This window comes from Schistocerca cancellata, chromosome 4 (assembly GCF_023864275.1).
Source record: "Schistocerca cancellata isolate TAMUIC-IGC-003103 chromosome 4, iqSchCanc2.1, whole genome shotgun sequence".
Lineage (NCBI taxonomy): Eukaryota > Metazoa > Arthropoda > Insecta > Orthoptera > Acrididae > Schistocerca > Schistocerca cancellata.
The window spans coordinates 860,483,801-860,627,979 of NC_064629.1; positions in this window are offsets into that span (position 1 = coordinate 860,483,801).

Here is a 144,179-nt window from a genome sequence, read left to right on the forward strand (position 1 = left end):
TATCCAGTTACCAACCCTCAAATAAGTAAAGGATCTCGGCATAATTTTAAATTTATTGTGTGTTTGAGTATGCTTGAGTATGGACAGGGAATGTGATTACTGTGTTTGGATGCAGGCTGAGTCGGCGACGCTTCGCTCACAGCTCCAGGTGGCGCTAGCTTTGGTCACACTGCCAGTGGGCACCACTGTGGGGAATAGGATGTGGAGATTTGAGGGAGGCCCAGCACGTCCCACGTGTCCACTGATGTGGCTGTCCTAGCTGCTGTAACTGCTGCCTGCACTGAGGCTCAACCCTAACCCGTGGTCGAGTGGGAGGTCGTATGAAGCGAAAAACTTCCTGGGGGGCTGATACACAAACGAGGCAGCTAGATGGGTAGCGGCAGCTGTGTAGAGTAGACTGGACGGTTTTTTAGGTTAAAGCGTCTCGGGAAAGTACAAAAAAATGTTTCAATCTCAAAGGGTGCAAGTCAGACACACGACATGAACTGACCTGGCAACTATAGGTACTATAGCAGTAAACTGTCGTAGCTGTGTTGTGAAAGAACCAGAGCTCCAGTTGATAGTAGAAAGCGCTAGAGCACAATTCGTTATATGTACTGAAAGCTGGTTAAGGCCAAAGATAAGCTCAGATGAATATTTTACAAAGGCCCTAACGGTGTTCAGAAAAGGATAGATTGCATACAACTGGCGGTGGCGTGTCTGTTGCTATTACAAGTCGTCTTGAGCAAAATTCAAGTTCCTGTGAATTATCATGGGTAGAGGTTATGACTGACAACCGGACAAGTTAATAACTAATTCATTTTACTGACCTCCCCACTGAGATAATACAGTTGCTGAAACGTTCAAAGATCGAGTCTTATTTCATACAGTTATACTTGGTAGTGACTTCAATCTATCCTCGATGTGTTGGTCGAAAATACATTTTTAAAATCGGTGGTAGCATAAAACGTCGTCTGAAATCGTACTTAATGTTTTCTCCGAGAATTATTGTGAACATTTAGTTCAGGAGCTCAGTGAGATTGTAAATGTATACGGATGTATACTCGAAGCATTATGAGAGATGCAGGGATCAGTGATCGAAAGCTCGTCGTAGCGAGACTGAATAGTGTAACATCCATACCCACCAGAAAATAAACGCAATATATATCTATTTCAGAAAGCAGATAAAAATTTGCTTGACGCCTTCCTAAGAGATAGTCCCATTCATTCCGAACCAATTATGAAAGTGAAGATCAGACGTGGCTTAAACTCGAACAAAACTGTCGACAGCTTTAGAGATAAGAGAGGGAAGTGACCCCTCACGGTACACAAAACAGGTCAGAACTCTGTTGCAGAAGCAGCGAAAAGAGCATGTCAGATTTAAAAGAGGGCAAAATCTCCAACACTGGCAAAGTTTAACAGAATTTCGTAATTTAGCGCGAACTTGGATGGAGATTCTTTTAATAATTTCCGCAAGTATCGAAATCTGGTAGAATATCAAATGAGATTCTGGTCGTATGTGAAGTACACCAGAGGAAAAACACAATAAATACCTTCACTGGGCGATGGCGGAGTTATTAAATGCGGTTTTCCGAGATCCCTTCACTAAAAAAGACAAAGTAATCCGAATCAAGAAGTGCTGCTAAGATGAGTGATTCGTGTACAATGCGCAATGTCATTTTAAGTTAAAGCTATCTGGTTAAATGCCAGAGAGGGCCTAAAGCACAGGTGATACATATCCATACAAAAATAAATAAAAGTTCACCGATAGCTTTAATACTGCCGTGGCAGGTTACTGCTGTGCTCAGTGCCTCGCGGATGATTTGTTACACAGGCATCTGCAATACAACTTGGAACGGGCACAGAACTGCACTCGAAGATGCAATAATTGGTTATGACAGGGGTCGCCTTGGGGCAACGCATTTTCCCGCGCGGGCTTCATCCAGAGCGGAGAAGACGCCTTTAGCACGCGACTGCACACGTCCGCTCTATCGACATTCGGCTCCAGGGAACTGAGATCGCAGCACATTCAGCGGCGGTCCCACAGGACTGCGCCGCCTCTCACAGGGCTGCTGCCACAGCACTGGGCGCCGGGTAGCAACAAGATTACAGTGCGCCTTTCGTCTTGCTAACTCCGTGTCCACACATTTTTTCTTTATTTATTTTTCTTCGTTCTGGGGGATACTGTGTATCAGCTGACAGCTTTCACAGCAAGTGTCGTTGTACGCACTAAGGGGTTAAAACTGTCCGTATACAAAATCCTGTTCCTTCCAGGGATGCTCGAAATGCAACGAATATCTTGTGACACATTTTTTAAATTTTAGTGTAGAGTTTAGTCTTAGGAAAGCTTTCCACCGAACACTAATGCGGTGAAAGATTTTCTCCAACGTGATAATTTTTCTGAGGAGCTGAAGTAGTTCGGGAAGACACTGACGAAGTCTGGCCTTTTTCTATTAATTCAAACGACCGCTTTCAATGCAGTGCATCTCATTATCAAATGTTATCTGTACAACAGTTAAAAAAGCAAATCCAGTCAGTAAATACAGAGTGGAACCTGTGAGAATCACAAAACACTGAAACCCACATGGAGAGTTATGTTGTAAGGCCAAATTAACCCTGCTGTTGTAAGGTAATATATAGTAGTTGAGAATTCTTGCCATCATGGGAGCCAATTCACCTGCCATGTTCTGTGATACAATTACTTCTCTTTGTTATGCATGGGATATGCTTATATATATTTTGGCTCACAGAGGACTTATATTCGCATAGACCTACATATCACAATGTCACTTTCGTAGACTACAGATAAGCAGGCCTCCCGCTTTGAAGCAATATGCTGGTATTTGACTTTAAAATATGCCTTGTGCTTCCGTATTTAGACATTCACTAGCCAAATATACGCATTTGCAGTTATTCAAGGGTATCTCAACTGACTCTGGCATCTACAAGAAATATCTGAATTTTAGTTTCACAAGACAATGATCTAGATAAAAGCTGTTTGGTCCAAAAGGCTCTGTTTACATACGCCACCGAAAATCACTCGACTTACTGGTTCCAAAAAAATACAACACTCACTAATGGTGGTAGGGTTTTCTCCAAAATTTCAAATTTTACAGAAGTTATTTATACAGTCTTCAATACCATTTATTACATATCAACTTTTATACGAAAAATATTTTTCATATATCATCGTTTCAAAGGTACTGCCCCATAACCTAAAATGCCAAATTACTTTTTGCGGCATAAGTGAAATTGGGCACAAAAAATATCTTTTGCACTATATTGCCCATCTACACACTTGCCCAATTTCATCGAGATCGTTTAATGACACTTCGCGATGTTCCCTTGTAAGTAAAACTTTAGGACAGCAAATATGCACTAATATCACAAAACTCTAACGGGGTACGCCGGGAATGTGTAGGTGAGTAGTTCCCAGACGGGGGTGTTTGAGGGTGCCAATCTGTTGTCTGAACCATTTATTGCTAATCACACACGAACGTAGAGCAAAGTATCGACAGCAGGCAGCAGGTGGTGTCCCTTGGACCCGATAAAGCTAGCACGGACACGGAGGAAGCGTGAAACAGAATGATGGAGCAGCAACAGGACAGCAATTAGCCAGGGATAGGCAGACGCTCTGAGCAGGACTACCTGGGTGATGAGCACGGGGCTGCAGGCTGGTGTGTGGCAGGGAGTCCCCCAGGGCGTGGATCTGGCTGCAACTCGTTGTGTGACCCGGGCTGTGAGGGTGTGCCAGAATGTTGGCTCCTTAGGTTCAGGCGTTCAGGGGGTGGTCGTCGGTCCGTGGCCCAGAGGCGACGGTAAAGGCTGTGTCATAAGTATGGCGACGACCGGCATGGGTTTTGGGTCATAGTGTGGCCAGCTGTACCCATGACCACGGGCTGGATATGGGGGTTTAAACGCCGGTGCGCGTGGCTCACTTCGTGGTTGAGTCCTTGTTTCTGTGTCACTTGGAAACATCAGGAACAGAGGCCGATGACTGGGGCCTAGCTGTTGTCGGGCGGCAGTGTCCTAGCCAATGCCTTGCAGGAGTGGACGGCACGGAAACAGCGGATTCTCTGCATAGAGTGTGTGTAGTCATGTTGAGTTATTCTGTAGTTTCCCAACAGGAGAAAGACTAGTATACCTACAGAAACCAAGGTGAACGATGGGAGCAGCATCCCCCACAATGTCGGATGATGGTCTGCTTCCCTGACCCACTGGTCAGGCCATCAGAAGGCTGTATGGTGACGCCAATCAGTCTTGACTTGGATCGTGGCTCTGCAGCTATGTTCCTCAGGTGGTGTTCCACAAGAGATTGTAGATGGCTAGACAAAGAGGAGGCACACTGTCATAAGTGTAACCTCCAGGCTGGATGGCTGCCAACTGAGTAGGTCCTCCACCAGAGCAGGAGTGACATTTATACAGGCTGGCTCTAGTTGCCGTCACGCTTTCGTATTAAGCAGCCGCACAACGATTGGAATTCACGATATCCAGTTTCATGGCGCTTTACGATAAGTTCCTTGATTTGAAAAAAACGTATGGGGCCTGAAGGTGGCAAAATGAATTGCCTAACCGGTTGCTTTCAGAATAAATTTCTTAAAGTGTACGGCTGTTGGTAAAATTTAATGAATTGAAAAGCTCAAGTTCGGATGGTCACGCGGAATCTAAGAAGATAAACGAATAAACAAAAAAAATTGAAACTGACTGTGTGAAAATTGACCGTATTTTATTTATTTAATTAACGTCAACAGATATAGACCTTCAGGCTCGCTCTTACTCCTTCACCTACGTCACTGTTTCTGAATAGTGTTATTGCTGTAATAAAATCGTTATGAACAGATTATACTTTCCTCTTTACTTTATATTATAGAAATTCCGATTGAATAAAACTTTAATACTAAGTGCATTCAGTCACATAAGTCTTCTGAAAAACACGATGTAATTAATATATTGTTACATATATGTCAGCATAATGAATCACAGCGTAAGACTCCAGTGTGAGTTGAGAAATATCAGAAAAGCATAGAGATAGTATAATACAAACAATTTTTTAAATCTAGATTTACCAATGACTTTTTTTGTCAAGTATTTTGAGCACACAAATTTAAAATATAACACCAAACTATGTACTTTTCACAGATAAACCAAAGATGGCAATCACATCGAAATACGCCTGTTGCAATAAACGATATCATGAGCCACAGCAGCAGCTTTGGTTGGGTTTTAGTTTATTTTAGCATTACACTTGTAAGAGCATACGTCATATGAACGACTTAAGTGTTCCAATTAACACCATCAATGTGATAACGTGTAACGATTTTAAAAACATACGGAGAAATAGAACACATAAGTGCAGTCGAGATACAGGCTGTGATCAAACAGCAGTTTGTATGAATAGAGTTCTACGGAAGGTAGGTATTTTCACAGGCAAGCGGCAACTTTAGCTTACATATTCTGCCATTCCGCTTATAATTAATGAACAGCTATGACACTGGCACTTTCTTGGTCAGTATTTGTAAAATTATTTATCCTTATAATGTGCGCTGATGTTGCACATGCTGTTCTTGATTTTGAGTTCTGATAATTTGCATGTGGAATGACGACTGTGATTTATGCTGTAATAAACATTCTGCGAATGTGCAGTGATTTGAGCCATACCTCCAAGGTCTGATACATTCTTCATAAATGTCCTAACATTCCTTTTACCCATTTCTACGTACACTGCGTTGCAGCGGTGACATCTGAGTTGAAGACATATGTTGATGGTGTTGAGACAGCAACCAGCCACAAATTTATTTTAAGTTCCTTTATTCAAAAGTTACCGTTACCGGTTTCGAATCATTACAGGTCATCGTCAGATGGCTTTTATGCTTTCATTAGGACATGTGGTGCATTTTTTGTTGATTAGTTGTCCTAAAATATAAATAATATATAATTATAAGCACGCCACACAGATGGTTGCGTTACAGATTTGCATTGGAATGTGACTTACGTGAAATGTTGGTTTGGAGTATTTGTTTTTATAACATGATGTTCGTAGTTTCTGCCACATTCTTATCGTTGCACACATAAATTTGTATAATTGAGCACGAAGTGCTCACGTAAGTCACATCCCAACACAAATCTGTAACGCAACCATCTGTGTGGCGTGCTTATAATTAGGTATTATTTATATTTTACGACAACTAATCAATAAAAAACGCACCACACGTTCTAATGAAGGCATGAAAGCCATCTGACGCTTAATTGTAATGATTCGAAACCGGTAACGGTACCTTTTGAATAAAGGAACTTAAAATAAATTTGTGGCTGGTTGCTGTCTCAACACCATCAACATTTGTCTTTAAATAACAGCAACGGTCCCCAACCATGTCATCATATGACAAAATTGCCTTTGAGTTGATATATGCCTGTTGCTTGGTACTTTCACCCTTGAGTGCTGAGTTAGTTAAATACATTTAAAGGCTGTGAGTTGCTTTACTCGTAAAAGATTGGTATTGTAGTTGTAAATTGTCGTAGCTGTGTTGTGAAAGAACCAGAGCTCCAAGCGCTAATAGAAAAACCTTCAACCCAAATCGTTATAGGTACGGGAAGCTGGCTAAAGCTGGATGTATGTCCAATCGAAATTTTTTCGAAGGACGTAACCGTGATCATAAAGGATATATTAAATACAGTTGGTGGTGAAGTGTTTACTGCTGTTAGAGTAATTTACCTTGTAGTGAAATTGAAGAAAATGCTTCATGTGAGTTAGTATGGGTAGAGGTTATACTTGACAACCGGAATAAATTAATAATTGGTTCGTTTTGCCAACCCCCTTTTTCAAATGATACAGTTTCTGAAATTTCAAAGAAAACTTTATCCTTATTTCGAATAGTTACCCTTCTCACACAATTATAGTTGGTGGTGTCTTCAATATACTCTCGATATGTTGGCAAAAATACACGTTTACCGTCGGCAGCAGGAATGAAACGTCAACCGAAATTGTTCTGAATGCTTTCTCAGAAAATTATTTCGGACAGTTAGTTCAGGAGCGACTCGAAGTGTGAATGGTTGCGAAAACATACATGACCTCTCAGCAACAAATAATTTTGAGCAAATAGGGACATCGCGAGTACAGGGGCTGGTCACCACAAAGGCAGTTGTAGCGAAACTGAATACCGTAACATCCAAACCCACCAAAAATAAACGCAAAACACATCTATTTTAAAAAAAGCGGATAAAAATTCGCTTGGCGCTCTCCGGAGAGATGTTTTCAGTCCTTACGATTTTACTATGTAATCGTAGACCGGCTGTGGTTTGACTTCAAAGGAATAGTATTGACGGCATTTGAGAGGTATATACTACATACATTAATAAGAGGTGATACTGATCCCCAATGGTACACAAAACGGGTCAGAACAATGTTACAGAATCAACGAAAAAAACATGTCAAATTTAAAAGAAAGTAAAATCAAGAGATTGGAGAAGTTTAACAGATGCTCGAAATTTATCTCGAACTACATTGCGAGATGCTTTAAATGTTATCCTGAGCGCAACTCTGTCACGAAATCTCAGCAGCCCTCCCAGACTGTTTGCAGGTGATACAGTCATTTACCGTACTCTGAAGACCTCAGATGATCGGAACAAATTGTAAAATGATTCAGACAAGATACGTGTCTGGTGCGAAAAGTGGCAATTGATTCTAAATAATGAGAAGTGGGAAGTCATCCACATGAGTACTAAATGAAATCTTACAAAATTTCGGTTACACGATGAATCACACAAATCTAAATGCTGTAAATTCAACTAAATATTTAGGGATTACAGTTACGAATAACTTAAACTGGAACGATCACACAGGTAATGTTGTGGGTAAAGCAAACCGAAGACTGCGATTTATTGGCAGAGTACTTAGAAAGCGCAACAGATCTGCTGAAGAGAATGCTTCCACCATGCTTGTCCGCCATCTTTTGGAGTATTGCCGTGCGGTGTGGGATCCGCATCAGTGGCATTGACGTATGATACCGATAAAGTTCAAAGGAGATCAGCTCGTGTTGTATTATGGTGAAACAAGGGAGGGAGTGACACGGACATGATATGTGAATTGGGGAGGCAATCACTAAAACAAAGGCGTTTTTCGTTGCGGCAGGATTTCCTCATGAAGTTTCGACCACTAAATGTGTCCTACAAATGCGCAAATATTCTGTTGGCGCTCACCTATATAAGGAGGCATAATCATCACGATAAAATAAGAGAAATCAGAGCTCGCACCGAAGGATTTAGGTGGTCGGTTCGATTAACCCTCTGGCAGACAAATAATTGTGAACTGCAGAGTAATCGTGTGGATGCAGATACAGACAAAACCCTTGTTTCTTTAAAATGTTCGCAACTGTATCTGATTATATATGTGTGTATGTTCTCTTCTGTGATGTCGGCATGTGTATATGTTGTCTTTGTGTTTGTTTTTGTGTTTCCCTGCATTGTGCCCGTGTTGTTTTTGTTCTGTATTTTACCTTTAAATCTGTAATTCAAACTCTACTGTCTCTCTCTTACCCTTTGCTCACGGCTATTACTTTTATTTTTCTGTCTTTTTCCCACAGTTCTTATGGCTGAATCATAACAACAACATTAAAGATGCTTCTTAGTCTAGATCTGAAAATCTTATAAATGTCACTTGCCTTTTACAGTTCCACCAAATCCTGGTAAACGATTTACATCTTTTTCAGCGGTTATTGAGGTAACTAAATTAAGCAGATATATTTCTGCTCATGGAGCATGTAGATCAGGGTGACTGTGTTAAAGTACAGATCATCTGAACAAAGGATTACACAAAGTTTTAGATAAAATGTCAGAGCTAGAGGTCACACAATTCTGGTGATGAAGTAATAGATAATCTCTCAATGTCATATAAAAGCTCTCCAATTTCAGATATTCATTAGATATTTACATCCATCTGTAAAGAAAAGGAAGAGGATTTGCAGTTAACGTTCCATCGACATCATTAAGGACGAAGTACAAACTCGCATTAAATATGGATGGAAAAGAATATGACTGATAGTCTTGCTATAGGAAACATCCTAGTTTTCCTACCTCTTAATCTGTAGAAAACTCGAGACATCTGGATCTTAAACCCGTCTGTTCCAAACAGTACGCCTATTCTAATGCCTTAACCACAGTACCACGTAATTTCGACTCTGTAATTTACTGATGTACTGCCTCCTTGAATAAATCTTAATTGGAGAAGGCAAAGTGCTGTTCTTAATTAAATAGTTAGTAAATATAGATTGAAAAAAGTTATGGTTCCGATAAGGCTATATATTATTTGAATAAAATGGATTACCCACCACTAATGACGAACCGGATATTTGCGAGTGAACTGATGACATATGAAGACATGAGCCAGGACCAATACCTAAGTACAAAGTGACAACAAATACATTTATACTGTCGCGAATATACTAATTTTCGTTATATACAGTGTCGACGACGTATTTAGAACATGGTTATCACATGTACATGTAAATACTGGGTTTTATTGCTTTATTTTTTTTCTCTTTTAGTATACTCATGACAGAGTAGCCATATCGGTTATTAACCTATTTGTAGATATTTCTCGTCATTCATTTCCTCATATACGTGTGTTTTTATATTTATGAAATATATGCGTTCACGAACCGCTTTCAGTTAGTAGCTTAAACATCAGCACCACTACTGTATTATGTTGGTAACTGATGTCAATGTCAATGATATTACAGAGAGACTACGTAATGCTTTTTTTACATTATAAAGGATCATAAATTTTTGTCAGGTACACAAATACTTGTGCTGCACACTTGTATAACAAGAAACATTGGCCTTTAACTTATAACCGAGTGGGGTGGTGAGAAGACTCGTCTTCTGGAGATTGAGCGCGGTGGCTGAGGCACTGCTAAAACACTCAACTTGCATTCCGGACGCCATTGAAACCTCCGCCCGACAAACCAAATTTAGGATCTCCGTGGTACTGCCTTGCCTGCTGCCGCTCAACCACCTTCCTACTTGTGGCACCGTTCGGCTATTTACTTCATTTTAAATATGGACTACCGCTTTTAGCGTGCTATTCGTTTACGGCTTGACGTGAATGACGGAGAGTGGCTCTAAGGCAGTTACCTTCCCGCTATGACTTGTTAAAAAGAATCCTTATCACCTAAGGATGCGTCTTCAATTGGCGCGAAACGGTGGTGATTTAATAAAAAGTATTTTACAGCGAGTGCGGATCATTTCATTCAAAACAAGTGTGTGTACTTTGTTTTGCGTATGAGAGCTGCTGCGGTCTGAGAATTCTGCATCAGTGTAACAGCGCCGCATGTCCAGCAAATTAGTTTCTATCGTCACCTACCATATTACCCAAAGAGAGAAAATAATTTCATAGCAATAATATGAAAATTTGATTCGGCCTCCGCCAGCTGCCAAAGCTTGGAAGAATTTATTTCCAACTGGTTGCATAAAATTATTGTTAAGCTTAAGATCAACGAGCATTCATATCTGTGCGTTGGAAAAAATATTTTTGCAATTAGTTTCGATTATTTCTATACGTATGTAAACCTTTTCTAACGTTTTAGAGCAGATGTCGTCTTGCAGAAACCAGGGACACTACTAGCAGTTACACAGAAATAATAGAATTCTGTGGTAGCGTTCATTGAGATTGTCTTTAACACAGCTGGATTACTTTCATCTTCTGAGTGTATAAGATCCATCACTGCAACTAAGTAGAAGGCTAATTGATCGCCACACGCGACCTTTTATATGTGAAACATCGTTAGTAACCTGTAATACGTACTTTTATTCTTATTATACAACGAGTTCGGAAACTCCCGTTACAGACTTCTAGACCTTGTAGACGGAAGTGAGTACATAATATTTTAAATAGGAACTCATGCCTGTGAACGTAACATTTCCGTTCTACAATGGTTTCAATTGAGATATTTGACTCGCGCACTTCTGCTTCAGGAACTGAATTAGGCATGACGCAGTACACTTATTAGGTAATAGTACGAAAGGAAACATAACGAAACATTTATTTATCACATTGGTTTGTATTAACACTTGAACATTGGGTGTTTACATTATTCCAAAACAAAACAGAACCCAGCATACTGTATGTACAGAACAGTACTGATTCTTTACAACAGCGGCTCGATGTGGAGACCACCAACGTTGTTACAGACATTGTACCTGCGAAGCATGATCCGGAACACACTCTTCATCCCACCCGGAGTCTCTTCAATTCCTAGTGCAGCGACCAGAAGTTGTGCCGTTACATCTTCTTCTATTTCTACAGGAGTCTTGTAAATTAAATACAAACAAACGTGCGTAAGTAATTAATGAATGTTTCGTTATATTTCCTTTTGAATTAATACCTAATAATTATACTACATCTTGCCTAATTCAATTCCTCAAGCAGAGGTTGTAACGTCGCTAGTGAAACTGCAATAGCATTTTATTGCAGTAAGCTACCTTGCAGTACGGGCTCGTAGCATTGGACTCGGTGGCGGTGACAGCCGCTTGTATCTCGGCGTGATTCACTCGTATCAGTTACAGCGACAGTCTGTTTAAACCCTTAAGAATCTAAATAAACTATACTAAATCTTATTCCACTTCGAAAAAAACTTTATATTTAGCGTTCTGTTACAAAAAGAAAGCTGGTTGCAAAATGTCAGCTTTCTGGCTGGGATACTTTCAAAGTTAGATAAAATTACCAAAAATACCAAAAACCGACACTAGTAAGATTAAAGTTAGTTCGGATGCATAACAGTTTGTGCTTTGCTATCAGATGGAATCATTACTGAAGTTTACAAAATGTTAGGTCAGTATGTTTGAATTTTTATACTTAAATAACGTTCACTAGTTTTCGTTTTCTTAATAGAGAATTCAGTAATAATTCATATTCATTTAATAACTATTTGTTTTGTCGTGTAAATAAAGAAGAGTAAATGAGTGTGTGTATGCGGGACATACGTAAAGATTCAATATTATCTCCTGTTAAACATTATGTAACTTGGTCATGGGAAAGTGTGCAACAAGCTGTTGCAACGAAAGCTGTAATTCCCCTTACTTGCTGATGACGTATGTCCAAGGGTGCTTGTTTTTGTAAGAAGGCAGCCAGAATAGTTATTTGTAGAGTAATGTTTTTCTAAAGTTATTTCAAGATTAGTTTTCGTTTGGTTTGGTGGAACATTTTATTAATAACTGCAGCATAAAATGACGTAAATGCACCTGTGAATGTTGATTGGAGCAAACCAGTTTAGGCGCGAATATGATCTTGAAAGATTGATCTGACTGGCTGTTCATTTGATCAACCAATCAGTGTGAAGTCTTTCCCGCGCTCTATCAAGTTGTATATGCGCTGTGAGCAACTGCACTGAGGGACTCGTAGTCTTGCTGTCGGACGCGCAGGGAATGTTGAATGTGTCCGAAAAAATTATATGTAAAATGAAGAAGGTACTGTTATTTCGCGTATGGTTTATATCGCCGTGGAAGTGAATGGATTTACGCGCTGATTGTGAAAATTTGAGGTTGTGAAGGAATTAGTTGGAGAAATAAATGCGTGTGAACTCTCGGCCTTTGTGAAGAATTCCGCGTGGCATACGAGTATTTCGTAAACGTTTACGGAATGGTTGGCGAGCAACTTCTTTCAAAGAAATCCACTGAAAATGACCGAAAGTAAAACTCATGTTGTAGCTGAGTATAAACTGTGAAAATCGCGTAACAATTCGGGTTGAACTTTGGTACATTTCTGGCTGTCTTGCGTGTGTACTGGATGGTATGAGGTGTGAGAGGAGGACAGTGATATTAGCTGTTAGTTTTAAATGCGGGCTGATGGCACCTATTTGATTTGGCATCTAAAGCAAAATAAAGAACTATTTGCCGAATTTTGACATTTTTCTAAGAGATGAAACAATCGCCCCCCCACCCGAAAATTGATATAAAATATTTACATGGCATTTAGCTACAGAGTTAATGCGGACTATGCTAACGTAAGTATTGACGATGTTTTTCTTCAACGCTGCTTTTAACATCGTCAAGAACAGTATTTACGTTGCAGAGAAGCGGGTTGGTGACCAGACGCCGTACTGAGGTAGATGGAACTTTGGTGGTTGACAGTACGACGAAAGAAGCAGTAAGCAGTTACGCGAATTTTAACCCAGCAACGCCGCAAGGTGGATGAGTTAAACATCTGAACTGAAACAGTCATGGAACGGCAACGGTATGTTTTCAGACATGTGTTCCAATTCAAAATATTGTGTACTCATTCCCTTCTACAAGTTCTAGAATTTTGTAACGGGAATTTTCGAGAACCATTATGTGTATAACAGATATGCAATAACACTTTCCTGTAAGTGTTTTATATGAGATTTTTGGCGTTAGTGTTCTAAGATTAAAAACGACATTTAGAGCGCAGCTTACTCGGCTTTCACAATTTCGAATTTGTGAGGCCGTTTCTTCCAACCGTATTTAGTTATGTTGCACAGTTTATTACGTCCTATTCTGAACTATGGCGTGGGTAAGATAACCAAATAGCTACGTTGTGGCACATACGTGATGAGAAGACCAGACGAAATCGTGAGTGGAACCAAAAATTGTTAAACCGTACAATCACGTGTGCGCACAAAACTTACAGCATGTTTAACAGAACAACAAGGTTCAAATGGCTCTGAGCACTATGGGACTCAACTGCTGTGGTCATCAGTTCCCTAGAACTTAGAACTACTTAAACCTAACTAACCTAAGGACGTCACACACCCATGCCCGAGGCAGGATTCGAACCTGCGACCGTAGCAGCAGCGCGGCTCCGGACTGGAGTGCCTAGAACCGCACGGCCACTGCGGCCGGCGAACAACAAGGGAATAATCTCTAAAACTATAATATAAAACCTCATTTCATGTTTTTTTATGACGTATCTATACATGTATAATTATAGAGTAAGAAGAAACATATTAAGACAACTAAAGAAGCAAAATGCGTATGGAAGAAAAGCTTTTTGTTAAGACACAGAAACTAATCTTGCACAATAATAAGATAATAATAATCAGCCAGCGACTAATAAAAGGCAGATGATACGTAAAGTGATAACAGTGGGATTAACATGCAGCAGTATAAAAATAGAAATGGCACGGAAAACCCGATAGCCATAGTTCAAATAGGTGTCTTGTGACCTGGGAGGTCTATTTCCCGAAGGCATACTCGCTCCGCCAAATTAGTTTGAGAACGTGCAGAAAACGCGATCGGAAGCGGACGAGCGAGAGAGCAGGCGTAGAGGAGCCTGCGTTTAATTAGGCTTCTTCGTGAGCGGTCGCGGCACAAGTACGTGGAACAGACGGCCCGGTGTTTAGGCAAGGCTAGGATTGCAAATGACAGCTGCGTCTTGCTGGAGCGGCGAGTGTTTGGACATGTACTTTGTTTGGGCAGCGAGCCGTCTTGTGTAACGTCCACGCAAACACCCAGACCTAGTGTCAAACGTAAATAAATACAGGTCGAGCGTAGCAGTCCCTGGATAACTAGTCCGCAGGGTAAATACGCTGGACGCTCGGCTGGGTTCAATGTGCTGTGCTTTTATCATTATGTTGAGGGGGAAGGAAGTTCAACAGTGACCAGTGAGAACAGGACACATGTGCCCTCGCTACAAAGGTGCGGCGCGGCGCGGCGGCTTTGTCTTATTATGGCGGCTGTGCCAACAGCACCCTCTCTGCACGGCCGCCTCGCTTTTTGTACGCGCCACGCGCCACAGCCCGCTTCTGCCTGCGGCCTTCCTGTTTCGCGGATACCCTTTGCATTAACAGCCGGCGAAATTCGACTGTAATATTCACTAAGATCTCGGCTCGCGAAGGAGCGCCGCTGACAAATTGTAGCGGACACCTCTCTTCTCTTGAGATTACCTTTCAGTTCCGCGCGTCATTGCAGGCGACTTCCATTTCGATTACAAATCGCCTGTTATATTATTAAACTTACTGTGTTTCACTGACTAAAGCACAACTTTTCAGAGAAACTGTAAAACAAAGATTATGTATTCCTGCAGCTATTTTACTGTTGACTATTATTTGAAATGTCGTCAGTTTTCTTTAGTTATCTCCGATGAAACTGATCGACGGGCGAGTAGAATAATCGTACTCATTTCGACTGATAGTACCGCCATTACAATACATATGGTGTGTACGTCATATCTACCAGTCATATTCTTTAAAAACCGGACAAATACGAGTAGGACATGCGCTCTGAAGGTTCCGTAGAAACTTAATTACTTCTCTAGATACATCATCTATAGGTTTTGATGAGCCAGTTTGCGAGTACCAACATATGTGACATAAATAGCCATATGTTTGACTGTACTGACTTAGAAGCTCACATTTTTTACACCGTCAAGGGACCATAGAGCTTAAAATTTGACATAAAATTCAGCTTGATAACTCTACCTGTTCCTCAGAAAAAGAGATCTTAACAGACGGGCTGACAGACAGATGGACAACAAACGGCGGAAAAAATTATATAATTACAAATTAAGAATTTTCGAATTTTTCCTTTACTTGTAGTGTGAAACCTTGCCTATTGCAAATTTCATGATTCTACGTAAACGTGAAATATCCTATAGATTTTCATGAGTGAGTTTTCGAGTGTCAAAATATGATATAAATGACTGCGTTGAATTAGAGGCTTAAATTTTCCACGTCGTCAAGGCACCGTAGACATTGGTATCTGACAAAAATTTCAACTTCGTATCTCTATCCGTCCCTGAAAAAGGGGTCTCAACAGACGGACAACAAAGTGATTCCATAATAGTTCCTTGCCGGCCGCTGTGGCCGAGCGGTTTTAGGCGCTTCAGTCCGGAACCACGCTGCTGGTCTAAGTCTAGGGGACTGATGACCTCAGACGTTAAGTCCCATAATGCTTAGAGCCATTTGAACCTAATAGTTCCGTTTTTACCGACTGAGGAACAGAACTTTAAAAGATGACTAACGATCAGTAAGCGTGTGCTTCTGAGGTCGTTGTCACGGTCAATAAAATTCTTCCGGGTATGTGATTGCATTTTGAATGTGTAACAACACCCTGAGGAAGGCCATTTGCAACAGTGGCTGAAACGTGGGAGAATTTTACACATGGACAATGCGGTCGCATACCCAGATGAATTTTTTTAACTGTGACTATCGGTTTGCTAATCTGTGTGATATATTAGGAAAAGAAGAAAATGTTCCATACCTAATAATAAAGCAGCTCAAATCCCCCGTTAGTCCCTGTCAGATGCTGTAAGCAATTTGCAAGAACATTAGCTTCGCTGTTAACCATCATTTACCACAGATCACTCGAGCTACGCGTTATTACGAAAGAGCACAGGATACACACATCTGTAAAAAAGGAATCAGAATTACCGACACATCTATTTGCAGCGGAATATTACGAGCGGAACATAATCTCACTTCAAATACTGGAACCTACCTCAAACAAAATAACCTTCTCCACGATAATCAGCATAGGTTCCAAAAACATCGATAATGCAAAATCAAAGTGGCGTACTTCCATGATAACTTCAGTGCTATAGACAGGGTAATCCAAGTTGCTTCTGTCTTTCAAATCTTGAGAAAAGTTGTCGTTCGGTAGCATATTGATGTCTCTCAAAGAAAATACATTTTTGTTCGTTATCTAATCATGTTTCCGATTACATCGAAAATTTCTTGAGGAGGGAACTCAGCACATTATCCTAGATGCAAAGTCATCTATAGACAGCGAAGTACGTTTCAGGTGTGTCTCACGGGAATGTAATAGTACTGTTGGTATTCATGCTAGACACCAACAACTTAGCGGATGGTATTATTTCCAGCCTTGGGCTTTCTGCGTGTGATGCCGTCATGTATGAAGTAATTCTGTCCCGTAAAAATTACAGTAATAACCACGTATATTTCCCTAAAATATCAGACTGGCTTCTAGGTCTTGAGGTAGAGACACACCCGAAACGTAAAAGAGTGTCTTCTTTATCTACAGAGTTGATGGGTCACAAATGTCTTCCGAAAATATTGGGGTGTAAAATGTGTACAGGTATGAACTAGATCGAGCATATAACAGAATTAATCGAGAATGTAAAGAAAACGGCCGAGCGGATATTTTCAAGCTTGTTTGACTGACGAGATAGTTTAACAGAAAGCTTGAAAAATTTTTACTGTCAGACACTCTAAGGAAGACGCGAGAACATGCGACAAATAACAGCCTGCGAAGAGAAGTAAACACAGTCATTTTACCAGGCTCCATCCGTGAAACAAACGGTAAGAATTCTTAGTATGAGGTACAATAAAGCGTTATACGCCCAGTATAGATGTATATTTCTAGATTATATTTGTTTGAACGACTTTTTGAAGACGTCGTATATCAAAGGAAAATCATCCAACGTTGGCGAAAGTTTACAAGGAGTCCGCCCTTCCATACCTGATAGTACATCTCATGGCACCCATTCACGTAAACTAAGTTCCAGGACTTGAACCGCAGAAGAAATCCTGGAGAAACTGCACAAAGTGATAAACAACGAGTGGCAATCATAGGTGCACGAAATAGGTGACCTCATATGGATATCAGAAGAAAGGGTGCCCTCCACTTTCTCGCGTTATTAATTGCGATGATGTATTATCAAAATGTGTGCCACATTTGCGGAATGCTGAAAAGCCATCAGTGCGAAAACTAATTTATCAGGAAAGTTAGAACCGTAAGTTACCATGATTGAGATGATAATACACCCATTCACGCCAAGAACAAAACTTCAGTCAAACTAGTGGGTAAAAGTCGATCTCATTTCCGGAAATAATGTAGCTAATGATTTCTGAAATGCAAATTTGCATTATTAGAGTGCAAGTTTCGTGAGAAGAGGCCTAGATTTTTAAAAAGTATGAATTTTTAACCATTATGTATTCCCTTTATTAACATGGTTTAGAGCCTTATAAAATTCACCTATTCACCCAAGAAAATTGAGGTTGGAAACATCTAAATCTAGTAACGAGGCAAGTGGATTATCCTTGACTACTGATAAGACTGGGTTCACGCAGTTCAATACTAATCGTAGGACTCCACAACCTGTAAAAATAGTCTACTCAAACACTGACGTAGAACATATACATTGCAACGTTCTTTAAATAAATGAAGTAATAAACTTTACGATTACGTTGAATGAAGTCTGAACTGTGGAATGAGTACTGAACTCGAGTTGTCGTGTTGCGTGTTGTAAGTGCAAGTGGTGTGCTTACTCTGTATTATTGTTAGCAAAACTTTACACGAAATGATAGGGCAATGCAGCTCCCAATACCAATAAAGAAATACAGTCAGTGGAAAATAAATTCAGCCCCTTAGGCACTGAATCATCTGGCCCTGTTCAATACTGATAATTTTGCTCCCTGTGGACATAACAAGTAAATTAAATTGTCTTACCTTTAAAGCAGCAACGGTGGAACACGATATATTATGGTCTCTCATAAAAAATATAAATGCTAGCTACAGGCTCAGCAGTGTGCAATGCTGCCCATAATACTTGAAATGCACTTGAAATTCATTTTTCTGATAAACGAGAACATTTAACAAAATCCAACTTCTTTGAAAAATATATGACCTGAACTGGGAGGCGGTATGATGAATTACTAACACTGTGTTCCGGTAGCAAATTATATTACAAGTTAAGTCTGTCTTTTCAGAAACATCTGACAATTGAATTTACATTACTCACAATTTATTCACAAACAATGAGATTTAACCAGAAAGTATTATCTAACTTCATTAATCCGACATAAATGCAAATCATCAAATTATATGTTGCTCTGTTAACAAATCTTAGAAACATTATAAAATGAAATATCTAACAAGCCTTTTTATCAAAACGGTTTACGTACATTCTGTGATTACTCAACAATTACAAATTATAAGCCAACTCATCTATACTAACGTGCTGGCATAAACAGAAATCATAATTATTTAACATCTTTACCCTGCTTACAAGAAGAGTTCTGCTTCCAAGTTCAACAATCTTGACACACCTAAATTAATCTAACACTTGGCACTTGGTGGCTTCACACAGCACACCGCAAAAACTGTCTACTCCACCGTCTTTCCCTCACGGAAAACTACCTACAACTGAGCGCCAAGCGCTCTCTTACTCCAACACTATAATCATCTCAGAAACAATATCTTTGGCTCTGCGATCCGCATTATCAAGCCTATCAGAGACATTCATCGTTTATAGCATACTAGTTCCATTTTAATTTATTAATATTCTTATCTTATTCTGGTGCCACATACAAGTGCGCCCCAGCAGACTCCTTTCAAAATGCTGTTACGATTTTTGGCACAAAGTTAGATCACAACATTATTTAGAAAGTATACAGCCTAGCATTAATGAAACGCCTGCGCTACTCACGATTGTTTTTACAGATTATTTAAAAATGAAGAAATTGGTTTATTCTGCAAATTTACATTTACTAATGGGTTACAGAATCTTTTTTTGGGGTAACTCAACTTACTCGGATGGTATTTTCGTGCAATAGAACGTGTTATCAGAAATATATATAGTGTAAGTTCTAAAATATCCAGCAGAGCCCTCTTCAAAAAACTTCATATTTTCGTAACTGCTTCACAATACATCTATTTATCAATATCCTTGTCGTCACCAATATTTATCTTTTCTCAAAAACTGTTGCAAAGTATGAATATAGAGTCGCAGCAAGAACAACCTCTAGCAAGACTTCGACGCGCTAACTTTAGTACAGAAACAGGTAGATACATGGTACACATATATCCTGCCAGAAAATGTTACATGCCTTATGTGTTATGGAGTTCCGGACTAAATTAAAGTTTAGTTAGTTTTATCTATAATGGATGCAGCTGAACTCCGCGGCTGTTCCTTCGTAGGGTGTAGAATAATAACAGCTACCAGCCATAACAAAAGGTGATTTTATTTAACGCACGACCGGTTTCGTGCTCTGTGTTGAAGCTAAATAGAACCAACTGAAACGACTGAATGTTTTTAAGCGACATGTACTGTAACAACTCAGATATAAGGAGCTCAAACCTGTTGCACATACAAAAACGTAACAAATATTACAAATTATGAAAATGAAATTGTTAAGTGATTATGGAACCACACTGTCATTTTAATATACAGAATGGTTGCCGGCTAATTAAATAACGTTGTACTCATTGCCAATTTTTTATTTACTAGTTCTTAGGGGTCAATGATCAAGAGTTTTAGTTCTTAAGAAGTTAGTTAAAGATATGCAGAAATGACTTGTTTGCTAGGTCTACTTGTTCACCCAGAATGAAGTGTGGTGAGTAGGAGGTATGAATGTAAATTTGGAGCTCTTCAAGGAGATTAATTTTATTTCCTTTGCTGACAGTGTGTAGTACATGCGTGTTGTTTTTAATGGTTGTGACTGAGTGGCCATGTTATTTCATATGTGTTGCAAAAGTGGATTTACTAAGGTTACTTAGCCGTAGAGTGTCCACGTGTTCCCGATACCTTATAGTGAAATTCATTCCTGTCTGACCTATGTAGAACTGCGGACCATTGTCACATGGTTGTGATTTGCTGTGACAGTGGCTACTTGTTTTGTTGCAGTGAATGATGTGCTATTGTAACTTATCGCTAGTGCAGAAAGATATTCGAATACTATTGTTACGAAAAAGTTAGCAACGTCGTATGAAATTTTTCCTATAAAAGGAATGCCAGCAAATGTGTGAATTTGATGTAGTGAGTGTCATTTATTAGGCGTGCTTTGTTTCTTTTTGATTTTGTTGGTAAGTTTGTCAATTATATCCGTTACTGTGAGCAATTCCTTTGATAATGTTAGTTTCTTTCGGTTCACCAAGAGGACTGAGTGGGACTCGGTGTATACTATTAAGTGGAAATGGGAAGAAAACCATTTTGTGTTGTACTGAGAGAGAAGAAGAGAGATTTATGGCAACATCACTGATTTTGGGTTTTCGGTAAATTAGAAACGCATGTTTGTTACCTACATTTGATATTGTAAGATCAAGAAAACTGATTCCTTTATCTACTTGATGTTCTACAGTGAAGTTACTGAGAGTATTTGCAGGCATTTCTATCTCCTCAGTTGTACCATCGTACAAGATAATGGTATCTTCAACATAACGTTTGTAATAAATTATTTTATCTTCAAACAAACATTCTGACGTGAAGAATTGATTTTCTAAGTGATTAATGTAAATATCGTCAATAATTCCTAGCGAACTGCTGCCTATTGCAAGACCATCTTCTTGCTCGTAAATTTTGTTGTTAAAACAACATACACTCCTGGAAATTGAAATAAGAACACCGTGAATTCATTGTCCCAGGAAGGGGAAACTTTATTGACACATTCCTGGGGTCAGATACATCACATGATCACACTGACAGAACCACAGGCACATAGACACAGGCAACAGAGCATGCACAATGTCGGCACTAGTACAGTGTATATCCACCTTTCGCAGCAATGCAGGCTGCTATTCTCCCATGGAGACGATCGTAGAGATGCTGGATGTAGTCCTGTGGAACGGCTTGCCATGCCATTTCCACCTGGCGCCTCAGTTGGACCAGCGTTCGTGCTGGACGTGCAGACCGCGTGAGACGACGCTTCATCCAGTCCCAAACATGCTCAATGGGGGACAGATCCGGAGATCTTGCTGGCCAGGGTAGTTGACTTACACCTTCTAGAGCACGTTGGGTGGCACGGGATACATGCGGACGTGCATTGTCCTGTTGGAACAGCAAGTTCCCTTGCACGGCGCCAAACACGCATACGACCATTATTGGCACCAAGGCAGAAGCGACTCTCATCGCTGAAGACGACACGTCTCCATTCGTCCCTCCATTCACGCCTGTCGCGACACCACTGGAGGCGGGCTGCACGATGTTGGGGCGTGAGCGGAAGACGGCCTAACGGTGTGCGGGACCGTAGCCCAGCTTCATGGAGACGGTTGCGAATGGTCCTCGCCGATACCCCAGGAGCAACAGTGTCCCTAATTTGCTGGGAAGTGGCGGTGCGGTCCCCTACGGCACTGCGTAGGATCCTACGGTCTTGGCGTGCATCCGTGCGTCGCTGCGGTCCGGTCCCAGGTCGACGGGCACGTGCACCTTCCGCCGACCACTGGCGACAACATCGATGTACTGTGGAGACCTCACGCCCCACGTGTTGAGCAATTCGGCGGTACGTCCACCCGACCTCCCGCATGCCCACTATACGCCCTCGCTCAAAGTCCGTCAACTGCACATACGGTTCACGTCCACGCTGTCGCGGCATGCTACCAGTGTTAAAGACTGCGATGGAGCTCCGTATGCCACGGCAAACTGGCTGACACTGACGGCGGCGGTGCACAAATGCTGCGCAGCTAGCGCCATTCGACGGCCAACACCGCGGTTCCTGGTGTGTCCGCTGTGCCGTGCGTGTGATCATTGCTTGTACAGCCCTCTCGCAGTGTCCGGAGCAAGTATGGTGGGTCTGACACACCGGTGTCAATGTGTTCTTTTTTCCATTTCCAGGAGTGTATGTGCTCGCATCTCCTTTATAGGAAAAAAGTCATACCAAGTAGCTACCCTCTTGCGTAACAGTGATTTTCAAATACCCTTCAGTACTAACGAAAAGCTGTAACAGCCCATCATTCACTGCAGCAACACTAACAGCCAGTGTCACAGCTAATCAGGTGTTTACAAACTTTCATGTGACAATGGCCCACAGTTCTACTTAGGTAAGACAGGAATGAATTTCATTATAAGGTAGCGCGAACACATGGACGTTTTACGGCTAAGTAACCTTGATAAATCCACTTTTGGAACACATCTGAAAGAACATGGCCACTTAGCCACAATCATTAAAGACAAACCGTATGTACTACACACTGGCAGCAAATGAAATAAAATGAATCTTCTTGAAGAGCTTGAAGAACTTGAAATTTACATACATACCTCCAACTCACCACACTGTATTCTCAGTAGACCTGGTAAACAAGTGATTTCTACGCATCTTTAACGAATTTTTTAAACCCTTAAACTGTTAATAATTGCGCCCTCAGAACTAGTAAATGCAAAAAAGAAAAAAAAACGGCAATGATTAAAACGTTATTTAATTTGCCAGCAACCATTCTGTATATTATAAATGATCAGGAACCATTCTGTATATTACAAATGATAGTGTGTTTCCGCGATCATGTAAAAATTTCATTTTCATAATCTGTAATATTTATTACGTTTCTGTATGTGCAACAGCTTTGAACGTCTTCTACTTTATAAAAGGCATAACACGGAAGTACCAATATTTACCAACATGTATAATATACAGTTAATCTGTAAAAATCGAAACTATTTTGTAAAAAAATATGATGAATGTAAAGGGGAACCGATATGGATACTCCAGATGTATGCAGGGACTATAATACTTTACGACACATGTCGCTTAGCAACTTCCAGTGGCTTCAGTTGGGTCTGTTTAGTCATCATCACCTTATTTGTTTCTTATTTAAACAGTGATCTCCATCATTGAAACATCTAATTGAACGTAAACCAACTGAAGATGGGAACAAGCCTGAAACTGGTCGTGCATTAAATGAAATAACCTTCTCTTGTGACTGGTAGCGAATACTATTCTACACCTTATAAAGAAATTTCAGTTGGACTACTCCCTCTTCTTCACTGTAGAGTATATTCACAGAAACTATTGTAATTAGTGTTATTTTAAAATTAGTATTTGCACTGTAAGAAAATAATGTTCCACAATCTTTATTCATTTCATTGTACTGCACTTAAGAAAATGTACATCTCTGGCACTAACCGTCGCCACAGGAAACAATGTTAACGATACACCTCCTGGCTATTATAATTACAGATTGCGAACGTCTTTATGTTTCACTTACGCGGTTTCGTTGATTATCTTCCACTTCTATCACAGCAGTTAATGACATATCAGAAAAGTTGAAGAGTCAACCTCACACGGGCACCACGGCTATTCCTCATCACCAATTTCGTCCATGTTAATGGGATATGCAGGGCTTGGGCAGTAATGGAAATGACATAAGTGGGAGCTCAAGATGACAAAGCATTTAGAAAGAAATAGAATTTTGACATGAGCTGGGCGAGAAGTAAGCCATTTTTTGTGGGCAGCAGTTGGCACAGCGGAAAGAGTTCATAACAGTAATTCGAGGTTCGTGGGGTTGAATCCCCAGGCAGGCAATGTTTTTGTTTTCAATTTTGACGTTACGTACACTGCAGATAAACAGAGACGCTATTTTTATTGTACATCTCACTATTTTCAAAAAGACATGAAAAGCGAAAAAATGGTAAATTTGGGACAGCAGATAAATTTCCAAGAACAAAAAAATGGTTCAAATGGTTCTGAGCACTATGGGACTTAACATCTGTGGTCATCAGTCCCCTAGAACTTAGAACTACTTAAACCTAACTAACCTAAGGACACCACACACATCCATGCCCGAGGCAGGATTCGAACCTGCGACCGTAGCAGTCGCGCGGTTCCGGACTGCGCGCCTAGATTCCAAGAACAGATCTTACTTACAGCGTCCACGAGAATTTTGCAAACAATGTTTCAAGAATGCATTGTAATTAAAGCGTATATGGCGCTATATTTCATTAGTTTCATTTTGCCCTTCGAGCAGAGTTACGCGTGGTTTGTTGCAAACTGTGCGATGAGAGAGAACCTTTGATGAATGTGAAGCAAGTGTTTTGTTCTACAGAAACTTTAAAAAATATGTAACTATAAAAATGCAGCGTTTCTACCGTGTTCTAGATGCCTAAAAATTACAGCTTCCCCTGTTTTATTACGAGTACAGCCCCAGAACGTGTTAATCATCAGCTGTAGAGTAGTAAAAGGATCTAATTTTATATACGAACTTGTCGTGTACCGCTAACAATCTCTTTCAGTAATTTTATTTGCAGATTCCTTGTGGATGCTGTGACTACAATCCTTTTTGGAAAAACTATTTATCATCCCAAATTTTCCTTTGCCTTTCCTTTTTATGCCTTTTATGGAAATATTAATAAACACAATATACTGATTCATTTACGGTTTACTTACACTATAAGTATCGTAAAAAATGCAAATAACGAAAGGTTACCACACTCGGAGTACCGTTCCGCACCCTTGCCATTGCACCTTCCATTCCTTGGAAAGCACCCTAACAAAAATGGCTCATGCCTCGCCCGAAAGGAGCCAAAAACGCTGTTTTCATTTATGGCCAAGCCCTAGACATGCCGTAAATTCGGACGAAATCGATGGTGACGAGTAGGCGCCGCCACTTTGTGAGTTCCATTCGATACTACAATAGCTTTTTAAGTCTGATTATCTATACTACTACAGACTTTTGCAGCCTGCGAAGTAATCATTGGTCAAAACTGACACATGAACGACTACTCTGTATAAACAAAATTGAATAAAAATAGAGGAACAATTAATGATATAATTAATAAATACTACTTTAATATAGTGAGCACAGGACATTCTTTTGTAAAGGTTATCAAATATTAAACGTGTCTTTAACGGCGAAGATCACTATTGCACAACAAGTGAAACCATCATTAAATATACACACACCTGAATGATATAACGAAAATTGCGTTCCTAGTACAGTTACTATGTGCCCCCCATGATTCGTGGAAGCGTACTATGTAACTTTTGAACCGATCTAGTGAGGTAGCGAATTATAGTTCATCATCTTTGTTAGAAGCAGATGTTATTCGATGTTGCATTTTGCACATTATCACAGTTAAGTCTTCTTTCGGATGTTCATTATCACTTCCTACTTAAGTGCAGTATCACAATACGTTAATGTACTATCCTTATTCGCATTACTTGTTAACAAACCAAGTCTATACTCCGGCGTATCGAACCATATTAAAAAGGTTTATAAATAATGACAAGTTTGTTTCATATCATATGCATTTCTGGCACAAACGTGATTTTTTTCAGTTAGTCATGGGCTCGGATAACGTAATGGAATACTGCAAATAAAATATATTGTCACCACTCAATGGTTACCTGGTCTGTGAGAGTTGAATCAATTCTTGTCCAACAACCGCACAATTAAACCTGTTACTAGTTCCTATGATAGTGGATGGAGGAGATAAATCCAAGACAAGTAAATGACACAGCCACCTGGTTAATTATATACCTGAATCTTTGCTGGTAGATACAGGGTGTTTCAAAAATGACCGGTATATTTGAAACGGCAATAAAAACTAAACGAGCAGCGACAGAAATACACCGTTTGTTGCAATATGCTTGGGACAACAGTACATTTTCAGGCGGACAAACTTTCGAAATTACAGTAGTTACAATTTTCAACAACAGATGGCGCTGCAAGTGATGTGAAAGATATAGACGACAACGCAGTCTGTGGGTGCGCCATTCTGTACGTCGTCTTTCTGCTGTAAGCGTGTGCTGTTCACAACGTGCAAGTGTGCTGTAGACAACATGGTTTATTCCTTAGAACAGAGGATTTTTCTGGTGTTGGAATTCCACCGCCTAGAACACAGTGTTGTTGCAACAAGACGAAGTTTTCAACGGAGGTTTAATGTAACCAAAGGACCGAAAAGCGATACAATAAAGGATCTGTTTGAAAAATTTCAACGGACTGGGAACGTGACGGATGAACGTGCTGGAAAGGTAGGGCCACCGCGTACGGCAACCACAGAGGGCAACGCGCAGCTAGTGCAGCAGGTGATCCAACAGCGGCCTCGGGTTTCCGTTCGCCGTGTTGCAGCTGCGGTCCAAATGACGCCGACTTCCACGTATCGTCTCATGCGCCAGAGTTTACACCTCTATCCATACAAAATTCAAACGCGGCAACCCCTCAGCGCCGCTACCATTGCTGCACGAGAGACATTCGCTAACGATATAGTGCACAGGATTGATGACGGCGATATGCATGTGGGCAGCATTTGGTTTACTGACCTCTATCAGGAACTGCATGGAAATGATTAAGAGAATCGTGTTAACTTCTGCGCATGGTCATTAAGACAGGTTACTCCACATGTGTGATGTACCTTGTTTAGTGATGAAGCCACATTTACCAATCATGGCCAGGTAAACCGCCGTCGGGCGCTGATAACCTCGTTGTTGTGCGCCCTAAAACACTAATCATCATCATCATCATCATAAACCGCCGAAACATGCATTATTGATCTGTTGTCAATTTCCTTTGGCTTCGTCAGGTGTAACGTCAACGTCCATGGAGTGTAAACGTGTGGTGTGGGATAGTGAACCCTCGCTCATAGGCTCGTTTTCCATATACGAAACACTGGACGCGCACAAGTACCTCAGCCTCCTAACAAAATATCTTCCACGGATGCTAAAAAACGTCACTCTGCATACTAGGAGGAACATTTGGTATAAACATGATGGCTGCCCACCCCACAGTGCACGAAGTACTACAGCATGTCCTCACAAATTGTTTCCAAATCTTCGGGATGGACTCGGCTCGTTCCCAACATTTGACGTCTGTCGACTTTTTCTGTGGGGAAAGCTGAAAGACGCTGTTCACAAGATCATACAAACTACACTCGATGATATACAACGACGTATTACGGCAGCCTGCTCGGACAGCTCCGCTGAAATGCTAGCACGATTGAAGTGTGTACTGCCGCAGCCGGTGGTTATTTTGAACACCACCTGGTTGGTTCAAATGGGTCTGAGCACTATGGGACTTAACTGCTGAGGTCATCAGTCCCCCAGAACTTAGAACTACTTAAACCTAACTAACCTAAGGACAACACACACATCCATGCCCGTGGTAGGATTCGAACCTGCGATCGTAGCGGTCGCGCGGCTCCAGACCGTAACGCCTACGACCGCTCGGCCACTACGGCCGGCTGAACACAACCTGTGTAGGTCAGTTGTCTCATTACTGGCCAGAATACACATAACTAATGTACGCACTGGTGTTGTTCTTTAGTTTGTGCTACCACAGATATTGTACCGATGTCGGGATGGGAACTTTTCAAACTACGATATTTCGTAGATTCGCAGTGGAATCCTGCAACAAACACCACTGACATTCAGCTTTAGCCTACTTTTGTTATTGCAAAGTCAGTAAACATCGTTCCATTTAAAAAAAATTATCTTTGCACAAAAATACACTTTCTAAGTACTATTACAATCTGTCCATTGGCTAACATCACGAGCCCCTGATCGCCAATCCATTCTGTGAAAACCGCACATGAATAGCACTTCTCATTTCTGCAATATTTTCGTTACATCTACATGTCTACATGGATACTCTGCAAATCACACTTAAGTGCTTGGCAGAGGGATCATCGCACCCCTTCACAATAATTCTCTGTTATTCCACTCTTGAAAAGCGCGCGGCAGAAACGAACACCTATATCTTTCCGTGCGAACTCTGATTTATCTTATTTTATTATGATGATCGTTTCTCCCTATAGAGGTCGGCGTCATCAAAATATTTTCGCACTCCGAAGAGAAAGTTGGCGATTGAAATTTCGTGAGACGATCCCGTCGCAATGAAAAACGCCTTTTTTTTAAAAAAATAAAAACGCCTTTTCTTTATTGGTGTCCATCCCAAATCCTGTATCATGTCCGCAACACTCTCTCCCCTATTTCACGATAATACAAAACGTGCTGCTGTTCTTTTAACTTTCTCGATATACTCCGTTAATCCTATCTGGTAAGGATCCCAGGCCGCGCGGCACTACTCTAAAAGAGCACCGACAGATGTAGTGTAGGCAGTCTCTTTAGTAGATCTGTTACATTTTGTAAGTGTTCTGTCTATAAAACGTAGTCTTTGGTCTTCTTTCCCCACAACATTTTCTATGTGTTCTTTCCAATTTAAATTGTTCGTAATTGTAATTCCTAGGTATTTAGTTGAATTTACGGCCTTTAGATTAGACTGATTTAATGTGTAACCGAAGTTTAAGGAATTCATTTTATCACTCATGTGGATGACTTCACACTTTTCATTATTTATGGTCAACTGCCGATTTTCACATCACTCAGATATCTCTTCTAAATCGTTTTTCAACTTGTTTTGATCTTCTGATGAGACAATAAACGACAGCATCATCTGTAAACAATCTAAGACGGCTCCTCAGATTGCCTCCTATATCGTTTGTAGAGATAAAGCCGCTTGTGTGGTACCGCGTCAAAAGCCTTTTGGAAATCTAGAAATACGGAATCAATTTGAAATCTCTTGTCAATAGCACTCAACGCTTCGTGTGTGTAAAGAGCTAGTTGTGTTTCACAAGAACGACTTTTCTTAAATCCTTGTTCACTCTGTGTCAATAACCCGTTGTCTTCGAGGTATTTCATAATGTTCAAACACAATATGTTCCAAAATCCTGCTGCATATCGACGTTATAGATATGGACCTGTAATTTAGTGAATTTCTCCAACTGTCTATTTTGAATATTGGTGCGACCTGTGAAACTTTCCATTCTTTCGTCGAGCGAGCGGTTGTATATGATTCTTAAGTATGAAGCTATTGTATCAGCATGCTCTAAAAGGAACGTAATTGGTTTACAGTCTGGACTAGAAGACTTGCTTTTATTAAATGATTTAAGTTGCTTCAGTACTCCGAGGATATCTACTCCTAAGTTACTCACGTTGGCAGCTGTTCTTGATTCGAATCCAGGAATATTTACTTCGTCTTCTTTGGTGAAGGAATTTCGAAAGGCTGAGTTTCGCAGCTCTGTCGTTAGTAGTATTTCCATTGCTACCGCTCAGATGAGGTCATTGAATGTGTCTTGCCGCTAGCGTACTTTACATACGACCAGAATCTCTTTGGATTTTCTGCCAGGTTTCGAGACAAAGTTTTGTTGTGGCAACTGTTTTAAGCGTCTCGCATTGATGTCCTCGATAAATTTTGAGCTTTTGTAAAAGATCGCCAATCTTGGAAATTTTGCATTCGTTTAAATTTGGTATGCTTTTTTTCGTTGTTTGTGCAATAGTGTTCTGATCCATTTTGTGCACCATTGAGGATCAGCTCCGTCATCGGTTAATTTATTGTGAAGTGAATTTTTATTTGTTGTTTTGATTAGGTGTATTTTTCGTTTATTTTTGGAGTATTTGGGGGTTACAGTATTCAGTCTCGCTACGACAGCCCTGTGTTCACTAATCCCTGTATCCGTTTTGATACTCGTTATTAGTTCGGGATTATTTGTTGCTAAGAGCTGAAGCGTGTAGGGACTGATGACCTTAGCAGTTAAGTCCCATAAGATTTCACACACTTAAGTGTGTTCTCACGACCGTTTACTGTTCGCGAGGGCTCATGAACTAACTGCTCGAAAGAATCTTCAGAAAATGCGTTTAGCACAATTCCGGATGATGTTTTATGCGTAACTGCGAATTTAAACATGTATTTTCGCCAACATATCTAGGGTAAATTCAAGTCACCAGCAACTATAATTGTATGAGTCGGGTACGTGTTTGAAATTAAACTCAATTTTCTTTGAATCTTTCAACAATATGTATAATTTTAGTTGCCAAGTCGATAAAAGGATCCAGTTATTATTTTATTGCAGTTGACAAGAATGACCTCTGCCTTTACTAACTCACAAGAACTACCTGCTTCAATTTCGCTACAAGAGAAACTACTTCTGACAGCAACAAACAAATCATCGCGCACTGTGTTTAGCCTATCATTTCGGAACACCGTTAGGTTCTTCAAAAAAATTTCGGCTGAACTTATCTCCGTATTTAGCCAGTTTTCAGCCTCTATAACGACCTGACCATCAATGCTTACTATTAGCGCTTGGAGCTCTGGTACTTTCCCAACACAGTTACGACAGTTTACAATCGTTATACCGATGGTTCCTGTATCTACGTTCTTCCATTGTTCTACCTGCACCCTTTGAGACTGAACCCCTTTTTGTATTTCCCCGAGCCTCTCTAACCTACAAAATTATAGGAGATTCACCCTTTGCTAATGGACAACGTTGTAAGCTCCAGTGTCAGGCAGATTATGTGGTTGTGTATAACAATGTGACAAACGGCAGAAGACTAGTGAATTGCAGTAAAACCTGCAGAGGATCGATGATTGGAGCGGTGTCTGGCAGTTGACCCTGAGCGTAAATAAATGTAACGTCTTGCGCATAAATAGGGGAAGAAATCCATTAATTTATGATTACTCTATTGGCGACCGATTAATGGAAACAGTAACAACCGTAAAATACCTAGGAGTAACTGCCCCGGTCTGGCCTACAGTGGAATGGCCTCATAAAATAAACTGTAGGAAATTCAAATGCCAGGCTGAAATTCTGTGGAAGGACCTTAAGGAAATGTAATCCATCCACAAAGTAAGTTGATTACAAAGCACATTTTCGACGGATTCTTGAGGAATACTCATCAGTCAGAAATCCTTACCACGCGGGATTAATAGAAGAGGTGGGCAAGATCCAACAAAGAGAGGCGCATTATGCCGTGGGAACGTTTAGTCGGTGCAAGAGAATTATGGAGATACTCCACGAACGCCAGTGTCTGGCGCTACAAGAGAGTGTCACGGAGAAGTTTACTTTTGAAATACCGTGAGATTACGTTCCAGAAACAGTCGGAAATTAAACCTAATGGGACGGAAATCGGTAGATGTAATGTAATGTACACACAAACGATTACAATTTCATAAAAACTGGATGATTTACTCAAGAGGAAGAGCTAAGCTGAGCAAGTCAAAAACGCGTTGGTCCATCTCTGGCCCTTATGCAAGCATTTATTCGGCTTGACATTCATTGACAGAGTAGTTGGATGTCCTCCTGAGGGATATCGTGCCTAATTCTGTCCAACTACTGCACTAGATCGGCAAAATCCCGAGCTGGTTGGAGAAACCTACCCATAACGCTCCAAATGTTATCAACTGAGGAGGGAGCCGGGGGCAAGATAGCGAGGTAGCAGCACGAAGAGAAGCAGTAGAAACTCTCACCGTTTGCAGGCGGGCATTACACTGCTGAAATGTAAGCCCAGGATGGTTTGCCGTGAAGGGCAAAAAACCGGGGCATAGAATATCGTAGGCGTACCTCTGAGCTGTTAGGATTCCGCGAATGACAGCCAAAGGTGTACCGCTATTAAATGAAGAAGCATCCAGAACATAAATCCTGACTGTCGGGCCGTTCGGCGGGCGACAGTCAGGTTGGTATGCCGCCGCTGTCCGATGCGTCCCCAGACTCGTCATCGCCGGTCATCGGGACTCGTTTCGAAAGGGGACTCATCACTGAGGACAATTTTACTCCATAATAATAAAATTATAAACAGCCGACCAGTTGCAATGGATAAAGAAATCTTTACCTAGGTTTCAACAAATTTAAATTTGTCTTCTTCAGAAGGTGGCAATTTTACATTAGTATGGACTGATGTATCATCGTCGTTTCTACAAATATCTGCATAGATCCATTTGCCACCTTCTGAAGAAGACAAATTTAAATTTGTTGAAACCTAGGTAAAGATTTCTTTATCAATTGCAACTGGTCGGCTGTTTATAATTTTATTACGTGGAACCGTTACTGTTGTGCAGCTATGTTTAAAATACTGAAATTTTACTCCAGTTAATAAGATTACAGGCCTAATGTACCAGACACCACTGCAAACGGACTTGTTACTGAACGAGTACAAAGGTCAGTGGTAGTCGGTACAAGGGACGCTGTGAGCTCAGCCCTCTTTCTGTGAGATGCATATTAATGGCCCTTGTGGTAGCTGAAGCAACGGTTGCACGTCGGATCGAAGATATAATGATAAATCTGGGAGTCTGAGTGCGTCTCTGAAGACAACTCGTTCCTTTCGTTCTGTCGTCTCTCTAGGTCTACCGCTCCCTTCTTGATACTGTGTTCGGCCGTGGTCCACCGATTCCCGCCAACATCGTCGAATGGTGGAGTTGCTGCTTGTCGAGCGTTCGCCGACTACTCCAACCGTTTTCTTTGAGCCCAACTACTCGTCCTCTCTCAAATGCTGACATCCGCGTATATAGCTCACGCGCCTGTCTGCGAGGGATAGTTATTGTCCAACTGAGTACACGGAATGAAACTCACAACGACTTCACGCCCTGGTTTCGGCGTGTCCTCTGTTCACTATCCTTTGTATCTGCTCGCTGAAACTGAGCTGCAGCGTCACACTGTCCATCCATCCGTCGATGCCTGTATGAATATTAATTTGTGATCAGTTTGCATAACTCCTTTGTGGTCCGTCGTTTCTTTTGCCTTCGAATGTATTAACTCCTTTCTTTCGGGAAATAAACACAAACAGAAAATCCGAGAAATCAGAGCTAATATGGAGGTCTGCTGATAACCATTCTTCCCACACGTCAAAGGCGAATGAAAGAGGAAAGAGGGAAAAGATAGTGCTATCTTCCGCCACAACGGAGTATAGATGCAGCCATGTGGATGTAGCTGTGGGAATATGGATGTGTGTCTGTCTACAACGTAATATAAAAGGCGTATCTTAATTAACAGTGAAAACAGACACGTGTAGAAGAAAATACTTTCCAATAGGCGTCGATCCCTAAGATAGCCGTTTGCGGCATAATTGCGAATGTGTGGTTACGACATTCACTGTCTTCAGTAAGAAATATTGTCGTAATTAGTACAAATGAAGCTGAAATGTATAACTTTCTGATTAAGTCCCCATCTATTTGGACTCTTAATTTGTTCCACAGCCTACCGTAGCAAGAAATACAATACTTCTTCAGCCGTTACATGCTGTGATTTACCCTACACTCGCATCCATTAAAGGAAGTGTTCCACTCGCCGTTCTCGCATTTAATGTAATACTGCGCTCGTCTCTACACTGATCCACGAATTCCCTCAAACAACCAAGGATAATTTCGTAAAGCTTCCCAAAACTGTACAGTTCGCTGCTCCAGTTCCTCAACCAAGGAATATTGCACACTTTACTTCTGAGATACTGGTTTTTCATTCACATGAACACTAAGTATGATCTGGGTGAGATTACAAGGTATGAACTTTTTTATGCACAACCTAATCTTTCCGATCATGACATTACTACATTTGACTGCCAAGATATCAACCAAAGAAACTGAAAATGATTCCATAGTACTTACAAGTTTGTATGGATCTTAGACTTCTTTAGGAAATGTTACCATCGTAAAACAAGTTTCTCAAAAATTCTGTCTGTTACACAAGAGACACGAATTTCACTATAGTGTAAAATTGAAGTTTATAATCCGAAACTTCAGGCATATGAAATAAAAGTTTGTCAAACCGAGTAAAGTGTGCCTTAACAATTTCCAATAATTCAATGAGGACCCACAAGCAAATCAGTCGAAATATTAGGCCTATCTTTCGACTCTCTTCAAAATTAATAGGAGAAAACACGGCAGTTAGCCTTCTATTATTACACATTGAAATCATAAATTCAGTGGTTTTCACATTAGCTTCTCACAAATTTGCGCTTATAAGGGGCGACCAAAACGTTTCCGTTCGAAGGCCACAGCAATCCCTTGCTTAGATGTCGGTTCTTGTACGCCCGCATCGTAGTCGCGCTGGGTTGTATATACTCTCCAACAACGCTCTCAAACGGAAACTTTTTGATCACCAATTATATTTTAAAGAGAGACTCCGATATATCATTAAAAATTACTTTTCTCTCTTTGGTAATAACGACATATTATTTTTTGTACCCTTTCGCACATTAATAGGAGACGTATCTCAGATAGCATTCAACATGAATTCTTTTCTTTTGGTACTCTCCACTCTGAGGTAGCTGTGTATACTTACTTGATGATGATTTTCTCAGAAGAGTGATGTTTGCCCTTTTGGTACATTTCTAACATCTGACTAGATGGTTTGATTTTCGGTAATCTACGGCTGTAGTTCTCATTAGGGTCAACACCAAAAATATGTATTTACATCCACAAAATATCTTACATGCTTACATTCAGTTAAAATACAGCGCTGTAACTTGTATACCACTCTAAGATTTATCACCGATGGACCTGGTGGTTAGTGGTCGCCGGAACGGTAGCTCATCGTGTTCGGTCGGAGGGTTAACTGTCCTCTGTAATAAAAAAAAAAAACTGAGTGAATGGATCACCGATGAACTTGAGCGGGTGTCATGGGATGTCCGCCCCGAACAAATGCAACGAAAAATTTCTAACAAAACGAGATTAAAGAAAAAGTGGTAAAGCGCGTACCTGTAAACCGAAAGGTCTTGTGTTAGAATCCCAGCCGCATTACGGTAATTTTAAGTCTGCATTTACTCTAGGCTTCACCTCTCAATACTGTGTGAAGACGCCAGGAACGACATGTGCCTCGGATTCCCATAGTATATAAATTGAGTAGATCAGGGACACGAAACTCGCCAAGGTGGAGTCCAGTTGAAAGAATTGTACCCGATCATTTAGCCACAAGAAGTTTTAATTATTGTCCACACATTTTGATACGATAATGAGAACAGTCTGAATAATCAGTTAGGGTATATTAACGATGTTAATCGAGAAATAGAAGAATTGCCTTACAGTTGTTCAGCACAACTGCTTCTGCATTTGCCAACAGACCGAAGAACAGTCTTAAGTCACCCTCAGTTTGCTATGTGCTAGTTTTCATGTTCGATAGTTCTACTGACATGCTGTGCAAAAACTTCTGGCTTTTACTTCACCTAACAGTTCCCTGTATCTGTCCATCTATATTAAGTCAGAGGTGTTGGATAGATCGATGAACCATGGACCTTAGCGGGGTGTGTTGGCTTGAGTGCCTCAACGATACATATTGCCGTTCCATAGGTGCAACCACAAGGGAAGGGTATCTGCTGGAAGGCCAGGCTAACCCGTAGTTCCAGAAGAGGGTCAGCAGCTTTTTCAGTAGTTGCAGAGTCAACAGCCTGGATGATTAACTAATCTGGCGTTATAACGTTAGTCAATATGACCTTGCTGTAGTGCTACTGCGAGCGGCTAAGCAGTGCTACTGTATGGTAAAATGATGATGGCACCCTCTCGGGTAAACTGTTCCGGAAATAAAGTAGTCCCCCATTCGGATATCCGGAAGGGGAATACTCAGGAGGATATCGTCAGCAGGAGAAACAAAACTGGCATTCTACTATCGCAGCGAGGAATGTTGAATTCCTTAATAAGGTAGGGAGGTTACAGAATTTTAAAGGGAAATCGATAAATTGAAGCTGGATATACTGGGAATTAGTGAAGTCCGATGGCAGGGTTATCCACACAAAACCAAATAGCGGTAATTCAGAAGTATGTCTAACAATGAATCAGAAATTAGAAATGTAGGTAAGCTACTATGAACAACACAGTGAACGCATAATCGTAGCCAAGACACGCACCCACCTCAGCAGTACAAGCTTACATGCCATCTAGCTCCGCCGACTGTGAAGAGATTCAATGAATGTGTGATGAGATTAAAAGCAGTTATTCAGATAGTTAAGAGAAACGAAAATTTAATTGCGATGAGGGTTTGGAAATCGACCACAGAAGAAGGAAGACAAGGAAAAGTAGAAGGAGAATATGAAAGGGGGGAAAGGAATCAAAGAGGAATCCGTCAGGCCGAATTTTGCACAGAGCGTAATTTAACCATTACTAACACATGATTAAGAATCATAAAAGAGAGTTGTATACGTGGAAGAGACCTCCGAACATTGGAGGGTTTCAGATTGATTCTATAATGGAACACGGATATTTGGAAACCAGATTTTAAACTGTAAGGCGTTTCCAGGGGCAGATGTGGAGTCTAGTCATAATTTATTGATTATGAACCTAAATTAAAACTTAAGACATTGAAAAAACATTGGAAATTAAGGAGATAGAACCAGAGATTATTCAGAGTTTCAGAGGGAGAATTAGGCAACGTTGGCTGGAACAAGGGAAGGGAATGCAGTAAAAGACGAATGGGTAGTTTTGAGAAACGAAAAAGTGGAGGCAGCAGAGGATGGAGTAGGTAAAAAGACAAGGCCTTTTAACAGTCCTTGGATAACAAAGGAGGTACTGAACGTAACTGATGAAAGGAGAAAATATGAATACACTGCAAATGAAGCTGATGAAAGAGAATATAGACATCTAAAAAATGAGATTATTAAGAAGTGGAAAATGGCTAAGCAGAAATGGCTAAAGGATAAACTTAAGGCTCTAGAAGCACGTATAATCGGGGAAAGGAAGATACTGCCTATACGAAGATTAAAAATGTTGTTACGCACGATCTGCAGAATACAGTAAACAAATGGGTGAACAAATGAATATACATTATTCTGTTGCTGTGAAACAGTAGAAGTTCTACTGTAATCTGCTCGCTGTTATATACGACCTGGTCTTGCGAGGTAGAACGTAAGAGAAGACCGTGTTTGCAACTTCCCGTTTGGAACAATAGGCTTCAATTAAGCAAAGATAAAACTGCAATGTAAAAGCATTGCAAGAGCTTTCAAAACGCAATTTGGTTCCAATAGAATTAACGTATGTGTTGCATTTACCCAGAACCGAGAGTAACAGCACTAACAGATGTTTGCTGCATGCTGTATCCACGTACAATAATAGAGGAATGTGTCCTCATTTGTTTAATGCATTCTGTAGATCGTTTATAATAGCAGAGTCCTTGTAGTGGAAGAGTTGTGTTACACAGCAGTGAAGCTCAACTAGTGCTCACGGGTCTTTAGGCATGCATTTTGAGCTCGTATTTACTGTACATTTATCCCTTGTTTTGGTCCATACAACCACTTCTCGAAATATAGAATACATTTTTTAACAATCTGTACAAGGAAAATAAACTTGAAGACAGTATTGCAGAAATGGAAGAAATAAGTAAAGATAAAATGCGGCAGATGATATCGCGTGATGAATTTGACAGAGTACTGGAAGATCTAAGCCGAAACAAGGCCTCTGGAGTAGACGACATTTCAATAGAATTTTTGAGGTCCTCGGGAGAGACACCCATTACAAAACTATCCCATCTGGTGCGCAAGATATATGAGTCACACTTAAAGAAGGATATATCAGTTCCAATCCCAAAGAAAACAGGTGCTGACAGGTGTGAATATTACCGAACCATCGGTTTAATAAGTGATGGTTCTAAAATACGGGCACGAATTATTTGCGGAAGATTTCGAAAAACTGGTAGAAGACAAATTCGGGAAGATCATTTTGGGTTCCGGAGAATAGAGGAACACGCGAGGCAAAACTTATCCTACGACTTATCTTAGAAGATACGTTGAAGAAAGGCCTACGTTTCTTTTTTATTTATTTGGTAGTTTTCATCGTAAAGTTTTTTGAACAAGATTACCATTTTCGGCTTTTCAGTAGCCGTCTTCAGACTCTACAATGGAAGTCGAAGGATGAAAGCATTACTGTCTATTACATTAAAAGCTAAAAAACAAAACAGAAATTATAATCTAAACATGATATACTTCTCATCATTTTGCACTGCAAAAAGTCGTAAGCATGTCAGAATAACACGAGTCAAAGTTCCCATTAATGCTTCAACCAGTACTGTATACATAGGACGCAAATACTATCCTAGAGTTCTTTGATTAGAGTTGTAAAACTACCGTAGACTATCGTAAGTAAGCGTAAGCCATCGTAGTTTTCCTAATAGCTTTGGTCAGTTAAGTTCGTATCTGGGTGTTACCTGTACGTTAGGTGGGTTGCATACCCATTGTGCGTTACCTTTCAACGATCGCGTTCTTTCCGTATGTGATCAATGTCTTGGTAGATTCCTCTAAGAGCTTGAAGAGGTAAACCATCTAGAAACTGAGTGAGGATATACGAATCACCAGGTAACCTACGGAACATTTTTGTTCTGCATATTTATCCTCACTTAGAAGTATGTTACTTAGAAATAACAGTATTCACAGCAAAATTGAAATGTTTCATTCAGATTCGGAAAGTATTGATTTGTAACGTGAAACAGAGCTATGTGAAACTAAATAAAACAATACCGATTTACGATATAGCGCTAGAAAACGCAATGTCTTCAATAAAAGGTAACACGATAAAAAGGAAGGAAAACAAAAAAATATCAAACACCATTTCAATACTTGGTCGAAGTTATATAAAACATACTTCTATTATTCGTAAACAACTTTCGCATTTATCAATAATAACAGGAAGCTCTTGCCTTTGATCATGATGAGGAATGTTCTACTGACAATAAAATAATAATTACATGCACTTTTATGTTTCTGCATCTGAACTGTACTTGCATCAAAAGTAATTGCTTTTTTTACACAAAACCGCAAAGATTACGCCATAGACTAATTTTTATTACTTGTAAAATGCAGTTTATGTTCTGTAAGGATATAAAACACACAATGGGCTAACACTGAATGACGTGCCGTTCTAATTATGTGCAAAACAAAAACTAAAGAAACACAAAGAGTACTACGTCATTTATGTAGGGTACCACAACTACGTAACCGTAGTTTTGGTAGAGTGCAACTCTAATGTTGATGTATGCATAACGTACAGATAATTGGACAAAGTAATTAAAAGAAAGTCTATTTAGAGGTACAGTTCGTTAAAAATGTTATCAGTTACAGGCAAGCAAGCAATTAAAAAAAAATTATATTTAACCACATAAAATATTTGCTACTTCTCTTACAGTTTATAGCTTATCTGCATTTATCGAACTGCTCAAAAAATAAACTTTGATTACAAAGAACATGGTGAAATCGAATACATTTGGATGACTTTAAAATTAGTATTTACAAAGAAAGAAGACGGGAAAACTTGGCGGCCTTGTATACTAGTCTGTTTCACATATTCCAGTTTAGATTGTGGTTAGCACAATAAATAATAAAAATGCAAACGGAAACAAATCAGACGTGAAGTGACAGAAAAGAGTAATTTACAGCAACATTTAAAAAAATAAAATAAATGAGAGATAGTATAATTTATAGTGGGAAGATACTGAAGTACAGCGGTCGTCGCTAGATGACGCACGCTACTGGTAGTTACTTGTCAAGTTATCTTGGTTATGGTTCTTGTTGTGCCATAGAGTGTAGCGGGCGTTCTTACAGCGAGCCGCGCGGAGTGGCCGAGCGGTCTTGGGCGCCATGTCACGGATTGCGCGGCGGCTCCCTCCGGAGGTTTGAGTCCTCCCTCGGGTATGGGTGTGTGTGTTGTTCTTAGCATAAGTTAGTTTTAGTAGTGTGTAAGTCTAGGGACCGATGACCTCAGCAGTTTGGTCCCTCCGGAACTTACACACCTTCTTACAGCGAGCGGCGCCATGTCCCACGTGCTGTGCTTTCACACAAAGCTGTAGGTGACAGCGACACTTTTGATGTTTGGAAGCCTTTACTTTAATGTCGTTAAATATAAAAATTTTTGCTTACTTGGATAAAATTGAATATATTTTTAAGAACTGTGCCTCTAAACGAACCTTCTTTTAATTACATCGTACAATTACCTCTACGTTATGCATGCCTCAGCGACTTGTAGGGTAGCATTTGCAACCTATATAAACAGTTAAAGCATGCATGGCAAATTCGACTCGTGTTAATGTTACAAGTTTATGACTTGTCGCAGTGAAGCTGAACGAGAGGTATATTGAGTTTATATTGTCACGTAGAGGAAGGTGTAAGTAGATGAATGACGAACACTAACTTCACTTAACGAAGGTTTATTCAGCACATGCACATACAAGAGCGCGGAGCGAACTGCCTCCGGCCAGAACACATACGATATATACGCAGCAACCAAATATACAAATTAAAATTTTACACTTCAGAGGAGATTTGAGCTCACGAGTCTCCATGCAACAGTCTAGTGTCATAACTACTCCACCTACAGAGAGTGTGCTACTCCGCTTCTTCTGCGACAATATTATAAATTATGTTTTGTTTTTTAACTTTTAAATAGCAATGATTTTTTCATTTACTTCTATTGTACATGGCTATTTCATAACCTAAAACCGTAATCGTGTTCAAAATGCTTTGCGTCAGGACAATCAAATAAAAAAAAAAGTGAAGTATATGTTCGCTCTCCAGATGGTCATTTTATGTCAAATTTTAAGCCTAGGTCTGTAATATTGTAGCCTTACAGGTGGCTTTCGACACTGTTGATCGGAATACACTCTTTTAATTTCTCAATACAGCAGGGAAAAATAGAGGGAGCGAAATGTTGCACAGAGTTTGTATTTAAAACAGTCAGCCGTTGTAAGAGTCGAAGAGACGTGAAAGGAAAGCAGTAGTTGAGAAGGGAGTGAGACAGGTTTGTAACCTACCCCGATGTTACTCAATCTGTACATTGAGCAGTCAGAAAAGAAAAACAAATAAAGATTTGAAAAAGGAATTAAAATTCATGGAGGAGAAACCAAAATTTTGCGCTGTGCTGGTGACATGGTAATTCTGTTAGAGTTAGGAAAGGGCTAAGAAGCATAGTTGAACGGATAGTGTCTGGAAAAAGAGATTATAAGACGAGCATAAAAAAAGCACAACAAGGATAATTAAATCAGGCAAAGCTGATGAAATCAGTTTAGGAAATGAGGCACTAACAATAATGGATGGTTTTTGCTATTTGGGCAGCAAAATAACGTCTGGTGGAGAGAAGATAAAAATGCAGACTGGCTACGGTAAAGAACGTGTTTCTGAAAAAGACCAGTTACATCGAATCCAGTTTAAAGTGCTATGAATACTTTTTGAAGATATTTGCGTAATCGTGGACGATAAACAGATGGTCCTGAAGAGAATAGAGGATTTTGAGATGTCTAATATTAAAGTGGCTGTGTTTTTAAGAAGAACGATGAAATGTTCCATCGGATATGCGTGCCTACATGTCCAAAGGAACATTGCATCGTTCTTGTTAACAACACAGGCACTGTAATATCGCACTTATCCGTCGATACCAGCCAGCGACTCTCAACTAAAATGTCCTCTCCTGTACTGGAATCACATAACCTGTGTAAGAGTACAGCTTGTGACGCAGGGACGACGATATGCAATTTTGAGTCTGGCCATGGGCTGTGGACGGATACCTAAAGTGGTCAAGGCGACCGCTCGCGTAAAACGGGAAATCCGGGTTCGTGTCCCGGTCTGGCACAAATTCTCCTTTTCGTTATTCCCTTATACAGCTGGTGGTTGTTCGTATGTGGTGCTACAGAAGAATATTGATGGTTAGATCGTGTAATTAATGATAGGTACTAAATCGAACTGTCGACAAAAGAAATTTATGGTACAACTTGGCGAAAACAAGGGATAGGTTGATGGGAGACATCCTGAGACATATAGGAATTGTAATTTGGAAATGGGAAAGGGGGGGGGGTGAATGTAGAGGGAGACCGAAGTATGAGCATAATTAGCATTTACAAATGGATATACGAGGTGCGACAATAAAGTAATGGGGCTGATTTTCTTTGCAAGATGTGGCAAACCTGCAGGCTTGCGTAGGCACAATATCTTTGACCTTGGTCTATAAGCTGCTTCTAGTCCAAGCGGCACATCGATGCAACTGCTCAGTCGTGAGTTGTGATGTAATAAGTTAAAACGTGTTTGTGTCTCTCGTCACGGAAATGGAACCGCATAATATTGCGCAACGGTATGCCATTTCTTTTTGCATTAAATTGGGTGAAAACGTGACGACAACTTACGGTGAGCTTCAGAAGGCTTTTGTAGAGGAGGTTATGTCAAGAGTTCAAGTTTTTCTTTGAAATAAAATGCTTAGTGAAGGCAGAACGAATGTTGAAGATGAACACTGAAGTGGACGACCATCAACCTCACGGACGGATGCCAATTTGGCCAGGGTGTGTGAACTCGTACCATCTGCTCGAAGATTATCCTTGAAAATGATTGCAGAAGAACTGATCATCAATTGAGAAACGGTTTATCTAATAATAACTGAAGAAATAATAAATAAATAAATAATATGAGAAAGATTTGTGCAAAAATGGTCCCCAAAAATCTCATACCACAACAGCGAGAAACATGGAAAAATGTGGCAGCCGATCTATTAGAGCAAACGGAAAACAATCCAGAATTGTTGAGCTGTGTTATCACTAGTGATGAAAGTTGTTTTTTTCAGTATGATCCAGAGAAAGAACGCCAAAGTTCGCAATGGCGCTCAAAGAGATCATCCAGACCAAAAAAAGCTCGCATGTCAAAGTCAAAAGTGAAATGCACGCTTGTGTGCTTCTTTGATTCCAAGGAATTTGTTCATAAAGAGTGGGTGCCTCCTGGACAAACAGTTAACCAATATCACTACAAAGAAGTTTTAGAAAGACTTCGTAAAAGAGTTCTTCGTGTCCGTGCCAACATTGCTGATAATTGGATTCAGCATCACGATAATGCGCCAGCCCACACTGCTCTGTCTGTACAGCAATTTTTAACCTCAAAACAAATTTCAGTACTACCACAGCCACCTTACTCACCAGATATCGCCCCGTACGGCTTTCATCTATTTCCAAGAGTCAAAACGGCGGTCAAGGGACACCACTTTCAAACAACACAAGATGTCCAAAGAGCTGTGAGGAGGATCTTGGAGGGTATTACCGATGATCAGTTCCAGAAATGTTACCATCAATGGCAGAAGCGCTGGAAAAAGTGTGTGCAATCAGATGGGACTACTTGAAGGAGACAACACTAAATTGGACTAAAACGGTAAGCAACATTTTTTCCCATCAGTCTCATTACTTTATTGTCGCACCTCGTAGGTTGCAGTAGTTATTCGGATGTGAACAGCCTTTCAAAGCATTAACTAGCGTGGAGAGCTGCATCATGCCAGTCTTCGGAATGAAGACCACAACCATGAGGTAGGTTAATTTCTCAACTTGATCGATTATTATTATATCAGGTCGATTTCACCGTTGTGTTTATGTCATGCCGAGGTTCCTGTAACTTTTAAATTAATTTTCATGAACAGTGAATGAATTGTATCTGTAGTGTCGTCGAAACTATTTAATTAACCGATGCTGCTGTAGCAACATCTGCTGGATTATTTCGGCGACCTCATTATGTCTTTTTAGGTATTCTGCGGATGGCAGAGTTTTGCATCTGGACATAAAGTGTGATGTAGTCTCCCGCTGATCCCTAAACTATCTGCAGCAATTATCTTTTCCTTGCTGCTTCGGGATATACTTCACTTCCCAGTGTCTCGTTGCAATGACTGATGTTTCATCACTATCATAAACCTCTCATTTTAGGCCTGTAAACCCGTGTGGATCAGCAAGTTGTTAGGTACCTGCAAATCGTCACAATTCTTACTAAGGTCATTAACGTTTCGAGTACAATTCTTTTGTACTTAATTTCATCAACATGGCGTCAATTATTTCTATGTTACAACTTGATACTGTTCCAGTTGTTTCTGTCGTATTAACAGATGTGCATTTTATGTCTGTAGTTACTATTATTCTATCTTCCTGTTACTCAACTCGAATTCAGTTGCTTGGATCTGCTTATGACGGTAATCACATAGTTGAGTGAATTTAATATTGATGAAAGTGGGTTGAGGGCTATTCAAGTGCGAAGGAACATCGCATGGTTCTTCTTAACAACACAGGCACTGCAACATAGCATTTATCCGCCGATACTGGGCGACGACTTTCAATGAAAATGACCTCCCCTGTATGGGCATGACATAATATATGAGTACGAGTACAGGTTGTGATGCAAGAACGACTATATATGGAGGTTTGGGTCTGGCCGTGAGTCGTGCACGAATAGCGACCACACGTGTAAACCAGAGAATCCAGGTTCGACGCCCCTTCCGGTGTAGATTTTCATTGTCGTCATTCTCTTATACAGCTAGTGGTTGTTCGTATTCGCAACTGTGCATACATTTTGTGTATAACCATGGTTGGCGTAAGCTGTCCTCTTCAAATATGCATGTATCGATCGCAATTTGCTTTGTTATTGTCATTTTGTTATTGGCTTTTATGTGTTGATGTGTCTTCCGGTGGTTATTATTATTATTATTAACTCAAGACAATCCTGGCAGATTAAAACTGTGTGCCAGATCGACACTCGAACTCGGGAACTTTGCCTTTTGCGGGCAAGTGCTCTACCGACTGAGCTACTCAAGCACGACTCACGACCGCCCTCACAGCTTTAATTCCGCCAGTACCTCGTCTCCTACCTTCCAAACTTCTCAGAAGCTCTCCGCTGCTGAGTGAAAATTTCATTCTGGAATTGTCTCAAACGTTCATCTCATGTGCCTGAACAATTTACAATTTTCTATGTATGGCATTTCATTTGCGATGACGTTACGATGTAATTTCTTCAAATGTGATCTTTCCAAGCAAGTAAATGGCTCCGTTGGTTGGGTGGTTGGTTTGTGGGATTGTATGGACCAGACTACTAGGGCCATCGGTCCCTAAATGGCTCCGTGCCTCTTAGATTGCGCAGCTGGCCTCTCACTTTACTGTTTATTTATTCCAGCAGCATCTCATTTGAGCTCACGAGGCTTAGGGGCCCTCGTTCCAAATATTCTCACTCGAGAAAATCCGAACTGTTTCCCGGAGTTCGAACTACCCTTTCAGTAGTCAACAGCATTTGGAACCTCACCACGGAGATAAGACTTACCAAGTACCGCAACTTTTGAAATAAATTATGAAGACATATCTAGGCTATTCTCAAGCTGTTACAGAAACTACCTCATTAAAAAAAAGTAGATAATGCAAATATCGTAGGGAATTTCATGGGTCTCGATTTCTCATCGTCACTGAACAGAACGCAAGAGGAAATGTGCACAAATAATGGTATTCTACATTTTTTGTACCAAAAAATTTTTTTCTCGGAAAAAGAAATAACTTTAAACACATCGTTAATGATTTATAAAATGCGAAACTTTTAGATTAGATTACTTTTATCTAACACTCTGTTAAATTAATGCTTCCTGTTTGTTTCCATTATTCTGTAAATTACATACGTTCTGAGAGGACACTATTATTGTTTCGTAGACTATAACTAGATATCTGTTAGTGAACAATTGAGATCTAAGGTGACAGCTTTCGCATACAATATTTAACGGGAAAGGAAAGGACTAGTTGTGGTACATGGTAGCCTCCACCACGCCCCGTATGGTAGATGTAGATGAAGACACGGAACATTTTGTTCGTAATTTTGTATAGGAACTGAGAACTGAAACGCACAAAAATAATATAATAATCTTATTAAACTCCATTGGAATTTGGGATATAATTAACTTGTTAGGTGCAGTTATTGATCTAAAAATTTAACTGCTATTCCGAAGATATTGTAGACAATATGACATCCTCAGTTTGACCTCATGCTCTGAACATACCCTTGTTTTTCCGTTTGCATTCCCAACAAAGGGTAATTACGACAAGAAAGTCGTATCGCTCAGTAACGCGCCGACCCTTTGTACAAAGGGCGGTAACTTAGCATTTCTGATTGCATTAACACAGATGGTAATATACTTCCATATATTTTAATTGTGAATGGTAGCATCGACACTGATTCGTACGCGTAAATTAGTGGCAGCACACCAATACTTGTAAAATACACGTTTCGAATTAAATGATTTGGAAGGCACATAGTAAGAATTTAAGGACAGAATTATGACATATCCGTGAAATTCAACATTTTGGGTAGTCAGATACAGGGATGTTTGAACAAGTAAAAAAGTTTCTCTTTATTGACGAATGTCAGCACTACAAAGGTACCGAACTTCAAAATCGGAGCAAAGTTATATTATTAACAGAATACGTTATTTTTGTGTCTAAGTGCAAGACCCTACGTGAAATTTCACTTCGGAAGTTATGACATAAACATGTGCACAGGCGCTGGCAGGAATCCAGGATTTTAAAAAGTGCTGATGGCGCGGGCTGTGACACGGCTCCCCCACGACTGGCCAAATTAATAGATGGACGGTTTAGACGTCGGAGCGACCCCAGCGCGCAGCGCCCACATAAAAAGATCAACAAACAGCCTCCCTCCGTCTGTGTCGCCATTCTCAACGTACCGCACGCTCCCTGACTATCGAATGTCTAATTCGTCACATGGACACTCGTCACTGGTAACCTTCGCTGTCGTTACGATATCTGAAATCATACAGACATATTATGCATAACTGACTGAAATATTATTGTAGCTGCAGCGAAATCCTGGATTCCACGAAAGCGTCCTCATACATTACATATGCTTACGGAGGTACGGATCAAGGACGGCTTTAAGGAACCCTTACAAAAGGCTGATTTCATGTTATTGTAGACCTCATCATTGAATCAGAGTATTATCTCTTGTAGAACAGATACTCACCCTACGTTAAGTACCTAGTTAACTGGCAGCCAGTTTGTAACAATAACAGGCTCTAGTTTGGAACATTCGTAATTTACCATTCGCATCCAGTGCCTGACAAACGCATTACCCGTTTGTGCTACTTGTTCAGCAATTGCGTGATATCAACACTGAGGTGACAAAAGTAGTGAGATACCTTCTAAAATTGTGTCTTACCTCCTTTTGTCCGGCCTAGCGCAGTAAACCGACGTGGCAGGGACTCAACAGTTGTTGGAAGTCCCCTGCAGAAACAGAGCATACTGCCTCTATTGCTGTCTATAGCTGCGAAAGTGTTGTCGGTACAGGATTTTGTTTACGAACTCATCTCTCGATTATGTCCCATAAATGTTCGATGGGATACATGTCAGGCGATACTGGTAGCAAAATTATTCCCTTGAATTGTCCAGAATGATCTACAAATCAAATGCGAACAACTGCTGCCGGGTGACATCGTTGTTTGGCAACATGAAGTCCATGAATGCAAATGGTCTCCAAGTAGCCGAATATAACCATTTCCAGTCAATGATCGGTTCATTTGGGTCAGAGAACGCAGTCCATGTGATGTGAACACAATCCACACCATTATGGAGCCACCATTACTTTGCACAGTGCCTTGTTGACGACCTGGGTTTATGGGTCAAATGACTCTGAGCACTATGGGACTTAACAAAAAAATGGCTCTGAGCACTATGGGACTCAACTGCTGAGGTCATAAGTCCCCTAGAACTTAGAACTACTTAAACCTAACTAACCTAAGGACATCACACAGATCCATGCCCGAGGCAGGATTCGAACCTGCGACCGTAGCGGTCGCGCGGTTCCGGACTGTAGCGCCTAGAACCGCTTGGCCACTCCGGCCGGCGGGACTTAACATCTGAGGTCATCAGTCCCCTAGAACTTAGAACTACTTAAACCTAAGGACATCACACACATCCATGCTCGAGGCAGGATTCGAACCTGCGACCGTAGCGGTCGCGCGGTTCCAGACCGGAGCACCTAGAGCCGCTCGGCCAAACCGGCCGGCCCTGGCTCTATGGCTTCATGGAGTCTGCGACACACTCGGACCCTACCATCAGCTCTTACCAGCTGACATCGGGACTCATCTGACCAAGCCGTAGTTTTCCAGTCGTCTACGGTCCAACCGATATGGTTACGAGCCAAGGAGAGGCGCTAGAGGCGAGGTCGTGCTGTTAAGCAAAGGCACTCGCATCGGTCGTCTGGTCCCATAGCCCATCAACGCAAAATTTCACCGCACTTTCGTAACGGATACGTTCATCGTACGTCCGACACTGATTTCTGAGGTTATTTCACGCAGTGTTTCTTGTACGTTGCCACTGATGACGCTACGCAAACGCTGTTGCCCCCCAGTCGTTAAGTGAATGCCGTCGGACACTGCGTTGTCCGTGGTGAGTGGCAACCCTTCAGATATGGTATATGCGGCACTCTGTTGACACTACGGATCTCGAAATATTGAATTTCCAAACGATTTTTCGAGATAGAGTGTCCCATGCGTCTAGCTCCAACTACCAGTCTACGTCCATAGTCTGTTAACTCTCGTCATGGGTCCAGAAACACGTCGGAAACCTTTCCACATGAATCACCTGAGTACAAATGATAGCTCCGTCAGTATACTGCCCTTTTATAAATTGTGTACGCAATACTACCGTCATCTGTACATATGCATTTCGCTATCCCATGACTTTTGGCACCTGGGTGTAGATACTTGGATTTCAGTTTAATGTTGACGTGACAGTGGCCCATCTCGAAATGTAAGTCACAATTAGAACAACTATGGGAAAAAAGACAGAAAACATGAACTTTAATTGTGAATACATCCACATAGACTTTTTTAGTGAAGTCTATTACCCACTGAAATTAACTCGCTTATCTCTGAACTTATGTATTGTTTTTGCTTGGGAAAAAATGGTTCAAATGGCTCTGAGCACTATGGGACTTAACATCTTAGGTCATCATTCCCCTAGAACTTAGAACTACTTAAACCTAACTAACCTAAGGACATCACACACATCCATGTCCGAGGCAGGATTCGAACCTGCGACCGTAGCAGTCCCGCGGTTCCGGACTGAAGCGCCTAGATCCGCACGGCCACCGCGGCCGGCTTTGCTTGGGAAAAGCGGAAGTGTTGGCTGAATATTATTAGTTACAAAATTTTGTCTTATAAAACAAGCACAACTTATAAGATAACAACCACAACATACAGTGGTTACGACGCTAGATGCAAATTAGGTTAAAATGCCTATATATTTAATTGTTGTATTGTTTTCGTACGTGCAGTAACGCAAAAGACGGAAAGGGATAAGGTCGATTTTCTGTGTCAACCTTATTGTGCTCTGTCTACAATGACATCATCAGTGGGACCTTAAACCCCCAATCTCCCTTACTTGATTGTAGAAGAACATAAAAAATTGGAAGTAAGATAGGAAAAGCCTTCTACAGCTTTTATGCAGAACGTATGTAATGATAACAATGTCTGATCACGTATATAAAGTGAACTGTGAATTGCAGCTGTAATTATAGAAGTGAATGTGTGGATATTCTCCTATTCGTTCCCTTACCTGTAATGTAAAATTTAGGTTTTATGTCCTGAGATTGAAAGTTGGCAGTTAATTCGCAAATTTCACTATTTAATCTGTAACTTTCACTATTCAGTTACTTCGCGTATGCACTACATATCAGAGGCAATTACCCAGGTATCTGGCTGTGCGTGGGGCGCAAACAATGGTTTCTTTGATCAGGCGACAGTAAGTCTAATCCAGGCGACGATAGCTGTACGAAACCAGGCTGTATGATTGTAACAACCAAAGAAATGCCCCCCACAGGTGCGAGTATTAAAATCCTAACAGTTAACCGCCGAAGCATTCGCAACAACGTGATAGATTTTGAAGTGCTCCTATAAAGCAGTTAAGTTCAATAATATTAGGTACAGAAAGCTGGTTCAAACCTGAAGCTGACAGCAGTGAGATTTTTGCGGAAAATTTAAACGTATTCCGAGAGGATAGGCTAATGAGAAATCGAGGTGGTGTATTTGTAGCCGTAAACAAGAAACTCAAACCAGCCGAGATAGAAATGGAAGCAGTATGCGAGATTGTTTCGGGAAGAATCAGTATCACGGATGGTCACTTTAGTGAAAAACTCAGGTCGCTTGTATGAGTTCTCTAATCATACTGTAATCATTGGAGGAGACTTTAATCATCCAACAGTCAATTGGTATAATTACAGTTTTGTTAGCGGTGGACATGACAAGACATCCTGCGAAACATTACTAAATACTTTCTCTGAAAACTACCTAGAACGGATAGTTTTGAAACACACTCATGACTGATATATGTTTGAGCTAATGCCAAGGAGTACACCTGACCTCTTTGAGGATGTTTGCATTGAAACTGTGATTACTGACCATTAGGCAGTTACAGCAACGATGAGTGCATAGGGCAAATAAGCAGAAAGATTTACTTGTTCAGCAAACTAGATAGAGAAACAGTAATGTCATTTCTCAGTGAGGAACATAAAACTTTTAACTTTGGACAGGAGCATGTAGAGGAACTACGGCTCATTTTAAGAGAATAGTTGACCATGCACTGGATAGATATCAACACAGAAGAACAGTTCATGATAGCATGCACTCATTGTAAAGAACCTTCTAAAGAAACAGAGACTACTGCACAATAGCTGTAAAACTAGACGTAGGACTACAGATAGAAAGATGCTAAAGGCTGACAGTAAAAAAAGCAATGTGTGAAGCCTTCAGCGACTAGAAGCTGAAGGAAACTCGTTTGGCTGTAAAGAGAGCAATGTGTGAAGCCTTCACTGACTACCGTAGCACAATATTATCGAAAGATCTGCTACAAAACCCAAAGAAGTTCTAGCAGTATGTGAAGGTTGTTAGAGGTCCCAAAGCTGGTGTCCAGTCAGTCACGAACGAGACAGGAACCGAAATTGAGAGTAGCAAATAAAATGCAAAAATGCTTAACTTTGTTTTCAAATGTTCCTTTTCAAAGAAAACCCAGGAGTGTCGCGCCAATTTAATTATTATACCACTGAAAAGGTGGATGAAGTACACTGAGATGACAGAACTCAGGGTATAGCAATATGCACATATACGGATGGAGGTAGTATCGCGTACACAATGTATAAAAGGGCAGTGCATTCGCGGAGACTGCAGCTCAGGCGATTCACGTGAGTAGTTTCCGACGTGATTACAGCCGCACGACGAGTATTAACAGACTTTGAACGCGGAATGGTAGTTGGAGTTAGAAGCATGGGACATTCCATTTCGGAAATCATTAGGGAGTCCAACATTCCGAGAACCAAGGTGTCATGAGTGCGCCGAGAATACCAAATTTCAGACGTTACCTCTCACAGCGGACAACGCAGGGGCCCAGAGTAGCGACGTTTGCATAGTGTTTTCAGTGGTAACAGAAAAGCAACACAGCGTGAAATAACCGCAGAACCAAATGTGGGTTCTACGACTGACGTATCCGTTAGAACAATGCGGCGAATCTGACGTTATTGGAGCATGCCTTTGCTAACAGCACAAAGCCTGCAGCGCCTCTTCTGGGCGCGTGACCATATTGGTCGGACCCTAGACGACTGGAAAACCGTTTCCTGGTCAGATCCGGCCCGATTTCAGTTGGTAAGAGATGATATTAGGGTTAGAGCGTAGCGCAGACTTCACGAATCCGTGGATCAAAGTTGTCAACAAGGTACTGTGCAAAGTCGTGGTGGCTCCATAATGGTATGGGCTGTGTTTACGTGGAACGGACTCGGTCCTTTAGCCCAGCTGAAGTGATCATTGACTGGAATTGCTTACGTTCGGCTACTGCTTTCATGGACTTAATATTCCCAAACAACGGTTTCACGTCACCGGGCCAGAATTGTTTTCGATTGATTTGAAGAACATTCTGCGCAATTTGAGCGAATGATTTCACCACCAAGATCGCCCGACGTGAATCCCATCGAGCATTTATGGGACATAATGGACAGATCAGTTCGCGCACAAACTCCTGCACCGGCAACACTTCCGCTGTTTTGGACGGCTATAGAGGGAGATGGCTCAATATTTCTGTAGCGGACTTTCAACTTCTTGTTGAGTCCATGCCACGTCGAGTTACTGCACTACGCCGAGCAAAATGAGGTTCGACACGACGTTATGAGGTATCCGATGGCTTCTGTCACCTCAGTGTAGGTATTAGCGTCAGTGGCGTTGAGAAACAGCTGAGAAACGCAGTGTCAAATGAAATTCCTATCAGAATCTATACCCAATTTATGGCTGAGTTATGCCCTCTGTTAACTATGATCTATTGTAAATCCCTAGAACAAGAACACGTGCCGAGCAGTTGGGAGAAAGCAAAGGTCACAACCGCTTACGAGAACGGTAGCTGAAGTCATTCACAAAACTACCGTACGAGATCCTTGACGTGCAATTTTTGTAGAATCATAGAATATATTCTGAGCTCAAACGTAATGAGTTGTCTTAAACGGACTGCCAACCAGCGAGGATTCCGAAAACGTCGATCATGTGAAACCCAAATCGCCATTTCCTCACACCACATACTGAAAGCCATGGATCAAGGCGGTTATTTAGATGCAGAACCTCTCGATTTCAGAAAGGCATTTGACTCAGTGTCACACCTACAATTATTACCAAACGTACGGTCGTTTGAGATTTTAAGTGAATTTGTGACTGGACTGAGGATTGTTTGGTAGGGAGAACGTTGCGAGTTACCTTGGATGGAGAGTCATCGACAGATTCAGAAATAACTTCGTGTTGTGTGCCCCAGAGAAGTGTGCTGGGTCCGTCGGTGTTCACATTGTATATTTAGCACGTTGTGGGCGATGTTAACAGTGACCTATGGCTTTTCGCAGATGATGCAGTTTTCCATAAGGAAGTACTATCTAAAAGGAACTACACAAATCTTCAGTTACATTTTGATAATATTTCAATGTGATGCAGAGATTGGCAACTTCCTTTAAATGTTAAGAATTGTAAAATCGTGCAATTCAAAAAACGTAGTAATCTATGAGTATAACGTCAATGATTCACAGTTGGAATCGGCCATTTCATACAAATACCTATATAGGGACACGAAATGCAACGATCGCATAGGCAAAGTCGTGGATAAGATAGGTACCAGACTTTGTTTTATTGGTAGAATACAAGGGAAATGCAATCAGTCTACAAACGAGATTGCTAACAAATCACCTGTGCGAAGCTAGCAAATCATTTGTGCGACTCATCCTAGTATATTGCTCAAGTAGATGGGAACCGTATGAAATAGGAGTGAAATGGGATACTGAACATGTACAGAGAACGGCAGCCTGAATGGTCATAGGTTTGTTTGGCCGGCAAGAGAGTGTCACAGGAATGGTGATAGAACTGAACTGCCAGATTCTTGAAAACAGACCTAAACCGTACCGAGAAAGCCTACTTACAATATTGCAAGAACTGGATTTAAATAACTCTAGGAACCTACTACAACTTCTACGCATCAATTGTTCAATTGTGTGTGAAATCTCATGGGACTTAACTGCTAAGGTCATCAGTCCCTAAGCTTACACACTACTTAACCTAAATTATCCTAAGGACAAACACACATACCCATGCCCGAGGGAGGACTCGAACCTCCGCCGGGACCAGCCGCACAGTCCCTGACTGCAGCGCCTTAGACCGCTCGGCTAATCCCGCGCGGCTTCTACGCATCATACCCATAGGATGTACTTTAGATGCACAGCATGCATAGAGACATTTAAATAGTCACTCCCGTGCTCCGTACGTGAATGCAACGGGAAAAAGCCCTTGTAGCTGGTACAGTGAAAAGTATCCTATGTCATGCATTTCACAGTGGTTTGCAGAGTATGGATGGTTAACATCGGTTTGTTTGCATAATTCTCGAACATATTCTCAGTTCAAATACAATAAATTTCCTTGAGACGAATTGGCTTCTGTCCACAAATCAGCGGGGAAATACACTCCTGGAAATTGAAATAAGAACACCGTGAATTCATTGTCCCAGGAAGGGGAAACTTTATTGACACATTCCTGGGGTCAGATACATCACATGATCACACTGACAGAACCACAGGCACATAGACACAGGCAACAGAGCATGCACAATGTCGGCACTAGTACAGTGTATATCCACCGTTCGCAGCAATGCAGGCTGCTATTCTCCCATGGAGACGATCGTAGAGATGCTGGAAGTAGTCCTGTGGAACGGCTTGCCATGCCATTTCCACCTGGCGCCTCAGTTGGACCAGCGTTCGTGCTGGACGTGCAGACCGCGTGAGACGACGCTTCATACAGTCCCAAACATGCTCAATGGGGGACAGATCCGGAGACCTTGCTGGCCAGGGTAGTTGACTTACACCTTCTAGAGCACGTTGGGTGGCACGGGATACATGCGGACGTGCATTGTCCTGTTGGAACAGCAAGTTCCCTTGCCGGTCTAGGAATGGTAGAACGATGGGTTCGATGACGGTTTGGATGTACCGTGCACTATTCAGTGTCCCCTCGACGATCACCAGTGGTGTACGGCCAGTGTAGGAGATCGCTCCCCACACCATGATGCCGGGTGTTGACCCTGTGTGCCTCGGTCATATGCAGTCCTGATTGTGGCGCTCACCTGCACGGCGCCAAACACGCATACGACCATCATTGGCACCAAGGCAGAAGCGACTCTCATCGCTGAAGACGACACGTCTCCATTCGTCCCTCCATTCACGCCTGTCGCGACACCACTGGAGGCGGGCTGCACGATGTTGGGGCGTGAGCGGAAGACGGCCTAACGGTGTGCGGGACCGTAGCCCAGCTTCATGGAGACGGTTGCGAATGGTCCTCGCCGATACCCCAGGAGCAACAGTGTCCCTAATTTGCTGGCAAGTGGCGGTGCGGTCCCCTACGGCACTGCGTACGATCCTACGGTCTTGGCGTGCATCCGTGCGTCGCTGCGGTCCGGTCCCAGGTCGACGGGCACGTGCACCTTCCGCCGACCACTGGCGACAACATCGATGTACTGTGGAGACCTCACGCCCCACGTGTTGAGCAATTCGGCGGTACGTCCACCCGGCCTCCCGCATGCCCACTATACGCCCTCGCTCAAAGTCCGTCATCTGCACATACGGTTCACGTCCACGCTGTCGCGGCATGCTACCAGTGTTAAAGACTGCGATGGAGCTCCGTATGCCACGGCAAACTGGCTGACACTGACGGCGGCGGTGCACAAATACTGCGCAGCTAGCGCCATTCGACGGCCAACACCGCGGTTCCTGGTGTGTCCGCTGTACCGTGCGTGTGATCATTGCTTGTACAGCCCTCTCGCAGTGTCCGGAGCAAGTATGGTGGGTCTGACACACCGGTGTCAATGTGTTCTTTTTTCCATTTCCAGGAGTGTAGAAAGCATGCTCGTGCGAGACCCAGCTTGCCCTTTCTCACATAATATCCTGCGAGCCATGGATGAAGGGCAGCAGGAAGTTACATTTTCCTAGATTTCCGGAAAGCGTTTCACTTGGTGCCTGATTGCAGAATATTAGCGAAGGAACGAGCATACGGACTAGGTTCCTAGATATGTGAGTGGCGCGAAGACTTGTTAAGTGGCAGAACCCAGTAGGTTGTCCTTGTCAGCGAGTGTTCATCACAGAGAAGGATGTCACCAGGGCAGTGTGATAGGGTCGCTCTTCTTCCCTGCACAAAACGACTGAGCTGATGGACAGGGTGCGCACCAATTAGCGGCTGTTTGCTGATGACGCTGTGGTTCCCGGGAAGTTGTCGTCGTTTAGTGACTGTAGATGAATACAAGATGACTTAGGCAAAATTTCTAGTTTTTCTCATGAATAGCTGCTTGCTGAAAAAAAAGTTAATGCGGACGAGTAGGAAAAACAATCATGTAATGTTCGAATACAGCATTAATAGTATGCTACTTGACACAGTCAAATCGATTAAATGTCTAGGGGTAACGTTGCAAAGAGATATGAAATGAAACGAGGACGCAATGACGGTGGTAGTGAAGGCGAAAGGTCGACTTAAGTTTATTGGGCGAATTTTAGGAATGTATGGTTCATCTGTAAAGGAAATGGTGTGTAGAACACTAGTGCGACCCCTTCTTGAGTACTGCTTGAGTGCTTTGAACCTCCACCAGGTCGGATTAAAGGAAGACATCGAAGCAATTCAGAGGTATGCTGTCAGTTTTGTTACAAGTAGACTCAATCAACACCTGAACATTACGGAAATGCTTCCATGGAGGGAAGGCGATGTTCTTTTCGACGAATGTTGTTGAGAAAAGTTTGAAAACCGCCGTTTGGTACTGACTGCAGAACGATTTTACTGCTGCCAGCATTCATTTCACGTAAGGGCCATGAAGATGAAATAATAGAAATTATTAGGGCTCATGCAGAAGCATAAAGATATTCGTTTTCCCATCGCGGTATCTGCGATTGGAATAGGAAAAGAAATGACTAGTAGTGCTATAAGGTACCTCCCGCCATGCACCATTCGGCGGGTCTTGGAGTATGTACGTAGATGTAGTTACCATAGTTCATCTCTGGGTCAACCTGTGAGGTGGTCAGGAAGTATTCTTTGAGTTCTGGCTGAGTTGGCCAATCAGTTCACAGGCTGGCTTGTAAGGAATTATGGGTCGCTTGTGTGGAGAGGCACTTGGGTTCTGGTGAGTTTAACGAAAAGGTCCAGTTTGAAGTCTGCAAATGCGGTTAGCTGATTGCATCATGACGTGGTGGTATGATCCAGGAAGAGCAAAGCTGTAATACGGTTTTGTTAAGCATCCACAGCGAGTGCGCAGTTTACGAGTAAATATTAGTAGGATAGCAAAGCCGATTATAGCACATTCTATTCTAATAACTGACAAGATAACGGAGGTTTCAGGTTACACATACAGTCTCAGGTTACCCACTTGGCCACTTATATTCAAGGTCACTCCCACTCCTTCTTCCTAGGAAACCACTGGAAATTGATGAAGGTCACCCAGGGTAACCTTCACGATACCCCCTCATTCTCTCGCCTCATCCCCCTCTCCACCTATTCCCTCCCCTCCCACAATCCCTAGATCAATGAAACTGAGGCAGCCACCCCCCATCTTCATCTTTTGTAACTTAGGTACTTGAGTCATTGGTGTCCACTATAGGGCTGGGTAGCATACAGAGAAGTTGTTGGTTGTGTCTATTTGTTAATAACAAATTAATGTTACATAACATGACTTGAGTTGTATCTCAGCAATTTAATACTACGCCAATTGAGGTACTGGCAAAGATCACACCCTAGTAGATATGTAAGAATGTTCATTCATGTATTTATCCAGATTTTTACATTTTTCCATATTTTCCACAATTTTACATATTTTTTAACATTGAAACACACCGTCCCCGTCTTCATCTTTTATAACTAGGACACTTGAGTGGGCACGATAGAGCGACATAGTATTCTGTGCCTATTTGTTAACAACAGTTTAAAAATACGTCTTTTGAGCAAGCTGCACAGGGCACACCCACGTAGATATGTAAATACTCTCATTGTTCCACATTTTCCACAATTTTGCATATATTTCACAATATTTGCATTTTACCAAATTATGTGAGCTTTGTCTCGACATTGCATCAACTTTACGAGTATATCATATCGGGACGACGCATCAACGTCGCATTGTGTCACGTCGATGTCCTGGTGCTCTCCACCAATCACATTGCAGCATGGAGCCCAATTTATTTATCATTGATAAACCACCTCATCATTATTAGTATGTGTCATATCATAGGGTATGTGCGACAAACGAACATGTTTCTTGAAATGATGATGTTATAGCAAATTTTATAAGCACTGCAGTTTTACCGATTTCCAGTCAAAGATACTGTATGTAGCAGAAATACCACACTTCGATAGATAAACCAGTTGCTAAGATATCAAATTATTAGATTACAAGACATCATATTAAAATTCTGAGGGTTACCAATTTCTGGCCAAAGATACTGTGTGTGTAGGACAGCGCTTCAAAAATTACGCACCTGGCGAGCTCACCTGTGAAAAGTATGTCGCCTATGTGGTAGCCAACCTGTCGAATTGCAACGTGTGGTGTACAGCCGCAAACACGCATCCCACCCCTCACCCCAGCTATGGCCGAGAAAGTTGCATTATAATAAGTATAATCGTCTCCAACCTGGTTGCTAGCACAAAAGACACTGCTGCTAGTTCAGTCTTGGTTGGGGTATCAGCCGCCCACGGTGATAATGGCGAACAGACCCCACCACAGTGGGAAACAAGGTCTGCTATAAATACGTGGGTTGACTGAAAAGTAACGCCTCCATCTTCGTAAATCTTCAACAGTTGGCAACATTGATATACGACAGCAACAGGCTTGTTCCGCAGCGTCTTCTCTACAGTTCCAGTTGGTGGGAAGCCTTAGCATTGAACGGTTGTGTTGTTACAGTGTAAAGTATGGCAGCCTGCACAGACGGCCGGTCAATGCGATTCAAGCAACGTGCAATCATTGAATTAAAGATATTGAGGCGGGAATATCTGACCTGCGTGACAAACGAAGGGACGTCCTGTGACAGCAACCACTGAGTTTCACAAGCAAAATTTTGTCAGACTGATACAGGACAATCGTCATATCACTCAGAGGGAAATTGCAAGAGCAAACGGCATTTCACAAGAACGTGTGGGTCACATTATTGCTTGCTTGGCTATAGGAAGGTCTGTGCACAATGGGTATCCCGGATGCTGACTCCTAAACCAGGGGTTCCCAACAAAATTTTCTCGAGGACCCCTTAATCGAGCATGATTGGTACCTTGTCATATCACAGTATCACGTACCTAAAAAAGCCAAATTAAGAGTCTTTTTATACGTTTTCTATTTTTGGTACTTAGAAAAAACATTGTCATTTTCATTATTTAAAAAATATTGAGCTTAAAACTGCTCATGCAGGAAGTAGCCAAACCAAAAAAAACTGTTATCATACGAAATCTATTTACTAGGTTTTTTTATTCTAATAGTATCTTGCGGACCCCTCTGGCATAGTTTGTGGACCCCTGGGGTCTGCGGACCACTTGTTGGGAACAACTGTTCTAAACTGAAAGCGCCCTGGCTTGAAATTTGCCAGGAACTCGCGTTACGAGAATGAAGGTAACGCCTTTCTCCATTCATCTGTGACAGAGACGAAACGTGGGTACACCCGAGACGAAACGTCAGTCTATGGAATATCGACACAAAGACTCGTCCCAGAAAATGAAATTCAAGGCGCAGCTCTCAGCTGGAAAAATCATGGCCACAGTATTCTGGGACGCAGATGGTGTTATCTATGTTGATTTCCTTGATCGTGGAACAACAATAAATTCAGAGCGTTACATCACAACGCTGCGGACTCTGAAACGACGGCTAACAAGGGTCCGAAAGGAAAAGGGAAACGTTTTCCTGCAGCATGACAATGACAAACCACACACTGCACGTGCCACCACAGCAGAACTTCAAAGACTGAATCTCACCACCGTACGGCATCCTCTATACAGTCCAGATCTAGCACCATCTGTTCCTGATAATGAAAGACGATCTGTGGGGACATCATTATGCTTCTGATGAAGACGTTGAGAGAACTGTGAGACAGGTTGCGGAAACAGAGTGTCGACTTTTTCCGTGACGGCTTCAGAAAACTAGTTTATCGTTGGCAGATGTGTACCCCATTAGCTGGTGATAATGTGGAAAAGTGAAAATTGGTAATTAAAGACCACATTCTAAGGATTATTTCTGCGCCTGAGTTATTAAAATATTCCCATCCAAACCCAATTAACGAAGGTGGAGGCATTACTTTTCATTCAACCCTCGTACATGACTAGATTACGAGGAAACACCCCACCCCCATGCACTCACTAGATAATGCAGGTCAAATGAGCCACGTACAATACTGGAAGTGTATGGGACTACTGAAGCGACCACAACTACCACCAAATCCCTGTAGGACTGTAAAGCCATGAAAACCTTCTGCAAACTGGCTGTGCAGAGTGCGTGTGTTTGTTAGACTGTAGCTGAGTGGCAGCAGTGGCGCCTACTTGGCCCTGTGGGCCATCTGCATGTGTCAGGACACGGAATCGGCAGCAGTGCCACTCGATCTATTTGTTCAGCATTCAGGCACTAAAGGGGCTTGCTTGTGTTGATGGTCATAGCTGATTCATCTCCCATCAGTTGGCACTGCGCACTTCCACTGATGGTAACAGAGCATTTTCGTCTTGAAATGTCTCACATAAATAGGATACGGAGCTGCAGCCCGATAACAATGTCATTCTTTTTTTTTGTCACTATATATATTTGCAAGGTATTGAACCATAAGCATGGTTCGTTCTCAACTGGGCTTGATACATGGCTGCTGCATAATGAAAAAAAACGACGAATTTATAGCAGAACTGTGGTGATAGGCTATGAGCATAGCTTCCATCACACCTGCCATCCAGCCTACACACAAAATTTTTGTGGTAAATTTCATAAAGATTGAACTTTCTTTTCTTTAGGCTTCTGCGCCACTGCATATGTCTTTACCATCAGGAGGACAAGAGTGCAACTCCGTAATCTTGGAATTCCCTCTAAGGAATGTGTGTGTGGGCTATAGGTAGTATTAAACTTTGGTGAATTTTCAAATTTCCTCCGCCATTTTAACTTAGGTTACATTGGGCTGTCTCTGCAGCGCCATAATGAACAGCATACTAGTGGCGAAAATGAGCACTACTATTCTGGACTTCGTGTTAGGCTGTTGAATCGGCAGTAGGCATGCAGCATCTCCGTGCATGGAGCTGTTACCGGTACATCATGGTGCAACTCCAGGGTGAGTGGAACTTGGTGCTCGCAGCGCAAAATGGTCCTGCAGAGGTTGCTGACGACCAGGTGGCATTACCGAGAGGCATGACCATCGTGTTTGGCGTATGGCTCTGGCGCATCGTACTACGTTTGCAGCAGCAACTGGAGCAGCAGTTGGCACTATAGTGACACAACGAACTGTTATAAGTCGGTTACTTGAAGGACACCTCCTCGCCATACACCATGTAGCGTGCATTCCACTGACCCCAAACCACCGCCATTTACGACTTTAGTAGCGTCAAGTGAGAGCTCATGGGAGGGCAAGGTGGAGATCTGTTGCATTTTCGGATGAAAGCTGGTTCTGTCTCAATGCCAGTGATTGCCGTTCGTTGCTTAGAAGGAGGCCAATTGAGCGCCTGCGGCCAACCTTTCTGTGTCCTGGACACACTGAACCTACACCGGGAGTCATGGTCTGGGGCACGATTTCGTATGATAACAGGAGCGCTCTCGAGGTCATTCCACGCACACTGACTGTAAATTTGTAGTCAGTCTGGTGATTCGACCTGTTGTGCTGCCATTCATGAACAGCATTCCAACGGGTGTTTTTCAATACGATAACGGTCACCCACATACCTCTCTTATAATTCCACATGTTCTACAAAGTGTCAACTGTTGACTTGGCCTGTTCGATCACTAGATCTGCCTCCAACCGAGCGTCATCCACAAACAGCATTAACTGTCCCTATGTTGGGCGCCCAAGTCCAACAGACATGGAACTCCATACCACAAACTTACATCCGGCATCCGTACGACACAAAGCATGCACGTTTGCATGGCTACATCCAACATTCTGGCGGCTACACCGGTTATTAATATACCACAATTTATCATTTTTCCTGCGCTTACATTAATCTGTGATCTAGCAATGTTCATCACTTAAGTATTTTACCTAAACATATATTCTCGAAATTTCATTACTCTATATTATTTTATGGTATTGAGATTTTTTCCGTCATTGTACATTTTATTTACTTCTCCTTGAAATGAGACACATTATTTGTCTCTTAAATATTGGTACCTCCACTCATGGTTACTGATAACTGAAAATACTGAAAGAGCATACAAGGTGATCAGAAACAGACTGAAAAACTTGTAACAGTATTTCAGGCTAGGTTGTGCTGAAAAATGATTGGTAAGAAAAGAATTCGATACGCTGCGTCGTTTCCGAGTTAATTAGCATTGATGTTAGCCAATTAAATTAGCAGGTGCAAATTTCAAATTTAAGTGCCCGCCAGACACAATTAGTGCCAGTTGTTCTGGTAGCGTACACGACAGTGCACGAGACTACTCAGCCTCTGGCTCGGGTTCGATCCTTACTAACATCTCACGTACAAATTTTGTATCGCTATCATGTTCGGTTTCGGCAAACCAAACGAAGAACACATTTGGCCGCACCGTCTTTGGCGCACTCGTTTAATTTGTGCGCACAACGGTCTGATTGGCTAATTTCAGCGCTAATTAATTTTGGAAAGGGCTAAAACTATAGAAGTTTTTTCTTACCGATTGTTTTTCAGCACAACCTACACTGCAACACCCTTACAAGGTTTTCAGGCTGTTTCTAAACACCCTCTATAAGTGAAAACACACAAACCCGGAGACTTGAGTGAAAACATTCATTTTTGACACGGCCACGCACACTAGTTTCATTCGGTTGTTTCGTTATATTGAAAAACCGACTGCCGACAAAATATTAAAAAATCATAAAAAAACAATCGACTGGCCAGTCGGTTGTTAAAACCGGTCGGTTGTCCCATCATACCTACCAGGCCTGGTAATAACACTAAACACAAAGAACACTAATGCACTCTCATGGCTATTCTACCTGTCAGAGAGAACTGCAACTCTAATTATTTACACACCCGCAGATGTTGTGTATGTGTACGAAGTTGTATTGGCATCCGACCATTTCTTCTGGGTGCTTCACTTTTTTTTCAGGCAGTCTATTTGCCTTCGCCTCCATTTGGTAGTAATGCCTCAATGGCTTAATGGTTCACACGAGGATGGGATTTGTTTAAGCAGCAAGAATTAAGTTGTTTTAACGGAAGAGGAACAGTATATTGCCAAATTACAGAAAGAGAAGTAATTTACTTTCCTGGTCGAAAGGCCGATGCAATGATGCCATTTTTGAACAGTGGAAAAAGAAATAGCGCGCTTGTCTCTTGCTTTAGCTGTCGGTTAATATCTCGAGAATCAGTAGAAGTCGGAAGTATTTTCTTCTTCTTCACTCGAGCTGCAGACAAAGAGAAGGGAATTCAGGAAGCAATTTTTTTTCGGACCACTATGTAGTAGGTGTTACGGCAGCCTGGATTAATTGGTGTCACACGAATATGATAAACAAGAGAGGCCTATAAAAATGTTCGAAGAGAACGTTAGTGAAATATATTTGGGTTACGTACGTCATTTAGGAACAAAAATAGTGAGGAAAAATTATACATAAGGAACTGTTCCGGTTACAACGAAAATTTTGTGTGTCAGCTCCTCTCGTGGGATATTGATTGGCTATTAGTTTCTTCTTGAAGTAAAGTTGCAGATATAAAAATTTCATCTGTGAAATTTTGAGTGGAGGTTTGATAAATACACAATTTTATAGATTCCAGTGTCGCATTCAGTAATTTTTAATTGGTTTTCTAACACATTTTCTCCCTCCACTGCATTTCCACACTTTCGCGCTCGTCTTAAATGATACTTGCATAAGAACGAACACATACTTCGTTTCGAGGCAAGAATTACGAAAGATCTTACTGGTTCGTGAGAAGTACGTTACATGGTAAACATGTAAATTTCTTCAGTTATGAAATATATCTAAATCAACACGAAAACCCCACAAGTCACTGTACTTGGGATGGTGGAGGGTACTTTCTCGTTATAATGGTATAGTGAGTGAGGAAATAATGGTAGTTTCTACCCCTTTACACTATCCCTAATCTCCCGTATTTCACACTCATGATCCTTACGTGAGATGGAAATCAGGGGCAGTAAAATCGTTCAGCTGTCTGTCGTATAAATTGTGTCTCCCAACTTTAGTGGTAAGAACTCAACTCGTATTCTGAAGTATGGTCAAATTCCAGAGCAGCCAGCCGGCTTTAACGCTATAGCGATTCACCTACAGCGCCAGGATAGTTTCTTTTAAAAGTAAAAGGCCGATTTTCATCTCCTTTCTTTCCTACTCGGAGTTGAACTCCATCTCTAATGACCTAGTCGTCGACGTGATGTTGAACCCTACCTTCCTTCCTTGAATAGCGTTCCATCTTCTACCATCCAAAGATTCCCATATAAGTTCACGGAACATAGCGAATATAGTTTGCTATCCTTGTTTAACATGACAAGGGAGGGGGGGGGGGGGCGCATATGAACACCCGTACAATAGTCAATAATGGGTAGCACAAGTGTTATGTACGTGGTCGCATGTAAAGGTTTGGTACACTATCCCAGAATGTATGTCCTCGTTCCAGGGCAGATCCTCTCACATTCCATCACGTTACCTTTGTATGTGATGATCACTCACCGTTCAGAATAACACACTGCTAGCTTTTGTCTTATCCATCCTGTGAGTGCATGTCAGTCAGACTGCCAGTAGAAAGTACGCGACTCCTCGTACTGTTATGCTTTCGAAAGTTATAATAGTAAACGTCTTAAAAACTGCATCCGCCTTAAATTCAATTTCTCATTGGTGTAGATAGCGCTTGGTTATTTTTAAGGGGAACGGGTCTTGTCAGGTCTGTCAGAAAGAAAGCCAATAAGAAACGTCGAAATCATGACGCGCGGAGTCTTCACACTTACGCAGGACTGCCACAATAGAAATTAGATCACGAATAATATTTCCATTTAATGCATAACTGCACTTTTACATTCCACAAGCCCTTAGTTTTATTAAAAACAAAGTATGCGCAGAAAACAGCGGTGGTCTTTTTCAGTAACGTTGGAATCTGCAGAAAGTTAGAAGTGTAAATCAGTGCCGTGCCTACGACTGTCCGTCACCAGCGAGCACCTCGCGCGACAGGAAATGAGTCGTTAACAGTAAGTGTAAACAGCCGGTAGCCGGCTAACTTACAGCCTGTTAGAGCTCAGAATAAGCTTGCACGCTAGTAGTACATTCGTCACGCCGAAACATGTACAGGTGGCTTTGTGTCCTTATTCGTATGAGTTTTGTTTCAGAAAACGTAATGCATTATATTGAATGCCATGGCACAGATTTCATATCCGCGTTTCAGATACAACGATCGCCCACAGTTACATTATGCACTGACATCAACAATGTTGTTTGAAAAAAAAATATCGGTCTTTGATGGCATTAATATTCAATCATCACTAAGAACAGAATTTAATAATGTACTTTATCTTCATATTTTTAGTGTCTCTCTAACAAGAAAATAATCAAAGAGCAAATGTTTCTGAGCTATGAGAATATTCATAGATGCTATCACAGCAGTTGTTACGAAGCTACCATTACAACTACAGACGAAGAAGAATGCACTGAATCGAACTTCTTCGAAAGTAAAAATACGGATAAAATTTGTTCTTCCCGTCTTTTTTGTTGCACACTTTATATCTGCGGTTCCTTAATTGGCAAATGTTGGTATCAGTTAGCTCAGATGTAGAAAGTGCTAACGCATCGCACAGATCGTAGTGTAGTCAATACTGCATTGACCTCAGTGTGTCACTGTGCTCCTCTTTTCGCAGACAAGTGCATCGCGATTATCATCGTGTCATATTATACCTCATTTCATTTGTCCTTTGTTGTAAGATTTGATACATCAGACAAACGTCACTGATATCACACCAAATGAGTTGGCGCTGTTGTTAAAATAGTGGATTGGATTCATGTTGAAGGGTAGTGGAATCCTAAACCCCGGATTTAGGTGCTACGTGGATTTCCTTATTATATCAGCTGAAAATTAGGAGTGATTGCTGGCCGGTGTGGCCGTGCGGTTAAAGGCGCTTCAGTCTGGAACCGCGTGACCGCTACGGTCGCAGGTTCGAATCCTGCCTCGGGCATGGATGTGTGTGATGTCCTTACGTTAGTTAGGTTTAATTAGTTCTAAGTTCTAGGCGACTGATGACCTCAGAAGTTAAGTCGCATAGTGCTCAGAGCCATTTGAACCATTTTTAGGAGTGATTCTTTGATAAAGCTATAGTCATTTCCTTGTCTAATTCACTAACAATTTAGGTGGAGCTTCGTTCCATATTATCTCGACTTCGACGAGAAGAAAAAAGTCCTTACCGAATTCATGTCCGATGACATCCACGTCGATAGGAAGGTCAAGGTCCACCACATGAGTGATAGTTATTATTTAGTAAGCATATGCTATAGCAAATCACATATGATCATATACATGACGCACAAAGAATAGTTAAGAAAATCGAGCTATAAAAGTTCACAAAAAGCAGAAAAGTAAATAAAAGAGAAGTGTCATAAGAATTTTTGTATGTATTCGATCACATGTTGAATCAAAGTGAGGAATTTGTACCGTTGGCAGGAATATGACCATGAAAGGGATTCAGCATGGTGTGTCATTTGGTACTGTATCCATTAAGATTTGAAGAAGCTGCCTTTCTCCCATGGATATAATGAGCCAGCACATCTGCCGTGATCTAGTCTTATGCTGTTGAGATTGGCCCATATCTTTCGGTGTAAGTGCACTGACGGGCCAAAATATTATGAGCACCTGCTTAATAGCTTTTCGTCCGCCTTTGGAACGAAATGCATCACTGATTGTGCGTATCAGATATCCTACAGTCTGTTGGTGGGTTTGTGGCATTAGATACCTATGCACAGGTCATGTAATTCACGTAAATGACGGGCCGCTGTTTTGTGTACGCAGTGGTGGCTTTCATAGCATTTACATCATGCGAATTTGGTGGCCGAGACATCAACGTGAGTTCATTATAATGCTCCGTGTAACGCGGTTCTGAATCCAAGACACAGACAATTATGCTGTTCAAAGGTGACATCGCCGTCGGGGAAGACATCAAGCATGGAGGGATGCAGGTGGTTCGCAGCTGTCAGAGCATCTTCGATCACCACCACAGATCCCATGCAAGCGCAGGAGAATGTCTCCCATAGCGTAATACTGCTCCCACCAGCCTGTGACCGTGGCGCGATGCATGTTTCGATCCGAGGTTCACCTCGGTGACGGTGTTTGTGGAAACAGCCGTCGACCTAGTGTAGCAAAAATGTGGTTCACGCGAAGAGCCGAGATGTCTCCACTGATCGACGGTCGAATCCCGACGGTCCGGAGCCCACTGCAATCGTGACTGACGATGTCTTCGGGTCAACACGTGGACACGTAGGGGTCATCTGCTGCGAGGCTCCATGTTCAACGATGTACGATGAACGGTGTGCCCCGAAACACTTGTGCGTGCACTAGCAATGTCCTCTTTCGGCAGAGATGCCACAGACCACCGTCTATCCTACTTTACAGTGCGGATATGACTCCGATACCCACATTCTGTGAAGGACGACCAACTATTTAGCGCATAGTCGTAGTTCCACTATCCTACCTCTTTCCGTAGATGCTCACGACAGCATCATGTGAAGACTCGACGAGATTCACCGTTTTCGAGATACTAGTTCACAGGCTCTGTGTAATAATCTTTGTCAAAATCGCTTACCTCAATGGATTTAGCCAGTTGCAGACAATACCTTCGTTAGGGTGATCCTCTCTCTGTGTGTACTCCGCTTACATACACTATGTGACCCAAAGTATACGGACACCCCCAAAAACATACGTTTTCGTATTCTGTGCATTGTGCTGCCACCTACTGCCAGGTACTCCGTAACGATTTTGACAGAGAAGACCTTGATCGGAATTCAAATTTTCGTGTAACTCAAGACGTAGTGATCATGACAGACTGAGTATCGATAAAGGATGAGAATGAAGAAAATTATCAGTTTAGTGTGAGTGTTGAAGTTGATGATATTGAAACAGTAGTGGTCACTGGAATCAGTAGCACGTTGGGTGCCACTGTAAAAGGAGGAATTTATGAGCAAATTATAGGTAAAGAGACAGTACGAGTTTTACCAGTGCAGAGATTTGAGGTCGTAGATGCCGTAGAATAAAGGGACAGGTATTATTAGAAATGAGGAATAAAGAAAAACTAGTGAGAATTATTGGTATGCTGGTACCAAACCGATGTATCAGTTTTATTATAGGAAACGTTGTGTAGGCACACTTTGCTGGCCGGCCGTGGTGGCCAAGCGGTTCTAGGCGCTTCAGTCCGGAACCGCGCGACTGCTACGGTCGCAGGTTCGAATCCTGCCGCGGGCATGGATTTGTGTGATGTCCTTAGGTTAGTTAGGTTTAAGTAGTTCTAAGTTCTAGGGGACTGATGACCTCAGATGTCAAGTCCCATAGTGCTCAGAGCCATTTGTTTGAACACTTTACTGACGTTAGTTTGGAGAAGGGTAGCATGGCCGTTAAGGTAAATGGAACGGAGAATAAGATAAAATTTGCAAATATTAAGAATCTTTGAAAAGAAGCACAAAATCGATACTACGTGACGATGATGCGTGAATGGTTGCAATAAGAATCCAGTAAAGATGAAATTACGTCATAAAGAGGAAAGGATAGTCAGAACTTTATTGAAACAGGAGCGTCAAGCAATGGAATAAAATTATACGGTAAACGGAATTCAAATAATTTGTGGAGTAGTAACATGAGGAGTACTGAACGTGATTTTGGAGTACCTGAACGTGTTTTCAGACAGTAAAAACTTGATGAAGAGTGACAGGAAGGTATGCAATGTTACTAGAATGATAAAAGTAATTTCCAAAGCAGTAAAAGGGAGGATTAAAGAATTGGCTCTCGAAGCAACAGAACATGTTTTCTAAAGGAACAAGACTAATGAAAGACGACGATCAATCACCCAATATTAAGGGCTAAGTAAGGAATTATTAAGAGAATTTTGAAGGTCAGTGTGTACTGAGAAGGGTACCACAACCAAATGCAGTAGAAGTATCACATATTGAGTCACAGTCAATAAAAGGCATTTACACGATCCTACGACATGAATGTAACCACTGCCGATGTTCGACGTCAGCGTGGAATAACCATTCACAGACGTCCACTGAGTGGCGACGGGCGGCCTTTCCAGACGAATCACGTTTTAGGCTCTATCAGACATAATGCCGTTGACGTGTATGGCGCTTCAACAATATTGCTGGAATGGTCCAGGCCAAAGGAAGGTGCGCTCTGGTCTGGAGAATGTATTTGTGGCATTCCCTGGGTGATCTCATTATTCTGGAAGGCACAGTGGATCAACAAAAGTATGCATCTATCCTTGGGAACCATGTCCACCCCTATATGTAGTTCGTTTATCCTCGGCAGGATGGGCTCTACCAGCAGCACTATGCAACGTGTCACACAGCTTGCAGTTTACGTGCGTGCACCAGGATGAGTTTACCGCACTCCCCTGATTTAAACTCAATAAACTGAGGCAAGAATCTGTGGGACCACATCTATTGGGCTGTTCGCGCCATGTATCCTCAACCGGGAAACCTAGCGCAGCTGATCACGGCACAGAAGACGGCGTGGTCCCACATCACTATTGGTACCTTCCAGAACCTCATTGACTGCCTTCCTGTACATCTCACAGCGATCAGCGCTGAAAAAGGTGGATAATAAGGCCTTTGACAAGTGGTCACTTTAATGTCACTGGAGCCGCGCGGTCTATGGCGTCTTGCCACGGTTCGCGCGGCTTCCCCCGTCGGAGGCTTCTCTCTCGGGCATGGATGTGTGTTGTCCTTAGCGTAAGTAAGTTTAAGTTACATTAAGTAGCGTGTAAGCCTAGGGACCGATGACCTCAGCAGTTTGGTCCCACAGGGCCTTACCACAAATTGCCAATGTCACAATGTCACTGGACAGCGTATAACGTGGTTGTTGTAAAAGAAGAAGAAGAAGAAGAAAAAGAGAGAGAGAGAGAGAGAGAGAGAGAGGGAGGGAGATATAGGAAGTTGCAGTAACGAATAGAAAGCCGTTTGGATATGACTAGGTACTGCAAGAATCACCTCTTCCCTGAATAAATGGAGGATAATGAAAGAACCAGGTATTAAATAGAGTTAAACGTGTGTAGTAAAGTGGGAAGATATTATTGGCCAGAGTCAACTAATGTTAATAGACCCTGCATAATCTGTTCCATCAAACATTTGTCAACATACACAAGGTCGCCTGAGTTGAACGGTCGTGTAGATATGGAAGCAAGCGGTAGGTGACATAGTCTCTTGAAAAGTGTCGGCCAGTAACGTAACCATGGACGCGTCGCTGTACGAAATGTTTATAAACTGAAGCAGAAAAACTGTAGATAATAGTAATGTTAAGGGATGTTGTTAACATATATTCTAAGTATGACAGTTGGGTATGTAACGGGTTCTGCTTTATTTTTAAATAGTTTAACTGTGGAATGCAAGTTAATGACTAAAGGGAGAGAATTCATTACTCAAATATTTGGGAAGTTGGAAAATATTTGTGTGCCATTTGAGCAGAAAAAGAAATAATAATATACAAACAGTATGGAAACGTAAAGGTTTATTAGTATGTGGAGTCTAATATATGTTTCTTTGTTAAATGTAATATCACAAAATTTATGATGCCTGGAAATATGGAGCAATGATAGCAAGATGACAGGAGCCGAAAGCCAAAACCAGAGCACCAGTCAGTAAGGATAAACGCTTGGTTGGGAACTGTGTAAATATGGCTGTCAACAACGAAGCATAATGGTACTACTTGTAATCTTACCTTCCCACACATCACTATTTAATTTTTCTTAGTGTCTTCATTAGTTTCAAAAGCTTCAGGACGCGTAAGATATAGAAAAAAACTTTTTACTTATCTTCATATTCTCTTGTTGTTGTCTCCAGTTCTTGCATCTAGGGGTACATTCTTGCAGCAGAAATTTTGACTTACTGGGTACCTGATGACTAAATAGCTGATGAAGTACTATCTGTTGCTATGATTTTCTTTTATTTTATCCCATTCTTCTATATAACACTGACCTCACAATCTCCATTTTCATACAACCACCAATAACATTGTTGTAGACAAAATTAAAAAAAAAACACACGCCTTTCTATCAGAGGCGTTCCCACTACTACACACATTCTGCGGTACTAACAATACCCCAAAGAGTTTACAAAGCAAAAAGAGTTTACAACTTTCTTGAAAAAAGTAGAATCTTTACCACATTACATCATTTTCTTATAAATGAATCCAGAAATAAATTTAAAAATTCGCGCTAGATTGCGTGAATGATACTATGAATTTTAAGCATGCCAGATATTTCGTAATTTCAAGTATTTCTAAAATAATAGTAATTTTCACTGTTAGTACAAAACGACTGTAACTCATTAATTTCCTTTTATACATTTTAGCCTGAAATATAACACATCGTATTCAATATAATATGAAATTCATTTAGTTAAACACCTGATAAAATGTTCATCTATACGATAGTCGATAGTATACATGGTATCGGTTATTTCTAAAAAAAAAAGGGTAACATTCGAACCTTACGGACTGCACCCATGGTCGGGTGCAGTGAAACATGGTTTAAATAAAGGTAATGCCTCAGTGGCGTATGCTATAAAAGACTGAAGTGTCGAGTCGTAAGTGCTTCTCAGAATAGTTGTGGTTGACGGATAGGTAATTTTATAGAGTAAAAGAGCGATAAATACCCCGTGTGTAGTGAAACTGATAATCAGTCGCTAATAAAAACATCTGTTTTTATATACGTGTTTATATAATGCTAAAATATTAAGGGACCTATAGACTTCTGTGGGACGGTAACCAAACCGCCGGAAAACGTGAAATGTTTAATTTGCATGTATAAATTAGTGTAACGGAATTCTATTTAAAGACAATATTTCAAATTTGGCGTTCATTGCCTTGAAGGCTGAAAGAATAGTATAGCATATTCCATATTACTTTGTGTTCACTGTTTATCATATTTAAATCGTAATGGGTATAGATATGACGACAGCATGGGAAATGGAATGAGAATATTATGTGGATACCATGAAACTGAAAGTTATTGTGCTTTTGATATTAATACAAACTGGCAAAATCTGTTTGTTTTTAGTAAAACTCCAACGCGATCATAGATTCTATATCTGCTTTTCAAGTTCGAAAAAAGCCTAAGATTACTACATAGGACAAAGTAAGGACCAATTGTACCGGCTACTCCTATAAACTATAATACTGTAAATATATTATTTTCAAAGTTGGAATTTTGAATCAAAACCCTCAAATTTTAAAGGAAATCACCGAAGGGGACGCGTGAGGTTCTTCCTGTTTTGGAATATATTTTATTTTCTAAATTTTACGTTCACTATAACATGGTAAGTGGCAGAAGCAATTCACTGCCTTAAGCAGTGCTTCAGAATACAACGGCAGCGAGCAGGAAGTTGGTTCCCATGAAGGTAGTGGTGACGAATGTACCACTGTACCACACGACGCGGTAGTCAATCATGGGAGTTCGGTAAAGTATGCTATCCTTGATAGCAAATGTTTCTTCGCAGTCAATACGTAGGGTAACCACAGGTGTTGTGGCGAGAGACTCAGAATTTTTTTGTTAAATATTAGCTTTTAACATGGTAAATACAAGAAGAAGCCTATGGTTCATCAGAGTTTTAGTACCTTAATATCGCTACGCATTAAACCAGTTAATTCAGTAAACAAATGAATACTGTCAAATTACAAAAGATGTAAGCAGAGGTACGAAGTTTTATGACGTAAGAAAGAGATTTCGGCCGCGCACCAATCTTGCCAGTCGGCGATACGATGTACTCAGAGCCAGGCGATAGTCGGTCTTACCATGCTCTCGAATTTCACAACATTAAATTCTAACTGTTTTACGATGTCCACTAATAAAGGCACCGTAATGGCATCCTGAGACTTATTTGAAGCAAATTAGCTTATACACTGATCATAAAAGTTTTGCATCACCCTGATTCCCAGAACTCCTGAAGATAGACGTTGACTGTGGATACTGCATCACAGACATAGTCCCTTTTATTGTTCAGAGATGTCACTAAACCCGCTCAAAGATGTAAACAACCATGCATGAGCAACGCCTATTGGCGGAGGGGGTCCGACAGCCGATCAGTTCCAGTCATTCCACCAGGAAGGACGTACAGAGCTCGTGTTGTCTGTAGTTCAATCATGCCTAGACGGTCAATACTGCGGTTCGATCGCGTCCACATTGTTACTTTGTGCCAGGAAGAGCTCTCAGCAAGGGAAGTGTCCAGGCGTCTCGGACTGAACCAAAGCGATGTTGTTCGGACATGGAGGAGATACAGGGAGATACTGCAGTGGATGACCGCTACCTACGGTTTATGGCTCGGAGGAACCCTGACAGCAACGCCACCATGTTGAATAATGCTTTTCATGCAGCCACAGGACGTCGTGTTACGACTCAAACTGTGCGCAATAGGCTGCATGATGCGCAACTTCACTCTCGACGTCCATGGCGATGTGTATCTTTGCAACCACGACAACATGCAGCGCGTTACAGATGCGCCCAACTACAAGCCGAATGGACCGCTCAGGATTGGCATCACGTTCTCTTCACCGATGAGTGCCGCATATGCCTTCAACCAGACAATCGTCGGAGACGTGGTTGTAGGCAACCCGGTCAGGTTGAACGCCTTAGACACACTGTCCAGCGTGTGGAGTAAGGTGGAGGTTCCCTGCTGTTTTGGGTGGCATTATGTGGGACGACGTACGCCGCTGGTGGTCATGAAAAGCGCCGTAACTGCTGTACGATACGTGAATACCATCCTCCGACCGATAGTGCAACCATATCGGCAGCATATTGGCGAGGCATTCGTCTTCATTGACGACAATTCGCTCCCCCATTGTGCACATCTTGTGAATGACTTCCTCCAGGATAACGACATCGCTCGACTAGAGTGGTCAGCATGTTCTCCAAACATGAACCCTTTCGAACAAGCCTGCTTTAGATTGAAAAGGGCTGTTTATGGACGACGTTACCCACTAACCATTCTGAGGAATCTACGCCGAATCGCCGTTGTGGAGTGGGACAATCTGGACCAACAGTGCCTTGATGAATGTGAGGATAGTATGAAGCGACGAATACAGGGCTATTACAAATGATTGAAGCGATTTCATAAATTCACTGTAGCTCCATTCATTGACATATGGTCGCGACACACTACAGATACGTAGAAAAACTCATAAAGTTTCGTTCGGTTGAAGCCGCACTTCAGGTTTCTGCCGTCAGAGCGCTCGAGAGCGCAGTGAGACAAAATGGCGACAGGAGCCGAGAAAGCGTATGTCGTGCTTGAAATGCACTCACATCAGTCAGTCATAACAGTGCAACGACACTTCAGGACGAAGTTCAACAAAGATCCACCAACTGCTAACTCCATTCGGCGATGGTATGCGCAGTTTAAAGCTTCTGTATGCCTCTGTAAGGGGAAATCAACGGGTCGGCCTGCAGTGAGCGAAGAAACGGTTGAACGCGTGCGGCCAAGTTTCACGCGTGGCTCATGCCACAACTGGAGACCGACAGCGCCGACTTCATCTTTCAACAGGATGGTGCTCCACCGCACTTCCATCATGATGTTCGGATTGGAAAACCGATGGATCGGTCGTGGTGGAGATCATGATCAGCAATTCATGTCATGGCCTCCACGCTCTCCCGACTTAACCCCATGCGATTTCTTTCTGTGGGGTTATGTGAAAGATTCAGTGTTTAAACCTCCTCTACCAAGAAACGTGCCAGAACTGCGAGCTCGTATCAACGATGCTTTCGAACTCATTGATGGGGACATGCTGCGCCGAGTGTGGGAGGAACTTGATTATCGGCTTGATGTCTGCCGAATCACTAAAGGGGCACATATCGAACATTTGTGAATGCCTAAAAAAACTTTTTGAGTTTTTGTATGTGTGTGCAAAGCATTTTGAAAATATCTCAAATAATAAAGTTATTGTAGAGCTGTGAAATCGCTTCAATCATTTGTAATAACCCTGTACAGGCATGCATCAATGCAAGCGGACGTGCTACTAGGTATTAGAGGTACCGGTGTGTTCAACAATCTGGACCACCACCTCTGAAGGTCTCGCTGTATGGTGATACAACATTCAATGTGTGGTTTTCATGAGCAATAAAAAGGGCGGAACTGATGTTTATGTTGATCTCTATTCCTGTTTCTTCTACAGGTTCCGGAACTATCAGAACCGAGCTGATGAAAAACTTTTTTCGATGTGCGTAATTACAGTTAGCCTGTTTGCACCTGCTGAAGAATCCAGTGCGCTACAAGAACTACTTCGACGAACAACATCGGCTTGGGATTCACATAAATTAGAAAGGAGGTAATGCTACGCAGCGATTCATTAAGGTAATCCAGGAAAGCGTTAGCATAATCAGCAGAGGCTCGGATGGGAAGGCATGACCAACTATACTGTACCTCCTCTACACCGGTTTCTGCAGGATCGCGGCTGAACCTAGAAACTTTATATCGGTTTAGGTGAGCGAGGGGACTTCACACTCTCGTGGAGTGTATTCTACGATGCGTCGCCGCAGCCATCAGCCATAAAAATGGAATGCCATGCTTACTAGGTAGATGTTTCTACAATATTGCACTGGCTTATGATTTCATTAATTAAAGAAACTGTTAACAAAATATAAGCAGATGTAGGAACGTAAATGGCATAGGTGCAAGCTAGTACCTACCTAAGAAGGGAAAGCTGAAAAGTGGAAGTCACATTAACTGACCACCGCCTAAGGTCGATGTGAACGTTCGGTAACCACTCACAGACGGTGGCAGCATTAACAGTGCCGGGGGGACATGGAAAGCGGTGCATTCGTTGTCATAATGCGGTTTATATGACGCCAAAAAGGGCATGAACATTGGCTTTGGGGGCCAAGTGTAGAAGCATTTCTGAAATGGCTAAGTTTGTAAACATTTCGCGTGCTCCCGCGCCTGATTCATGCACCCGTGCTGCCTGCTGTTTATCGACGACAAAAGATGGAATTTTCACGCCAGTACCGTAACTAAATGTCTTCTGAGTGGCGACATGTCACTCCCTACATGCAGTTTGTTATTATTCCTCGGCAGAGTGGCATCCACCAGCGGGACTGTACAATGTGTCATCAGTTTCCAGTGTACGTCCGTGGTTTGAAGAGCCCCAGGATGAGTTTACCGTAATCCCCTGGCCACCAGACTCCTCGGATTTGCACGCAATAAACTCAATCAAGAATCTCTCGGATCACTTCTATTCGGCTGTTCGCGCCATGCATCCTCAGCTGGGAAACCTAGCGCAGCTGGTCACGGCACAGGAGTCAACGTCGTTCCACATCACTGTCGATACCTTCCGCAACCTCAGTGACTCTCTTGTTGCACGTTTCACAGCCGTCCGTGCTGCAGAAGGTGGTTATTGAGGCTTTTAACAGGTGGCCACATTAGTGTGACTGGACCGTGAGAAGTGCTATACAAAAGAAAGTGCTTAAAGACAGTATTACGGCAAGTGAAGAGAAAGGATGAGGTGGGAGATGCGATACTGCGAGAAGATGCAGACATGTTCTCTTTGGGGGAACTAACCATTACGAAAATGTTCCTGGTGGTACGGAATGTGTATGAGACAAGTGAGTACCCTCAGACATAAAAAAGAATGCAAAAATCCCAATTACAAAGAAGCATGTGGTAACACTTATCAAATTACCGAGCCATCAATTGAACAAATCATGATCTCAAAACTGTAACACCACTTATTTGTAGATTGGAATGAGTGGAGGAAGTCGACCTCAGGAGAGATCATTTTTGGTTCCGGATAAATGGAAGCACGTCAGCAATACTGAGACCACGGTTATCTTAGAATGTTATTCTTATAGATTTATAGCACTTGTTGATTTAGAGAAATACTTCGACAATGCTGATTAGAATAAGTTCACTGAAATTCTGAAGATAGTAATGATAAAATACAGGGAGCGTTAAGTTATCTTTAACGTGTACAGAAACCTGAATGTCGTTATAAGAATCCAAAGGTCTGAAAGAGAAGCGGTAGTTGAGAACAGAGTGAGATAAAGTAGTAGCCTATCCACCATGTTATTCATTCATTACATGAATCAATGTCCGCAGCTCGTGGTCTACTGGCTAGCGTTGCTACCTCTGGTTACGGGGTCCTGGGTTCATTTCCCAGCCGGGTTGGGGATTTTGTCTGCCTGGGAAGTGGGTGTTTGTGTTGCCCTCATCACTTCATCATCATCGTCATCATTCGTGACAGTGGCTAGATTGGACTGTGAAAAACTTGAACTGTGAAAAAATTGGGACTTCGTACGGGCGCTGATAACCGCGCAGTTGAGCGCCCCACAAACCAAACATCATCAATATCATCATGAATCAAACAGTAAATGAAATCAAAGAAGAATAGCGAAAAGGAATCAAAATTCGGGGACAGGAAATAAAAACTTCAAATTCTGCCGACGACTTTGTGCCAGAGACCGCAAAGGACTTGGAAGAGCAGTTAAACGGAATGGTTAGTATGTTGAAAAGAGGTTATAAGATGAATATCGACAGGTAACACATGTAGCACCTTACAGGATTCAGGCAGGTTCATACAAGGCGGGGAGGCTTATTGATGCGAACAGGATACAGAGTTTTAGGAGCAACCTAGAAGTGGTAGAATGGGATGAAGTATACACAGAAAATGATGCTGATGCCAAATTAAATTTATTCCACCGTAAATTTGTCTCAATATTTGAGAGTTGCTTTCCTGAAACGTTATCCAAAAAAGCCGTTATAAAGTCAAGTAAGCCATGGATTACCAAGGGAGTTAAGATATCGTGTAAGAGGAAGAAGGAAATATATGGACACGCCAGAAAAGTCGGGATCTGTCGTTACTTGCTTACTACAAAATATACTGTAATATTTCAAGAAAAGTCATTAAGAAGTCGATAAACTTATGTGTTCTGACAGAAATTAATAATGCGGATAATAAGATTAAAACTATATGGAATATTGTCAAACGGAAGACGGGGCAGCCTGGGAGTGTACAGCATACCACAGCAACAAAGCTAAATGATGATGCTGTGAGTGATAAGTCACAAGTTGCAAGTATTTTTAACAATCACTTTCTGAATGTAGCAGCAATAATAGGGTTATAGGAATCAGTTGAAAAAGCAAAAACTATGTTAAGAATGCCATTCCCCAGGACTTTACGCCTTTAGAAATAACACCAACATCCCCCACTGAAATTAAGGGAATTGTAAATATACTGAGAAACAAGAGCTCATGTGGTGTTGATGGAGTCGCTAAACAGAATTTTGAAGTGGAGAATTTAATAAGTGGAGTCCTTAGCGATATATGTAATGCTTCGCTGGCACAGGGAATTTTTCCAGACAGACCTCTTCATAAGAAAGGGGACAAGAGTGACTTAAATAAATATAGCCGGCCGTTGTGGCTGAGCGGTTCTAGACGCTTCAGTCTGGAACCGCGCGACCGCTACAGTCGCAGGTTCGAATCCTGCCTCGGGCATGGATGTGTGTGATGTCCTTAGGTTAGTTAGGTTTAAGTAGTTCTAAGTCCTAGGGGACTGATGACCTCATATGTTAAGTCCCATAGTGCTCAGAGCCATTTTTAAATAATTATAGACCAATCTCATTCCTGACTTCATTTTCTAAAATATTCGAAAAAAGTTATGTATTTAAGAGTAGTCTCACATTAAAGTTAAAATAATTTACTCAGCATGTCACAGTTCGGATTCCAGGAGGGTTACTCGACTGAGAATGCTATCTACACATTTACCCATCAAATAGTACAAGCGCTAAATAACAAATTATCGCCAGTTGGCATTTTTTGTGATCTCGCCAAGGCATTTGACTGTGTGCATCATGTCACACTCTTAGGAAAAATCAGGTTTTATGGAATTGAAGACTATACACACAGCTGGTTTGAATCATACTTAACGAACAAAAGGCAAAATGTTGTACTAAATAACACATATAATGTTGGGAGGGTGGTAAATTCTAGTGAATTGGGAGTTATCACAAAGGGAGTCCCACAGGGTTCAATTTTGGGTCCTCCACTGTTCCTTATTCATGTGAATGACCTCTCACATAAGGTTCAGCAAGCAGAACTAGTACTTTTTGCAGATGACACCAGTGTTATAATAAATCTCATACCAGAAAAAGCAGCTGAAGATATTGTTAAGGATATCTTTCAAAGGATTATTAAGTGGTTCTCAGAAAATGGACTCTCCCTTAATTTTGAAAAAGCTCAATATATCCAGTTCTGTACACCGAATAGCCATACCGACAATTGATGTAGCATATGAACAGGGCTCAGTCGTTGTTGTTGTTCTTATGGTCTTCAGTCCTGAGACTGGTTTGATGCAGCTCTCCATGCTACTCTATCCTGTGCAAGCTTCTTCATCTCCCAGTACCTACTGCAGCCTACATCAATCTCAATCTGCTAAGTGTATTCATCTCTTGGTCTCCCTCTACGATTTTTACCCTCCACGCTGCCCTCCAATACTAAACTGATGATCCCTTGATGCCTCAGAACATGTCCTGCCAACAGATCCCTTCTTCTAGTCAAGTTGTGCCACAAACTCCTCTTCTCCCCAATTCTATTCAGTACCTCCTCATTAGTTATGTGATCTACCCATCTAATCTTCAGCATGCTTCTGTAGCACCAAATTTCGAAAGCTTCTATTCTCTTCTTGTCCAAACTATTTATCGTCCATGTTTCACTTCCATACATGGGTACACTCCATACAAATACTTTCAGAAACGACTTCCTGACAATTAAATCTATTCATGATGTTAACAAATTTCTCTTCTTCAGAAACGCTTTCCTTGCCATTGCCAGTCTACATTTTATATCCTCTCTAGTTCGACCATCATCAGTTATTTTGCTCCCCAAATAGCAAAACTCCTTTACTACTTTAAGTGTCTCATTTCCCAGTCTAATTCCCTCAGCATCACCCAACTTAATTCGACTACATTCCATTATCCTCGTTTTGCTTTTGTTGATGTTCATCTTATATCCTCCTTACAAGACACTGTCCACTCCGATCAACTGCTCTTCCAAGTCCTTTGCTGTCTCTGACAGATTTACAATGTCATCGGCGAACCTTAAAGCTTTTATTTCTTCTCCATGGATTTTAATACCTACTCCGAATTTTTCTTTTGTTTCTTTTACTGCTTGCTCAATATACAGATTGAACAACATCGGGGAGAGGCTACAACCCTGTCTCACTCCCTTCCCAACCACTGCTTCCCTTTCATGTCCCTCTACTCTTATAACTGCCATCTGGTTTCTGTACAAATTGTAAATAGCCTTTCGCTCCCTGTATTTTAGCCCTGCCACCTTTAGAATTTGAAAGAGATTATTCCAGTCAATATTGTCAAAAGCTTTCTCTAAGTCTACAAATGCTAGAAACGTAGGTTTGCCTTTTCTTAATCCAGCTTCTAAAATAAGTCGTAGGGTCAGTATTACGTCACGTGTTCCCATATTTCTACGGAAGCCAAAGTGATCTTTACCGAGGTCGGCTACTACCAGTTTTTTCATTCGTCTGTAAAGAATTCGCGTTAGTATTTTGCAGCCGTGACTTATTAAACTGATAGTCCGGTAATTTTCACATCTGTCAACGCCTATTTTCTTTGGGATTGGAATTACTACATTCTTCTTGAAGTCTGAGGGTATTTCGCCTGTCTCATACATCTTGCTCACCAGATGGTATAGTTTTGTCAGGACTGGCTCTCCTAAGGCTGTCAATAGTTGTAATGGAATGTTGTCCACTCCCGGGGCCTTGTTTCGACTAAGGTCTTTCAGTGCTATATCAAACTCTTCACGCAGTATGATATCTCCCATTTCATCTTCATCTACATTCTCTTCCATTTCTATAACATTGCCCTCAAGTACATCGCCCTTGTATAGACCCTCTATATACTCCTTCCACCTTTCTGCTTTCCCTTCTTTGCTTAGAACTGGGTTTCCATCTGAGCTCTTGATATTCATACAAGTGGCTCTCTTTTCTCCAAAGGTCTCTTTAATTTTCCTGTAGGCAGTATCTATCTTACCCCTAGTGATATAAGCCTCTACATCCTTACATTTGTCCTCTAGCCATCCCTGCTTAGCTATTTTGCACTTCCTGTCGATGTCATTTTTGAGACGTCTGTATTCCTTTTTGCCTGCTTCATTTACTGCATTTTTATATTTTCTCCTTTCGTCAATTAAATTCAATATTTCTTCTGTCACCCAAGGATTTCTACTAGCCCTCGTCTTTTTACCTACTTGATCCTCTGCTGCCTTCACTACTTCATCCCTCAAAGCTACCCATTCCTCTTCTACTGTATTTCTTTCCCCCATTCTTGTCAACTGTTCCCTTATGCTCTCCCTGAAACTCTGTACAACCTCTGGTTTAGTCAGTTTATCCAGGTCCCACCTCCTTAGATTTCCACCTTTTTGCAGTTTCTTCAGTTTTAATCTGCAGTTCATAACCAATAGATTGCGGTCAGAGTCCACATCTGCCCCTGGAAATGTCTTACAATTTAAAACCTGGTTCCTAAATCTCTGTCTTAGCATTATATAATCTATCTGAAACCTGTCAGGGTTCAGTTAACAGGGTAGATTTCTCCAAATTTTTGGGTGCTCACACTGATGACAACTTGAACTGGAAGAAGCATTTTACTGAGCTTCTCAAACAATTAAGTTCAGCTTCTTTCGCTCTTCGTGTAATCGCTGGTCTTGGTAATAAACAGATCAGCCTCCTAACATGCTTTGCATATTTCCACTCAATAATGTCTTATGGAATAGTTTTCTGGGGTAACTCACCACTTACACATAAAGTATTGATTGCACTGAAGAGAGTAGTGAGAATAGTTAGTGGTGTTCACCCAAGGACGTCACGTAGGCACCTGTTGAAGAAGTTAGGCATTTTAACTGCACCAGCAGAGTACATATATCTGTTAATAAAATTCGTTATAAATAATCCATCTCAATTCGCGAAGAACAGTAATGTTCATACGTACAACACTAGAGGGAAAAATGACCTTTCCTATCCGTTATTGAAGCTGTCAGTTGCTCAAAAAGGAGTACATTATTCGGCAACAAAAATCTTTGATCATTTGCCCAAGAACATGAAGTGTCTGGCAGGTAGCAGATCAAGTTTTAAATCTAGCTTGAAATCATTTCTTTTGGGCAACTCCTTCTATTCCATGCACGAGATTCTGTTTCAGAACTTGTAAAAAAAATGTATCTCTAAATGTAGTTGCATGTGTAGAACTAAAAATTTCAGTAATATTAATATTAGCACTATTCATGTGTTTATATATACCTTGTAATCTGACTTGTTCCACACCATATGGATAAAATAATCGTGAAAATGATCTACGGAACATGACATAACTAAACTAAAGTAGATAAAATAAGTATAATGGAATGTAATCGAATTAATGAAGTGATGTCGATACAATTGTATTATGAAATGAGACACTGACAATAGTAGACGAGTATTGGTATTTGGAGAGCAAAATAACTATCGGTGGCTGAAATATGTTAACGTGTAATTTACGGAGAGACCACGAAAAACTGAGGTACACGATGCTTGTTGCATTAAAGGCGTTGGCAATAGGTTTTTTGCTGCAACACAACCATATGATGAACTAGTGACTTCAGACGAAAGAGAGACGTGCCGATGTACTTTTACGAGCGTCACGTATTTAACTCTGATTTGCCTGGCAACTTTGCGCTTAGAATTCAGAAGATAACGATAATAACTGGTAGTCATATCAGAAGGAAGTTTAAGAGGCGCTCTTTTGAGAGCCTTCTGTCCCGCGAATATTAATGTTTGCTCGAAGGAAAGCAGGGTTGCAGAAACAGAGCGCGTCTCACTCAGACAATCGATGCGGAGCACGCCTGGGAAGTGAGAGTTCCGTAGCTATGGCTGGCTCACTGCCCCTGCCCCCAGTCCTCAAGTAGGCACCGCCAGCCCGCACTCGTCCTGCAATTCCAGACTCTCTCGCGTCTCCTCAGGTATATGCCACATAGCTATGCTCGTTTTCTTTACATATTAAATATAATACTGAGCCTGCTTCTCCGCTTATTAACTTACACTTTCAGAATGAATTTTCACTCTGCGCTGATTTCAAATTTCCTGGCAGATTGAGACTGAAAAATACTGTAAGCTGGACCGGAACTCGACCTGGGTTCTCTGTCCTTCGCAGGCAAATGCTCTACTATCTGAGCTATCCAAGCACGACGCTTGACCGGCCCTCACAGCTCTATTTCTGCCAGTACTTCATCTCTTTATCTTCCAAAGCATGGGTCGTTAGTCGTGCTTAGATAGCCAAGTCGGTAGAGCACTCGCCTGCGAAATACAAAGGTCCCAGGCACACATTTTTAACCTGTCAGGAAGATTCAACTTAGCCTTAGGCACACATTTCTCGGAACTATGAACAAGCTAATAGTAAATCACGTAATTTCTGAAACACTTTCGTAGTATACACTGTAATACAGTCATCTTTATTTACTTACTTCATTACTTATCCGATGTTAATCGATCTTGAAGACTGTGTACCGACCTGACAACCTGCATCCGGTCACTGCGCTCTTAAGCTGATTCCATCAACTTCGATTTAGCCACTAGCTGTGTAAGGTCTATCATGATTTCCTCCAACTACTCCGTCTTTGATTTGCCAAGCACACATGTACTCTCGAGACTTCAGACTTTCACAGCTCTGGGTCAATGTTGGAAGGGATGCGAGCCACATGGCCTGTCCATCGAAGTCTTCTTCCTATATTTTTCTTTTACTGCTGCTTCACTTCTTACAGTTCCGGATTCTTTCTTCTTCTCGAGTCATCCACATCTAGCAGGCAGCTACAGACATAGCTCGTGAATTTCCGTTCAGGTAGCAACAGTCTTCCTTCATCTGCCTTTGTGGTACTCAAGGTTTCCGTGCCACATAACGCTACCAACGCTGAAACTCGAGTGTCAACCATGCGATCTACATCCACTGACGGAACCACTGGCTGAACCTGTTATTGAATAATATGCCACGTGTTCGTTTTCTTTTTTTTCTTCAGATGTGTGTTATATTTTTGTTAAAGATAGTGAGTGTTATTGCTTAATATTAGTGAATCTGCAGTAGTAATATTGAAGGTGTGTGCATTAGGTTGAGAGATTTTGCAATAACATTATGATTAAGAACCTTAGAGACATACTGTGCTACCTGAGAAATATTGTACCGTCTGTGGGCAGTATTGACAATATTCTTGCCAGAGGCCCACGTCTCTTCTTCATTTTGTTCAACGTTACATGTATCTACTAACCGTTACGTGTATCTACTGAAACCAGTTTAAAACAAGAAGAAAGGTCATATCAGACCCGAGAATTTTTCAAGATTCTTACGAGTTGTTGCTGACTAAATACAGAGACAGGACTTTTGCGATTCATTTTCTCTTTTCTCTTCTGCTTGCAACAAAGTAGAGCAATTACCGATGCAGCAGCGTCTTGATCGCGCGTCATTTAGATCGAGACAAAATACAGACAATAGTACTGCATAGCTTTACTGAGCTGTCTAGACCTCGCGGGATTAGCCGAGCGGTCTAGGGCGTTGCAGCCATGGACTGTGCGGCTAGTCCCGGCGGAGGTTCGAGTCGTCCCTCGGGCATGTGTGTGTGGTTAAGTAGTGTGTAAGCTTAGGGACTGATGACCTTAGCAGTTAACTCCCATAAGATTTCACACACATTTGAACATTTGAGCTGTCTAGGGAGAACACTAATAATACTGCACAGTATTACTGGACAATATTATTGACCACCAACTGGCCGCTTAATAGTCTACTGTTTTATCTACAACTTTAAATTAATTAAATTAATATGACTAATAAACCACGTACTTGAATTTATTTTCCACGGCCAAACTCAGATCCCCAGCTAGTAATGGGTCTCTCTGCACTTCTCCTCTGGATACTACGATCACCTCCCTCTTCTAAGCTTCGATTTCAGGCAGACTTTGCTTGCATTCGGGGCTAGGGTTTTTACTGGCTCTAATGGCTCTAAGCACTATGGGACTTAACATCTGAGGTCATCAGTCCCCTAGACTTAGAACTACTTAAACCTAACTAACCTAAGGACATCACACACAGCCATGCCAGAGGCAGGATTCCAACCTGCGACCGTAGGAGCAGCGCGGTTCCAGACTGAAACGCCTAAAACCGCTCGACTACAGCGGCCGGCTAGGGCTTTTACTGTCTCCACCGTCTGTTTCCAACTCTGTCATGACAACAATTTACTGAGTATATGTTAATAAATATTTTCTTCCATTCAGATTATCACCATTGTAATTGCTGTCCATTTCTTGAATTATTTTTCTGGAGCACCAAGTTAAATAGTGTAAGCGAGATTGCACCACTACGTCGTCGCACACCAGTATGTATGTAAAACTCTTTAGATCCTAATGAAGAGATATCACCTGCAACTGATTCTTTGTGCTGTTTTCTTCATTCAAATATGTTTCCTGTGGCCTTTTCAGTCATCAGACAGGATTTTCACAGACATAACGTGTCTCTAAATTAACATGGACCCAGTGAAGATGTGAAGATGATTGAAGACACTTCTAGAAGGATTTGTGATCGAGAGAAACAGCTGCTAAGCTAATAGAAACTCAGTACAGATAAGGTTTCTTCTATAAGGCGACAGACGACTATGTGTCCCATCCTTGTCTTACTAGACCTGTAAGTCTGTAAATGTCTGTATATGTGAATTACTTTATTTTTGTTGTTCTTGAATAGTTCAAAAATGGTTCAAATGGCTCTGAGCACTCTGGGACTTAACATCTGTGGTCACCAGTCCCCTAGAACTTACTGAGCACTATGGGACTTAACATCTGTGGTCATCAGTCACCTAGAACTTATAACTACTTAAACCTAACTAACCTAAGGACATCACACACATCCATGCCCGAGGCAGGATTCGAACCTGCTACCGTAGCGGTCACGCGGTTCCAGGCTGAAGCGCCTAGAACCGCACAGCCACACCGGCCGGCTCTTGAATAGTAATACCAAGACATGTCCAGTATCTTTGTCAAAGAGATCTACTGATAAATTTAGATCTACATATAAATAAAATTATTTCTACTTTTACTTTTACTACTGCTGCTACTACTACTACTTCATTGCTGAACGTATTTCAGTGTAATGACACTAAGCAGTCTATCTTGCGAAAGCAGGTAGTTATTGATAAACTTATGCAGGTCTTTTGTTGATAGGCTGTTGCAACCTCTTGAGCGTGGAAACATGCACTATATCGTCTTCTGAGGTAAATTGGCAGACAACTGCTGCGACCGCCCACTGTATCCAGAACGTTGGCACTGGGATAGAATTAATGAGTAAGCTTGTCCCACACAATTTCCATTGGGAACAGAACACGGGATTTTGCTGGCAAAAGAAGTACGTCAAAATCACGCAGGCAGTTCACGGTGTTTTTTTCTTTTTTGGTCATCAGTCTACTGACTGGTTTGATGCGGCCCGCCACGAATTCCTTTCCTGTGCTAACCTCTTCATCTCAGAGTAGCACTTGCAACTTACGTCCTCAATTATTTGCTTGACGTATTCCAATCTCTGTCTTCCTCTACAGTTTTTGCCCTGTACAGCTCCCTCTAGTACCATGGAAGTCATTCCCTCATGTCTTAGCAGATGTCCTATCATTCTGTCCTTTCTCCTTATCAGTGTTTTCCACATATTCCTTTCCTCTCCGATTCTGCGTAGAACCTCCTCATTCCTTACCTTATCAGTCCATCTAATTTTCAACATTCGTCTATAGCACCACATCTCAAATGCTTCGATTCTCTTTTGTTCCGGTTTTCCCACAGTCCATGTTTCACTACCATACAATGCTGTACTCCAGACGTACATCCTCAGAAATTTCTTCCTCAAATTAAGGCCGGTATTTGATATTAGTAGACTTCTCTTGGCCAGAAATGCCTTTTTTGCCATAGCGAGTCTGCTTTTGATGTCCTCCTTGCTCCGTCCGTCATTGGTTATTTTACTGCCTAGGTAGCAGAATTCCTTAACTTCATTGACTTCGTGACCATCAATCCTGATGTTAAGTTTCTCGCTGTTCTCATTTCTACTACTTCTCATTACCTTCGTCTTTCTCCGATTTACTCTCAAACCATACTGTGTACTCATTAGACTGTTCATTCCGTTCAGCAGATCATTTAATTCTTCTTCACTTTCACTCAGGATAGCAATGTCATCAGCGAATCGTATCATTGATATCCTTTCACCTTGTATTTTAATTCCACTCCTGAACCTTTCTTTTATTTCCATCATTGCTTCCTTGATGTACAGACTGAAGAGTAGGGGCGTAAGGCTACAGCCTTGTCTTACACCCTTCTTAATTCGTGCACTTCGATCTTGATCGTCCACTCTTATTAATCCCTCTTGGTTGTTGTACATATTGTATATGACCCGTCTCTCCCTATAGCTTACCCCTACTTTTTTCAGAATCTCGAACAGCTTGCACCATTTTATATTGTCGAACGCTTTTTCCAAGTCGACAAATCCTATGAAAGTGTCTTGATTTTTCTTTAGCCTTGCTTCCATTATTAGCTGTAACGTCAGAATTGCCTCTCTCGTCCCTTTACTTTTCCTAAAGCCAAACTGATCGTCACCTAGCGCATTCTCAATTTTCTTTTCCATTCTTCTGTATATTATTCTTGTAAGCAGCTTCGATGCATGAGCTGTTAAGCTGATTGTGCGATAATTCTCGCACTTGTCAGCTCTTGCCGTCTTCGGAATTGTGTGGATGATGCTTTTCCGAAAGTCAGATGGTTTATCGCCAGACTCATATATTCTACACACCAACGTGATTAGTCGTTTTGTTGCCACTTCCCCCAATGATTTTAGAAATTCTGATGGAATGTTATCTATCCCTTCCGCCTTATTTGACCGTAAGTCCTCCAAAGCTCTTTTAAATTCCGATTCTAATACTGGATCCCCTATTTCTTCTAAATCGACTCCTGTTTCTTCTTCTATCACATCAGACAAATCTTCACCCTCATAGAGGCTTTCAATGTATTCTTTCCACCTATCTGCTCTCTCCTCTGCATTTAACAGTGGAATTCCCGTTGCACTCTTAATGTTACCACCGCTACTTTTAATGTCACCAAAAGTTGTTTTGACTTTCCTGTCTGCTGAGTCTGTCCTTCCAACAATCATATCTTTTTCGATGTCTTCACATTTTTCATGCAGCCATTTCGTCTTAGCTTCCCTGCACTTCCTATTTATTTCATTCCTCAGCGACTTGTATTTCTGTATTCCTGATTTTCCCGGAACATGTTTGTACTTCCTCCTTTCATCAATCAATTGAAGTATTTCTTCTGTTACCCATGGTTTCTTCGCAGCTACCTTCTCTGTACCTATGTTTTCCTTCCCAACTTCTGTGATGGCCCTTTTTAGAGATGTCCATTCCTCTTCAACTGTACTGCCTACTGCGCTATTCCTTATTGCTGTATCTATAGCGTTAGAGAACTTCAAACGTATCTCGTCATTCCTTAGTACTTCCGTATCCCACTTCTTTGCGTATTGATTCTTCCTGACTAATGTCTTGAACTTCAGCCTACTCTCCATCACTACTATATTGTGATCTGAGTCTATATCTGCTCCTGGGTACGCCTTACAATCCAGTATCAGATTTCGGAATCTCTGTCTGACCATGATGTAATCCAATTGAAATCTTCCCGTATCTCCCGGCCTTTTCCACGTATACCTCCTCCTCTTGTGATTCTTGAACAGGGTATTCGCTACTACTAGCTGAAACTTGTTACAAAATTCAATTAATCTTTCTCCTGTTTCATTCCTTGTCCCAAGCCCATATTCTCCTGTAACCTTTTCTTCTATTCCTTCCCCTACAACTGCATTCCAGTCGCCCATGACTATTAGATTTTCGTCCCCCTTTGCATACTGCATTACCCTTTCAATATCCTCATACACTTTCTCTATCTGTTCATCTTCAGCTTGCGACGTCGGCATGTATACCTGAACTATCGTTGTCGGTGTTGGTCTGCTGTCGATTCTGATTAGAACAACCCGGTCCCTGAACTGTTCACAGTAACACACCCTCTGCCCTACCTTCCTATTCATAACGAATCCTACACCTGTTATACCATTTTCTGCTGCTGTTGATATTACCCGATACTCATCTGACCAGAAATCCTTGTCTTCCTTCCACTTCACTTCACTGACCCCTACTATATCTACATTGAGCCTTTGCATTTCCCTTTTCAGATTTTCTAGTTTCCCTACCACGTTTAAGCTTCTGACATTCCACGCCCCGACTCGTAGAACGTTATCCTTTCGTTGATTATTCAATCTTTTTCTCATGGTAACCTCCCCCTTGGCAGTCCCCTCCCGGAGATCCGAATGGGGCACTATTCCGGAATCTTTTGCCAATGGAGAGATCATCATGACACTTCTTCAAATACAGGCCACATGTCCTGTGGATACACGTTACGTGTCTTTAATGCAATGGTTTCCATTGCCTTCTGCATCCTCATGTCGTTGATCATTGCTGATTCTTCCGCCTTTAGGGGAAATTTCCCACCCCTAGGACAAGAGAGTGCCCTGAACCTCTATCCGCTCCTCCGCCCTCTTTGACAAGGCCGTTGGCAGAATGAGGCTGACTTCTTATGCCGGAAGTCTTCGGGCCGCCAATGCTGATTATTTATCACAATTTGGGCAGTGGCGGGGATCGAACCCGGGACCGAAGACGTTTCTGATTATGAATCAAAGACGCTACCCCTAGACCACGGTATCGATGTAGCAGAACAGAACATAGACCCTGCTCAGTGTCTTAGGCATAGCACTGGGTACCGAGAATTGACCACGGCTGGCCAACGCCCGTTCGACAACTTCAGTAACAGCGAGCTGCTTCTGTAATACCCCTTGCAGATGTCAACAGCCTAGGAGCCTGACCAACCTTTAGCATGTCTCTGCAGTTCGACCCACTAATATGACGCAGCCACCGGACCACAGTCACCAATATGTTCCGGACATTTCCACATGACACAGAAATGTGGTCCCTTCTGCATAGTCAACCCCAGACAGCTGCATTTTTTAACTCGAAGGGGCCAGCCTGTCGTTGTTTCACATCTGGGCAGTAGGATGATATCCATTCTGTGGCGGTCAGTGCTATCCCAATGACGCTGCCGCCACTACTGTTTTCAGGCCTGAAACCACTGTCTGTTATCTGACCTCATGGGTGCTTGGGCAGCTCAACACTCTGCTTATTTACTGGTCTATGACGCAGGGGTCCAGCCATCGTCACTTCTGCTTAGGTTCCAACAGAGGACTCCTTTGTCCTTTATCATTGGGGTGGACACTGGGGCGAAAGATGCAGCGGACCATATTCCCAGTGACAGCAGCCACGCTGGTTCAACCACCTAAAGGCCAGGTAACACGAGATCTATTGACACTCATCAGCTGCAGTGGTAGCGCCCGGTAAGTGCAACAACCTGCAAGGCTGAGCTGGAGGTCGGCATAACAAGAGACATTGTATCGGTGTATTTAGTGTGCTCGTCATCAACACTAGCAGGACTGAAGTGTAATGAACGCAAATAGCACAAGGAGTTTCTTGTATCCACAAGCTGCCTTCTCTGTGATACGTGGATCCATCTTCAGTCGAGAATCTATCTCCACACCTAGACATCCTACACATCCATTATAATTCGTGCCAGAAGATCCACTGAAGATGAAGATGGACGGCAATCTGAAGACGACAGCCATTTTTAGAGTTTTTTGGTTCTGAATGCTTTTTCTTCCTGTTCCTTCTTCTTCCTTATTGTTTTGTGTATACTGTGTACTTATGGTTGTAGTAAGTAAGCAGCATGTCTAAACAAGTTCCAGCGCAGGATGCAGTTCGCCATCAGATAGATCAGGTTGCTGGCAGAATTAAAACAACTAGGGGAGCGGAGGATAGAACAATCACATCATAGTGTAGATACCCTTGATACTAACACGGTTTCATTGGTCACTCTATTTTCTGGGAAATGGGAGGAGAATATCTTTCCTTTTTTGGATGATTTGGATACAGTTCCATTGGAATAATGAGCAATTACTGATCGTAGCTAGACAGAAATTAGTAGGAGAAGTTAGACAATATGTAATGTGCAATGAGAAATTAAGGCGAAAACAGTTGATTCCAGACATGAGAGAGTGGCTAGTAGAAAGATATAGGAGGAAAACTATATCGAGGTACTGCGGTGAGCAGATAAAAAGGATATATCAGAAACATGGAGAATCTGTAGAGTTTTGTGGACTGCGTTCGCAAAATTAACATCTGTGCATATGAGCTCACTGACGATGATAATGCTATTACAGCCATGTTACAGGATGCCAAACAGAGATCACTGGATGCGTTTTTACCGTGATTACCATCGGAGATGTCAGATTGGGTTCCCTTTGAATTCCCAAAGACTCTGAATGAAGCAGTAGACACTGTGGTGGCATTAGCTGAATGTGGTCACCAACCCATGGTAGACACACTCTAACCCATCATGTAGCTACCGTCACTAGTGCACAAGAGGGTACTCAGCTGAAAATTCGAATACAAATTTGAGTTCTACGTTCTCCAAACATACCTATTAGCGTGGGGAACCCTGCATAAATATGTGTGTTTTGAAGTATACGAAGTCCCGTACCCTGCTCTCCATGCAGGAAGTACTGCGTTGCTGATCTGTGTCACTCACTATCTGTTCTACACAGTAGCTACGCACCGTCCCCAGGTCATGTGTATTTACCTAGTTCTGCTCCCAGAAGTCTACGATAGAATGTCCTAAATAGATGACCAGGGTTAAAAAGGAATTCTTCCAAGGAGTAAGGTTGCATTGGTTATATTCAGTGGCACACTCAGTGGTCATCATTTTCTCTTGTTACGAGCAAGGACGTTTTAGCGGCGTACAGCACATACAGCTAAAGGAAAAAGAATCATTAATGAACACACACAGGATCCACAACCCCAAAGATCACTCACAAATTAATTTATCTACTCAACCTACCCTTTGAGAGCCTACCTACTAAACACCTGACTTACTTGACTAAGACTATAGAACCGATTCTGCTCGTTTCCCTAGATCACATGTTAGCTGTGCAAAATGTCTGCATATCACTGGAGCATCATTTAGACCACGCGAAAACGTATCGTACAGAAAATCAGTGCCAATTCGTAACTAAGAGACCACAACCTCAGCTGCCGTCATGATTTTAATTGTAATAGGTATCGCCTAGCACCAGTTGAAGCAAAAACTTGCCGAAATTCCATCCTTACCAACCTTCAATCTACGGGTTCATACAGTAATAATAGCGCCAACGAGTAACAGTCTGACAAAAGGCCAGAACCCTTAATGAATCACAGATTCATTGTTTGTGACACAGTGTAAGTTGTGTGGAGGACTAAGTGTCACTGCGAGTGAAGCAGGACCCAAAATGTAAACACTTGTGAGTGAATCAGTGCTTATGTTGCAGTCAGTTTTAGTCAGGAATCTGGAGAAGCAGATTTTTCTTAGGGACTAGGCAGTGAAACAGAATAGAACACAGCCGGCGCTCAATGACCTAGACAGAGCGCTCGGTTCTAATCATTGACCGCTGCTGGACAGTGCCCTAACTGCTCTGCAACTTCGGCAAGAGTGAGCCACTTCTGTACCTCCACTGCCACATATCAACAGCCTAGAACCCTGACTAACTTTCAGGTAGCTTCTTCAGTTTGACTTACTATATAGTATACTAATTATAATATGTACTACAAAATCTGTGTATTTTCTCCCAATTTTTGTAGAATAGCTCTACTGTGATCTTAATTCTCTGATTACTTTCGTGCTTATAATAATTTTGGTTATATTTTATGTGCACCCAATTGTAACCTCTTGGAATCCTTTATTGCTTTTAGGGAAATATTTGCTTTATTAATTTTCTTAATATTAGTTTCTTTTAATTTTCACGAATTTTGAATTTTTAACCTACTCACTATCCTGTATTTTAGTTAAGGTGCTATCTAATCACTTTTCTTATTGCCTGTAGCCGCTTCTTCTTATAGTCTTACACCTAGATTATTTTACGTTTTACCGACACTAGGCCCTTCTATTGTTTAACATGGTTTTCCTCTGCACTGTAGTCTCAACGTGGCTGTCTATTTGACTGTTTAGCCACGTGATATCCAGGTCAACTGATGTACGTGTGGCTCTACGCCGCGCTTCACCTAGCGGCTCTGACTATTTTAAGGTATTTTCCTTTTCTTTATTTGTCTGTACCCCTTCGTCCCCGTTGTGTTTCCCTTCATACATTTATCCCTGGTTTTTATGCTTTTAAGTTGATAGACTTGGTTTTGTTCCAGTGTATGTTGTTCGACATTTCTTTCTTCCGATGGTTGGTTATCATCGTTATGACTAACCGGCCTACCAGCCGGTAATATGTAATGCTTTTACAGCCTTTCGTGGATGTTAATTCCTTTTTAAAATAATTTTTAAAAGTTTAGCGTAGCTTAGAACCACGCCCCTTAACTTGTAATTTTGTTCAATTACACCCTCGCTTTTCGTTATCTTTAAGAAAATCTGAGGAAGCTTTAACCAGGCGAAACGCGTTACTTGTCATAAAAATAACTTTGCAACCGAGAGTGTCTCTTTATATAATCGGAAGAATGTGTACACTCCTCTCGTGGCTACCTGAAGAACAAATGATGGTCATCCGAGGTAGTTGCAGAACGGATATTGATCAGTGAAAATGATACAACGACACACACCAGCAGTCCATCCTTCTCAATTCTGCAAATGTGTGATAAACATAAACGGCAGCGGACTCGTGTGATGGCCACTAAATAACCTGACTTCCGTTAATTTCCAACCAATTTGGGAGGGATGACTCGCAGTGTTGCAATGAGTCCATTATTTGTGCCTGAACGGCAGGAGCAGATTCTAAGGCGTGAAGATGTGCTTGGTGCATATAAAAAGCGACAACCGTGGAATGATATTGCATAATTTGGCCAGATGGCTATGCGAAGACCCGAAATGATTGCCCTTTCAATCCTTCTGAAGTGCTGCAACGTTACCTAAAATGAACACACGGCATTCTCTATGGTTCTTCTCAACTTTCAATAACCATCTAAGACAAAAAAAAATGGCTCTGAGCAATATGGGACTTAACATCTGAGGTCATCAGTCCCCTAGAACTTAGAACTACTTAAACCTAACCTAAGGACATCACACACATCCATGCCCGAGGCAGGATTCGAACCTGCGACCGTGGCGGTCGCGCGGTTCCAGACTGTAGCGCCTAGAACCGCTCGGCCACTCCGGCCGGCCCATCTAAGACACTCCACAAATATATACCCTGTCTGACCTGATGACATGAGCTAGTGGTGACAAAACTAGAGTACTTGAAACCTGCTCTAGTCGTCACTGATGATGGCAACTGCAGTGATTTACACGTCCGCTGACTGTATGTATGTGTACGGAATTGCGTCATTGTAGGTGCTTAACTTCTTTTGTGAGAGTGCGTATGTGCACATTTGACAAAGAGAATGAAAGACTTATTGTCCCTCTTACATCAGTAACTCTGTAAGTATCCCAGAACTTGAAACACGAACCCATTCGATTGTTTTACGTATTGGAAATGCGTCACAAAACTAAGGGTTAAGAGAACTACATGCTGCGCTTGTAGATTATTATTTATTACATATAAGAGAAAATTTGTTAAAAATTGAATCTCAATGTAGACAAGTGCAATGTGCTGCGAATACATAGAAAGAAAGATCCCTTATCATTTAGCTACAATATAGCAGGTCAGCAACTAGAAGCAGTTAATTCCATAAATTATCTGCGAGTACGCATTAGGAGTGATTTAAAATGGAATGATCATATAAAGTTGATCGTCGGTAAAGCAGATGCCAGACTGAGATTCATTGGAAGAATCATAAGGACATGCAATCCGAAAACAAAGGAAGTAGGTTACAGTACGCTTGTTCGCCCACTGCTTGAATACTGCTCAGCAGTGTGGGATCCGGATAGTGTTGATAGAAGATATAGAGAAGATCCAACGGAGAGCAGCGCGCTTCATTACAAGATCATTTGGTAATCGCGAAAGCGTTGCGGAGATGATAGATAAACTCCAGTGGAAGACTCTGCAGGAGAGACGCTCAGTAGCTCGGTACGGGCTTTTGTTGAAGTTCCGAGAACATACCTTCACCGAGGAGTCAAGCAGTATATTGCTCCCTCCTACGTACATCTCGCGAAGAGACCATGAGGATAAAATCAGAGAGATTAGAGACCACACAGAGGCATACCGACAATCCTTCTTTCCACGAACAATACGAGACTGGAATAGAAGGGAGAACCGACAGAGGTACTCAAAGTACCCTCCGCCACACACCGTCAGGTGACTTGCGGAGTATGGATGTAGATGTAGATGTAGATGAAACATTGAAAGTGTCGTACGACGTAAGCAAAATTATTAGAAACCATGGTTCCCTTACTGAAAACTGTTCTGGAACTGACAAGCTGCATAGTTACCGAAGAAGATAAAATACTAGTGTCCCCATATTAGTTTCCCAGTCTCCGTGTATTTATTCACGGTCAGGACCATTTATCCATCGTAGGCTATTTAATTTTCTGCAAAAAGTTAAACTTTTGCTTCAACATTTATTTTGAATCACTAGCCACTACCTTCCGCGGCCGCTTGCAAAAGCAGCTGTAATATTCAACGTCGACAAACCAATATCAATTCAAACGGTTTAGATCGCTATCACGTACAGTGCGTCCGTAAAGTCATCACGCAGCTTTAATCGATCACAGAACAGCAATGGAACAAGACAGAAATGTGAGACAAGGTGTAAATGAAAAGCCGGCCGGAGTGGCCGACCGGTTCTAGGCGGTTCAGTCTGGAACCGCGCGACCGCTGCGGTCGCAGGTTCGAATCCTGACTCGGGCGTGGATTTGTGTGATGTCCTTAGGTTAGTTTGGTTTAAGTAGTTCTTAGTTCTAGGGGACTGATGACCTTAGCTGTTAAGTCCCACAGTGCTCAGAGCCATTTGAACCATTTTTGTAAATGAAAGAAAAACTTTCCGAGTGTGCGTACCTTTTCAGCGCAGTTAGATGTGGCTTCCATTTGTTGTCCTACACACATCTAAATTATATTTAGTTCTTCCCACGTACTTGTAAGGAAATACACTCCTGGAAATGGAAAAAAGAACACATTGACACCGGTGTGTCAGACCCACCATACTTGCTCCGGACACTGCGAGAGGGCTGTACAAGCAATGATCACACGCACGGCACAGCGGACACACCAGGAACCGCGGTGTTGGCCGTCGAATGGCGCTAGCTGCGCAGCATTTGTGCACCGCCGCCGTCAGTGTCAGCCAGTTTGCCGTGGCATACGGAGCTCCATCGCAGTCTTTAACACTGGTAGCATGCCGCGACAGCGTGGACGTGAACCGTATGTGCAGTTGACGGACTTTGAGCGAGGGCGTATAGTGGGCACGCGGGAGGCCGGGTGGACGTACGGCCGAATTGCTCAACACGTGGGGCGTGAGGTCTCCACAGAACATCGATGTTGTCGCCAGTGGTCGGCGGAAGGTGCACGTGCCCGTCGACCTGGGACCGGACCGCAGCGACGCACGGATGCACGCCAAGACCGTAGGATCCTACGCAGTGCCGTAGGGGACCGCACCGCCACTTCCCAGCAAATTAGGGACACTGTTGCTCCTGGGGTATCGGCGAGGACCATTCGCAACCGTCTCCATGAAGCTGGGCTACGATCCCGCACACCGTTAGGCCGTCTTCCGCTCACGCCCCAACATCGTGCAGCCCGCCTCCAGTGGTGTCGCGACAGGCGTGAATGGAGGGACGAATGGAGACGTGTCGTCTTCAGCGATGAGAGTCGCTTCTGCCTTGGTGCCAATGATGGTCGTATGCGTGTTTGGCGCCGTGCAGGTGAGCGCCACAATCAGGACTGCATACGACCGAGGCACACAGGGCCAACACCCGGCATCATGGTGTGGGGAGCGATCTCCTACACTGGCCGTACACCACTGGTGATCGTCGAGGGGACACTGAATAGTGCACGGTACATCCAAACCGTCATCGAACCCATCGTTCTACCATTCCTAGACCGGCAAGGGAACTTGCTGTTCCAACAGGACAATGCACGTCCGCCTGTATCCCGTGCCACCCAACGTGCTCTAGAAGGTGTAAGTCAACTACCCTGGCCAGCAAGATCTCCGGATCTGTCCCCCATTGAGCATGTTTGGGACTGGATGAAGCGTCGTCTCACGCGGTCTGCACGTCCAGCACGAACGCTGGTCCAACTGAGGCGCCAGGTGGAAATGGCATGGCAAGCCGTTCCACAGGACTACATCCAGCATCTCTACGATCGTCTCCATGGGAGAATAGCAGCCTGCATTGCTGCGAAAGGTGGATATACACTGTACTAGTGCCGACATTGTGCATGCTCTGTTGCCTGTGTCTATGTGCCTGTGGTTCTGTCAGTGTGATCATGTGATGTATCTGACCCCAGGAATGTGTCAATAAAGTTTCCCCTTCCTGGGACAATGAATTCACGGTGTTCTTATTTCAATTTCCAGGAGTGTATGATGTAACAGAATGAATAGCGTCTGTGATTCTCTGTTTGAAATGATTACTGTCGTTGATACGTTCACTGTACACACGTTGCTTCACATAATCCCAGAAGCAAAAGTCTAATAGCGCTAGGTCCTGGGGTCATGGTAGCCACGACTTAAAACCACCCCTTCCTATCCACCAGTGTAGAAATTTTGTATCCCGGAACTCGCGAACATTTCTCGCGCAATGTGGAGGAACGCCGTCTTGTTGAAAGGTGACACCTATCGGAAACTGTGACACTACATACAACTGCAATATGTTAATGTAGTTGTTTGACGTCACAGCATTCTCCGCAAAGAAAAATACGCCTATAACTTCATCAAGCACCAGAGAACACCTCACATTCACCTTACGGGTGTTATGTTCGTACTCAGTGTGCGCATGAGGAGTTTCAGAAGCCTATATTCTGACGTTTTAGCGATGAACGTGACCACAGACATGAATGCGGCCACATCGCTAAACATGGTCTTCTTCAGAAATCTTTCATCAAAGTCAATCTTGTTAAGCGTACCAGTAACAAATTCGAATTGTCCGGGTCTGCCGGCTTGTTTGTTAGCGTGAGACAACTGCAATTTGTAACCAGAAAAAAGGAAACGTTTCTCTAAAAACTTATGAACTACAGTCTTTTTCATGCCTAATTCTCAAGCATACGCACTCACCGATTTTTTAGGGGTCCTTAGGTAGCTATCCCGTATTGCTTCCACAGACTCGCCACGAACCGAAGATGTATCAGAACGGGGTGTGCCAAACAAACTGCCGGTATCCTTTAACTGCTTGTCCCACCGATTAATTTTGTTTCTATTGGTTGCTCTTCGCTGTACACGCGATGATATTCACGTTGAACATTGGTCACGGATTCGAATTTGGCAAGCTACAGAACGGACTGGACTTTCCTCTGCACCGTCCACATCTCGAGTGATGTGGCCTGATACGCTGCTGCTATACGGTTTGTTGTGTTGCGTCATTACCTGCACGCGCACACCATTCAACATCATGTTACAGAAACTCTAGGCGATACTGTCCAATGTAGCAGAAGTAACAAGCGTTCATAACTGCAACATGACTTTACGGACGCACTCTATAAGTTTCGAATGGTGTTGCAACTAGTTGCAAGTACATCGATAACGTGTGTATTGTCATACTGAACATAAGTTCGTGTTACATGGGGGCAGAAAATTTTGACCAAACACAAGTCGAGACGACAATCGATTACCATCCTGATACTGTTTCAAAAAATAGTTAAAACTAGACCTCATATATAATTTTTCCTTCACAATAACGCAACAACAACGTACAGTTTGAGAACTAAAACATAGTATGAAACAGTTGCGATGTACAGAAGTTGTGGCCATAACTCACAAGGGGAGGCCGCAACATTTGGAACGCGGATTTACTGTAAACTTCATACACTCGTAGTACTCCATGAGGACAACAAAATGTGTAAGCAGTAGTGCGCACTTCTCAAGCGTTACTGAGAAAATTGCAAGATAATTTCGGTCGTCAAATACATATCTGTGCGCGGTCGTTTTTACCATGAAGCGGCTGCAGCCGAGTGATGCCGGCACGAAAGCTCAGCGTGTTCGGTCAGAGCGTTAGCTACCCTGTCTAATAAAAAAATAAATAAAACTGAGCGAACGGATCAACAAACAAACTGAACGGATGTCATCGGACGTCGCCCTGAACAAATTCAATGAACAATATAGAACAAAATGTTTTTTTTTTATTTAAAAAAAAGTGGTTGGCGCTCAAGCCGCTGGATCGAGTTCCGTTCGTCAGTTTTTTTTTCAACACAGTCATTTTCTTTACTATTTATATTACAATAGATATAATGGGAAAATACGTGTAATCGGATACACTTTTATTAAATTTACAATGTTATTTGGCAGTCTACAAATTTTTACTATCACAAATAATATAATATTCATAACTATCGACTAGTAAACGACCAAACGCATGAAGTGATACTGAAAATGTATGCTTGTCCGTGTCTTCAAATCTGTTCATATTTAATAGAAATAGAACGAGAAATTGCTTCTCGGAAGACGCTATTAAAATACACTCGATACTGCATAACCAATTACCAGCGCCGATTTTTAATGAAATACTGTGTTATGCGTGGTTTGCTTCCAAATTATCGTCTGAAAGAGAGGTTTTTGAAAATGTTAACGAGGTTTGTTTTTCCACGGAAAACATCAAAAGACCCTTGCGTATGCGGAAACATAACATTTATTCAATGCAGCTGGTGCCGTTTAACTTTATGTTTTCCATGTTTTTACGAAAAATACCATCCTGTAACTTGTATTCGTAATGTCGAAAGCGACGATTAATTGTACATCTTTCGAAAGCCGTCAAAACATGGAGGTAACAAGTCGTTTCGGGCTCCTTCCAAGTATAAGGGATTTCCTTTACGGCTTGCTCAGTGTACAGATTGAATAACATGTGGGAACATATTTCTATGAACACATAGGAAGGTAGTATGTTCGAATTATGAGAAACAGAATTGAAGAATAAATTGTATATATCGAAGAACAGAGTGGATTTAGAGTAGGCAAATCGTGTACTGATAATATATTCTCCTACGCCATTTGATATAGAAAAGGTCTGAAAGAAATTAGGAAGCACAGTTAGTGTTCACTGATCTGGAAAAAGCATATGACAACGTTCCACTAACCACGCTGTCGAAGCACCGGGAACACATGGTACTGACCCGTTATATATAACATATATAAAAATGTGCACACAAAAATAAGTGTAGGATCTATCATCTCTAAATCGTTTCAAATAAATGAAGGGTTGAAACAAGCCTGTTATTTGGCTCTCACATTTTTCAGAAGTGGACAAATAAATGCAGTAGAATGGGAATTCAGTTAGAAGATCGCAGTGTGTAGTCGCACGCCCATTTATTTTCAGATGACCAGATTGTGGCTGGCTCTGAGCACTATGGGACTTAACAGCTATGGTCATCAGTCCCCTAGAACTTAGAACTACTTAAACCTAACTAACCTAAGGACAGCACACAACACCCAGTCATCATGAGACAGAGAAAATCCCTGATCCCGTCGGGAATCGAACCCGGGAACCCGGGCGTGGGAAACGAGAACGCTACCGCAGAACCATGAGCTGCGGACACCATATTGTGGCTGTGATCAGTGAAGAAGATATCTCCTGCTGAGAAAATTAACAGAAGAATATACCACATCTGGACTGAAGTTGGACATGAAGAAAACAGAACACTTTCAATGTAACGCAATCTGTAGATCTTGAAATACCAGACAATGTAATAATCGGTAATAGTGAAAGTTATAAATAGCTACGGACTATAATTAGTGAAGGTGGAACATGTGAAGATGACTTGAGAAACACATTGAACTCAAGAAGGAATCTGATTAAAAACGAAACTTAATATATATATAAAGCCGTTATTGAGCCTATTAGCACCTATAGTTCGGAGAGAGGGCCGATTACAGAATGAATCGCAAGAAGATAAGATCGAAGTTGTAGAAATGGAGTTTCTAAGATGAACATCAAGGACTCCCTATTTCACCCTAGGACAAAATAGTGAGGATGTACGGGAAATGACACACAAGAAAGATACCACAATGGATGGAATAGAACGTAGAGAATTCTTTAGTTTTGGACACTTAATAAGAATGGGACAAGAATACTCAAAAATATATTTGAATATAGACCGACAAACAGAAGGCGTGAAGGAAGACAGTGACTTAAATGGATTCAAGGGATAGAAAGGAGTATGACCAATTGAAATTTGAAAGTTGGAGACACACAAAATAGGTTACTGTAAATGCTGAGATGAGAGATGTGACAGGTGCTGTAGTGTATGTGTGTGTGTGTGTGTGTGTGTGTGCCCGTTCCTTCGTGGTTTGGACTTTCGATTGAAACCTATTATAAAAACTGTTGAATTGTTCGCAATAAGCTGTTAAAGCGATGCTGAAAGTTAAATAACTCAGCGAGATACAAGAAATTAATTTACAAATGCTAATACTTTTTCTGCTATCGTGCACTTAAAGACATAATATTGTGTCAGTCAGTAAATTCGTTCCGTGGTAGTAGTGTTAAATAAAATATTACTTGCAACCGATGCCCAGAAGACGCGCTTTTGTTACACGAGTCTTCTCCTGAATTGCAACTAAATGTTGGAATCTTGCCCAAGGGACAGATATGTATTCAGGTATACATGCCTATCTGCATCGATAAACACTTTTCTCCTCAAATTCAGTTTCCGTGGCGAATAACAAGTTACCCATTCGATTCCAAGTGATACAAATAATGTTCAGAGTAGTCTGCAACATTTACGCTCTTAACGTCGTCTATATTTGAGAAACGAACTGTCAATATTTCTGCGCAAAGCATTTTCATCATGAGCAATATAATTTAGGATAAGTGTTCTCATTCTGTGACTGAATGGCGCAAAGGGTACAAATCGAACAGGCGAAGGTTCGACCCAAAGTGTGCCTTATGATTTCTTTTACTTCTGGCAGTGTATTTGATAACGTGAAAAGCGCCAAGTTGTACTTTTTGTCACTAGTTCACATTAAACTGTAATTTCCTCTGTAACTGGATAAGTAAGACAGTTTAAATGGCTGGGGAACGCAACGGCAAACCACCTCCAACGCTTAGTAAAGCACTGCGTTATTACTCCTAAGGTACTTTTGGTAGTAGCCCTACGACCTGTAAGGTCTACAACAGTTTAATTTTGATCAGGATATAGTGGTTTCCACAGTTCAAGCCGCTTTCACAATTTTGCGGTAACAGCCACTGGTAAAAAGGTTGTTTTCTCGAAATGACACCATCTTTCTTTTCATTTTCACTACCTTTTCCAAAATTAATGGGCAGCGGCTTTCAATTAAAATGTCCTCTCCTGTACGGGACTTCCATAGTGTTTGTGCGAGTACAGGTTGTGACGCAGGAAGGACGACATGAGGAAGTTTGTGTTTAGCCCTGAGTGGTGCACGGATGGCCAAAGCGGTAAAGGCGACCGTTCGCGTAAAGCAGGCAATCCGGGTTCGCGTTCCCTCTTAATTCTCATTGTTGTCACTCCCTTACACAGCTAATGATTACATGTTTTCCAAAATTTCCGTAATCAATGCATGACCCCATTTGTTATCACACCATAAAGGATGGCAATAAAACTTTGACATTATTTATATTAAAGAAGTTGAAGAATACGAGGCTAAAGATCATTTCAGAAACATCAGTAATTTTGAGTGAACAAATTTGCGTATCAATTTTGTGTCTGATGCGAGGGCGGCAGAGAGATGATAAATAGGTAATGACGATACGTATGTGTAGTGTACTTTCAGAAGGTAATGGCTACTTTCATGTTCGTGATAGATGGCCGGAAACTTTCTCAGATGTTGGACGCTTTTGTGCCTGAGATATCTTAGGCATCTACAGATGCAGAAGACGCTTCTGATTTTTCACTTCTAATTTAGCTTAAAAGCCACTTTCTACTGTTGTGTATTTTTTAACGTTAGTAATTTTAAAGCTGTATTGTCTGCAATTTCTCATTGTAACTATTTTAAAAAATCGCATTTTTGGAATAGTTGGTCATAAATATCATCAAGAAATCAAAAAACGTGATTATACGCTACACACCTTTAACTCCGTATTTATCTATGGGATTACAGTGGGTTCACTTTTTTCGTATTATCTGTTTTAGGGGCGATCAGGTAATACAGTTCATACGTAGTTGAAAAATGAAACGTGCTGATGATAAAACGATGAATCAAAGAGTTTTACGGACGACGTAGCGACCATCACTAACGCAGGTGAAGCATGGCTGAAATTCATGTCGTCATGCTGAAATCACGCGAAAACCAAGGAATTTAAGTGCGCTACCAGAGAGATTGTCGATGACAGTTAGAAACATCTATAGCTATCAGATTTTGCATCAAATAGGCCTACCTCGGCAGGGACAAAGGCTGCATGCTCATGGTATAAGCTCGCTGCCGTGAGGGTATGGAGCAACATGGTACCTAGTTTACTTGGCTTTACTAGCATTCTTCCATTGCAGCACCAAAATAATCTCTCGCAGCGTATGCAAATTCGTTGGCCTTTGCGTGATGTCGTAACAGAGTATAGCGGACGACTGTTACATAGAAAACATCAGCACAGCGCCACTAGAATTACTAACGCCACATTGGTAAGGAAACACTATGGAGGACGTCACCGAAAGCTTGATATACCATTTAAATCTAACGTGGCAACAAAACAGAGAATACTGTAAAACGTAATAATAAAGTCCGCCTGCTTTAGTTTCAAAAGCGTATTTTACTAGCAAATGTAGATTTGGAAATACAGCTACATCTTCAGGATTTCAGCTTTCATTGTGATGCCAACGGATAACTGTGAGAGGTTAGAGTTTTTAAAATTAATGTTCTCAGGTTCATGGCAGAAAAAAATGCAAATTTACATACAGATCCGTTAAACTGGAACGAAACTGTAAATCTGGCTGCATACACTGAAGAACCAAAACCAGGCCAATACCGTGCTGGTGTACCTTTGGAACGCAATTGCAGCAGCGATCCTACCTGGCATGAATCCGAGAGGTTTGTGGTTTGTTTCCAGAGGTATGTGGCACCAGATGTTTATCCACAGGTCACACATCTGTCATAAATTATAGGCTGGGGGTTATGGACGGGGAGCTGGTGCCCGATAGTATTCCAGATATGTTCGATCAGTTTTATATCAGGGGTATTTGGTGGTCAAGATATCAATTTCAGCTCACTGTCATACTCCTCAAACCGCTCTAGCACGATTCTGGCCGTGTAAAACGGGCAATTCTCCTGCTGGATGATGCATTCGCCTCCGGGTAAGACATCAAGACGAAGGGATACAGGTGATCCATAATAACATTCGCGTTGTCAACAGCTGTTTTGGTACCTTAGATAACTGTGGCAAAAATAAGCCCTAGGATTAGGGTTATATTTTATTTTTGACACATGGATCTATGCCGACAATTGCAAAAACGGCGATGGTACATTAGTCCTTACTAATGTAAAATTGTAAGTACCAGTCGTCGTTAGCATACTTCTGTAATGCAAGAGTTCTCTAATTTGTCTTAAAATTTAGTCTTGGCTTATAAGTTTCATACTTTTCTAATGTAAGCTATGATGTACATTGCCCTTAGGTTACCTTCTGAAGAAGACAAATTTATATTTGTCGAAACCTAGGTAAAGGATTTTCTTTATCCATTGCAACTGGTCGGCTGTTTATAATTTTATTACGTGAAACCGTTGCTGTTGTGCAGCAATGTTATATATATATATATATATATATATATATATATATATATATATATATATATATATATATATATATATATATACTATATGACACATTTCTTGAATAAATTACTTCCTCGAATATTAAATAGAAGCAAGGCAACTGGACGTGAATTATTTAGCTATATTCTGTCACCTTTCTTATAATGGAGTCTAACAGTCAAGTATTTTGAGCTGTTTGGGAAAATTCCCTGTGCTGGTGTTGCCTTATGTATATCACTAAGACCACGGAGAACAAACTCCAGAATACTGTCTAAATTCCATCATCAGGATATGAGCTTTTTTTTGGAGAACTTTCACAATTCAGTTACTTTGACTAATGGTTGTAGGTCTTACTTATAGCTGCTTATAGTTTTATATACTGATATTTTAATACATATATTTTCCTTTTCAACTGAACTATTTGGCAATATTACAGAGCCTGTGTTGTTCCGAATTACGATTAAATCTTCCTTTGGACATGCATGCTTATCCGAATAAACATTTCATCGTAATTCTGAATGACACAGGCGCTGCAATATTGTACTCGTATTTATTTGCCAACAGCGGGCGAGCAGCGACTTCCAACTAAAACGTCTCTGTCTCTCCGGTACGGGAATATACATAATGAATGTAAGAGCGAAGGTTTTAGACAAATGGTTGACGAAATGTGGGATTTTGGGTCTAGTGGTAGACGAGCGTGCTCGGATAACCTAATGGTAAGGCGACCTCTCCCGACAAGCAGGAGATCCGCGTTCGAGTCTCGGTTCGGCACAAATTTTTACTGTTGGCATTCTGTTACATAGCTGATAGTTGTCCATATCCGCGAATACATTTCATGAACTGTTTTATATACTTTTAATACCACATTTCCAAAGTGACTATGAAAAATATTTGCAACTAGTGACTCGTCAGTCTAATAGTCGTTGTATTTAGTATCTTGTGCACTGACGAGTTGTCTTGTCTCTCATTTCACAATATTCCGTATAGCTGTAATTCCCCTATCGGCATTACTGGTTCGTGTCATTATGAGCAAATTTCTTGACCTTTTAATAGCTTTTCTTAAAATAAGACTATTTTTCGAACAATGCAAGTATTTCAAGAACTTTACTTGTTCTGGCCTTTAGATGAATTTCCGGGTTTCTTTAACATGATATTTTAAGCCCAACTCTGTAATCTTCTTGTGGGAAAGCTTTATTAGCCAATATCACAAATATTTGCGTTTGGCGAAATGCATTTTTCTACCTGATTATGGTACCATTTTGGTGTACTAACTTCCTTACGAAATGCTGTGGGTGTAACATAATAATGACTTTCCTGTGAGGCACGTTTATTACGAATATAGATTGTACACATGTCTGTGTTATGCCTTACCATATACTCACTTTTACTTTATGTTGCAGTAAAATTGTAAATCATGGTTATGACAGTGACTAACTTCAAAGATCGATGTAGACACTCTTGATTTGCACTATGTGGTATGCAACCCTACTGCTATGCAATCTGTTTTCTTACATGTATATTCCAGTTTAATATAGACCTGTAACCTACTGCTTAAATACTTTACAGATTTGAAGCTAGCAATTTAATTTGCTGAAATTATTTATCAATGTACAAATATTTGCGATCTTGACTAATACAGTGTTCCCACAAGAAAACTACACCATTGATACTTACAGGATCGTTTCCAAGTTTCTAACAGAATTGAAAGTGTCAGATAACTGTAATATTTTAATCGGTTACTTGGCCTTTGTGAACTTCGTTTTAGGTGAGCTACCTTCTCATCATGACGCAAATATATAATTAGATGCACATTAGCATCACTTTCGTATGTAGCGTATCCTATTCCACGTGTTTTATTTTATTCTTAAAACACTGTGACCTACAATTATTAAAAGGAGTCACTGTTTTGTGTAAGATATCTCAGATCTATACCAAGTTACATTGTTTATTTTGACTTAGTTGCGAGTCAAGGTCAGATAGTTCATCAATAAGTAACAGAGACAATATGAACTTCTTCGCCTGTCTAAAATTGTTATCGTGCTGCATACAGGTTCGAAAACACAATACTGAAATCAAATTTTAGCCGCCAAATGATATTTCCAGCTGATGTTTCTGTTAGAATCTTTTAAGAAATCTATATTGAAATCTCTGCGTCCGATATATTGTTTCATTTTGTCTGACAGATGTCTTGACAATGAATCTAGATTGTTCATATATAGCTGAAAGTTCTTTTTAAATGGGGATCTGTAGAATATTACAATTAAAAGAGAAATAACCTGCAGTAACTACTCGCAAGCAAATGCTTATAGGTTCTGATGTGCGCAAAAACAACTTGTTCCTATAATTTTCATTAGATCTACGGTTTTACATGTATTGCAACTTGTTTTTCTGTGTCGACTATACATGAAAGTGATGCTAACCTATAAGAACTCATATTTAATTTCTCTATGTGTGGTTGGATGCTTCAGACCTCCAGGCTCGACTTTAAGAAGCCATAATGATTAACGTTTATTTTGATCTCCCTGTCTGAAACTAAGTGGGCTAAAATGATTCTTTTATCAATTTAGTTGGCCCTTTCATCTTTCATGCTTTGTTACGGAATTTTATGCTTGGAACGATAATGACGTCGAATGTTGGTTTTACACCAAATGCTAAACGTATATGAACTCAGCACTAAAAGAGAATCTACATAAATTTTGCTCTTAGACGTACTGTATAACAACTGAAATGTCTTCCAGTCAGATGACTGCTTCGTGTCCCATACTCATTGAGATCATTAGGGATGCACTACGTACTCTACCGACATGGCAATATTAAGGCGGAATGCTTAACGGAAGTCCATGTCAATAGAAATGAAATGCAATTTCTAATGTCTGTGGGAGAGAGTACGTGGGGGAAGGGAGGACGATGGCAGACTCACTGCGCTGTTGCTGTAGAATGCAGTTGACCCATACCGATAGTGGTTATATCAGCAGCTTTCTTTCCATCAGTTGTGAGTTACAACAATAGCATTTAAAAAAATGGAAGTCCGCGATCAGGCCCTGAAGACGAAGCGGTGTGGACTGGCCGTCTTTCTATCCTCTGCCGTGCGGATGCGGTACGGAGTGGCGCACCGCTCTCCCGGCCGTTGGCTTTTCATACCTTGAAGCCGCTACGTAGCTCCTCAGTTCGCATCACGAGGCTGAGTGCACCCCCTTCCTATCCTTCCACCAAGGAAAAATCCCTGGTAGCACGGGTAACTGAACCCGGGTCCATCGCACGGGACTCAGACACACTGACCACTTTTTTCCCACCTTAACACATTTACAAGTAGCCCATGTTTCAAACTACAGGTTACGACTTTTGTCTGAAACCAGCACGAAACACAAGTTAAAATTTAGTAGCTGTGGTGACATCCTGCAGGAACCGTGCGTATATCAGATCGAGTTACTCGAAACAGTGAAACAACCCACTCTGGATTTCTATAAAATCTTGCTAGTATTTCAATGAGTGTCAAAGCTCGACGAAAATCACGTCACCAGTCAAGAACTTGGGTTCAACTATGATCTGAAAATCAACTCTCCGTGGCACAGCTACCTGCATATCCTCTGGTTCTATCCAAATAATGCCGCTTTGCTCATCACTCCATGATGTTTCATTGTCATGTATTAGCTTGGTTACCGCCAGTCTATCCCTTAAATCTTGACAAATCAGCTGGGATATAGCTCACACCGCCTGTTTCGCTACACGTTGAAATGGTGGCTCACTGAACTATGACTCCAGGTATTTTTCAAGATACCGAAACAGTATAATTTATTCATTATATTAAGACTACTCAAAATTCCAATGGATCGGTCAGAACGTGTATGTAATAAATAGAAATATTATTTTCGTGCAGTAAACATTTGAACACTCAAATGATTAGCATGATTTTAGAACGCAACTACTACGTAACAACATGCTAAAAGGGGACTGTCCTTCCTACTCTCACGAATCAAGCTGTTAAGGACTACAGTGGTGTCTACCACGCGCTATATGTTTCTAGGGGCCGTGGTAAATATAATGACAAAATCGAATTTCTGCTGATAAATAACAGTAAACTGCTAAACTTTAATAACTTATTCCAAACAAGGAACTTGGCGGAGGTCCCCGTTCATTTCCACTACTATCTAGTAGCTATGATACATTCAACTTAACATCTTTGCCGCACGTTACATAAAACTTCATGCCAAATTATACGCTACTCCACACTGTCGCCTATATAGCACACGACTACGGAAGCGTACACAGTAGCATTAACAAAAGCTAAGATTACCTGATAACTCCAGACGAAGACAGCGACTGTAGTGGCTAGAGCGCTGGAAACAGAAAAGAAAAATAAATATTATTCGGCGCCCTAAAAATAGCAATTTCATTGTTCAATGTAACTCGTCAGTCACAAATGAAGTAAAAGCAAAAATTAAAAAAAAATTATTACAGATGTTCTGGACGGCTAAAGTTTTTGGAATATGGTCGTCCCTTCGGAAGACTTTTACTCACCAGTCGAAATTCTTATTATGAACTCCCTCTCTTATCCGGAACTTAGCCGGCCAAGAGGCTACAGGTTACGCCGATTTGACACCATACAACCCTTTTCGTAGTTACTTACCACCTTCCTGCTGATAACGACAAGTCTAGCTATTTTATAGTGTTCGGAAAGTTGTTAGTAACCAGGTACTGGCGAATGTTTCATTAAATTCGATATTGTGAAACAAATTGTCAGCTTTCGGTGCAGATGCGCAACCCCTCTATCCTTTTAGTCTTCATTTTTTGGATTCGGTTTGGTTCTTTCACAAGTGATACATATAAAATGCCAAGAAGTAGAAAATTAATAAACACATGGGAAACAATAATGTTTAAAGACTGTTAAAAATACACCTCTATTACTGAAATTGGATTTCTAAAGCCATTGAAAATTTTTATTTGAAGGTAGGAAGGCTCACTGTTTTCCAAGAGATATGTACATCTACATGGATATTCTGCAAATCCTGCCCATTATGAGAGAGAAACTGCTATAGGTATAGTGAGAGGTTTTAAACATCAAGTTTTCTCAAAGCTTCGATATCTCGAAGATGTGCGAGTCACAATGGGATGGGCAACTTTGTGTAAAACATAACAAAGTACGAGTGGCTGTTGCTTGAGATTATCTGAGATTGTCAGCGTAATTAATGGCGACATTAGCACGTGTTTGAAGTGTGACAGCGCCTTAGGAGACGGCGCGGGAGCGGGAGATGGATCGCGCCACCGCCGCCAGACGCAAGAACGCGCCCGCCGTCTGTCTGTCGGCAAAACCGCGCACTAGCCCTCCATAATTTACACGCGCTATCCGTCCCACGCTCGTCTCAAGAGGAACTTTTCTTTCGCGCCAAAGTCACTGTTACCAACTCGTTTTTGATTGATTCTGTCCTTTGTAGGACAAACAGAGCGGTACAACTCCGTATCCAAAAGATTTATACTGCGAAGTTCACTATCACACTGGGAAGAAGCCTCTGATAGAGATTAATGACTAAGGCGTAGAAATAAGAATCTACACTTATAAACATTGATAAGTCCTATACGGGTAGCGTAAGGCGCAGAGCGCCAGCTTCAGAGACAGGGTCCTCGCGCGGGTCCCACGAGAGTTGTCCTGGTTTCTCATTCTAGTGTAGGCATCTGCATGTACGTCTAAACGAATAAAACGCGGAATTACACAAAACAGATCCACAGGCAGATACAACCCTTGTATTCAGGCGTTTCAATAAGACACAGTTTCACGATTTTATCTTCAATGTCAGCTAAATGAGATAGAAACTTGGGTAGATTTTAACTTACACGCAGGACTGAAAAGTTTTTGTTTTAAGAAGAATCTCAGATTTTACTGCGGCAAATCTTATACAGTGATGCACAAACGAGGGCTATTCGATAATTAAGGGAAGATCGGTAGAGAAATGGAAACCACAGAGAAAATCCGACGAAGTTTTTCGCAGATGTGTTGGATAGTGTATCTAGTGGCTCTAAGCACTATCGCACTTAACATTGAGGTCATCAGTCCCCTAGACTTAGAAGTAATTAAACCTAACTAATCAAGGACATCACACACATCCATGCCAGAGGCTGTATTCGAACCTGTGACCGTAGCAGCAGTGCGTTTCCGGACTGAAACGCCTAGAACCGCTCGGCCACTGCGGCCGGCTCAGTGACTCAAGTACGTCCGTAGATAGTCACGCCACTGTACCGAGTTCTGAGCTCACAATGAGTGCATAAAGACGCTTATAAAATAGTACCTCCCGCCACGTATGGGTGCTTGCCGAAAGATTTCGCCTGATTTCATGGAACCCAATGTAACGCAGCTGATATGCGTTTCCTTCTTCAACACAGTTCTTTACCGCACACTGCAGGGGCAATGAGGATGCTCCTGCAGCGTTTTTGATGGGAATTGTTTGTTCACCCACTATACAGGCCGGACTTGTCTCCCTCTGATTTTCATCTCTGCTCAGGTGAACCGCTGGCTATGAAGACAGCATTTTTGCACAGACAACGAGCTACAGTCCGGTGTAGAAAACTGTCGGAAAGCACAGGAGGCTGCTTTCTGTAACGACGGTATTGGAAAGTTGGTACAACGCTACGATAGATGGAGGCTGCCATCTATGATGGAGGTATTGGGAGGTTGGTAGAACGCTACGACAGATGGTCAAGTCGGAGCGGCGGCTATATAGAAGAGTAGCTGGAAGGTGCAGCTAACTGTTGTAAATAAAACACTTTTGATTTTACTACGGTTTCCATTTCGCGACTGATCTTTCCCTAGTTTCCGAACAGTCCTCGTTCATTCATGGGGTACTTTTTACAATTGCGTTTAGGACCAAAGTTTTGATTTACCTATCGCAAACTTTTATGTTGCGCTCTACCGGACGCACGACAAACATAGAGACGACAAGTAGACTCGTCTCATACTTTTGTGAGCATGCCTGAAATTACTGCATTAACGTCTGTTGCTACCCGGTAACTTCTGGGCACTAAGCGCATAACTTTGTTAAATGCGCTCTACGACTCAAACGAGCCTACGGGAGCGACCTATGCATTTTACCTTATATTCGTGTACACAAATAGTGTCTTGAAATAGTTGGTGTTCTCGCCGAATGCTCTGGGGTGCAATGATGTGCTCTCGACAAAAAACACGCAGCACAGCTCCACGAAAACGCGCTGAAAAGCGATGCCCCGATTCTTTTAAGTGGAAATTCTTAAAGCTGTTTAAATAAAACAAGCATTAGTAACATTCCACGTCTTTATTTTTCATGTCCACAAATTTATTTCTCAACACAGTCACCCTGGCGACGAACACAGCGAGAGACCAGGTTGTTGATACCGTCACTGTAGACTGTTTCACTTCGTTGACAAAACTGCAACTTCGCCTCTACTTGTACACACACACTATCATAATGAAGTTCTCGAAAGCGTCCTTTAAGTTGTGGAAACAGATGAAAATCGGATGGACCTAAGTCGGGACTGTATGGAGTATGATCGATGACTGTGAACCCAAGGCGTCGGATTGTAGCAAATGTCGTAGCACTCGTTTGTGCTGTGGCAGTGGCAGGATGAAGGATGAAGTAGTGGGTGCTCCACGTTTGGACGAACTTTAGAATTCGAAACTCGCTTACAGCACACTGTTTCTAAAGCACCGACATAGTTTCGTAACACACCGCCAAGTCACACGTTTCATTTCTAAGCCCTCTAGTAGCAGAGGGCTCCAAATATGTAGACGTGAAGAATAAAGATGTAGAATCTTAATAATCTTTGGTTTATTTGAAAAGCCTTAAGATTTTTTGCATAAAAGAATTCAGAGGCATTACTTTTCCAGCACGCCCTCGATTTTGCATCTTTTCATCGCAGTACTCGCAGAATTAAATGAGTCGCACTGTTAGATTTCGTATGCTTGTATTTCACACAACGAGGAAAGAAGAAATTAACGGGAATTGTCAGTATACAGAGTACATATAAAATAACCAGGAAAAATGCAGTTGAGAAACACATATTTCTGTGCACACTGTCCGGGGTTTTGAATATCTTTTGCGCAAGAAGAATATAGTAGATGATCTTGTGAGGGATGCCTGTCGTGATAATTGTTTGATTATTTACTTTACTCACAGACGCGCTAGGTTTTAAGCGGTTGTTTTAGTTTCATCCTGTTAACACCATTCGCTCCACTTTTGTTTATTCCAATGTACTTAGTTTCTGATGAACTACATTTCTTTAAAATTTCATCCATACGATCACCAGGCTTAATGAAGCCCGTACCTGCCAGTTCTTGCTGGTAACTTAAAGTTTCAGTCTCAATTTTATTACGATACAGATCACCCAGATCTGTTTAGATTTCGGTATTATCGCTGACTGTTGGTGCATTAAATGGATAAAAAAAATTCTTTCACATTTGTAGTTGGTTGCTGTTCACTGTAAGGAAGTGTTTACCTGAATATATTTTCCTGAACAAATCACCTAGAAATGCATTATAGTCTCATGACGACACACACATGCAGATTTACCCTCTAAATTAAGACAATATTTACTGTGGGGAAGAGACAGTTTCCTTGTTATGGTCGTTCTCTAATTTCGTTATTGCACAATTCTACGGTATGGAGTCTCACAAGTGTTTTTTTATTCGTATTTGTAGTCTGTGTTCTTGTTGTTGTAATGATTTGTCTCCTGGAGAAAGTTCAAAGCAGTATTATGTGGACGCCTAAATAGTTTTTACTTTCACTGTATGAACCCCATGTATTGTAAGCGCAAATAACGCTAGGTAGTAGTATTATCGATCTAGTAAGCATCCAATAGTTCAAAAAAACCTGTACTATCGTAGTTTTCGCAATTTCATATTGCGTTTTTGATTTGTGACACAGGTATAACAGCGTACTTTGCATTCAACTATAGTCCGTTGGTATGTCCCGTCGCAGTTTGGAAGAAACGTAGCCGATGTAGCTTGTTGTCCGCTCTCTCTGTGTACATACGCTTTCTAGAGGTACAGTAGTCGCACCACATGAACCGGCGGCTTACGACTGGCGCCAAGGTAAACCTTTCCATTGTACTGGAAGAGATGGCATCCGCTGTTAAAATATTATTCCCATGGAGAGGAAAAGCAATTCATTGGCTTTTATTATTCCTTTTGTATCAAACAAGTTATATTTATTGCATTTCACTAATTGTAATAGATATGTAAGCACAAAAGGCTTCATACTCTAGCACACGGTACGAAAATCATTCAGAGGTGTATTATGTAACCATGAGGCATAAGGCAGTTGCGGTGCAGCCATAATCAAGGGGTACAGACGGAGTCTTATTAACTGATACACTTGCGGAAATGTATTACGTCGCTTACCACGCTATATGCTTGAGGATGAAGCCTGTTATGCTTTGAAATCGAACTACATTATCGAAAAATAATATAAGTCAATTCTACATAGAAATAATACTAAAAAAGAATACATAATGGTTTTTATTCTAAGTAATAAGAATAGATAGCTTGGTATTGTCTACAAATTCACTTCAAGGCAACTTTTGACTGCGTTGGACTGGAATTCATCTAAAAAATGATTTCTCATTGGTAATATACCCTAAGCCATTGAAATTGACCCGCTGTCCTCTATTTTAGACTCATTCACCGTTTCGAGAACCACAGTACACTTTGCAGGAATAATTAGTTCGGTTATATATAACTATCGCCAACCGACATTAAAAGCAAACTTCAATGCACCAGAAAAAACGCACTAAAATGGCGAAAATTATTTCGATTTCTTACTCTGAAGGAAGACAGATTACGGTTAAATGTCACGTCGACAAACAGAACGTAAGCTCGAGTAGGACATCGTCATCAAGGTGATCAAAACACCGGTCGTCCTGGCAGCAAGTCCAGTGTGCTAACCACGAAGCCACTTCCCTCGGTCAGATTCCAAGAACGCAAAACACGTATTCACAAGTTATACGACGAAAGATTAATTTTTTACTTGGCTCTTCGCAAGGTAAAATAACAAATGTAGACTATAAACAAAAGAAGACGTAAATCGTCTGCACATTTCTTACGAAGTCTCAGTCGTGATCTGCCTCGACAGCGGGAAATGTGTTTTCGGGCTATGAGGCGTAAACAGAAGTTCTATAGAGGGTAAGGGAGATTACACGTGGGCGACGTTACCTTCCCCTTCACACCCTTTTCTATTCATTTGAAAAGCGAAAACATTTCGAGTGACCTTCGAAGCAGATCTAAAACCCTTTGTTGATTGCTACGTTGGAAACAGCAGAAAATATTTTCCTGGGACATCAAACAGAGTTACCTCCACAGGTAATTGCTTCCACTCCTAATCCCTCCAAACGAAAAACATTCCTTGCGAATACAATTACTCAGCAAACAACCCGCGGAGAAAAGGTACCTAGTAAACATTTCTCACATCACATTTATTATAACGAGACGATAAGATTCTTCGTAAATTACAGCCACTTTACTCGATAATAATTAGTGAATATTCAATATGTGGACTCGTTGTTTTTAGTATGTACTTTGTTTACTATAGCTTACATTTTGCAGTGTTTCTGCATAGGAAGGGTATTCTTGGAGAAGTTTAGTATACGTTAACAATCGACAGGGTGAACGAATTTGGTGAGAAACATGAGCAAATGTAGGCTTTAGCCCCAGTAGTTTCTGAAATCAGCTTCTTGCAGGTGTTAGCAATAGGAGCGGTAACATATCGTTACTCAATATGTCTTATGGTCGCTTTTCCTGTAAGGTCACGTTAAAAAGTCACAACCATCAGTACCACTACAGTTTGCAGCTTCTGTGGACAGATTCTGCTTCACCAGCAGCACGTGGTGTCTGCATTTCTCATCAGAGAATGAAGGCTTTCACGGCTGGATGACACAGCTGCTGGTAAACATTTCGGGATGTGAGGTCGTGGTCCAAGAAACTCTTCTGTTACTGACGTTTCATCCAGGACTTCGCTGGACATCCTCAGAGGCGCTCTTGCCGACTGACCGGTCGGACGTGCGAGAGCGATGTATATATTGTAGGAAAGAGGGCATGGTCGAAGTAACACGTGATGAGCAGAGATAATCCTTATTAAAAAAAAAAAAAAACTTAACTATCGATTGTCGTCTTGTCAAAGATAAAACTGACTAGCGATTCTGCAGAGCAACTGTCTATATGTCGCTAAGTTTCATTGCCTCCTATTTCCTATTAAAATTATCCGGATGCTTATAAATTTAAATGGCGTCTCAACATAGTCGTGGATAATAATGTAATGTTGTAAATAAAATTCCTGTTTCAGAAAACTTCACTTCGTGTTTCCTGATTGAAGAGCTCGCTCGGCTACAGCTGATTTCGACCACGCCCCCTTTCCTACAGTATATATGTCGCTCTCGGACGTCCGAGTCGGCAAGACTCAGAGGAGGAGCGCCTCTGAGGATGTCCAGCGCAGTCCTGGACGAAACGTCAGGAACAGAAGAGTTTCTTGTACCACAAACTCACATCTCAAATGGTTTACCAGCAGTAATTTCTCATTATATTTCTCAGAAGTATCTAAAATTGTTTAATTTGGGCTTCAATATTTAACAGAACCCGCAAGCAATAATCTGATGGAAAATGATGTGGTGTTGTATACACTTAAACAATCAAAGGTTATGGGTTACGTGTTTCAAATATGCATTTACATGAATACAGTTGAGAACAGCGAATTAGTTTAATTCGTGTTTTATCTTCAGAAGGTTCCACGTTAACACGTTCATTTTTTCTGAAACACGAAGAGATTGTTGGTTCAAACATTGTTTAAAATAGCATGGTCTCAAATGAAATGTTTCCTTCAGTAATAGTTTACCAAGGCATTTCGGCACTGAATGAGAGTTTAAAGCAGTGAAATGAGACTTCACGTGACATACTCTCTAAGGAAAAAAAAAAAGGAAGAAAAGACGCGCCATGACGGAATTATCCGAATGGGACGGAAACTGGAGATGTGATATACAGGTACAGACAAACAAATGATTACAATTTCTGAAAACCGCATGATTTGTTCAAGAGGAAGAGTTTTACAAATTAAGCAAGTCAATACGGCGTTGGACCATCTCAGGCCCTTAAGCAAGCAGTTATTCGGCTTGGCATTGATCGATAGACTTGTCGGATGCCCTCCTGAAGGATATCATGCCAAATTCTGTCTGATTGACGTGTTAGATAGTCAAAATCCCGAGGTTGTTGGAGAACCCTGCCTATAATGCTCCAAACGTTCTAAATTGGGGATAAATCCACAGAGCTTGATAGCCAAGGCAGGGCTTAGAAAGCACGAAAACAAGCTGCAGAAACTCTCGACATGTGCTGGTGGGCATTATCTTGCTGAAATGTATGTCCAGGCTTGTCATTAAGGGAGTCAAAGCGGGGCGTAGAATATTGTCGACGTACTTCTGTGCTGTAACGGTTCCGCGGATGACAACCAAAGGGACCTACTACGAAAAGAAATGACACCCCAGACCATCATTCCTGGTTGTCAGGCCGTATGGCGGGAGAGAGTCAGGTTGGTATCCCACCGCTGTCTGGGCGTCTCCAGACACATCTTGGCTGGTAGTCGGTGCTAGATTTGAAGCGGGGTGCTGCAGTCAATGAGATTCCATGCCGGTGGTTGGATGTAGCATGTTATATTGTCCCTGTTGCTGTTGGCTTTCTGAAGATGTCAAATGTGTACTTATAGCCGTCTCTCGTTATTGTTGTATCCAAGAAATGTATTTGCTTTTGTGTTTCTTTTGTCATGATGAGTTGAATATTTTTACGTATACTGTTTATATCTGTGCGAAGTTTACGTTTTTATTTGTTGGCTCATCTACCATACAAAATATTTCATCCACACATCTGAATCAGTAAAAAATGTATCCCCCTCCCCCTCCGCCTCCCCAAAATGCTTTATATACCATCGACTGCTAAAGCTGCCACCTGTCGTCTTTGAAAGGTTATCGCATGTTGACGTCGAACATAGGCGATGGTCACACTTCAAATGTAGATCAAATGTACGTGAAGATGAAGTAAAAACTTCGAAACGCGCTTTACACAATTTACAGTTTATGTTGTGACTGAGTAAAATATCGAGTTTCACATATGCTACGCCACGCCCTAGTCCGGATAACTGAACTGCCAGGCGCCAGTGCAGCAAGACGACGTCATAGGGACAGAGGTGCCGTCACTGTGGTGACCACGCATTTGCGATGAAAGAAGATGTATTTAGAGAGCTTATTCACGAAGCTTACGAAGAGGAAAAAGTTACCCAGTGCTTACAGAGGTGAAGTTGGGCAATACTTCAGTTCCAGCTAGGCTCCTTCATGAGCTGACAAAGAAGAGCAGAACGAATGAAACCATCGCCACCCGATGGCTACATGTGGCTGTCACGGTCTGTTGTCTCTTCCAGCGTGGGGGTGCTGCTATAGGAGAAATACTGGCCAACAGACTCTCATAAATATCAGGCTCTCAGACTCAGATATTCTCAAGTGCACACTGACGTTCTCTTTACATGATCATATCAGTGTGTGTACGTGATGCTAACCACTGCTATCTCCGTCAACTGCTGACTTTGAGGTGGAGGCTATTGCAGAGCCAGAGTCACCTACTATGGACTTTGTCTCCGGTAGTGGCAGGCAACCACCTGTGCTGGGGACCATATGCAGACGGCCTGACGCCTTTGCACCACTGCGTCTCTGAGTGACTGCCTCTCTAGTGGGACGCCTGTTCGAGCCCGAGCTGAGGACGGCCCAGTCTCTCTGTGGATGCGTACCGGTTCTTGGAGGCTTCCGTCGAGGCTGATCTTGGCCCAGGGCAGGCACACGCCTTCGAAGTCGATCATGCTGCCCGGTTTGAGTACCGTCCTACCCTGTGCTGTATTCCACAGCCATCGGCAGCGGCACACGCTCTCCGCCGTCTTGCTGACTCCAGTGGCTGATGCTGTTTATGTGCGAAGCTGCGCAGCGTACCTGCCGCCGACGGCTCCCTATGCTGTGCGGGCCACTAATCGTCCCCGGGTCTACAGATATAATTAACAGATTAGATTGCTATTGATTAATATGTCCCGTCTGTTGTTCTTATTCTACAACAGGCTAAATTAACTCAGTTCCATAGTTATTGGAATGATAAAATTCTAGAGAAAGTTGCATATAACTGCCGATTTCACGTTTCAAAAATATTAACACCATACCTTTATATAAGTGTAAACAACAATACCGGTGCACTATTCATACACACTATCATTTACCTTAAATTCTGAAGTGATAGATATTTTGTGCCTCTCTGAATACTATATAATCACAGCGATGGAGAAATTAAATATCATGGGTTATATATTACCTTTATTTTCGTGCAGAGTTAAAATGGAAAATGGAGTTACAGAATATGTAAAAGTTGGATACAAAATAAAAAACATTGACAAAATCGGTTTTTGTGTAGATCGGAACCTAGAATCATGTGCTTGTGAGTTGTTACTGCAGAGTACTTCTCTGGTAACTGTAACAGTCTACAAATCTCCACTAGGAATCTTTCAGTTGTTTATGAGCATTCTAGATGCATTATTTAGCCACCTGTCAGACAGGAAGTGGTATGTGGAGGTTTCAACGTTAATTTCGTAAAAGACACGGACAGAAAAAACGAACCAGAATCATTTGGGTGTCTCAACCTAATTTCAGTAGTTAATTTTTCAACTCGTGTACAGCAAGATAGACGGACCCTTACTGCTAACATTTTTGTAGACAGTGGTCAGGCTAAAGCAATTAATGTGTACCAAATTGCTATTGGGCTATGCGACCATGAAGCACGGTTAATGTAAATAAACAATTTATAGCCATGAGGTAGGTTCACACAAAGCAGTGATTGATGAGAACAGGATACAGTGTTTTAAGAGCACGTTAAAAGAGATTTATGGGGTGATGTATATATAGAAAGATATATTAATGCCAAATTCAGTTTATTCCACAGTAAATTTGAGTCAATATTTGAAAGTAACTTTCCTAAAGAGTAATCGAGAAAATCCATTAAAAAGCGAGAAAACCATGGATGACTAAGAGAATTAAAATCTCATTTATGAGGAAGTCGGTCATGGACGGAATATGTCAGGATTCGACATTACTTGCATACTACAAAAATACTGTAATATTTTTTAAATAATAAGATTAAAAATGTATAGGATGCTGTCAAATGGGAGACAGGAAAGCCAGTCAGTGTACAAAATATAATTAAACTAAGTGATAAATGTTGTAACCGATAACTCACAGATTGTGAATACTTATAACAATCACTTTCTAAATGTAGCAGCTAAGACAGGAATAAATGGTTGAACTGAAGAAACAAGAGAATATATTAAAAATGTAATTCCATAAGACTTTAAGCAGCTAAAAGTAGCACCATCACCTGTCACTGAAATTTACAGAATTATAAAAATTCTAAAAAATAGAAAACTCTTACGGTGTTAATGGAATTTTAGTCAGAAATCTGATTAGCTGTTCTGACGTAGGATGTAATATCCTTAATGATAATTGTTCCAGACAGATTAAGAAAAGAGATTGTTAAACTTCTTATAAGAAAGGTGACAAGCAAGACTTAAATAATTATCGTCCCGATTCCCTTAATGATGTATTTTTTCCAAAATGTTCGAGAAATTTATATACTCAAGAGCAGTCTCGTTTTTATCTAGAAATAATTTACTTAGCACATCACAGTTTGAAGTGTAGAAGGGTTACTCAATTGAGAATACTATTCATACATTCACTCACCAAATGTTACAGTCCTTAAATAATAAAATATCTGTAGCTGGTATTTTTTGTGATCTTTTTATGGCGCTTGATTTTATAAATCATGTTACACTCTTAGAAAACTGGAGTTTCATGGAACTGTGACATTAAACACAACTCTTTTGAAACACATTTGACAAACAATATGGTAAAAGATGCGCTGAATAATTTAAAAGATGATGGAAAGGTAGCAAATGTTAATAACTGGGGAGAAATCACAAAGGGAATCACAAAGGGTTCAATTTTGGGTCCACTCTTTTTACTTATATACGTAAATGACCCGCCACTTAACATTCAACAAGCAGAATTGGCACTTTTTGCAGACTAATCTAGTGTTATAAAAAATCCCATTAGAGGTAGCGCAACTGAAGATCTTGTTAATGATGTTTTTCAAACAATTGTTTAGCGGCTCTCTCTCCCTCGCTCTCTAAAGTTTGAGAAAACATATTACATTCAATTGTGTTCAACAAATAGCGTCACTGAAACGTGTAACTCACTAACTCGTCATCAGGTTACCGACACTTAATATCACATCGTTAGAAATCACCTCGCCAGTCTCACTGGAGTTCAGGACGTGACCTCTTCCGTCAGCTGAGAACCGAAAACGTCTCTATTTGCCGCTTCCGCAGACGCTATGTTGTCTTTATGTATAAGCTCTGTATTACATGGAAATATATCAAATGGTTTCTGGTCCATGCTCCCACAGAACGTACTTTGGGAATAAATATAATCATCTATATACAGCGCCTTATGCTGTTTTGAGATTTAGTAGCTACAGAGAAGGTTCATAATTGCCGCCTAGCACGTACTGATCTTTGGAGCAATAAGAGGGATTCTTCAACGAAGAGTATGTTATCAATTAAGATGATTGTCGTTAAAAAAATGGCTCTGAGCACTATGGGACTTAACACCTGAGGTCATCAGTCCCATAGACTTAGAACTACTTAAACCTAACTAACCTAAGGACATCACACACATCCATGCCCGAGGCAGGATTCGAACCTGCGACCGTAACAGCAGCACGGTTCCTGACTTAAGCGCCTAGAGCCGCTAGGCCACAGCGGCCGGCCCAGATACTGTACAAATAATCAGTTAACTATATGGATGTTAAACATTTTCTTTCAGTAGACGATGTTACCCTTGTCGTAGACCATCGAACATTAAATATATCTAAAGTAAATTTTATAACGCCCTGGGTGCTATATTTATTTATTTATTTATTTTTATTTATACCTCTAGTTCCACAGGACCAAATTGAGGAGCAAATCTCAACGGCCATGGAACGTGTCAGAACATGAAATTACAACATAAAAGTAATAACAGATAAAAATAAAATGTTTATGAACCCAAAAAAAGTCAGTCCATAAATTCAAGTAAACGCAATCAACAATACAATAAGAATCAGTTTAATTTTTCAAGGACCTCCTCGACAGAACACAAGGGGTGACCCATGAGGAAACTCTTCAGTTTAAATTTGAAAATGCGTGGATTACTGCTAAGATTTTTGAATACGAGTGGTAGCTTATTGAAAATGGATGCAGCAGTATACTGCACACCTTTCTGCCCAAGAGTTAAGGAAGTCTGATCCAAATGCATGTTTGATTTCTGCCCAGTATTAACTGAGTGGAAGTTGCTTGTTCTTGTGAATAAGCTAGTATTGTTAACAAGAAATGACAGTAAGGAATATATATATATATATATATATATATATATATATATATATATATACATATTTTTTTTTTTTTTTTTTTTTTTTTTTTTGAGAGTACAATGTCAAAATACCCAGACTCGTGAACAGAGGTCGACAAGAGGTTCGTGAACTTATTGCCCAAACCGCCCGTTTCTGAGATAAAAATATCCTTTTAGAATGCGAAGAGTTACCCCAAAAGATTACCATATGACATAGGTGAATGAAAATAAGCAAAGTAGACTAATTTTCGGCCGGCCATAGTGGCCGAGCGGTTCTGGGCGCTACGGTCTGGAACCGCACGACCGCTGCGGTCGCAGGTTCGAATCCTGCCTCGGGCATGGATGTGTGTGATGTCCTTAGGTTAGTTAGGTTGAAGTAGTTCTAAGTTCTAGGGGACTGATGACCTCAGCAGTGAAGTCCCATAGAGCTCAGAGCCCTTTGAACGACCTAATTTTCGTGTCGAACGATCACGCTCTCCAGACACCTTTCGAATAGTAAAAATGGCAGCATTAAGTCTTTGAACAAGATCCTGAACGTGGGCTTCCCACGACAGTTTACTATCTATCGGAACACCTAAAAATTTGAAATGATCAGTTTCACTAATCATATGCCCATTCTGTGAATTGAAAACGTCAGGTTATGTTGAATTCAGAGTTAGAAAGTGTAAAAACTGAGTCTTACTGTGATTTAGCGTTAGTTTATTTTCTACAAGCCATGAACTTACGTCATGAAGTGCAATATTTGAAACCGAGCGAATGTTGCACACAACATCCTTTACTACCAAGTTGGTGTCATCAGCAAACAGAAATATTTTAGAGTTACCCGTAATACTAGATTGCATATCATTTATATAAATAAGAAACAGGAATGGCCCCAACACTGATCCCTGGGGCACCCCCTACTTGACCGTACCCCACTCAGACCCCACATCACAGCCATTCTCAACAATGTGAATATGAACCAATGGTGTACTACTCCCCATATTCCGAAATGGTCCAACTTCTGGAGCAATATTTTGTGATCAACATAATCAAACGCCTTAGTTAAATCAAAAAGTACGCCTAGCGCTCGAAACCTTTCGTTTAACGCTTCCAGTACCTCACAGAGAAAAGAGAATATAGCATTTTCAGTTGTTAAACGACTTCTAAAGCCGAACTGTACATCTGATAGCAAATCGTGCGATATAAAATGATCAAGTATCCTTACATACACAGCCTTTTCAATAATTTTAGAAAACACTGATGTCTACATTATCCCTCTGTCCGTTTATATAAAGCGGCTTTACTACTGAGTACTTTAATCGATAAGGAAACTGACCATTCCTAAAGGAAAAATTACAAATATAGCTAAATACAGGGCTAACATGTGCAGCACAGTACTTTAATATTCTGCTAGGCAGTCCATCATATCCATGAGAGTCCTTAGTCTTCAGTGATTTAATTATTGACTCAGTCTCCCCCTTATCTCTATCACAGAGGAGTATTTCAGACATCAATCTCGGAAAGGCATTTGCCAAGACAGTTATATGATTCCCTGCAGAAACTAAAATTTTATTTAATTCATCAGCAATGATTATTAAATACTGTACATATATCTGATTTATCAGTAACAGAAATATTTTTACTACGAACTGACTTTGTATCGTCAACCTTGTGCTGTTGACCAGACACTTCCTTCACAACTGTCCATATGGTTTTAATTTTATGCTCTGAATTAGCTATTCTATTTGCATACCACATACTCTTTGCTTTCCTAATAACATTTTAAGCAACTTACAATACTCTCTGTAATGGGCTACTATAGCTTGATTGTGTCTACTTCTAACCTTTTGACATAATTCCCCCTTTGTTCTACAAGATTCCCTTATCCCACTAGTCAGCCACCCGGGCTGTCTATTACTGCTAGTACCCAGTTTAGAAAGTTCTAATGGGAAGCATCCCTCAAAGAACATGAGGAATGTCTTACGGAAAGCATTATACACTCCTGGAAATGGAAAAAAGAACACATTGACACCGGTGTGTCAGACCCACCATACTTGCTCCGGACACTGCGAGAGGGCTGTACAAGCAATGATCACACGCACGGCACAGCGGACACACCAGGAACCGCGGTGTTGGCCGTCGAATGGCGCTAGCTGCGCAGCATTTGTGCACCGCCGCCGTCAGTGTCAGCCAGTTTGCCGTGGCATACGGAGCTCCATCGCAGTCTTTAACACTGGTAGCATGCCGCGACAGCGTGGACGTGAACCGTATGTGCAGTTGACGGACTTTGAGCGAGGGCGTATAGTGGGCATGCGGGAGGCCGGGTGGACGTACGGCCGAATTGCTCAACACGTGGGGCGTGAGGTCTCCACAGAACATCGATGTTGTCGCCAGTGGTCGGCGGAAGGTGCACGTGCCCGTCGACCTGGGACCGGACCGCAGCGACGCACGGATGCACGCCAAGACCGTAGGATCCTACGCAGTGCCGTAGGGGACCGCACCGCCACTTCCCAGCAAATTAGGGACACTGTTGCTCCTGGGGTATCGGCGAGGACCATTCGCAACCGTCTCCATGAAGCTGGGCTACGGTCCCGCACACCGTTAGGCCGTCTTCCGCTCACGCCCCAACATCGTGCAGCCCGCCTCCAGTGGTGTCGCGACAGGCGTGAATGGAGGGACGAATGGAGACGTGTCGTCTTCAGCGATGAGAGTCGCTTCTGCCTTGGTGCCAATGATGGTCGTATGCGTGTTTGGCGCCGTGCAGGTGAGCGCCACAATCAGGACTGCATACGACCGAGGCACACATGGCCAACACCCGGCATCATGTTGTGGCGAGCGATCTCCTACACTGGCCGTACACCACTGGTGATCGTCGAGGGGACACTGAATAGTGCACGGTACATCCAAACCGTCATCGAATCCATCGTTCTACCATTCCTAGACCGGCAAGGGAACTTGCTGTTCCAACAGGACAATGCACGTCCGCATGTATCCCGTGCCACCCAACGTGCTCTAGAAGGTGTAAGTCAACTACTCTGGCCAGCAAGATCTCCAGATCTGTCCCCCATTGAGCATGTTTGGGACTGGATGAAGCGTCGTCTCACGCGGTCTGCACGTCCAGCACGAACGCTGGTCCAACTGAGGCGCCAGGTGGAAATGGCATGGCAAGCCGTTCCACAGGACTACATCCAGCATCTCTACGATCGTCTCCATGGGAGAATAGCAGCCTGCATTGCTGCGAAAGGTGGATGTACACTGTACTAGTGCCGACATTGTGCATGCTCTGTTGCCTGTGTCTATGTGCCTGTGGTTCTGTCAGTGTGATCATGTGATGTATCTGACCCCAGGAATGTGTCAATAAAGTTTCCCCTTCCTGGGACAATGAATTCACGGTGTTCTTATTTCAATTTCCAGGAGTGTATTTATCATCTACGTGATCGCACTATTAATATCCGGCCACTCATGTTCCTTGACAAGGTTTAAAAAAAATCTCTCTATTGCTGTTGGATTAACTTTCCTACATAGTTTGTAATTATATGTGGCATCTGCTTGAGTACAAAAGCGTTGTGGTGTTAAAATTTGTGCATCATGGTTCGAAAGGCCATTCACACTTTTACTAACAGAATGCCCATCTAGTAATGAAGAATAAATAAAATTATAGTCTATGGATGTGCTAAAGCTCCTCTGCGCCCTAGTTGAAAAAACCCCGTCTACATCATATCATACGAATTTAGGAGCTCTACCAAAATTTCTGCACATTACAGGTATAATACACTGAGACCAAATCCTTGAATGGCTGAAGTAGCTACCTTCTGTTGGTGCGACAAAAACTTGGTGTACCAGCTCCTAAAATATGCTTACAAATGAAAATATGTGGGCGTTAACTTCGACAGATTTCTCACGTATAAAACTCTTAGAAAAATGGTGTGCCGCAAACGGGGTGCAAATCGTATCGTTCTGAAAACCACAGTCCATGATGTTTGTTTCTATGCAGGTTCATATGCCCGCCCAGTCTAGAACAAAATTGCCCCCGCGAAGAGCGTGGATTTAATTCTTAATGAAACATGTAGGACAAAAACCGGTCGCTTACACGTTTGGACAGGCACAGTGCGGCTGGCAGCTCATGAATACAATTTAATATTAAAGCAGGCCTTTGACAAACAGTGTATCCTACAGACAGTGTACTTAAATGAAGTAGGACTAATGTCACAGGTTGGCACAAATCCTCTGAGATGGCGCTCACTTCAAGAGTATGAGCCTGCTGGCATTGAACCTCCATACAAGACTGGGACAATGCTCAGTGTGCGGCTGTGACGCCGGTGAAGATATGCCTACCAAGATGAGACTTCAAGGACGGGGGCGGCGTCCTTTGTAATTGCGCTCTGATGTACATGTAACGTACTATGATGTGACTTGCTTCTTCGTTTCCGTCTACTCTTGAAAATCAATGGGCAACTCCATTAAACGAAAATATGATACTACTTATGTAAATAATTATAGAATATCTAGTTTGTTCCAATCACCTAGAAAATCTTCTCTAAAGCCTTCAGTTAAAACTTACGGGCTGAGGGGCCATGGTCGAAGTATAAAATTATTCAACGACGTTTTGTTTTCATCTGCGGGAGACATCTTCAGAGACAAACAATTACAACTGTACCGATATCAAGGGGGTCTCCAAATTCAGATGTTACCCTATACGCCTTGAGCTTTCGATGGAGATGCCGATTATGTCTAAAAGATGTGTCCTGCAGACAAGGACGAAACATCAGCGAATAGTTTTATACATCCATCACGTTCTATCCGACGGGAAGTTTTAACTGAAGTAAATGCCCACGTGTAAAAGCCTTCATCTTGTTATCTTCTCTAAAGAATTACTTACCAAGCCACACAAGAAAACAGACTAGAAAATCTGATTCAGGAAAACCATGACTCCTACATAGTGCCGTACAAATCTAAAATATAATCATATCTTTCAAAAACAGATCTAAAAGTTTTGTAACTGCTTTTGACGATAATGTACGATCACACCGCAATCACTCGATGAACATCATACTCCAGGGGGCTGGAATTGTTGTATTAACCAAATATACTTGGTGTCAAACATAATTATCGATCACCGAAAGCAGTTAAGGTTCTGAGTTGGCTTGCTTGCACACAGCAACTATAAAGCCTCCTCAAGGGGCCAAATAGAGTCGGGCAACATCTAACACTAAATAGTGATGAATTACATATTAGCAACAAGTTATAGTAATTAATTAATAGAAATATTACACTACTTAACTAATCTGTCTTTTACTCTGGTCTAGTCCTGAAGTCGTTTTAGGAAGTCCCTTTTGTCCATTGATCTACAAGAATATAAGGGAACGAAGAAGCAGGTCATTCCACAAGTCCTGGTGGCGAACTTATACACGGTCCTGATATTGTAATGAGGTATTGTTGATAGTGTCTGAGTGTCTTGGCCCTCCGGAAGATGGTGGAGTGCGCAACACGAAGTGGTTTGCCTCCAACGCACGTGATGAATGTGATTTCCTGATTTGGACTGTCTCCTGTTTTCTTTTTTCAAGCTATTTGGTTTCATCTATAAAGGCTGCTTACGGAGCGAGGAGATGTGGCCATCTTGCTGAGACGCTGCGCCGGATCTCTCGGGCCCAGTGTCCGTGTCTTCATGTCTCTGGACTGCAGTGTCTTCGTATAAAAGGTACGGGAAATCGTTCGGAAACGATCTTGCAGGTGTGGGACTTCCGCGATATCGTAGAATGATCCGGATAGAAAGTCTGTTGGTGGGTGCAGAGCCTGGCGGAGAGCGTGATTCTGAATAAATTGAAGCTTTGTCATTTGTTCTTCAGCTGCTTTCCCCCAGACGACGACGGCTTACTCAATGACATGGCGAATCAGCGCCTTGTACAGTGTAACACCGAAATCTGGAGGAATCATTCGCCTCTTTGTCTCAGGCTTCAACACCTCTGACTGCCATGCAGTGGGTCCAGGTCGGAGATTTTCTCCGCTCGGGGATTCGTTGTTGTGTTGTCCTCATCATCATTTCATCATCAGCAACACGAAAGTCGCCCAATATTGCATCAACTGAAAAGACTTGCAACTCGGTAGTTGGGGGCTCCCGGCTGTCCATGCCATACGATCATTTCATTTCACCTCGTGGAGAAAGCGTGGAACTCGGGTTCAACAGGGGATAAAGGTTGGGTAAACGATTTCGGGGCTTCTGTCTGAGTAGAGCCGGAAGCATAACTCAGTGCATGTTGTGTATGCCTTCTGTGGGATCTGACGATAACCGTGTTATGCCTCTCTGGAGGCTGGCCATGCTGTGTGGCGCCCTCTCAGTATTTGGCTGTGTGTCATATTTCTGGAGGACACATTACGAATGAACGGCGTGAAACGGCCTGCGGTATCTGCTGAAATGAGCCAGACAGAGCATGATTATGACCAGTCGAGACTTGGAAACTTGTACTGCCACCGCCGGCCGCGGTGGTCTAGCGGTTCTGGCGCTGCAGTCCGGAACCGCAGGACTGCTACGGTCGCAGGTTCGAATCCTGCCTCGGGCATGGGTGTGTGTGATGTCCTTAGGTTAGTTAGGTTTAAGTAGTTCTAAGTCCTAGGGGACTTCTGACCTAAGATGTTGAGTCCCATAGTGCTCAGAGCCATTTGAACCATTTTGTACTGCCACCTCACAGACCGGATGGCCTAATAAGGGCAGCTGTCCAAGAGCGGTACAGGCCTGCTCTGCAATGTCCAGGCCACCAACTGAACAGCATACAAGGCAGGAGACGGAGAGACACAGCATCAGATTTTGATTTGAGCGGTATGCACTTTTGAATATACTGCCTTTCTTTATTGTATTTGATAGTAAAGTTATGTTTTTTGTATCATACGGATTATCTTTCGATTCCTTGTTCACCGCGAAACGAAGCCCACACACGTTTGCAGATACTCTGATGAGCTAAAACATTATGACCACCTGGTTAATAGCTTGTTTGTCCATCTTTGGAAAGAACTTAATCGCTAATTTCGCGTATTAGATGTCCGACAGTTTGTTGGTAGGTTTTTGGAGGTATGCGGCCTTAGATATCTACGCACATCTCATGTAATTCGCGTAAATAACAGGCCGCTGATTTACGTACGCGGTGATGTCGCCCTATAGCGACCCAGTTGGTTTCCATAGGATTTACACCAAACGAATTTGGTCGCCGAGACAACGTGAATTCACTAAAATGCTCCGCAAATCACTGTAGCACGATTCTGGCTCCGAGACACGCACAGTTATATTGCTGAAAGATGACACCGCCGTCGGGGAAGACATCAACCATGAAGGGATGCAGGTAGTTCACAACCGTCAGCGTGACTTCGATTACTACCATGTCCATGCAAGCGCAGGAAAATGTCTCCCATAGCATAATACTGCTCCCACCAGCTTGAGTTCGCGGCGCGCTGCACGTTTCGAGTCGCCGTTCACCTCGATGATGGCGTTTGGGGAGACGAACAGCGACTTAGTGTAGTAAAGTCGTGATTCACGCGAAGAGACGATACGTTTCCATGGATCAACGGTCGAATCGCGATCGCCCTGTGCACATTGCAATCGTAATTGATGATGTCGTTGTGTCAACATGTGAACACGTAGCGGTCATCTGCCGGGAGGCTGCATGTTGAACAATGTACGATGAACGGTGTGCTCCGAAATACTTGTGCGTGCACCAACATTGTGGTCTTTCGCCAGAGATGCCATGTATCACCATCTATCCTACTTCACAGAGTAGACAAGCCACTGAATACCACGTTTCGTGAAGAGTCGTGGACGTCCAACCATTTAGCGTCTCGTGGTAGTTTCACTGCCCTACCTCCTTCCATAGATGCTGGCGACAGTAGCACATGAACATTCGACCAGCTTCGCCGTTTTCGATATACTCTTTCACAGGCTCTGCAAAATAATAATTTGACCTTTGTCAGATTCCTTATCTCAATGGATTTCCACATTTGCAACTCGTATCTGCGATAAGATGATTCCCCATCCATGTCAGCTCTGCTTAAGTATTTTTGTTACTGCGTCATGTGCCCGCAACGCAACCAGACGGCATCCAACGTCGTGGTGGCCAGAGGTCATTATTACCAGTGTATGCTTGTGCTTCGTGAGAAGTTTATTTAGTATTTTTTAACATGTTTTTGGGCAAGTGTGTCAACTGAGCTTTGTGCATAATATTACACACAAACATGTGCCAGACATCACCTTGAAGGAATACTTTCAGGGTAAAGACAGGGATTAGCAATCATGATGTCAGTAGAAGGGCTAAGCAGGCGTCACCCCACTCTATATTGTTGCCAGATATATCCAAGATGGCGACGATGACGTCATCCAAGAAGGCGGACTGTAGACTTGGCAGCAGCACATGACGACATCAAATATGGCGGCCGTGACGTCAGCAGATGAGGCAAGTGCCAATATCCAAGTTGTCGGGAAAGTGCCACATCCCCATCCCATTCTCCACAAAATGTCGGGAAGTTCAAATTCCATCAGGACAATGCAACACACCTCTACTAACCTAAGGAAAAGGCGGGAAAGAAAGGTTACTTGGGCTACCTGCAATAACCTAAGCCATCTGACATGCACCTCTTCCTAGGAACTGGGGGGAAGCTTGAATTTTGGAGGGAAGGTAGGTCAATTGGGCTGTCTCTGCTAACCTAAGAAAATGGCAGGAAAGAAAGGGCAGTTGGGCTACCTCCACTAACCTAAGTCATCTGACCATCACCTCATTGTAGGAAATGCCGGGAAGAGGACTCGAACTGTGCTGGACATAAGTCTTTATTTTGCATGCACTATTTATTTAAACAATTAGAGGCAGTACCACCATCAAGTGTAGTAGTCATGGGGACTGGAGTCCAACTGACCTAGTACACAGTACTGCCACGAGAGGCCACTGTCGTCCATTCTGTGACATAATCCAAGATGGTGGGGAAAATGGAGAGAAACAGTGTGTTCACCAGGAGGTGTGGGACTAGTACACAGTACTGCCAACAGAGGGCTCTGTCGCCCATTCCATGACATAGTCCAAGATGGCTGTCTGGAGGGGAAAGTGACTCAGCCTGTGCTGTGCTGGGCTACTGGAGAGAGGAAGGAATGTACTTTATTTATTTTGGAACAATTTACTTAGGGATGGATTTGAGATAGTATATTTGTCACACTGATACAAAACACACACTCTGACATATTTGGGGTCACGCCACACAGCCTACTGACCAGTAAACTATTCGTAAATTACCGAAAAAACGCTCTGCAGACTCACAAACAACTGCTAAATTACCGAAATAATTTCAGTACACAGCACACAGACATGCAAACTCCTCCTAAACAATAGAGTACATTGATGTGCAGACACGAAATCAACTCATAAACTGTTCAAACAACACATAGCACAAACTACAGACCTGCACATAAAAATGATGCAACTAACATGCAAACAACATGCCCAGGCAACGCCCTCACCCACTGTCCATGGGACAGTACAGGCTACCACACACGCTCCCAGAAGTCATGATGCAATGGTAGCCCCCACGAAGTGATGTGGCCATCAGCAGCCAAGACACGCACAGGTGCCCATTTGGGTCCCTCAAGCATGAGGCGGTGGCATCTCTTTCATACCTGACTCCTGAGAAATTCTTCTCAAAATACGTGATCACCTATGCACTAATGCTGATGCAACCAGATGGGAGCAAAGACCTATTTGTAGAGCACAGACGCTCCAAGGGCGTGCACGCGTCGACACCACCATGAGCCACCTCCAGACACAAGCTAGCGTGAAAGTAATGGCTCACGCTAGCGTGAGCCATTACTCTCACGCTGCTGCCGATGGGATGTCAAAGTCACCTCCACAGTTAAAGTTCTTTGAGTGTTATACTGACGTCACATGTCTATCTAAATAAGCGCCAAGTCATCTTCTGGACTGTGCATGCATCCACTGCTGATGTGATCCCACTCTCTACCTGCGGTCCAGTGAAGACCTAATTACCGAGCGACTCACCCTCGCAGACGCTGCAGAAATCCATTCCAGAATTTCACAGGTTGCTTTCTCCCTAGCGATTCTAACGGGATATGCGTGACGTGTGGCTAACGCATTGCTGCATATAGCTACATACCATCGCTAGCACATCTAACAATGTTCTCAGTGCTATACTGAAGCCACATAGCTATCTAATGTCGAACTCTCGGAAATTGTCTTGTGCCCCAGAAATATTTAACATGCGCTTTTGTAGGAGCGTTCGTGATGTTGCCCTAACAGCATCTGTTTACGAAAATAACGCAGAATAACATCGAATGCATTCTTCCTCGTGATCTTAACGTGGCACCCCGTCCGTCATGTGTCACCTTTCCTGCTTTCATCCAACACAAACGTTGTCCCGCTATGTAGAGACTCCTATATCCCCAAGGATGTCTTGTGAACGAATTGCGCATTATGATTGGCTGTTATCGAATTTACCCACCAAATTACTGGTGCCACTGGTGTGGAAACACCATCTTGCTTTTTTTTAATTTTGCAGACGAGGCTTTCAGCGGCAAAAAAAAAACTATTTCACACAGATCGCCATATTGCACAGACAATTAAACCTTGCAAAGTGGCCCTACACCAGCCTCATATATGTTTTACCATTGTACTTACAATTAAATGTTACGATTGCAGTCTTAGTTGAACGACATTTATAGTGAGAGAAGTATTGGGAATACACCCTGCTGACATCTGTGAAAAATGACAGGGGTATAGGTATAAATTGACTGAATATACACCGAAATGTTGGGAAGTTGAGGAAGTACTTGCGTATCTTCTCATTCACGCAGAACAATTTGAACATGGTAACAACTATGCAGCAACAAGAGGAATCCGAGGAAACGTCGACATGGTAGCGAAGGTAATCATGGAAGCAGTCAATTTTTCTCTATTGAGGCATTATACTGTATGTCTATTGAGGTACCAGTGATACACGCGAGTTGACTGCTGTATTTGAAGCTTTTCAGGAAGATAGAGAACCATCCACCTCTAAACTTACATGCATCTGCATTAAAGGATAACAGAGAGTGGACGGACTGATCGATTGAGATGGAGCTCTAATGAGGTACGATTTAATGGTAGACTGATGATGCATTCTAGAGAGGGAGAAGTTGCTGCAGGTCAATTTTTCCACTGTTCTGTCAGGATGCATCAGTAGCATGACATAGCCTGCATTTGACTCGTATACAGCGACGTGTCCTGTATGTGATTTAAAGCACTGTCTACTTGCGATTATTAATGGTAAACCTGTCGGTCATCAGAGGACTTCCACCTCATGTGTGATGAAACGTGACAGATTCCTCTAAACAAACATTTATGCGATGTACTCCATACCGCTGCTTCATCTTGGGTGTAAAATCGAGACTTCAGTTTCATAACTAAGTTAGCAATAGGTGCTTGTGAGGCACTGCAATCCCCATGTATACTTTTGCCTGACAGATGTACTGTTTACAGAGATAGTGGCGAAATGACTTGTAATTTTCATATGTCGGACACTGCTGGTATGCGTTTATCTGTTTCCTTCTAAGAGGTATTCCCCGTTACTAGCGATCATTTTATATAGGTATGAGGCAGGCATCGTATAATTCCTGAACCGTAATCGGATGTGAACAGTGGACACTATACATCTCCGGGAAGCTATATTGTGCTCGTATCACATAGAGCCGATGTTTTAAGGCAGCAGCTTCTTTTACGGTTCGATAACATAGTTTACTGTAGAGAAAGTGGGAAGAAGGATGTATGTCGTGCAGCTGAAATATATTTCTTGCTTTGGAATATTAACAGCGCTACATTCCATAAGACGGAAAGGTCAGAAACGCAAGCGATCTAACATTATAGCCCGTTTTAAGTGCAGTGATCCTAGACTCTGGAATAATACTTTTTAAACTGATAGCTTGGTTGATTTAAGTAAAAATGCGTCGAACTCATCTGCCTGGAGCTCCATCGCATATAAAAATCATCCTTTCTTTGTTCTCCTTAACTATCGGCCATTACATCATGACACTTTCAAATCTGTTACTATACATCTATAAGGAGTGCTAACCTCCTCGACATGGGCGCATCTCGAGAAATCTTGTGCCCGTGGATGGGTGAGGACTCGGCAAGCTCCATTCATTCACGAGACGTGGAATGTAGCGGTCTACTTCTGGTAGGTTGCAGATTAAATCGGTAACGGTGCTGCAGGATGGGTTGGTCAGTGACAGAGTGAGAGGGGTGTTTCAGTCTGCGAGAATGCTCTGTGACTCCCATGATCATAGAGATAGATCTATGCTCGAAGTGTTAGAAGTGTGAAGAGCACTGTCTGATATACTTTGATGATGTATGTGTTCGAATAATAACAATGAATGGACGTACTGCATAGTCATCTACCCACATTCGCAATGATACCCGCAAAGTTGAGAAGGGGTGGTTTAGATACGATACTGAAATTGGGAAACATGCTGTCACATCATTGGTCGGTGTTGAAATTAGTGTAAAATTGCTAAAATTGTTCACAGTATCCGGTGTCTTTTCCATCCCATCCGTCCATGGTCATGCTGTTCGTTATGACACAATGATGTACTGACAACGCTTGTTTGAGTTGGAGAAAGAGTTTTGTGGTGAGGAATCAGTCGAAATGGAATGCAGAGCCATCAACTATTCCATCAATGTGACAGATGAGTTTAAATGTAGTTTGGAAATCCACGCCAACGCCGTAAAACTCTTCCAATTTCTTTATGTTGTAAATGACTTTTAATTAAAAGCATCCAGTGTGTATGGTGTGTTATGGTAAGAGCCGTAACAATATGATTTACACCGTGCGATGTCCAGAGGTAACCCAATTGACCTATCTTCCCTCCAAAATTCAAACTTCCCGTCAGGGGGGCTTGGCAGGTGAGTGTGGCACTTTCCAGCCATCTTAGGTAACGGTACTCGCGTCATCAGCTGACGTCACGGCAGCCATCTTGAATGACATCAATCACATCATCAGATGATGTCACAACAGTCATCTTGAATGACATCAATCACGTCACAGTGCGACAACTTGGCTAACAGTACTTTGGGGTGATGTCCTTGTCGTCTAGGAGAGGCAGTGGATCAGAACGTCTTAATGTCAGTTTAGAAACTGACACAGAGCTCGAAGTCGTGGCAGAAAACAAAATGTTTTTCTGTGTCCAAAGCATGTTAGCGCAGGAAAGAAAATAATGTTTCAAACATTGAGACAGGGCCACAGGGGGCATCTTTTGCGACGTACAGTATAGTCCACAGCATATGGTCATCCTCCAAGAGTACAGGTGATGGAACTTTAAACTCACCTGTGCAGTTGGTCAATACCTGTATATTTAATAGGATCGTCACATGCGCTCGATGCCTGCGTGCATGTTGTATTTGTTTTCAATATATGGGAGGAGGGAGATGGGGTAAAAATCTCATCTAGTTCTATATGGGATTAAGTTAGTTGAGCTTTTATAGTTCGTAATTTTTCTGTGATGGATGGTACAGAATAACGAAGATAGCATGTTGGGGAAATAGATTTGAATGGACGTGGATCTGTAGTACTTGTATGTAGTTTGGGGGTGCACCACAGTGCAGTACAAAAATCCTCGTCCTTCTCTCAGTTCCTGTTTCCATTGAATGATCAAAACACAGTCCTGTCGCAGCTTAGCCTGTTTCTACACGGTATGCAGAAGGTGGCAGATACAATTTCCACCGATTTCTACTCAATTCCGACTTACATTGGAACGATCACATGCACAAAGCTGCAGGGATGGTAGTGCAGAGTCTGAGAGAGCTTTTGCAGGATGCACACGGACTACCTAAAACGAGGCTGGAATTTTACTGCAGCAGATAGGATCAAGAGAGGTGACTTTTTTGGAGATATGAGTGTGTCAGAAATATGATTTACTAGTGGCTGTAATCATTAAACGACTTCTCCATAGCATCCAGCGCAGGTATGTGCTTGAATGGAAAGACTTGATTCCAAATCCCAGACAGCATTTCTAGCAGATAGCGTAGCATTAGAGATATGAAAAGTTAGTCTACATTTCTTATGTCCTCAATCAGCACACCGTCTACTGTTTGTGATCTTTCTCAATCACCCATCGCCTATAGCCCCGTGGATATATCACCAAATCTCTGACATGGCATCGAAGCAGAATGTGTTACAAATACTGTAGAAATATATAGCTGCGGTGGCGTGAGGGAGTCGCAAATACTGGTTTCATACCACGTTCCTTAGGCCAATCACTTTCTAAATTGGGTAATTTTATTATGAGGTTGCACCATCAGAAATGTGTAAGCGCACTGTTGCTCTGATACTATATACTCCAGTGAGCATCATCACGGTATCTGTCTGGAGAAAAACCACCTCATACAGAGGTAATGTCATACCTCGATTTATGAAGCCAGTATAGCTTTTAGCATGGATACTTGTGTGCACCTGTAGAACTATGACCACTTGTGACAGTAGCATACAGTAGTTGTTGCGATCTGTATTTTTAACATCTGGGGGTTTGTAAGACGATTACGCCACTCTTTCTAAGACACAGTAGTACCACACACAAGAAAAGCTTTTGAGACATGTCCACCCATCGCTGATTTTCTCTCAGTTTTATTTTGTATCGTCTGCAATCATTAACTGGCCAAGTATTATACTTAGTAGTAGGGGGGGTGTGATAGGTTCGCCTTGAGCATCAGGCTTATAAAGTATGTGTTTGTGCTCCGATATGTGCAAAGGAAATGACTATCGATTTGACGTGGAATACTGTGACAGCAAAGGGAAGAGTATGTCAGGTCATCAGAATGGTACAGATATTTCTATTTCCAGAGCCGCAGCCATCAGCAGAGTGTATTTCCGATACTTCACTCATTGTCGAATGTTATTCAACTGAGACCGCAATCGTGACATTTAATTGTAAGTACAGTGATAAAACATATGTGAGGCCGGTGTTTTTTTTTCTAGGATGATTCTGCCTATGCGTGCTTGGCTTGCAGCGCCGGTGATTGGTGTGGAAATGAGTCACATTTCCTACAAACAGTAGGAGTTGTCCAAATGGTAATGCCTATTGGGAGTGTAGAAAAGTAGCTGACGTAACTGTGTAGTCCTCTAGACCACCGAATAGCAAACTAATACTTAGTATGTGTTGGACAGCTTTCGTGAACTCGTGGAAATTTGAGAAGATTGAATATGGATGTGTGTTTGCACTGGGCCATCATTCCTGCCCATATAAATTGCTCGATTGACTGCTTCTTCACATTTTGCATCTTTATTTAGTTGAGAGAACATCGATTGTGGTGTATGCATCTAGCACCTGGAAGACACATTTGCTGGTTCTCTAGACGAGAGAAAAACGTTATTTGACTTTGTAAATTATAGGGATGATTTGGAATCTGTTACATCACCGACATCAGTATTAGCGAGTGGAGATATCATTTCCCTCTGTTTGTTTCGAGTTCCCATATAAAGGTCTTTGCACATGGGATAAGTTTCTAATTACTCTATGGTTTACAGCATGCTCCACCTAGGTAAATTTTGGGGTTTGTAGAGAAATAATTTACAGGCTATATCTTTGGAATTACATCGCACAAGCAATACTGCTATTAAAGTGATATTGATATGTTTGATATCGAGAAGTACCGTGAAAATGGTATGATATTCTAGCAAACCATGCAAGATTAGATATGTTCTCATAATCACAGAGTCTGGAGATGTGTGTAGAAAAGCGAGCAAGCAAGCAGGTCCGGACCAGAAATGGTTACGCATTTGTGCCAAGGGGGAAACGAGTCAGTCTTTGCACAACAGTTCTGAGAGTGACTTTGATCCACTTAGGGCGCTATGGTCACCCGTTGGTGGATGATCGCCGACTTTTCATCGAAATATCTAGTGCTGTGAGGAGTGTATACGGTGCTGTCTGTCTTTGCGGAATATGTACGCATGATGTAAAACGGCTGATTTTGTATGGCACAGGATACAATTGGTATGTTTATTACATCGACAGGGTACACGGTGATATATTGCTGGGATGGAGATAGGTTTCGCACTCTAATATTCAAGCTCATGACCGTAGTGGGAGAGCAATGCAATTGAGTAAGAGTTTTTTAGTATTTGACGATATGTAGGGCGGAACTTTGCGAGGTTTAATTGTCAGTGAACTACGGCAACCTGCGTAAAATAGTTTTTTTTGCTGGTGGAAGCCTGGTCTGCAGAAAAAAAGGCAAACAGTGCTTCCACACCGGCAGCATCAGTAATTCGGTGGGTAAATTCGATAAGAGCCAATAATAATGCGCAATTCATTCACAAGACATCCTTTGAGTTGAGATATAGGAGTCTCTAAATAGTGGTGAGAACATCTGTGTATGATGAAAGCATGAAGGGTAACAAGCGATAGCTATGTGGCTTCAGTATAACATTGAGAATATTGCTAGATGTGCTTGTGATGGTATGTAGCAGTGATGAGTTAGCCACATGTCACGCATATCCAGTTAGAATTACTAGGGAGAAAGCAACCTGTGCAATTCTGGAATGGATTTCTGCAGCGTCTGCGAAGGTGAGTCACTTGTCAATTAGGTCTTCGCTGGACTCCAGGTAGAGAGCAGTAGTGTACACACGCACACGTGGCCCAGAGGATGACTTGGCGCTTATTTAGACAGACATATGATGTCAGTATAACACTCATAGAATTTTAACTGTGGAGGTGACTTTGACATGCCAATGGCAGCAGCGTAAGAGTGATGGCTTGTGCTGGCTTGCGTCTGGCAGTGGCTCACGGTGGTGTTGCGGCGTGCGCGCTCTTGGAGCGTCTGTGCTCTGCAAATAGGTCTTTGCTCCCATCCGGCTGCAACAGCAGTGGTGCATAGGTGATCAAGTATTTTGTGAGAAATTTCTCAGGAGTCAGGTATGAAAGAGATGCCACCGCCTCATGCTTGATGGACCCAAATGGGCACCTGTACATCTCTTGGCTGCTGATGGCCACATCACTTCGTGGGGGCTGCCAGTGCATCATGACTTCTGGGAGCATGTGTGGTAGCCTGTACTGTCACATGGACAAGGGGTGGCAGGCGTTGCCTGTGTATGTTGTTTACATGTTTGTTGCATTATTTTTGTGAGCAGGTCTGTAGTCTGTGCTATGTGTTGTTTGAACAGTTTATGAGTTGATTTCGTGTCTGCACATCAATGTACTCTATTGTTTAGGAGGAGTTTGCATGTCTGTGTGCTGTGTACTGAAATTATTTCGGTAATTTAGCAGTTGTTTGTGTCTGCTGTTTGTGTGTCTGCAGAGCGTTTTTGTAATTTACGAGTGGTTTACAGGTGAGTAGGCTGTGTGGCATGATCCCAAGCATGTCAGAGTGTGTGTTTTGTACCAGTGTGATACATATACTATCTCAAATCCATCCCTAAATAAATTGTTCCAAAATAAATAAAGTAGATTCCTTCCTCTCTCCAATAGCCAAGCACAGGCTGAGTCACTTTCCTCTCCAGACAGCCACATTGGGCTATGTCAAGGAATTGGCGACAGAGCCCTCTGTTGGCGGTGCTGTGTACTAGGCTCGGACCCCCTGGTGAACACATTGTTTCTCTCCATTTTCCCCACCATCTTGGATTATGTCACGGAATGGACAACAGTGGTCTCTGGTGGCAGTACTGTGTACTAGGTCAGTTGGACTCCAGACCCCATGGCTACTACACTAGATGGTGGTACTGCCTCTAATTGTTTAAATAAATAGTGGATGCAAAATAAAGACGTATGTCCAGCACAGTTCGAGTCCTCTTCCCGGCATTTCCTACGATGAGGTGGTGGTCAGCTGTCTTAGGTTAGTGGAGGTAGCCCCACTGCACTTTCCTTCCTGCCTTTTTCTTAGGTTAGCAGAGATAGCCCAATTGACGTATCATCCCTCCAAAATTCAAACTTCCTGCCCGCATCTCGTGGTCGTGCGGTAGCGTTCTCGCTTCCCACGCCCGGGTTCCCGGGTTCGATTCCTGGCGGGGTCAGGGATTTTCTCTGCCTCGTGATGGCTGGGTGTTGTGTGCTGTCCTTAGGTTAGTTAGGTTTAAGTAGTTCTAAGTTCTAGGGGACTGATGACCATAGATGTTAAGTCCCATAGTGCTCAGAGCCATTTGAACCATTTTTTTTCAAACTTCCTGCTTGTTCCTAGAGAGAGGTGGCGGTCAGATGACTTAGGCTAGTGGAGGTAGCCCAAGTGCCCTTTCTTTCACACCATTTTCTTAGGTTAGCATAGCAGAGGTGTGTTGCATTGTCCTGATGGAATCTGAACTTCCCCAATTTTCTGGTGGAGGGGAGGGGTTAGGTTAGTGCAGGCATTTCAGTTGACCTATCTTCCCGCCAAATTCCGCCATCTTGAATGATATCACTGCTGCCATCTTGGATGGCGTCATGTGCCATTGGCAAGTCTACAGGCCGCCATCGCGGATGATGTCATCGCCACCATCTTGGATATATCTGGCAACAATGGAGAGTGGGGTGAAGCCTGCTTTGCCCTTCTACTGATGTCATCATAGTGATGATGGTTGCTAAAGATAATAAATCCATCAAGAAGGCTAGGACAGTTTTTATGATGTAAAGAGCAGATAAAACTGGGGCACCAAGATTTAGGCTTGCGGACTGGCTATGGACCTGGGTGCCAAAGCGCTCAGCCTGGCTGGCATATTTTCCCCATAGCCACACCATGCTGTCTGGGCATGAGGTGGAAGGGGGAGGGGGGGGGTGAAAGGAAAACTGCAAATGCGCCTTATTTAAGTGGCAAGTCAGTCGCCTAGCATACGACTTGGGTTTTTATTTCACATTTCTGAACAACATAGGTCACCAACGAAACAAACTTTGAGTATTACTTAATTATTTATGGCATGCTGCAGACATAATACAATTCTTATCCGGTGCAGACTGCCAGCATACGGACAGACACAGTTTCACAGTGTTTCACACTCATATTGCCATGTAACCGTGACTTATTTAGTTTCATAATCGAAGAAAGGTCTTTCACACAAATATGTCGATCGAAATATTGCAGCACTTTGCAAACTCATTATGGAGGCTGGGTAACGCTACCTGAGGAAAGCGATGTAGACGTCCTGGACAGTTTTAACGTATAAGGATTTGTCATTACAGTGGAAATTATCTTGTAGGTCAATCAATTACATCACATGTACAGGAGTACCTGTAACTGAAGCGGCAAACGGTTTCGAAAACAGCTCGAAAACAGGTGTAAGATTGACAGTGGTCTCAAAACGTTTAGGAAAATATCCGTGTAATTCTTTCTAGGCCACAATGAATTCCTGTAACTTCGCGTTTTCTTTGATGGCAGTGAACTTAAGGAACTGCAATGTCTTTGTCAGAACGTGTCATTTATACAATGCAATTTTCTTTTTAAATGTATCCACGTTAAATCAGAAAGAAGTTACCTTGCAATGTGTTACTGTGGGCAGTGTGCAGTCAAGTCCACCTAAAATGTGACGTCTAAACTCTATTTCGGATGTTCAAAGTTTTAAATCGAAAAATAGTTTCAGGCCTGCCGCTTGACTTAATCTACGTACTGTGCAGTAACATATAAAATCTATCCTTCGTTCAGTTTCACTGAAAAGTGGTGCAACTAACAAAGGAATACTGTGTACGACTTCAGAAATTTTACTATTTGTACCACCAGTTCCTTCACGAGCTCCAAAGAACGAATCCCGTCTATCGATCATGATAATTCTTTGTTTTTTCATTGGCAGCTAAATTTTTAAATTCTTTCTGCGTGATATTGTAACGTCGTTTCATAGAAAATATGCAGTACATGTCACGTATGAGAACTGAAAATTCTCATCCATTTCCTCTGTGATTCCTATTCATTTGAAAGGATTGCGATGATCGATCGCTAGACTGCCTCTTTTTGTGAACAGCCGCTGGATCTGTGAACGTCCTTTATACCACGAAGAAATAGCGAAGGATTAACAGAGCTGACAGCATGATTATGCCGAACAGAAGAGAGTTGTCCTGACTAAAAAATGCCGCACCACAATGCTAAATATAATGTCGCTCTGTTCCGGGTACTTAGAAGGACCGGGCTAAGCCGAGTAACATGTCGTGCCTTGGCCCACCCGCGGACCGCACACGCTGCACCCGTTTGGCACGCCGTGGCTGGCCCTGGGATAAACAGTTGTTAGCATCCTACGCAGACAGTGAATTGACATCATATATTTCCAACATAATGGACGTAGAGGAGTTATGGACAAAGTTTAAAATGACTGTAAATCGCACCCTGCAGAAGTATGTGCTGAGTAAATGGATTAAGGACAGAAGAGACCCAGCGAAGTTTAATATTAAAATTCTGACAATCTGCTCCCAGATGACCGCTCAGCTACGGAGACGGATCAAAACTATATATCAGGTTTAGATAATGTAATTTTAAATACATGTGGTGTTTTCTATATGAATTATGGCTGGTATTCCTGGAGCTAATGGTACTCTAGCGCAAAGTGTTTACACTTTCAAGGACGTGCTGAAAAATAATGCTTGTGGATTTTTTATGCCAAAACCCTTAAAGTCTTTTAAATAAAAGAAACGTTATTAACATTCTACATCTTTATTCTTCATTTTGTCTCCGATCTTTCGTAGACTCTTGGCTGCTGGATTCGTTTGAAAGACCACGTCTTGATCTTGTCATAACTTCTAGTGATGTTTCTCCTTCTGCAGTGGTGGTTAACGCTCACTGATCTGTCATTCCTGAAGAAGTGCTCTCACCGCTGTTGATTTCTTGTGTTCTGGTATTCATCGTGAACATGGACGAGATGAGAATAGCGGAGGAGTAGTGGAAGCGTAGTGGCTGGATACCTGGCCGGGTCGGGTAGCGTGTTGTTTGCGGCTGAGGCGTGCGCCCCCCCGGCCTGGGCGGCGAGCTCTAAGATGGAATGTTTATTCAAGTAAGGAGCCAAGATAGGAGACACCGGCTCTGCCCACAATACTCCTTGAGATGTTAGTCATGCAATTCCCATTTTGCCGGGTCACATTAATATAAATCATGGGCGGGACAGCGGCGGAATACGTGCGCGGCCGCCTGATGGCCAGGTCTGCGTGGCGCGCCGCGTCTTAATAACCTGCAGCGGCGCGGCCGGCCCGCTAAATGGGTGGACACAAAATGCCCCCAGCTACTTTGCACGCATAAATCACCCGCGAGTTCGGCAGGTGCCGCAAACTATTCGCCTGAGAAATTTCCTCCTCCGACACCGCGGCATGAAAACAGGAGGAAAAAGTCGTCTCGGGAGACGAGACACGAAATTTGTTTGCGCGATTGCTAGCAGTTGAGAAACACAGGGCTCTCGTCATGTGATGTTCTCGACTACTTAGAATAGTTTCTACGTACATATGACTCTTCTCCTCACCTTATCAATTTGACATCATCTTCGCGTTATTACGAGGGGCGTTGAATAAGTAATGCAATACATACTTTCTCTCGACCAGTTTCGGCTGAAAAAAATGCGGGATTGGTTGTGGAACATTGTGGAATATTACCGCTTCATCCTTAGTTTCGTGAAGTTCCCATAGATGACGGCGCTATGCGTAGCCTTTGAAATCACGTCTGTAACAGAAGTGCTCCAACCAGAGAGCTGTCACTGAGTTTCTTTTAGTGAAAAACCAGAACATTGCAGGTATTCATTGGCGCTTGCAGAATGCCCGCGGAACCCTTATAGTGAACAAAAGCACGGTGAGTCGTTTGGCGACGCGTCTGTCATCATCACAATAAGGTCTCACTAACCTGTCCAATCTCCCGTGTGCCCGCCGGCTGCACA